We start from the raw sequence: 144,179 nt of genomic DNA, 5'->3' as shown, positions 1-144,179 counted from the left end.
GATTTACGTCTATTCAACGTCTAATAGACGACTTTTTACTAGCTGGGTTTCTTTCTTTTTTGTACTTCTGAGTGACAGACGTAAAGGGGTGATCACAAAGAATGTGGGTTTGCTCTTAAAAACACGAGACGCATAATAGTTACTATAGTACACAATAGTACATGCAGAGCCACAGCACTGATGAATGGAAAAGAGGGCATGGTCTCGAGCGCAAGACGCAGCGCAATGGTCAGATGTTCGTTTAGCGCATGTTTACGTAGAAAAACAAATAAAAGCAGCAGAACTTACCGTAAACAGAGCTTTACGATTGGCCCAAAGCAAACTTCTTACGTCAGCGCGTGATCTCGTACGTGCTCATACCGGTAATATGAATATTCTGTCATCATTTACTCACCCTTATGTCTTTCCAAACCTGGATGACTTTCTTTCTTCTGCAGAACACAAAAGAAGACATTTGTAAAGTCACCATGAAATCAAAATTGACAATTGACACTTTTTTTTTTTCATTTGCCCTCATAATCTCTAATCAAAATAACCTCCTCTCACTCTGTCAGCGATATCTCTTCTCTCATGACGTTTACTGGCGCAAGGGCGGGGCAACCTGTCACTCACATGAGATCCACCAATAGCAAACCACAACCAACAATCAAATCCAATAGACAAAATCAAGGCATTTCTTCTTTTTCGAGAAGCCGTTTCACTCATAGATCACACTAGGGAAGAAAGAGTATCGCAAAAGACTCACAACTTCCCCACTTTTAGAATTTTGGGAACCAAATAACATTGGAGCTCACTGACTTACAGTGTATGGACGACAAAAACAAAAACAAAAAATCTTTCATGTTTCACAGAAGTCATCATGCAGGTTTGGAAAGGCATTACTTTAAGTCATTTTTCATTACTTTTTTATTTAGAAGTACCTTTGAGATTTATTGTGATGTTTGCATTTACAAGCAATCTTTATGTTCAATAAAACTGCTCAGTTTCCTGCTTGGAGAGGTTTTTGGATTAAAAAGTAGTACACCAAATGCTGTAATATTTGATTTCCTTGTACTAACAACACAAAACGAACTTAATTCCCTCCTGAGGTATACAACGTTATGCCGGAACAGAACAGGAATAAAGTTTGTGATGATCAAAGTTTTTGTATGTGAATAAAGCCTCATAATTGATCCAAACTGTTTTTATTTCAAACCCACAAATGTTGTCTACAAAATGTAGCCATGAATGCAAATGAGCATCTTTATTAATTTTAGCACTACAAGCCATTATTTAATGTATGTCATTGAGGTGGGAATGCTTAAAAACTACCTTCAGGGTGTAAGGAGTTCAGACGGGACAAAACTATACATCAATGTCATAAATGCACTAGTGCTCGTAATGCCCAACAATCAGCCATCAGGACAAACCTTGGAATCCATCACTGAGAGCAAAACACATTAGAAAAGATTACTGCCTAGTGAAAAAAAAAAACTATACCAAAATCTATTTAAAATGCATTTATCTCATAGGCCACTAAGAACTTCAAATCCATTAACATGTTTATTGACGTATCTCTTAAGACTTACTGATTTAAATTATAATTGGACTTTATTTGGAGTATTTCTTTATTGCACAATGGACATTTCTTAATATTAAGCCTAAAATGTGTTTTATTATCATAATTAATAAGGATTGTCTTTAAATGCAAGGTATTTAAAGTGTACCTTAACACAATCAAGTATACTTAAGCATATCTTTAGTTGGACTTCAGCAATACTTCTGCACAATTATAGACTAAGTATACCAGTTGAGTTTAGGACACCAAAAGTACAATTGCAGGGTATTTTTATTAAGTACATAAATACTGTATGTAAATATATTTGTAGTATACTTAGCACAAAATAAATGTATTTCAAATACATTTTAGTATTTATTTATTTTTCACTAGGGTGGTTCGAGTCCATTCACATACTTACATTCTATGTTTGGGAAGTTTTCCTACATACCTTTGCTTACCATTCCTTTTGTATTTAGAAGTACCTTTGAGATTTATTGTGATGTTTGCATTTACAAGCAATTTTTATGTTCAATAAAACTGCTCAGTTTCCTGCTTGGAGAGGTTTTTGGATTAAAAAGTAGTATGCTGTAATATTTGATTTCCTTGTACTAACAACACAAAACTTATTTCCCTCCTGAGGTATACAATGTTATGCCGGAACAGAACAGGAATAAAGTTTGCGATTATTGTGTGTATAAAGCCTCATAATTGATCCAAACAGTTTTTATTTCAAACCCACAAATGTTTTCTAAAAAAATTTTCTTTATGTCTTTTAGCTGTGATATCTTTATGATTTTTATAAAATAAACCGAAGAATACATTTTATACACAGGACTGAATCAACTAAGGTTTACTTGATTTATCTAAAAATGGTGTATAGATAATCATGTTAAAATTATCGTTTTTGCCTCCCACAATAAAAACTGCAGAGCTTTGCAAAACTAAGCTATATAAACTATTTAAATATCATATTACCAAGGAGATATAGAGTGACAATTGATATTTACATGCATTTTATGTAAGTAGTCTGCTATACTGTTTTAAATATCTCATTGATTTACATCACAAGCTATAAGAAAATCATCTTACTCTTTGTCCATGTAAAACAAATTGCATATTTCTGCTCAGTTTGGGCCTCTGAATGAAATTAAGGAGTTTTTGCTCCTCAAGGATGAGCTCCATAGTCCCATATACAGTATCATACTTTGTGAGCCATAAGATTCTGAAGTATCACATATAATATTCAACAAAAAACACATGTAAACTTTTTTATTTTCTTCTAAAGGTCAATAAATGTTTATGACTATTACTTCATATGTCAGGCTTTACAGGGTTAAAAAAATAAAACAAATATTTGAGTTTCTTGTCCGAGTCTAATTTGTCATCCCTTAGATATCTCCAGAACTGATCGAATCCAGTTCATCCCTGACTGTAGTTATTCAGCAGTGAGGGGTGTTTGAGGGGACACCATTGACTTCCATATTAGGAACAAAAATACTATGGAAGTCAATGGTGTCCATCACTACCAACATTCTTCAAAATATCCTCTTCTGTGTTCAACAGAAGAAAGAAATTCATACAGGTTTGAAACAGCTTGAGGGTGAGTTAATGATGACTCTGAGTGAACTATTCCTTTATGTCTTGTTTTCTGAAAAAGTGAATTTCTGCTTAAAACAAGAAAAATATCTGCCAATGGGATCTTGTTTTCCCATTGAATTAAGTTTATATTTCTTACCCTGCTGGCAGACATTTGTTCTTGTTTTAAGCATAAACTCACTTCAATTTAGTACATTTTTCAGACAATGAGAAATAATATCTTAACAAATTTTTCTTCAGTAAATGTATCTTGATTTAAGAATGTTTCGATATTTTTCAAAGAAGAATACTGCGTATGGAAGTGTTTTTTTTTAAATATATATCACTTCTCAAACTGTGCACTCAGATCTATTTTATTTTTGCATCAAGTAATGTTGCTTTAAAAGCTGCTTCTCGACAGAAAAGGTCAAATGGACTGTGAAGTCAATACAACAATGACAGTGAGGTTACAACTTAGGACAACTTACTCACAGACAATGAATCTGGAAAAATGAATGGCTTCATAATAAACTCCAGATATTGGATACCATATCAACAAATAACAGCTCCACCGTTTCCCGGTGAGCTTCAGACGGGATGGAGAGACAGAGGGAGAGAGAAAGAGAGATGTGCGGGGTGTGGATACGGTTATATGGAGATGTCAGAATCTGAGAAAAATGATTTTTTACTGGTTTTCGTGCATCAGGTGATCAGACGACTGCAGCAGAGAGAGAGGCGTGAACGTCAAATGAGCTTGAGAAATTGAGAAACGATAGTTCTGTTCTGAAACCTAATCTCTTCACAGGGAGAACAACAGAAAATGACAGCTATTTATAGATACTGGGTTTATTTAGCGCGTTTTGTGGCCACAACATCAATATACCTTCGGGGAATAAGTCGGCTCAGCAGAAAACGACTGGAGGATCACACATGGGGGTCATTATCTTCGGATTCTCGGTGCATTAAATAGTAACTGACTATAAAAGCTTTAGGGCCAGATTCTGTCTCCTGTTCCTGATCTGTGCTTGCGTTCCACCTATTGGGACATTTGACGGGACACAAATTAGAATCTGACTGCCGTTTCACGTTCTTTCCTTCTTTTTTTTTTATCAAAGCTTTAAGCTAAACAAACAGAACTAATCATAGGCTTGACTTCCAGCAGACCTCCATAAATGGGAAGCCGACGGCGATGCTGACAGAATGCTGAAAGGCCTCTTTCACGAGATTTATATGTGGCATCCACAGGTTAAACAGACCACCCGCTCGCAAATATCATCAGTGTAGAAAACTAAAGAGAGTACAAAGCTGTGGTTTATTGCTATAAGGGAAAAGGACTTCAGGAGCAAGAGAGAAACGCTCTTTAATAACAGCAGGACTTTATGAGATCTGCAAACATCAAGTGTGTGATTTAAAAGCACTAGAATGTGAGATATGCAAAAAGACAATCGTGCATTAGCACAGGGGTTTTAAAACTGGGGTCCGGGGAAATGCTTAGAGAAATTGTAAAAATGTATCAAAAATAAAAAAATAAATAAATAACGTAAGTTACAAATATTAGATTAAAATAACAAAAAATATGAATAAATGGATTAAATAAATAATACAAATTAGATTAAAACACACAAATGAATAATAGACAGTACAGTACTATAGTGAGTAGAAAAAAAAGTATACTAATAAACTTTTACTAAAACTGATAAATTAAATATTTTAGACATATTTCTAATATTTATTCATCACAATTTAAATTGGGTCTTTATACATAAAAATATATAGCTGAAATTTAAATTTTAGGATGGGGGTAGTGGTCCATGGCATCTGAAAGATTGTAAACCGCTGCTTTAGCACACAACAGAGTGGTCGAGGGATGAAGTTAAATAAGGTCCGTGGGAAACATAACTTGACGATACTTGAATGTTTTGCTCTACAACATCAGACACGAGCACAACGACTGATGTAGTCAGCCAGAGGAGAACTGCCCCTCCGACTGAGCCTGGTTTCTCCCAAGGTTTTTAAAAAAACAACAACAAACATGTTTCTAATATGTAACTAAGAATGTTTGGAGTGTGAGTGTGTGCAGTTTATGTTGTAGAGCAAAACGGTTATGTATATGTTTACCACCAGTGTTGAGTGTAATGCATTTCAAGTAATGCAATAACATATCTGAGTTACTTTTTCAAATAAGTAACATAAGTTACTTTGTTTTCCCCTTTATTGACTGACAGCTCTCCTGTCGCAGTGTTGAGAGAAATCGTCATGTGCGCTGTGTGAACATGATGGGGTTTGTAGTTCTAGACTAAAAGTGAGCATGCATTTACTCATCTCACTTGCGCACAAACAGTTTCAGTATTCCTCAAAATTAATAAAAACAGTGAAAAATTACACAAACCTGCAATAACTTTAAATATGTTCACACAAATGTACTTTATGTACTGTATATAATCTCACTTTATTAAACATTGAATTAGCGGCTGACCTTCGATGATCCAATTCAACTATATGAATAGACAAAAATGATTGAAATCATATTTGAATCTCATTTTTGTTGTTTTTATTGCTGAAGTAAAAGTGTTGAACTTTCTTCTTCTGCATGTTTCTGTAATCCAGAAAGGCAGCAAAGCTGAAAGGTTTGTCTGAGCTGTATCCTCTACTGTGCAGGCTTGAATTTGCATTTCCTTCAGACTGAGGTTTATTCATTTGGTTTACATTTGCCAAAAATAGAACTTTTGTTTGTTTGTTGATTTGTTTTTGTTACTAAAACAAACAAACAGACAAGCCCAGCCCAGGTGAGAAAAGGAAACACAAAAGTATCGTAACGCGTTAATTTCATAAAAAGTAACTAAGTAACGCAATTAATTACTTATTTAGGGATTAACAAAATATTGTAACTTTTAAAAGTAACATTACCCAACAGTGTTTACCACAGACCTTATTTTACTCATACATTGGGAGTGTTCCCGACACAAACAACACTGCAAAAGTTGCAAAAGCTCGATTCTAAGACAGCATCCCAAAATGCATTGCAATGGCTCAGTGAACAACAAAAAGTTGGTGGAGAAGGAGGGAAATATTGATAATAAAGAAACATTTTCATTCAGCAGTGAAAATACTTAGTTTAGTGCAATTAAAAATTATTATGATGATTATTTAAATCACTATGTGTGTGCATTTAGATGATCAACATCCTATATATTGAGATTTCTTTGGAATAACATGCACACATGAATCATTCACAGTAAGATCAGGAATATGTATTGAGTTGATTTAATTTTGACAATTTCCCAAAACTTAACAATGCCAGTCAAGCTGATAAGAACTCATACACTGCGGTTTCAGTTTAATAAATGAAATTGTATTCCTATTCCGTCATCAGACCACCATAACTCCATCCATCTGCAATATAAGAATGGACATAAATTTGATTAAATGAAAAAGTGTCCTTTTATTGAATATTTGGCCGGAGAAATGCTGAACTAAAGGAAGGAGTTTGAACCCTTAGAGAGAGACAAAAACCAATGCCATTTGTGAAAAGTCTATTTCTGAGAAACATAAATTGTTGATAAAAAAATAAAAAAATAAACATACACACATATATATATATATATATATATATATACACACACACACACACAACATGGTTTCACATTTAGTTACTATGAATACACTAAATACACACACTATGTACACACACACACACGCACACACACACACACGCACACACGCACACACACGCGCACACGCACACATATATACATACATACATACATACACTGTACACAAACACACACACATATATATATATATATACACACACACCATGGTTTCACATATAGTTACTATGAATAATGAACAGATGTGCTTAAACACTCACCCATCTGCCACTGGTCTCATCCTACCAGTACTTTACATATTGTCTACAGAAAACAATGTTCATGAATAATAAGACAGGCTTATCAATGAGTTTACAAACACATTGAAAATGACCACAGGTCCACAGCATATACAAAACTGCCTCTTGGCTTTTAGCATTACCTCATCAAGGATGTGTGATATTTTATGATGACTTATTAAAAGGAAAGGGCATAAAAATTGCAGGAGAATGGATTGAGAATTCGTGTTCCTCCTTCAGCCCCTGATAGTTGGTTGTTGACACCACCTGCCCTGTTAAAAACCCGTACAACCCGAGATCAGCTAGCTATGGCATCTGTATGTCCCATATGCTGCACTTGAATCTAATCGCAGTGCTTTAGTTTATGAGCCGACAGCGCGAACACGAGAACAGTATCCAAAGTTTCTGAAAGTCTGTTGCCAGATCTGACCATCTGGCATGTGAAGAGAAGGTCAAAAGAATCCTGTTTATGATTCAATTTATAAGACCTTAGTTAAGACAGAAGAGATGATGTGATTACAGAGTTTAAACTAATTATTATGGCAGAAATACAAATTTGAGAGTAGATGTCTTAAAATATGAATGAAAGTCATAAAAATGTATGTACAACAAAAGGCTACAATGACTTGTCCATGTTGTTCACAACAAAATGCTTGGTCCGCTCTCATTTATGGAAACTACGCTGAAAAAACTGTCACGAGCAAGAGCACATTCTGAGAGATATTCAGTATTCAGCAACTTGACCCTTAAACATCACATGCAAAACATTCAAAACAGAGTCATATACACATAGAAGTCTTAAAGGTACAGTAACACAGAAGACAAGCTTTTCATAGCACCTGTTTCACACTGCAGAGTGTGTGTGCAAAACAGCAGTGTAACTCACATTGTGTTTACCAGGGTTGAGCTAATTCAATAGAGTGCAAGAGTTCCAGAAGTAAAAACTCGTTCATTTTCTCTATAGGGAAACTGTTTTTTAATGATAACTAATAAACCTTTAAAGACAGACCTGTGAGCTAGGAGGTTGTTAATGGAATTGCATCTGTTGAAGCTGTCAAACTGCATTATTTCAACTTCTTGTTACGAGTTGCTGTGTTTAACAGCGGAATTTGTGGTGAAAAACTACATTACCCAAGATACTGTACAGAAATTTCCACCAATCAGAGTCACCGCAAGCAAAACGTGCCAAAAGAGTTCTTTAGCTCCGCCCACTCCCATGAAGCACTGCGAATGACGAAATCAAGTCAAACTCCTTGCGCTCTCAAAATATGCATATATAAGTATTTTGCAATAAACTTAAAATATATATATATATATATATATATATATATATAATCAACATTTTTAAATGAGTAGTTTAATATTTCTCCATCGCTTTTAATTCGATTATGCTGTTCGCAATGCTTCATGGGATATGCTTCAAATCTAAGCTTGTAATGTCATGATTCACCTCGTAGATGGTTGGCTTGGTTCATGGCATATACCACTTTAATTAAGATTTTTTTTAAATCACTATGGAAGAAATTAATGGAAAAAATACTTCTAGAAAAAAAACGCTGCTGATAGATTCCGACTCAAATTTAATTTAACTTCCCAACCCTGATGCCTAAAGGTCAGAGGCAGAAAATAAAAATCTATTGAAATCTTTACATTAAAGGGTGATTTAAAATGCTATAAAAATGTACAATATGGCTGTTTTAAGATTTAGGAAGCATATGTTTACCACCCACTGCAAACTAGGACCTAAATAAGGCTAAATGAATAAGGCTATTGTGTGCATGTAGCTGTCAGGTTTCTGCTCATATGTTGGGCATCAACGGTTTAATTTAAACCCGCGACGGCTGGCCAGGAACACAGGAACACAGTGCAAGTGCTCAAAATAAAAAAGTTTGCACGGCTTCCATTGGTCATGATTGCTGGCAGATAAAACTGGGGCTGTAAATGAAAGTCTTTTCCAATCCTGCAGAAAGGTGATAATGGTCTCTGGGATGAGGGGAAATGGCAGGGACTTAATTTGACTCCACATTCTAAGCTGTGGAAACGTCTAATTAAAGATCTGTGGACTGCACACATGCGACAAGAGCTCAGTGTGCATGTTAGATTCCATTCTGAAGCATCGTTAGCATGTTAGACCTCTGAAATTAACAGCTTGAACTCGGATAATCCATGTTCCTTTGCAAACTGGAAAAAATTCATGATGTCTGCTCTTTCTGGAACACAACGTGAGCTCATGGGAATTGATAAAGCGCACCCCATTTTATAAAGCTGATAAAGTGAACATGTAGAAGCACTTTGTCTCTTTTGTAATACTCTGTAGACCTAAATATACCAAATATATAAATGTCTCAAGGTATATTTAATTCATAACACATTGTTGCATAAACAGGTCAACACAAATAACTTTGTCCTCAAAATTGTGACTGTTGGTGTTATGATATAGAGGAGACCGGGTTTAGTTGTCACACTTTCTACTCTAGTGAATACTTCTCAGAGTGGGGTTATTTTTCAATGTCATTTTTTGAATACGCACATACCTGCACATGAGTTTTGTCTACAAAAAGTTCATTCAGTTCAATTTAGTCTATTTAATACACAATTTTTTTTCTTCACGCAATGGGCTAAGTTGTCACAACAGCAAAGTTTTCAGCAAAATTAAACATTAAAATGATAACTGTTTTGGTAAGCAGAAATTGTAATAAAAAATAAATATTATATATATAACCATAAAGTCAATGCCTCTTTTATAGGTGACACTGAGCTCTGAGTTTTCCCTCCAGAACGGGACATGTTTAGAGGGCTATAAATCAAAAGCACAATGAACAGTTCTCTAGATGATTAAAGTGATTAACTATCAGAGACAAAATGAATGACTGTGTATATAAATGCTAACTACTAAATAATGAGAAAGAAAGTAGAAACAGAAAGGGCAGAGGAACATTGGGCTTGCAAATAGAGTAGAGTAGAGTAGAGTAGAGCAGAGCAGAATAGAGTAGAGGAGAGTAGAGCAGAGTAGAGTAGAGCAGAGTAGAGTAGAGTAGAGCAGAGCAGAGTAGAGTAGAGCAGAGTAGAGTAGAGTAGAGTAGAGTAGAGTAGAGTAGAGCAGAGTAGAGTAGAGTAGAGTAGAGCAGAGTAGAGTAGAGTAGAGCACAGTAGAGCAGAGCAGAATACAGTAGAGGAGAGTAGAGCAGAATAGAGTAGAGTAGAGCAGAGCAGAGCAGAGCAGAGTAGAGCAGAGTAGAGTACAGTAGAGCAGAGCAGAATAGAGTAGAGGAGAGTAGAGCAGAGTAGAGTAGAGCAGAGCAGAGCAGAGCAGAGCAGAGTAGAGCAGAGTAGAGTACAGTAGAGCAGAGCAGAATAGAGTAGAGGAGAGTAGAGCAGAATAGAGTAGAGTAGAGTAGAGCAGAATAGAATAGAGTAAAGGAGAGTAGAGCAGAGTAGAGTAGAGTAGAGCAGAATAGAGTAGAGCAGAGTAGAGTAGAGCAGAGTAGAGTAGAGAAGAGCAGAGCAGAGTAGAATAGAGCAGAGCAGAGTAGAGTAGAGCAGAGCAGAATAGAATAGAGTAGAGCAGAGTAGAGTACAGTAGAGCAGAGCAGAATAGAGTAGAGGAGAGTAGAGCAGAATAGAGTAGAGTAGAGTAGAGTAGAGCAGAATAGAATAGAGTAAAGGAGAGTAGAGCAGAGTAGAGTAGAGTAGAGCAGAATAGAGTAGAGCAGAGTAGAGTAGAGAAGAGCAGAGCAGAGTAGAATAGAGCAGAGCAGAGCAGAGTAGAGTAGAGCAGAGCAGAATAGAATAGAGTAGAGCAGAGCAGAGTAGAGTAGAGCAGAGTAGAGCAGAGTAGAGTAGAGTAGAGTAGAGTAGAGTAGAGCAGAGCAGAGCAGAATAGAGTAGAGCAGAGAAGAATAGAGTAGAGCAGAGTAGAGTAGAGCAGAGAAGAGTAGAGCAGAGTAGAGTAGAGCAGAGCAGAGCAGAGTAGAATAGAGCAGAGTAGAGTAGAGCAGAGTAGAGCAGAATAGAGTAGAGCAGAGTAGAATAGAGTAGAGTAGAGCAGAGCAAAGTAGAATAGAGCAGAGTAGAGTAGAGTAGAGCAGAGTAGAGTAGAGTAGAGCAGAGCAGAGCAGAATAGAGTAGAGCAGAGTAGAGCAGAGTAGAGAAGAATAGAGTAGAGCAGAGCAGAGTAGAATAGAGCAGAGCAGAGTAGAGCAGAGAAGAGCAAAATAGAGCTGCTCTGCTCTGCTCTGCTCTGCTCTACAGTAGAGCAGAATAGAGCAGAGCAGAATAGAGTAGAGCAGAGCAGAGCAAAGTAGAGTAGAGTAGAGCAGAATAGAGTGGAGCAGAATAGAGTAGAGTAGAGCAAAATAGAGCAGAGTAGAGCAGAATACAGTAGAGCAGAATAGAGCAGAGTAGAGTAGAGCAGAATAGAGTAGAGTAGAGCAGAATAGAGCAGAGTAGAGCAGAGTAGAGCAGAGTAGAGCAGAGCAGAGCAGAGCAGAGTAGAGTAGAGTAGAGCAAAGTAGAGTAGAGCAGAGTATAGCAGAGCAGAGTAGAGTAGAATAGAGTAGAGCAAAGTAGAGTAGAGTAGAGCAGAATAGAGTAGAGCAGAATAGAGTAGAGCAGAGCAGAGCAAAGTAGAGTAGAGTAGAGCAGAATAGAGTAGAGCAGAATAGAGTAGAGCAGAGCAGAGCAAAGTAGAGTAGAGTAGAGCAGAATAGAGTAGAGCAGAATAGAGTAGAGCAGAATAGAGTAGAGTAGAGCAGAATAGAGCAGAGTAGAGCAGAGTAGAGCAGAATACAGTAGAGCAGAATAGAGCAGAGTAGAGCAGAGCAGAGCAGAGCAGAGTAGAGTAGAGTAGAGTAGAGCAGAGCAAAGTAGAGTAGAGCAGAGTATAGCAGAGCAGAGTAGAGTAGAATATAGTAGAGCAGAGCAGAATAGAGTAGAATAGAGTAGAGTAGAGTAGAGTAGAGTAGAGCAGAGCAGAGCAGAGCAGAGCAGAATAGAGCAGAGCAGAGTAGAGTAGAGCAGAGCAGAGTAGAGCAGAGCAGAGCAGAGCAGAGCAGAGCAGAGCAGAATAGAGTAGAGCAGAGCAGAGTAGAGCAGAGTAGAGCAGAGCAGAGTAGAGTAGAATAGAGCAGAGCAGAGCAGAGCAGAGCAGAATAGAGTAGAGCAGAGCAGAGCAGAGCAGAATAGAGCAGAGCAGAGTAGAGTAGAGTAGAGTAGAGCAGAGCAGAGCAGAGTAGAGCAGAGTAGAGCAGAGCAGAGCAGAGCAGAGCAGAGCAGAGTAGAGCAGAGCAGAATAGAGCAGAGTAGAGTAGAGTAGAGCAGAATAGAGTAGAGCAGAGCAGAATAGAGCAGAATAGAGCAGAGCAGAGCAGAGTAGAATAGAGCAGAGCAGAGCAGAGTAGAATAGAGCAGAGCAGAATAGAGCAGAGTAGAGTAGAGTAGAGCAGAATAGAGTAGAGCAGAGCAGAGCAGAATAGAGCAGAATAGAGCAGAGCAGAATAGAGTAGAGCAGAGTAGAGTAGAGCAGAGCAGAGCAGAGTAGAGCAGAGCAGAATAGAGTAGAGCAGAGCAGAGCAGAGCAGAGCAGAGCAGAATAGAGTAGAGCAGAGTAGAGTAGAGCAGAGCAGAATAGAGTAGAGCAGAGCAGAATAGAGTAGAGCAGAGCAGAATAGAGCAGAGCAGAGCAGAGTAGAGCAGAGCAGAGCAGAGTAGAGAAGAGCAGAGTGAAGCAGAGCATAATAGAGCAGAATAGAGTAGAGCAGAGCAGAGCAGAATAGAGCAGAGCAGAGCAGAATAGAGTAGAGAAGAGCAGAGTGAAGCAGAGCATAATAGAGCAGAATAGAGTAGAGCAGAGCAGAGCAGAGCAGAGCAGAGCAGAATAGAGCAGAGCAGAGCAGAGCAGAATAGAGCAGAGCAGAGCAGAGTAGAGTAGAGTAGAGTAGAGTAGAGTAGAGCAGAGCAGAGCAGAGCAGAGCAGAGCAGAATAGAGTAGAGCAGAGCAGAGCAGAGCAGAATAGAGTAGAGCAGAGCAGAGCAGAGCAGAATAGAGCAGAGCAGAGCAGAGTAGAGCAGAGCAGAGTAGAGCAGAGTAGAGCAGAGCAGAATAGAGCAGAATAGAGTAGAGCAGAGCAGAGCAGAGCAGAATAGAGCAGAGCAGAGTAGAGCAGAATAGAGTAGAGCAGAGCAGAGCAGAGTAGAGCAGAGCAGAGTAGAGCAGAGCAGAATAGAGTAGAGCAGAATAGAGCAGAGCAGAGCAGAATAGAGCAGAGCAGCGCAGAGTAGAGCAGAGTAGAGCAGAGCAGAGTAGAGCAGAGTAGAGCAGAATAGAGCAGAGTAGAGTAGAGCAGAGCAGAGTAGAGCAGAGCAGAGTAGAGCAGAGCAGAATAGAGTAGAGCAGAATAGAGCAGAGCAGAGCAGAGCAGAGCAGAATAGAGCAGAGCAGCGCAGAGTAGAGCAGAGTAGAGCAGAGTAGAGTAGAGCAGAGCAGAGTAGAGCAGAGCAGAGCAGAGCAGAATAGAGCAGAGCAGCGCAGAGTAGAGCAGAGCAGAGTAGAGCAGAGCAGAATAGAGCAGAGCAGAGCAGAGCAGAGCAGAATAGAGCAGAGCAGAGTAGAGTAGAGCAGAGCAGAATAGAGCAGATCAGAGCACAGTAGAGTAGAGCAGAGTAGAGCAGAGTAGAGCAGAGCAGAGCAGAGCAGAGCAGAGCAGAATAGAGCAGAGTAGAGTAGAGCAGAGCAGAGCAGAGTAGAGCAGAGCAGAGCAGAGTAGAGCAGAGCAGAGCAGAATAGAGTAGAGCAGAACAGAGCAGATCAGAGCACAGTAGAGTAAAGCATAGTAGAGTAGAGTAGTGCAGAATAGAGTAGAGCAGAGTAGAGCAGAATAGAGCAGAATAGAGCAGAGTAGAGCAGAATAAAGTAGAGTATAGCAGAGCAGAATAGAGCAGAATAAAGTAGAGCAGAGCAGAGTAGAGTAGAGCAGAGCAGAGCAGAATAGAGCAGAGTAGAGTAGAATAGAGCAGATCAGAGCACAGTAGAGTAGAGCATTGTAGAGTAGAGTAGTGCAGAATAGAGTAGAGCAGAGTAGAGCAGAATAGAGCAGAATAGAGCAGAGTAGAGCAGAATAAAGTAGAGTATAGCAGAGCAGAATAGAGCAGAATAAAGTAGAGCAGAGCAGAGTAGAGTATAATAGAATAGATTAGAGCAGAGCACACTGTAAAAAAAAAATTGAGAAAACTTAAAAGTTTAAGGCAACCAGCTGCAGGACATTTTTGAGTTTTCTCAACTGACGTGTTTGAGTTATCTCAACTTTTCTCAACTTTTTTTCATGTTAAATAGTTTAATAAACTTTAAAAACTGAATTTGTCATACAAAACGTAAGTTGGATTTTTTACAGTGCAGAATAGAGCAGAGCAGAATAGAATAGAATAGAGTAGAGCAGAGTAGAGCAGAGCAGAATAGAGCAGAGTAGAGCAGAGCAGAAAAGAGCAGATCAGAGCACAGTAGAGTAGAGCAGAGAAGAGTAGAGTAGAGCAGAATAGAGTAGAGCAGAGTAGAGCAGAATAGAGTAGAGCAGAGAAGAGTAGAGCAGAATAAAGTAGAGTATAGCAGAGCAGAATAGAGCAGAATAAAGTAGAGTAGAGTAGAGTAGAGTAGAATAGAATAGAATAGAATAGAATAGAATAGAATAGAATAGAATAGAATAGAATAGAATAGAATAGAATAGAATATACTGTATTTGTTGCCACACAAGCAGGGTCGGTGTAATATCTTCCAAGCTGTAATTCTTTTTAGTCTTAAAAATTGGCCCACATAAAGTGATATTTTTTTTCCCAATCCAGCCCTTGACCTAAAATGAATTTGGCATGCCCATATAAAAAGGACAATCCCCCTGGAGTAACCTGGGGTTAAGTGTCTTCCTCAAGGGCACAATGGTGATAATTCATGGGCTGCTTCTTGCTCTCAGGAATTGAACATGAAACGTATAGCATTTTCAGAAAAGAGTAGAATATGGGACGGATCACCCAGAAATGAAATTACTGTCATCATTTACTAACCCTCATGTCATTCCAAACCTGTATAAATTACTTTCTTCTGTGGAACACAAAAGGAAAATAATAAATTTTTGGGTGAACTAATCATAAAAAATTTTTTTTTAGATCTTTAGGTTGCATTACATTCTGTTTGTGAGTCTCATTTAGAATTGAGTGATTCACTCATGTCGCGAAAACAATTTTTTACAGGAAAACATGGAAGTCTACAGGAAGCAATCTGCATCTCAGAGTGAGTCAAGTATCCCTCATATATTCCGTCAAATGCTCTCATTAGAGCCTCATGGCTGGGAAACTGTCACACCACACTTTCAAACCTGAGCTCACAGAGCCGAAGCGATCACACAATCTTCAATCATCACACAATGCGGCACGTAATGGATTTGTACTTTCAGGGTCCCACAGGTTTGAGTGCAGCACGGGGCAGGGGCGAATGGCTCCCTTCTAGCACATTTAAGCGCAAGAGCTTTCCTTCATGCAAATATGCTCACGCTCCAAAGGTCTACAAAATTGAATTAGTCTCTCATATATATGACCTACATGGTTAAAGGGGTAATTTCATACCCTTTTTTATGTATTTTATATAATAATAATATAATAATAATAATAATAATAATAAACAACAACAAAAAAATTAATTATTTTATAATAAATAAAAATATGAACAGTGTATTAAATAAACTAAATAAAAAGAAACTAAATATAATAATAATAAATTACAAAATGTATGTTATTAAATTACAATTTAATCACATTTAAATAAAAATGAATGATTTTTGAGTTTCAATATTTGGACTGGAGAGAAAGTTGTGATTTCTGAAAGCTATTTCTGTAGTCAAGCAATGCTGATATTGTTAACATTAACAATTTGAGAACAAAGTATAATTTGCACGGTTTGACGCGATATAAGTGATCATTAGATTTAATCAGCACGATTTACTGCAATGCTTTTTTTTCCCCTACAAAATTCTTATGTTGGTCATACTTCCACAAAGTAGAATCTGTAATTCTGAATGACATTATCCACACCAGTGACTGACAGCCACACATTCTCCTCAAAACATTGGATTCATCCGTGCTGTCCCGTGCCGAGGCAAAACCCACGTAAAGTTGATAATTCCGCAAATAACTGCAATGGCAGATTTCTAACAGAGATGGCGACAAAGAGGAAAAACTACAGACTGCAGCTTTAATTAAACCTAAATTAAAACGAGTGTGGCTTTGTTTCAATAAATGCCCTTTTACAAAGCTGTAATTACTAAAAGCTACTGTACCATATTTCATAGTACATCAAACTCTTATCTTAAATGATAATGTTAAATTTGATTCTTTATGACCTCATTAAGTGAAAGTTATTCATTATTTAATACACACCTTCCTAGCATGTCTTTATATGTCATGGTGATGAGAGATAAGTATGTTAAAAGCCAAACTTGACAACAGACACTATGAACATGCAAACTGCAATCAAAACAGCAGCATTCTGCTTTCACAGTGCCTGCACTTCAGTCTAGTAGTGCCGCAGTCTTCCCTTTCCCTCAAGCTCCTGTGGGAAAGGTGCGGACCTCGACGAGAGGCATGAGCAAGAGAGGAAATGATGTCAGCTTTGTCATTTTTCTCCACAAAGGCGGTAAATGGGTCATTCACACAGAAGGACCACAGCCAGGGGCCACCTGACTGAGCAGCTACGATTATTTTTGGATAGGAGGGAGGTGTAAGTTGGCCAAATCATGTCAGGAGAGCTGGATAATGGAAGGGAACGTTTTTGCAATGACACTACGGAGATGAATTGTGCACTATTGCTATTGTTACTTTTGAACAATATGATTGAGCAATGCCTCTCAGTATGAGAGTTTGAATGGTTTATATACTCGTGATGATTAATCTGGGTCACTGTAACCATAACCAACCTCCAGATTTATATATGTGCCTGATGAGAATTACATGCATGAGAAAAAAGATAATCGTCTTGCACCTTCAAAAACCTGGATTTCCCGGCCCGCAGTTGACCTTCTGAATGAAAGATCTCCATCATCCTTTGTCTTTCATAAAACATGTGAACAGCAAAGGGAACCTCCCTTTGAACTTTCACTCAATCACAGTATTGACACAAAGCTACTGTAGTTCTGATGGGAGTGCCTCATGGTTCTGTCCTGGGCCCGCTATTATGATGACTGACTGTAAAAGATCTCCCTCTTCCTGACCATTGACCCTTGTTCTTTGATTTACGAAAGAAAGTTAATACATGCTCAGCACCTTACCACCAAGTATATTTACATTCGTGTCATCACATCTGCTGTCTCCGCACAATAAATGTGATATTTACACGTGACCTTTTGACATTTAATTTTCTGTACTCATGCATGCGATAAATCTGACCCATGACATTTCATTTCATCATCATCTCTTATGCTATACAGTTGTTTAATATTTAAAAAATCTCAATGAAAATTGAAAGATCATCATGGGACACAGCTGAGAGACATTTTCACTCTAATCCTTCATTCAGCACCATATGACTCTTTAGACCTCAACAAATCCCTTTATCTGCAGCCAATCCAGGTGAGATCTCTTTTCCCTGTAAGATTATGAATTGCCTGTTATTGTCTGGACCCTGAGAGCTGTCAGGAAGCCAGTGTGAGTGTGAACTACAGCTATCATCACAAGTCCTTTAAGCTTTGTTCAGAATCTGAAGGGCAAAAAAAGAAAGAAAAAAAGATTATGAAAAATATAAATGCAAATAATACTACAATTTAATAAAATAACTCTGAAGAGCAAAAAAATAAATAAATGAATATCAATGCAAAACATAAATAATAACACAATTTAATTATCAAAAACTAGTCTTTTGAGAAAGATAAAATAAAAATATAAATATAAAAAAGCTCCACTACATTTATTTTTATGATAGTCAGTGTGGTCCTAAAAAAATTTATTTGAAAACTAAATTTGATTTGCTGCATGAAAAAAAAAGCACACATATACATACATACACGCATACACACACACACACACACACACACACACACACACACACACACACACACACACACACACACACACACACACACACACACTTTCAAGAACTGCAGCATATCCCTTTAATGAGCCATTATCACAGTATATAACCTCGATCTCTTCTTTAACAGTACCTGGAAGTGTGTTGGAACTGGCAGAACGTTTGAGACACTGCTTGTGCTTTTAAGAGCGGTCTCTCAGAGTCAGACAGCTCGAGACACCTGACAGGCACACCGTAATTACAGACGGGAAGATCATAGACTGCTGATGATATTGGTTTGAGTTCAAATTCACTTGCAGGGAGGAAGTTGGTTTGGTTTGATAAAGTGGCAGATTAAATGTACTTAAACATCCATCAATAAGTGACATCGCACTAAATTATAAAACACAATGTGCCAGTTGTCAAAGAAAAGGTCAACAGACTTATCTCTGGGGGAATTAAGTTTAAATTAGGCCTATAGTTCGGACAAAAATGAAAATTCTGTCATCATCTACTCATCCTCACGTCATTCCAAACCTGTATGAACTTCTTTCTTCTGCAAAACACAAAAGGAAATGTTAAACAGAATATTGAGGCTGCCATTTTACATAAAAATGAAAGCGGAAAAACACTGTCATGCTCCAAAATGGCCACATAAAATCACTTTAAAAAATGTCCATACAAGTCTTGCGTTACATTCCAAGTCTTCTGAAGTCATATTTGTGTGAGGAAAAGACCCAAATGTCACTCTTTGCTTAAAATGTTCCATTCCGCTGTAGCTCTCAAATCTTATTTGCATTTCCGCATATACAAACTTGGATATTTTTGAAGACACATGAAGACATGTTAGCCACAAAACATCTGAAATCCAATGCAGTTTGGCATCACTGACATCAAATGACACAGAACAGCATGAGAGTGAAAACTACTGAAAATGAATGCAGGTGAAAACTAATAAGGACTTTTTGTTGTTTTTGTTTTCTGGATGGTGTGGGTGGTTGCCAGGGTGTTGCTTTGCAGTTGCTAAGGTGTTCTGAATGTTTTAGTGTGTTGTTGTGTGATTGCTAAGGTGTTCTGAATGGTTGCTAGGGTATGATGTGTTGGAAGACTATAACTGTGTCTAAAATCGAATACTTCCCTACTATATACCATGCAAAAAACAGTATGCCAAAAGAGTAGTATGTATGAATACATAGTATTTGAAAAACAGTAGGTGAAAAGTCCCTGGATGACCTTCTACTTCGCAGAGATTCTGAAGTGCACGTTCGCTGGACACTACTTTACTATCTCATGATGCCACGGGAGAGGATTTATGAATGGAAGTGAAGCGATGCAGCTGACATTGGTAGGTCACGTGACAGTAACATGGCGGATGTAGTACGATCTGAATTTCATTCATACTACCAATTTTCATACTATACAGAGTCATATACTACTGTATACATACTATACATATTTAACGGTCAAAAAGTACATTCAAACGTAGTACCTACTCATACCGTATGTGATTTCACCTGACACCTGACCCCGTGTGAGAACGAGTAGAAATCATAAATCCGTCCCTTGAACTGCACCATGTCCACACCTGAATTAAATCTCTATTCTCAGGCAGCATTATCTCTTACGCCACAGTCAAATCTCCCAGCCAATCACAGCAGACCTTTACACGCCCCAAAATAAATAAATAAAAGCATGTGGTGCCTGCTGCCTCTAGCACGAGATGAATTATGTGAACTGAACCAAGACCAGAACCATATTACATCACTAATACATAATTCTGACAGGTCATCAGTCTGAGGAGAAAAAAAATAAAGAATAAAATAAGAGCCACAATCCCATCACACACCCTGACAGCTTCAATGAAGTGATAAGTTGAGTGGTTTCTGTCACAGACGTTAGCGCTTAACGCGGCCGCTGTGAGGTCCTTTGGGTATTGCATTGTTCAAGGACGACCATTTCCCACAAGACACTTATATAAGCTAACAGCAGATGGTGAAAGTGGACTCTAGAGAGGGACGGTGACGCTTTGGGACAACAAGTTTTGTCCTCTTGTAAAGGGAGAGATTAACGTTACTCCCCAACTGGAAAGATTTTGAACAGTCCATCACATCTCTTTTTGATAAATGACAAAATATTTTTTTTTTATTGAAAAACCATGCAATTCAATATCTTGCCCATTGTGCACTTTGAAAGCTGAAAACAAATGTAAATGTTTGAATGTACACTATTTATTCTGTTAAAAAAATTTTTTTTTATTTTTTTATTACTGTCAGAGCTGCATTTTAGGACTTGTAAGAGCAGTTTACTCAAGGGAACCCAAGTTTAAGTTTGACCTGGGTCATGTCCCAATCCCATTCCCCTTCACTCACCCTAATTTCCTATTTTGACTACATTCCACTTTCCTTAAAAGAATAGGCACAAAATGAATGAATGAATGAATGAATGAATGAATGAATGAATGAATGAATGACAAGAGGAGGAATTGGGTCTTTCCATGTCAAATCAATCAAATTTCAGAAACTTCCCAGTCTCAACTTTTTTATTTAAGTATTTCTTTTCTGAAGAAAGACGAACATGAACAGTGATGAAAGCCAAAATATCAAATGTCATGGATGTATATGTACCGAGTAATTCACCCATTTTCAAGATGGCAACATCCTTATTTTATTTTTACACAGAGATTGGTAAGTCTTTTAGTAAAATCTGTTGACTTTTGCAATGTTTGTTGCATTATATGCCAATGCCAACTTCTTGTGTTTTTTGCCTGAAGTTTGCATGCCTGTAACTTCTTTTTCTTTTAAAGAAGGATGTCTGAAGAACAAATAGTATTGAGACTAGAAATGCATCTTGTTATATCCCCATCAACACAATTGCATAGAACATACCTGTCTTTGTGCAATAATTTTCACAATGCAAACAATGTTCTTTCCAAAGTTTGCATGACTGTATCTTTAACAGTGTTAAAGATCCTTCTAGATTCTCATTCTTAAACTTTTCTTTTGTAATCTCACTTTTAAAGCCCTATCAATCCATCCATCAACCCCCCCCATCATCATTCCATCCTTCCATCCATCCATTCATTCATCCATCCTTTATTTAGATCCCATATTTTACGAGCGGCTTCAGATTTCTTACATGCAAGGGTATTGTATCCTGCTTTCACCCAGGTTGTATTTAATAATAACTTAGAGGGTGCATTAAACATTTAACACAGTATCCAAATGGAATGAAGCAGACATCTTAATTCAGCAGCTTCTGCTCCAAATGCTGCCCTGTCAAGGTCAAAGGAGAGGAAGCGTAAAGTTGGATATAAAGCCCTGGTAATGTGCATTCCACTCATCTGCCGCCACGGACCGACCAATCGAATCTTGCACTCACTGAGAGTCTCTAAAGAGTCTTTGCTCGTTCCTTTGATCTGAGCACATGCATTTCTTTCTGCACAGTAAGGCTAAAGCAGAGCATTTATCTGGCTATCACCAGAGGGAACACGGCCAATCAACCCAACCCGAGAAAAAACATTAATGCATCAGGTGATCTCTCTACTGTAAATTCAGGAACACCCACAAATATATTCATTTATTCAACTCAGACATTCATTAACATGCACGCTGAAGCATGCAACCTGATGGAGTTATTTGCTTTTTCATTGCCCGGGATTTCCAAACCACAGAAGTGCATAATTATATTTGGAAAATATGATTATAGGGTTAAAATGCCATACTTCTTGTGGCTCTGTTTTTCATGAATATTAACATAGTAAATGCAAACAGAAAGCACTGAATTTGAAAACTGAACATTACTGCTTCCAGATTTGATTTTCTTTTGAGACTATACATTGGTCACATAGCCAAGTCTATGTAAAAGTAATTAGTTTGAGGGTAAAATGTCACTGATTAGGTTTTAAATTTGCTGGATGGCATCACAAATAGTCCTGTGCTTTGCTTTACATCGCAACTTTTTGTTTTTACCCACATAAAATCAATATCAATGTCACCAACCAGTTTAAATGCATCAATGATCATGACTGTAGATCTAAACTATGTACATTTTTAGAGACAAAGCGAGTGGCACTTGCCCACTCAAAGCTACTACACGGTATTATATTATCATCCAATATGAGAAAAATCGTAAAATTGAATCATTTATAAACAAAATACCACACCATTCCTCAACCAAACAATTTAAACCATCACAGATGAAAAACATGTGGCAAAAAGTTTAATACTTTGTTCAAATCAGCCTTAACTATGAGCAATAGTAACAGTGACTACTATAAACACACATATGGTTTGCAGTATTGTACATACAGATAGATATATTTGAAATCATAAAACTGTTAGATCAAACATCTGAACATCTGACATTGTTTGAGAACCATAATTATGTTTCTGAATTGCTCTTCATGAGGTAGGCAAATCTAATAATATAATTCAGATTATATATTTGGCTTTCTAGGTGGAAGAGATCATGTCACACACATTTTTACAAAAAATACATGACTTCTAGATAGTAATAACTCTACTCAGAAACGGTTATTGTCCTCTTACAATGATCAAAATCCCTGCAGAAACCACTGGAGATTAATGTTAAAAGTCTACATGATATGTTATGAAAAAACGCTAAAAACCAGATGGCAGGTAATATGTGTGTGCAAGGATAATGTATAATAACTGGATGATGTATTGCTTCAAAGTGTTAATACACAGCTCCTGACATTTGCACGATTAGCTCAAATATTAAGAGTAATATGGTGTTATTTCCTACATTTACATAATGCAGAGGAAGACCCAAGATTTAGGTTCATTATTCGCTCCCACTGTCCAAGAGCAACATAAATGCGGTTGCACCAAATTCAAATGCCACAGTTTTGTGTACCAACTTTTCCAATGTAAACAGCCTGCAACTACAAATAGTATGTGAAACAGTATGAAGTATATGCAACAATAAACAATGACAAATATGAATTTGGGGCGTAAGTCACTATGATACAGAGTGCAATGACCATCAACTTGCAGCCTTGGTTTCCAGTAGGAATTTTACCATCCACTTTCATTATATAGGGATTTCAAATAAATATTTAATAAAGAATAGAAATTCATGAGCCAAACCTAATATACCTAATATTACAAATATTACAAAGGTTGATTTGAAGTCAAAAAATATTTGAATTTTTTTTAAAATTTAAATCACACTGACTGATGGGATACGATAGAATCATATTTCATCAATTTATAACTTCAGAACTCATGCTAGGTTTGTCTTGAAAGGTATATAGTTACTATATATAATCATCAAAATCAATTTCTATATGGTGAAAAAGAATGGGAATATCACTTCCATAACCTGGAAGACTGTACTCTATCCTAGTACCTCAGTGGCTCAACCAGTGGCATTAGTCTTCAGGTAAACCGGTTTGAAAACCAATAAATAATTTTGCTACCAGTTCATTTGTAACACTGGAAATGGAAGGTCATGAAATGCACATTCCAATGTGGGATTCGGTATCTCAGAAAGTGTGTTATTACGGTGTTTATACTGTGTTTGCCAAATGCAGCAGCTCATTCAGTTGTACCAAGCAGAGAACTTGCTTAAAACTAGCATACTTTGGGCAGTATACTTAGTACATACTGGAAAAAATAGTAGTATGTTATGATATTATGGTATTCCAAACACAGCCTACATGTGCTATAGTGCTGAATGATACTCATTGCATCTGTGTGGGTGTTTTCTACCCAACAACAACATGGAAAAAAGAAACCATATTGAGACATTTTGCACACAAAATGAAAACGCTTCATCTATCCTCCTCATCCTCTCCTCTCAAATGCAGTGACACAGCATTTCACTCTTCATCTATCACTCTTCAAGATTGATCTGTATCAATGAACAAGAGAAAACTGGACTCTGTCATCTCTGCTTCCCTAAAGACTGACAGCAAACCAATGGACAGAGACGTGGCTGAAGAGTTTAGTGCAGAAACAGTACATAACTCATTCATGGCTCAGTTTATGAGTAAATGACTCACTACGGAGAAGGTTTCAGGGCATAACTGAGGAATTCAAAGGTACATATTTAGTTTTTTGTTGCAAGGATGATTCACTAACCTTAAAAATGTGCTTTTTTTCTTTTCTTTTAAATATAGGCAGGTTTCTTACCTAAAAACCTGCTGCAATACCAAACCTGTATGCTGGTGAAATGAAAATCAGTCTTTCACTTAAACTTAGGGTGTCCCAATATGTTAACACCAAAACAATGATATATTTTCAACTTGAATGCAAATTCAAAAGAACTCTTTACACAATAGCTATAATATATATATATATATATATTTTTAATCCATATTCAAACTCATTCTTCACCGCAAAAGTTTTGGTGGAACTTCTATACTAGAACACTGTCAGCATCATAAATGAGCAATGAAGCAGTAAGTGGTTTGTATCACACGGGAATTTTCCAGTAAGTTCTTAATGGATCTCATCTACTCCTTCCTTAGCTTTTTAAATACTACCATGGAACCCGGTTCACTGCAGTCCAAACAAACACTCGACAGCTGCGAAATTGTCTTTCTGTGCGTATAGAAGATCAATCTATCGCATATTCAAAACAATTGCAGGTAAAAATGGAATGAACTTACCCAAGAGTTGTCATGGTGACTATGGTGTACCAGAAGGAGGCTGGGATGCTGGTGAAGTTGGTTCCCTTGGTGCCTTTCTCTGCGTAGAACATGACGGTGGCAAATATGATGATGGCCATAGTAAGGGAAAACAGGAGGAAGCCCAGCTCAGAGGCACAGCTCTTCAGAGTATAACCCAGGATCCGCAGGCCCTGAGAGTGACGTGAGAACTTGAAGATCCGGAAGACGCGGAACACCCTCAATGTGACAAACGCGCCACTCACATCCTCGTTCTCAGGCATGACCAGGCCGATGTAGTAGGGCATGATGGCGACGACGTCGATTACGCTCATGACCGAGCGCATGAACTTGCAGCGGCTGGGCGCGGCGAAAAGCCTCATGAGGTACTCGAACGTGAAGATGAGCACGCAGGCCGTGTCCATGCAGAAAAACGCCAGCGTGTACTTCTCACCACAAGGCAAGTCTTTCTTGCTGCCTTTGGGGGGTCGGCAGGGGACAGTTTCCACTACGTTCGCTATGACCGAGACGGCGATGAAGAAACCTGTGACATAGTAGAAAACGAGCGCCATGGTGCTTGTGTGGGGGTTCTCGAAGGCGCGCCACAAGCGCTCCCGAGATGTGCTTTCCGGCGGCAGTGGGGTGTCCGTCGCCATCTCGGCCTCTGTGTCCTCAGCCAGACGTTCCTGGTTCTCCTTCTTGCGGTCCCTGTACTCTTCCATGCAGCAGTCTCCGATAATGTCCGGCACGATGCCGTAAAATGCCAGCTCCTCATCGAAGGCCTGAATGCACTCCTGCCGGGGGTAGTGAAGCTTACCCGTACGGTAGAAGTTCAAAATGTGGCGAAACATCTCTGGGTCCCTGTCGAAGAAATACTCCTGAGTGTCCTCGTTGTAGAAAAACTCCTTTTCCGAGCTGCCCAGCAGAGTGTCGGGATAGCGATCCAGCGTGTTTTTCCATGTCTGGAAACGGAGCCCGCTCACGTTTACGAAGAGGATCTCGTCGTTGCGGCTCTTTTTGTCCACTGGCGGTTTGGGCATGTTTTTCTTGGCTAGAGGAAGCCAGCCAACAGCCGCTGCCCTGGCAAAAGGTAGCCATGTTGCCACTCCGGCAGCCATCTTTAATTTGGTGGCTAAACGTTGTTACTGAAACAAATACACCAAAGAGGAGAATGCCAGTCAGCCCTGAGAAGATTTTCTGAACCTTTCTGGACCAGAAAAGGTCTTTCCAAACTAATCATCCGAGCTGAGGATCTCAGACTAGTCAGTTATACGTCTCTCGGTTTGTCTGTACATCTAATAGACTAGGAAGGAATCCTCTGAGAATGTTTTCATTATCAGCTACAAAAATTTGGGGCTGTCAAAGTGTCAAAGCCATTTGAATCTCAGGATCTCCATTTGTCAAAAACGATCCTGAAATGACCCATTAAAATTCATCATTCACAAGTCAGTGTGTTTGCAGATTGTGGCTGTTCAAAGAATCAGTTCAGCCATCTAAAGGGTTAACTCTCTCGGCCATATCTTGCAGGCTCTGCCGGAGAATACTGATTTGTTGCTGCGCTGTGCCGTTTCAAATCTTTATTAGTCTGTGATGAGGCTTTCTGAAGTTAGCAAGAGACTATTTCTACTCTGCTACATCCATTCTTTCAGTTGTAGGCGTTCCCCCTCCTTTTTATGCAGTTTCAATACTCTTGTCTTTATTTTTCTTTCCTCTCTTCAAGCTTCAAGTGGCTACTCAATCTTACAAGGGGCTGTGAAGGTTTTCAGTGGGAGATCTCAGAACTACAGACACCTGGACTCCAAGTATGGCCTTTCCTTCACGCACCTGTCATGAAACAACATAACAAAACATTAGGTGACGCCTGAAAGCAGCATGGAACACAGTAGCTACTTTCATGAGCTTGTTTTACGTCAGAGACTGTTTAAATAAACAAGCTTCACAGTCTGTTTATGAGATCTCTCTCACGCTACATTCATTGATACTTTAAACGGAAAAAGGTGTGGCATTACAGCTACATAGCTATATGTAACTATAAAAACATACATTTGATTTATATATGCAGTAGACACACACACACATTTAAACTCTTATATAAATGGTCCATAAAAACTATTTATGCTACCCTACAATAAAAAAATAAAAAAAGTAAATTTTTTGCATTCAGGTTCACAACAATCAATAAGTAATCAATAATGTGTTTCCCCACTTCTAAGCTAATGCAACTTCCTGTTGCATCTAAATGTCTCTGTATGAATGAATAATCTCCCTAAAGCAGAATCAGGTGTAAAACAATACACAAACTTTTTAGGGTAGCATCACATAAGCACACGCCTGCCCTTATGGGTCCTGGCGGAGGACAGGTGACCCAGCCCAGTCCCAACATAATGCATACAACATGCTCCCACAATCAAAAATCAATAACGCATTACTCTACACCTCCTGCACCATAGACAAGAACATGAACGTAGGAGATGAACAGTAAATTCAGGGTTTACTTTAGCACTAATGCAGCTCTAAAGCAAAACGCATTATTCAACTTATTCTATTTTTTTTTTTACGCGAATGAAGGTGCTCCTAAATTTCCTACAATATAAACGCTAAAGTGACTCCAAAAATCAATGAGTGCTGTAAATAACATGACACAAAAAAGTCGAGCAAGTTGCCAGCAGTAACGATAAGTAATGATCTATCTTTATAGACTTGTTACCTCTGAGATAGACGAGAAGATAGCGTTCAATGTGACAGAAAGCTGATGAAAGAAAGAAAGAAAAAAGGAAAGAAACGGCAATCTCTCTGCAGCAGTCCTAGCATCTCGCATGCAGCTTGTGAAGGAGCGACCGTAACGCCTAGTCCTCCTTGCCTCTCTCTCCTCTCCTCCGCTGCTCTGTTGCATTCGTGCGCTGCCTCTCTCTCTCCTTCACTCTCTCTCTCTCATTTGCTTGCTCAACCTCCCCACCCTCTTTCTCTCTCTCTCTCTCTCTTTCTCTCTACACTTATACACATCCATTTAAAGCTTAATATCTCTTGCAAATGCATACTGCCCTACAATGGGTCATAGAGAATGAGGCAAAAGCTCAGGTTTCACACAACCTGACAATACTAGATCATCACACAGTCTACTTGTGCCTTTTGTTGCAGCTTACTGCATTCAGACACATTGCATCCTCTCCTCTTTCAACAGATAGTTTCGTGTTGCTCCACCTCTCTCGGCAGTGGGAGAAGCATGAGAATTTCATTCTTATTTCAATTTCCTCAAATGTGTCCGGGCACAATGTGGTGCCATCACACTTCTGAAAGGAGTCTGAAAGGAAAATTGCTGGAAAAAGATGAGAAAGCTTTGGGAGATGCTATGTGAGGTTTACATTACTGATATATACTGTACCACGATATTGTCCAATTTAATTTCAGCAATGTTGTGTATGTCTCGTTTGCCATTATAAAATTGCGGTATATACATTATCAGTTAAACGTTTGGACACACTTGACTGAAAATGTGTTTCTCATGATCTTAAATATTTTTATTTAAAACATGGGTTTTCAACCAGGGGGCCGGGGTTCACTAGGAAGCCTCAGCAAACACCCAAGGGGATACAATTATGAAATATAAGACAAAACACGTATTAAACGTAGGGTAGGCAATTGTTTTTATAACTTTTTGTTATATTGTTTGAAACACTCTTCACATCCTGATAGCAATCAATAATACAAGTGGTCTAAATTTTAAAACATGTACGTACATAGTATATCTTCTGTGGAAGTCTCAGGACCAAAACAAATGCAAATGGTCAGAATGCAATGATACGATGTCCCACTTGCCTGTCAACATAAGTATCTCCATACCTCCATGGACCCTGCTCGCGTAGACATCACACGTCCTCAGCGCAGTAAGTAAGGTAAAGCTGTGCAGAGTTGTGAAGCGCCACAAACAAACAGCAGCCGCCTTTTACAGTTCCTCCTGAAACAAAACAAAGAGCTTATGCTGCGTTCACGCCATGTCATAACCGCAATTACAAGATGGAAACCCTTGACGTTCTACCCGGAGCTGTTCACGTCTTCAGACTCGATGCGTTTCAATGGCAACGCTATCAATGCCGAAATGAATCTGCAGCAGTGAGGTGGTACAAGTAAGGACTTTTAAGTTGTTTACGTTTATTATTGCTCTTTAAGACATGAGGTAGTTTAACGCCGTCTCTCGTGACGCTTTGCAGACTCTGCTCTGGCTGTACGTGTTCATGTGTTATGAAGGAGGCGTGGCTTTGGAGACGCTCTGAAGGGAGGGTGGGATCACATGTTTTCAAAGTTAGCTTGCTATTGCTAGCTCCTCCGAAATTGCCTACCCTGCCTTTAAAATAAGCTAAAACAACTCAAACAAAATCAAGATTTATATCACCCCTCAACAAAGATTTTCCCCCCACAGTCTTGGAAAACCTGCATATATGAGGTAGCATAATTTTAAAAGTGTTATTTCTAGAACTGGAAAAGTAATGTAAATTAAAACAATCTTAAAAATCTAAGGGGAATTTTTATGAATATGAATATGCATTTTTGTATATTATTTTTGTATATTATATTATTCTTTTTTATTATTTTGGCCAAGACATAAATTGTGAATACAAATATTTTGATAAAGATGTCTTATAAAAAAATATTGTTGACAATGTGAGGGTCTTGTCAAAAGTCCAAAAAGTTGAGAACCATTCATCTAAATACTTCTTAAAAGCTGTCTGAAAAATGTGTTTCTGTTGACATTAATCGTTCCTACGCATACATTTCTTTGCAAAACTAATATTCTAATTGGCTTTATGTCAAATGTCACATGAAGAAACAGAAAAACAGGTCTCATTGCATCTGCTTGTCGGAGAAAGTTTTAATGACAGTATGTGCTGGTGATATCTATGGACTTAAGATAATCAGGTAACCTAGTTAGTTCTTTTTATTGTTGTCATTTTATTCGATTTAAATATCTAAATGTTAGTGAGAAAAAAAATAAAAAAAATAATTGGATATCAATTTGCATATGCGATGGACATCGTTTTGGTCATCTTTGCAGGTATCTTGAGTAAAACGGCTCTATATTTAATGAAGCACATACAAAAGAACTGAACTGGAGGAGATGCAACCTGTTTTACAGAAAACAGATATTTGTTGAACATAACCCCATTGTTTAGGATAACACAGGAAAAGCAGTCAACAAGTGTGCAGCATACATACCATTCAAAAAGCATCCCAGCATGCACTACATGAAGCTGGTTGATGGATGTCCAGTCTGTGTAGAGCTGGAATCTAGACAAAAATAACTCATTTTTATTGGTTTGGTCAATTCTCAAACTTCCATTTGTGTAATTTCATAGTTGTAATGACTTATTATTATTATAAATGTGGAAATATTAATAATAAAGAATGAGTAGGTGTGTCTAAACCTTTCATTGGTCTATACAGTAATCAGCCATCTTGATCTCTAGATATCAGTAATGGCATAATCCATTGAAAACCCATATCAGTCAAACACTAATTTACATTCGCAAACTGTTCTTTAGTCAACATACTGTATTATTCATGAGGACAAAGGTTGAATTCAGCAGACTGACACTCATCCATTTAGCATTTATAATGACTCCGCTTTCCACTGCTGTCTTGCGGATGCAACACACATGCATGTGACTGGGGTCCTGAATGGCTTGTTGTGCTCCACCTAAAATAGAGAGATTTGATTGCATTGGTATTTCTGTCTTGTTTACCCTGTGGAATTAACCATTTAATGTAATGGCATACTGTACACAGTACACACATGCATGTAAACATTGTCTGGTTTCAATTATAGAGCAGGTGTTAAATTTCTCACAGAAGTGTCACGTTAGGGACAGATTGACGGGGTGTGCAATTCCATTTGGAGCCACTTGTGGCACAAACATTACACATTTCAACTCCATAGCAAATTTATAGTCTCTTTTGGTACGTCAATCCTTTTGATCAAGTCTCACTTTAAAATGAAACACTCTCTTGGCCACCTCCAAAGACTACGTGAAATAAGAAATAGTTATTGATAGCTAGTGTAATTCCCAGTGATGGCATCTGTTATGAGGATTGAACTAAAGGGGTTTTCAGGGCGTAACGATTGATTCTGTGGAAGTATTACAGTTTCAATATAGCGAATAGAAAAAACAGGTACTCTCATATAAGGGGAACTCACTGGGATTGAGTGAAATAAGCCAAAATTATGGCAGAATTGATTCCTGGATCCTCACATCAGTGGATGTGTTACAGCTGGAGTCTTCAAAGGTGTTCTGGGAACAAAACAGGTCAACAATGACAGGTCAACAATAAAAATAAAGAGAACAAATCTATGTAAGTGTTATCGTGCATGCAGTTTCATGCCATCTTAGAGTAGCAAATAAGGCCAAATTTTTTATTGGATATTTTCAAATCAGAATGATTCTCAACAGAATGAGATTAAAACAGATTAAATTGTGAAATTTTGCTTCATGTAGGGACACATGGAGAACAGAAGAGTGGAAGTTCATGGAGTACAAGAGCAGATCCGTACGAAAACATCAATAATTCACTGATTTCACAAAATTCTCTGGGTGATAAAAGCAATGAGGTGGAAATCCAGAAGAAAGATGAAGGGAAAGGAAAGGAAGGAAATAAAAAAGAAAAATATTAAAATAAAATTCAGCTACATAAACAGGACCTCAGGATTGTTTCTATCTGTGCATTTTCTATGTGGATATCAGTTTCCACTTCCTCAATTTCCACTTCCTGTGACTCCCATGGGACATCTCAGAAATGGTCAAAAGCTCCTTAACTAAAAGGAAATGAATTGATCATCCATTTACAGCACTGTATTCCTGCATTCAACACACTGTCTAAATGACATATTGTTATAATAATTGGACATGTTTTTTTTTTCTCTAACTCTAATTAACCAATTCTTCTGCTTTCTGCAGTGACAGCATGAAAGATTCTCAAAGTTTGTTAGACGAAATAGTTCACCCAAAAATGAAATTCTGTCACGCACACACACACACTCACCATCATGCCGTCCCAAACCTGTATGTCTTACATGAAACACAGTATAGAAATGGTTATCCCAGGTCCCGGGATGTTAAGCTCGAAAAAAGGACACAATAAAACACACCAAAAACTGGTTCAAATTACTTGCGCTAAGTCTTCAAAACTTTTGAAGATTGCTCTGTGGGAAGTAAAGAACAAAATGTAGGTCTTTATTGGCTGAACACGAGACCTTTATGCAAAAAGGTTTTTCCTTCATAACAGAAAAAACAAAAAACAGCAAGACTGAGTTAGTAACTTCACATATGGAGAAATGAATTATTGTTGGAGAGGCTGGAATTACATTGAGAGCTGTTGCGTCATACTTCTGGAGTCTTTCTATGAATGATTGAAGAAGACGGGGGAAAAGCTTTCCTGCAGGCCTCTGTTTTGGAGTGATGTATTGCAGTAAAGCGCAGAGGCCAAAACACTGTAACATGCTAAAAATGTACACTAAATGTACCTAAATGCAACTGAAATCAAACTTATCAATATATACCTCTGATACCCACTAGCAGAACACTTATTTAAAGTATAACAGCAGCTCACACTCTGAAATGTATCATTGCGAAGCGATAAGAGCACATAAGGGCTGCACAGTGATGAACAAACTGGGAAAGCTTTTACTGTAAAAGCTACTGTGTTGTAAACATCCATTTACATACCTTACAGTGAGGTCAGTGAGGTGTGGGAATAGTCCAGGACCATCAACATTTGGAGAGAAGTTGAACACACTGAATACATCCATATCAGCCTCCTACTGCAGCATACTGGGAAAGATCCTCGGGAAAGTCCAAAACCTAGAAAGTCAAAGCATATGTAATTTTATATCGAATTATAACAGTGATGACATTTTGCAACCTTTTACAATTCACCCTCCAATTATAAATTAGCCATGTAAATAATATATATATATATATATATATATATATATATATATATATATATATATATATATATATATATATATATATATATATATATATATATATATATATATATATATATATATATATATATAGCACAACACACTGGATCCATTTATGCGACAACTGCAGAACTCTACCACTAAAACACATTCAACCCTCACCCTATAAAAGTCAGACAGTCTTCACTGTTGCCAAGATAAAGAGAAGGGAAGAGGCATCAGTACAAAACACAGCTTAAATAAAATAAATGCCAGTGAAGTGTGTTGGTCTGTAGTGAAGCATCTTTAAAAACAAGGTACAGATGTATTTGACTATGGAGTTTGGGTTCTCTGCCTTGCTTAGTTGGGGACTTAATATTCAATCAACAATATTATTGATCTGACTGTACTGACGCTGTTGTATGAGAACTGAACTGAGCTGGACGATGACATCATTTTTTTTGCAGAACTGCTTTATAGAAGAAATAAACTAATTTAATAATTGATGATCTTTACAACAGAACTGAATCAACACAGCTGAACAACAGCCGAAATGCATCATTTTCCTGTTTATCGCTGTTAAGCTTCTCTGAAACATTTATATATATATATGCATATATATAAATATTATATATTATAAATAATAATACAAATATTATATTATAAAATTAGCTATGTAAATAATATATAAATATTTAACAATATACTGTACTTTGTATTATAGTACCTTTGCATGAAATTATCAATCTCTCTATATTTTCCCATCTTTTTGAAAGTCGTGAAACACTATTGTTGAGAATTTCTTTTGCTATATACCGTGCGTACCGACGTGATGACTCCGAACTTCAACCAGATGGAACTGGATATTATTCTGATTGTTCCAATCCAATTGGCTCCATTCTGTCACCTGAGTGAGTTTTGGCTCATTGCCACGGTCACCTTTTTCTTTGTCACCATTGGCTTTTGGCTTGCTTAGTTGGGGACATTAAATTTAACATTTAATTTAATATTCAACAATAATATTGATCTGCCTGCATTGACACCATTATATGAGAACTGAACTGAGCTGGACGATGATGACGACATCGCGGTTTACTCCAGAGTGGCTATATATATATATATATATATATATATATATATATATATATATAAATTAACTAAATTAATAACTTTTTACAGCAAAAATGAAACATCACTGAACTTACTTAAGCTGGATTGTGACGGTATTTTTTTCTGGAAACAAAATTTGTTGCATTATTTTCCTGTTATCTCTGTAAAGCTGCTTGGAAACAATCTGGATTGTAAAAAGCGCTATATAAATAAATGTGACTTGTGTGACTTATATATATATATTTAATGTAGTCTCTCATTCACCTATTGAAGTTTACCGAACTACGACGATTTCCGCTTCTGAGAAACACTGACATGAAAAGGGTCAATTAGTGATACAGTATCTACTACTGTACACCATCATCCATATCACTAATGGACGTGCACCAGTACGACATATTAGACGGGTAAGGTTATAAGGTTGAGCAAATTTGCTCTTTAGGAAGCAAGTACTCATTCTCAAATCCAGTTTACTGTCCATAATATATCTGTGTGGCAGTCAGAGCATCTGTGCAGACACTACTGAGAAATTAAATGTGAAAGCTCGCAACTCAGAAAGGGGTAAAAATTCTGCCAAACTTCCCAGTTAAAAGCCTCGAATATGAGATCGGGAATGTAGTCGAGATAGCATTTGACAGCATGTTTAAAATTCAGAGCACAGCCTTCTAAAACTACTAGTCCTCTGGGAAGACAACCAGCACAACACACTGGATCCATTTATGCGACAACTGCAGAACTCTACCACTAAAATACATTCAACCCTCACCCTATAAAAATCAGACAGTCTTCACCGTCAAGAGACATCAGTACAAAACACAGCTTAAATAAAATAAATGCCAGTGAAGTGTGTTGGTCTGTAGTGAAGCATCTTTAAAAACAAGGTACAGATGTATTTGACTATATGTAGTTTGGGTTCTCTGCCTTGCTTAGTTGGGGACTTAATATTAAACAATATTATTGATCTGACTGTACTGACGCTGTTGTATGAGAACTGAACTGAGCTGGACGATGACATCATTTTTTTTTTTTTTTTTTTAGAACTGCTTTATAGAAGAAATAAACTAATTTAATAATTGATGATCTTTACAACAGAACTGAATCAACACAGCTGAACAACAGCCGAAATGCATAATTTTCCCGTTTATCGCTGTTAAGCTTCTTTGAAACAATCTGCATTGAATAGGTGACTATATATATATATATATATATATATATATATATATATATATATATATATATATATGTCATTCTGAGCAGGTGGTGCATAGCAAGTAGATTACCCAGAAGCTCAAAGCAAAAACCATGCAATCTGCATAGAAAATGTATAAAAGTGTGACAGAAAGAGTAGCTAAAAACAATAAACATACACACATATATTATGAAGCGCTTGCATTATACAGTAAATCACAGGTAGTATTATACTATTTACAATATTATGTATATAGAATTAGTAATGATGGTCCGTGCACTAAAACTGAGATACAAGTCTGAGTTTGACCGGCAGGATAAATTTAGGCACAAAAACATTGAATGTGCATCTTTAATAAAAGTTTAATCTCCGCTGCAATGCCGCTGGAGTTTCTCTCTGCCCTCCAAAACAATCTAATTGATGGATGTGAGTAGTCCACACTTTTATGCAGATAAAACGCGGCAGGCCTGCTGCTGATGTTATTACAGGGACTGTTATCATGTGCTGTGAATGAGCGATGGGCGGCACTGAGGACTCTGGGAGCAGGGGAACACATAAACTTTCGCTTGCATGTCATTTTTTACCTCCCTGGAGGGACTCTTCGTTTGAGGGTCAGCTCTCTACAGAAGCAGCGTTTGCTTGTCACAGGGAGCTTTGGTAAACACACATACCATCATGATGTATTAACCCCTACAATATTTACCATAGTAACCACAGTTTCCAGTATACATTTGTATGTATATGTATTTGTATCTATTTTAGAATTATATTATAATTATGTTTACATTTTATTTTTAAAGTATATTTTGTATGAATATATTATACACTACCGTTCAAAGGTTTAGTAGTTTTTTTGTTGTTTTTTTAGAAAGAAGTCTCTTCTGCTCACCAAGGCTTCATTTATTTGATCAAAAATACAGCAAAAAGAGAAATATTGTGAAATATTATTACAATATAAAATAACTACTTTTTATTTGAATGCATTTAAAAATGTAATTTATTCCTGTGATGCAATCTGATATTTTTTTTAGCATCATTACTTGAGTCTTCAGTGTCACATGATCGTTCAGAAATTGTTCTAATATGCTGATTTATTATGACCGCCGCTAGCGTAGCTAGCGAAAGCGGTCATATAGGGATTGTCAAAGTTTTTTTTCTTTTTTTTTTTCGTCACCTTACTGAATTTTTCGTCAACGATACCAGGGACACAGAAGCACCGGGGAACATGAAATTTGGTGGGCATGTAGCCCCACTAGACTTCTAAGGAAAAATTTCGTTTGGTCCCCGGGGGCCACTTCCCCCCCCCGCGCTGGGGCCCCCGTACATTTTTCGTCAACCATACCAGGGACACCGAAACACCGGGGAACATGAAATTTGGTGGGCATGTAGCCCCACTAGACTTCTAAGGAAAAATTTCGTTTGGTCCCCGGGGGCCACTCCCCCCCCGCGCTGGGCCCCCCCAAACCCCAAAAAATGCAGTTTTTCCTAAATAACTACCTGAACCGTGGCACCGAGGATGAAGAAATTTTTATGGTATGTTGGTCTACTAGACTTTTACGGAAAAATTTCGTTTGGTCCCCGGGGGCCACTTCCCCCCCCGCGCTGGGGCCCCCTTAAATATTTCGTCAACGATACCAGGGACACCGAAGCACCGGGGAACATGAAATTTGGTGGGCATGTAGCCCCACTAGACTTCTACGGAAAAATTTCGTTTGGTCCCCGGGGGTCATATTTTGTACCGCGATGCGGTACATCTAGTTCAAGAAACATTTATTATTGTTATCCACGTTGAAAACGGTTTTATTGTCTAATATTTGTGGAAATACTTTTTTGCGGATCCTTTTTCTTTCAGGATTTATTTGCATTAATTAAATGTATTTATTAAACTTATTAAAGCATTTATTAAATAGAAATCTTTTGTAACATTAAAAATGTCTTCACTTTCAATCAATTTAATGCATCCTTGATAAATAAAAGTATTCATTTATCTCTTTTTTAAATCTTACCACAATTGTTCGCAAGGTTTCATCGTTTCCAAAAAAATGTTCAGCAGCAAAAACTGTTTTCAACATTGATAATGAGAAATGTTTCTTGAGCAGCAAATCAGCATATCAGAATGATTTCTGAAGGATCATGTGACACTGAAGATGCTGAAAATTCAGCTTTCATCACAGGAATAAATTATACTTTTAAATGTATTAAAATACTTCATAATATTACTGTATTTTTATCACATGCAGCCTTGTTGAGACTTCTTTCAAAAACATTTTATTTTATTTTATTTTTTTAAACTTTTGACAGGTACTGTACATAAATAAATATATCTAAAAATGATTGTTACTTCTTGACAGCAAAATTATTAACATGGATGCTAAAAAGTGCAAAATGCTTTCACAATCTTTTGGTCATTTTAATTTCTTATTTTGGTGACATTAGCGGCAAATACCCAGTGCTTCTGAACAAACTTTAACAAAACAAGTATCAACTTGTATGTTGGCAAAAATACTACTAATAATAATTTGTGTAAGCTACCTTGTTATACAAACAAAGCATATAAGCTAGCATGAGATATGATGTTCATTCTGGGATGTCGGGATATTTTACGGAATGTTGTGCAGAAAAGCCTCCTGCCTAATAACATTTGACAGCATGTTTCCGTTGTTAATGGCAAAGCAATGGAAAGTGCTTTGAGTGCAACTCAACGAGATCATTTAGAAGAAAAGAAAAAAACAACAAATGGGGAGAATTAAAACAAAACTTAGGAAAGTAAACCTCCTTGAACTTGAGCTCTATTTGCACTTAATGTGCACATTCTCTTCAGAGATAATGTAGAAAAACAAGACATTATTGTCCTTCACGTTTTTTACAAAGCTGCTAAAGATGTCAGTTGCCATGGTTCAGATCTTTCGAAAAGAACAAGGATTATTTCTTCTCCAGTGATTTAGATGTTTCTGTAATGACGTACATTAGCAGGTTAAAAAAAAACCACACAGACACTTCTCCATACTGACTCCAGTAAAAAAAAAATAACTCCATTTTCCCATCAGCCCTTATCTCTTTCTAATTCAAAGGAGTGTTTCCTTCATGCAAGTTCTCCTCTCTTGACTCATCAACTTGATTAGATTTCAATTACGCCACCCTCACTCCCTTTCCAGGACAGACCAAAAGCTAGCATGAGGAAACCCTGCTGAGTCCAGTATTGACAGAGATAGAGAGAGAGAGCTGAATGTAAAGGAAAGAAACATTATTTATTCATGATGACTCTATAATGATTCCTATTACCCAATAGATTGCCTGCTTTTAATGCTTTTAATGGCCACTCTCGTTTGCCCCATCTATATTTCTCCTCCATCATTTTTATTCACTACAGCAAAACGTCAATGCGGAAATAGCGGACACTATATAGTTTGAGAGTGAAGTCATATCAGCATGAGATCCTGGCTATAAACAGCCACTACAACAGAAAGTGAGATGTACAGTTCGCTTATTGTTTCATAATATTTAGGGTCGGGTAAATCTGACGTTGGATGTGGCCCTGATAGCAAAACAGAACATATAGAAGATGATTAAACATATCCTACCTCGTCCCAAACGCCACCCTAAGCCCTCCTCCTCCTCCTCAAAGTCTACGCATGGACTGCTGGGTAATAATCCAATGTTAAGTCCTTCTATTTTACATGTTCCTTCTTTTTTTCCGGTTTGGTGAGGAATATTCTACATCTGTGAGTTATAGAGGGGGAAAACAATTTAGACATTCTGAAGGCCTACTACAGTAAGGTCAATGTACTAAGACTCTTACAAATGTTGACAGATGTATTCTTTACATTAACTTTATGTATTTGATTTTACATGGGTATTGCTCAGCAAGGTAGGAAAATTGTACTGGCCAATCAGAGGCCAGGACTGAAATTATCCATTTTATAAACATTTATTTTAAAGCTGCATTCGTAGTAAAACACCATAAAACCCAATTAATCAATCAGTCAATCAATCCATCAATTCATCTATCAATCCATGCATCTATTCGTCCACCCATCTTTCCATCCATCCATCAATTCACCCATCCATCTATTCATCCACCCATCCATCAATTCACCCATCCATCCATCCATCCATCCATCCATCCATCCATCCATCCATCCATCCATCCATCCATCAATTCACCATCCATCAATTCATCATCCATCCATCCATCCATCCATCCATCAATTCACCATCCATCAATTCATCATCCATCAATTCATCATCCATCCATCCATCCATCCATCCATCCATCCATCAATTCACCATCCATCAATTCATCATCCATCCATCCATCAATTCACCCATCCATCCATCCATCAATTCATCCATCCATCCATCAATTCACCCATCCATCCATCAATTCACCCATCCATCCATCCATCATCCATCCATCCATCCATCCATCAATTCACCCATCCATCCATCCATCAATTCACCATCCATCCATCCATCAATTCACCCATCCATCATCCATCCATCCATCCATCAATTCACCCATCCATCAATTCATCATCCATCCATCCATCCATCCATCAATTCACCATCCATCAATTCATCATCCATCCATCCATCCATCCATCCATCAATTCACCCATCCATCCATCAATTCATCCATCCATCCATCAATTCACCCATCCATCCATCAATTCACCCATCCATCCATCAATTCATCCATCCATCCATCATCCATCCATCCATCCATCAATTCACCCATCCATCCATCCATCCATCCATCCATCAATTCACCCACCCACCCACCCACCCATCCATCCATCCATCCATCCATCCATCCAATTGTTTTATCAACTGATATTTAAAACTCCTTTGGAACTTGGAACTCCTTCAAACTCAGATTGAGTGAATCATTATCAGTTACCTTTAATTAATGTTTTTAAAAGTCTGACTCATCCACATTGTTCAAATCAGTTGTGCACTCTTCTTCTGGCCTTTTCTGAAGACATGAAACATAAATCAGAATTGTGACATTTATGCCCAAATACAATTATATTACTATAAACACTTCCAAATAAATAAATAACTGCAGTAATATAATCAATGCCGCTCTCTATTAAAATGACAAAGAAGAAATGCATCACAGCAGTTTCAAAACATTGATATTTTTCATCATTATTTATAACTTTAAACTGTTGCTCTGTGAACAACTTTAATCCATCATGCAGAAAGAACTACAATGTGAGGCTTTAAAAAGTGAGAAAAACAAACAAACACACATATGGGAACATCAAACCATAAAGAGTTAAACAAGGCCTTGCCAATCCAAGAAAGTATTTCCTTTCATTACGAAGTCAATACTTAAAAAATAATCATTTTGAAATCTACAGAAAAACTTTTTGTTTGAGAAAGCCAGCACTTCCGGCTGTTAGTGGACAATAGATAAAAACATCCACTTTTATCTGTGATATGAACCCTTCTAAGGGCCCTGCATATGCTAATTTACCTCCATGACATCAGCCAGTAAAGACATTTCAGGGCCAATTACTTGATTGTTTCTGACAACTGTTTACCAATATGCTCTGGTTATTTATGGAGTGCTCTTCTTTAAAAACACCAAAAAAAATGGCTTAAACAGATCACAGACCTTTTGGATCATCCACAACCTTCAATTGACGCAATTAGACACAACAATGCAGGAAGGAAAACCTGTGCACATTCTCATATCGCCATTGGAAACTGGGTCAAGTATTGTAGTGGCTCACATATCAGCTACTTTGATTGTATAAATGGCTTAGTAATCTGAGAGCGGTTTCTGGTCAAGCCATGATTTGTTTTGGAATAATGTCTTGGACGTGCCTATTATATGAATGTCAGTGGGGTTGAAGCATCCAATTGCGCATCAGTAGCATGACCTAAACCATCCATCTTACCTTCTGCCTGAAATAGGAATCATGAGCTTTATTTTTTTTGCAGTGGACATTTTGTCTAAGTGCAACATCAACTTTTTCAGGACAGCACGATGTAGCATGAAAAGGCGGATCTGGTCATGAAATCAATATGAACCCATTCAGATCCATTCACTGACCCCTCGTCAGCACCGATCCCGTATCTCTTTCATTATCATGTCTGGCTGTGGCATGTCAACCTTTCTTAAGCCTCCAGTAGACGATTGATAATGGATGAAGCCACGGACTGACTGTGCCGCCACTACCACAACGCAATTTAATCTTCCACTGCTGCCTGACGCAAAAAGGGTTTAGTGTTTGTCGAATCTGGTCGCAGAAATCTTCACTGTACAATTGCAATGGAGCAAAAAAAAAAAAACTGAAGAAAAGGCAGTAAAAGTATATTAATGTGCATATCTTCTTAGCATCACTAAATTGTATGGCAAAAATTAATGACGGTTTTTAAAAGATCAACACTCTCCTCTGCTATTAGTTGCATTAAGAGATTCATTTCCCAAACTCATCACTTAAAAAAAACAACAACAAAAAACCACCATGTTATATAAGTGCATTACTCTTAATAAAAGCCACTGTATGACTATAGAAGATTTGGAACATCATATTGTCCATATTGTCATAAAGTCACATTGACCACTTGTATGGTGCATTTAGTCACAACAATCTCTGACTGCATGGCAAGAGCAACGTGTACATATACGACACAAATTTAGAACACAAGGTAAATAACAACAGAATTTGCATTTTGGCATGAACTATCTCTTCAAATAAAGTAAATAGAAAACTTATTTCAAAATGTAAACTCAAGTATGGCTGAAACTAATAAACTGGAACACTGGAAAAATCTCTTCTTAATGAGAATGTTTGTCTTGTTTTCCATTAAAAAATATCTAAATATTCTTCAAATGAATTCATTCATTGAGAAATAGTGTTGTTATTGTTCACTTAAACTGCAACTTAAACTATAAAAAAAATAAAAAAAAGTGTGTATTAAAGCTGAAATAAACAAATATTAGATGAAAACTTAAGCTCAAAGAAAATTTGAAATAAGTAAGTTGAAGTGCTAAAACGACAACTGAAATTAATTCAAACTAAATATAAACAATTGTTTTTTTACAATATTACAAAAAAAAAACTAAAACTCTAAATGTTAACAAATGCTATATAAATAATACTAAAATATCATTGTTGAGAAGCAACTTTGCTTGAGACATTAAGCGTTTCATAGACTGCATCTTGAATATAACAGTATTGTCTTGTTGCCCTGGCAAGTTTTTCCACTTGTTTTTAACTTGTTTATATGCAAAACAAGTGAAAATATCTGCAAGTGCATTATTAAAGATACATTCTCTGAAAACAAGTCTTGACACCTTATGCATCTCGTTACACTATTCTTTTTTAAACTTCGTTCCCAGTTTGAAAAAAAACTATCAAAAACTTATTAAAAAGCTATTTTTGCAATGCAAGTGATATTTGTTAAATATAGTCAGCCACCACACAGTATTGCTCTGCACCCTGAACAATAATAAAAATAAATAAAAAACAGTTTGGTTTAGAGGTAAACAGAGGCTGGTTGCTCTGGCCAGGCAGTACTACATTTAAACGAGGAGTTCTGGGCATCGAACCGACTCTTAATGGAGAATTTAATGGACTGTCACCATCAATAGAAGCTCTGCTCCAGTGCATCACGGGACACGGTTTTACAAGAGCCCAGAGTGGCTAATGAATTGGACAGGGTGAACGGCCCATATGGAGAGGAGAATTGAAGAGGGCACTTCTGTGAGGTAAAATTGACCATCGAGTTGAATTAGTCATTCCGTGCGGACTCCAAAACAGTTGTCATTACGTTATAAATGTTGTCGTTCACGGTTAAGCCGCGGGGCCTCTGAGGTCCGAATTTAACCCGGGTGAAAGTCCCATCTGAACGTGTATACGGTTCCAACGAGCAGGCTCAAGTGACGGATCAATACCCCAAACAAACAGATAATCTCTGGCCACTTCAGAGATGACGAGCCAAGAGCTGAAATTCCATCCAGCGATGAGGCCCTCCTTCCTTCAGAGAGGACTGTCAAGACTTACAGTCAACAGTCACAAAACAGAGGATTAGGAGATGCTGCAAAGACTGACACCTCCAGAGCTGCTGATGGAGCGTGTGGGTTTGGGCCTCGGAGATTAAGCTGAATCACATTGTCGGTATGTGCCCATTGCCTTTTGTTTCAGCAGCCCGTTTCAAACCGACAAGCAATCCACACACAAAACGCCATCTGGATCATGGAGGAATCAGAAAAACTTTTGGTTTTTCCAACAAACATTTTCGCAAATGTGGTCTGTTGTATTTTAACTGATGCTGTGCGAGACATATTTTATTAGGTTTTATAAAAAAAAATTTTCAAGCTGTATTCAAAGCAGGGTTTTAAAACAGTTCCTACCACTTTGATCTTTCCAAATATTTATTTATATATATTGAGAGTAATTGGTAATACTAATAAGGTCCCATTAGTTAACGCAAGTTATAACATGCTACTAACGCAACTCAACTAGGCCTCGTTCCTTTTTTTGCATATGTCTTGGGTGTTCGTTACCTGGAAAAAAAACCCTCAAGACTACAATGGAGATGTTTCAGGGAGTTCAGAAACAGTGCTATATACAATAAAATCTGACATTTTGAAACAATTTGTTTGGCGCAGTAATGCTGAAAGAGTCATTTACAATGCTAGAATGCGGCTCAACCAATCAGAATCAAGGACCGGAACAAACCGTTTTATAAATGAAATTTAGAGCAGCACAATCATGATGTCATGAACAATTCAGCCTGCCTAAAAGCGATTCCATTTCCTGACGTTGAAAATAGTTGTTCCCTGGGGTCCTAGAAGGACTCAACGGGCAGACAAATTGTTTATGTCAATTAATACCAAAATGGACAATGACTGGGATGAGAAGAGCGACTGCGAAGATCTGGGATACAGGAGACTCATTATTAAACAAAATAATAATAATTTCATGCATCCACCGAATTAAGATTTTATGAATCAATATCAATCTATCTTCTCAATTAATATTTACATAATGGGAGGGAGGATAAATTGTCATGAAAAGAAAAAAATGTGAAAAAGAAAAGAAAAAAAAATTATGACCCAGACAGTTTGAGATTTACCCTTATGGTTGAAAGTCAAGTAAAAAACTTTGAATGAAAAGTAGCATAAGATAAGAAGCTTTATTGGTTTTTATGCACAATAAAGGGTTTCAGTCATTATCACTATCTGTGACTATAGAGAGTGTCTTCATATCAAAACTCGAGGAAGAAAAAGAAAAAGCTCCCCGCTATCTCTTCTGGACTGACGTATAGGATCAGTTGGCACAAAAATGGAGCCATTTCAAGACCGATTTCTCGTCCTTTCTCGATTTAGACTCAGATGAACGGTTCTTAGGAACAGATTTCGACCTACAGTACCTTGATTCATCCGGCCTCAATTAAGAGGATTTTCCTTTTCCTGTGTCCTATCACTCTGCTGCAATGACACGGTATGAGTCCCATCCAGCAGACATTCTTACACACTGATGTTCAGATGAGAAGTTTTAATGCATCCTTTTCCAGTGTTTTACACCACACCTGCTAGGGCACAAAGACAAAGAGGGAGACCACAACCAACAAAATCACTTGGTATGGCAATACCTTAAATTTGCACTGTGGTATGGCAATACCTGCATATTTTGGTATTGTGACAAACTTAAAGGTGCAGTAAGCAATTTCTGAGAAACACTAATGATTTTCAATCCTCTGGATGTCATGGGTGGGGTTTGACCTAATTGGGATTAGGGATAGGGTTAGGGTATGGCTGGACCTTCAAGCCCCACCCATTACGTCCACAGAGTCCACATGAGTTGGATGTCAAGCTCCACCCATTGGCTCTGCAGTGAGCAGTCTCTTGATTTTTTAAATCAATCCAAACAAACACACCCCTCCCTTTATTGCTCCGCCCCCAAAATGCACGAACAGTGCAATGCAAGAGCGGATGTCTCTTTATCCTTGCTGAAGCAAAGCAAAATAATGCTTTACGAAAAAATAAAGCGAAGATGACCAAAAAAGGTCAAGGAAGAACAAAAAATGAACATACAGTACACAAGAGTATTTACAAGCAAGAGTTGGTTGTTAGTCATCAGCAGAACACCAGCTCCAGACAAACAACGGCAGTCTTAACCTGTCCCGTTACTATAGCTAACTTAACAGCATATCTTGGTTCTGTGAAACAAAGCAAAACCAATGTTACTGACGTATGGAGCAGAAACAAAGCAACCTCTGTGTCCCCTTTTAGGCCTTCTCTTTTGTAATGTCTCTTAACCATCTCTCTTTCTAGTCTTTCTTAAAATCTCCCTCTTGCTCCTCCCCCATCACGAGTGGACACAGATTGGGGCTACTTCTGATTGGCTACAAGTGTGTTATGATGACGCTCGGCCCGATCCACTTTCAGCAGCATTTCTCAGAAATCGCTTACTGCACCTTTCTCAATCTCAAAACATGTGAGAACCAATGGGCTAATGCATGGCTTCAGAAGACTTGAAATACAGTGCACAACTCTTTGGACTCCTTTTGCTATTCTTCGAGGGTGCCTTTTGTCATTTTGGGAGCTTGACAGAGACTGCCCTCCTCATTCACTTTCATTATATGGAAAAGAGTATCATAACATCCTCTCTAACATCTCCTTTTGTGTTACACGGGGAAAAAAAGTAGGATTTAAAAAGCAGATTTATAACAACATGAGGGTGAGTAAATCTTTTTTTTTTTTACGAACTATTCCTTCAACTTCCTGTTCTCCAAGACATCACAAGAGGATTTTTTCAGTCCTCACTGTCTCATTAAAAAATGATGCTGGCGTAATTATGAACCTCAGGCAAACATGTTTAGAACGACCCAGAGAGGGAAATGAACTACAGTAGATAATGAACGTCTGGATGGGAGCTGATCTCAGATCATCCGGGAAAAGAGTAACATGCGTTGTGCCGTTTAATACTTTAATGGGAGCGCAGAGATGAGATGCAGACATGGTCCTCCCATACAGATGTCCCATGTTTCTTTGTAAAGCTGAGAGAAGGAGCTATTTATAGACAGCAGCAAAAAGAAATCAAGAAACTTGTAAATTTTTAACTAGTGACTCAAGACTCCAATCTCTCAGGCCTCTCTCACCTTTCCTTCCCTCTGCTCTTCCTCTCTCATCTCTGTTATGTCTGTCCAAAGGAAGCTGGAGACACTTTGAATCAGACATGTTTTAAAATAGCATCAAGGTTACATCACATCCACAATGGTGACATCACTTCCTGAAGTTCAGGGAAGTGTACGAAACATGTAAACAAGTTTAAATGATTTGCTCACAGTTCAGAGATCCGCCATTATTCACTCACCTTCATATCATGTATGCTGTTCCTTTTTCACTCGAACACAAAAGATTTGGGCTACTGTATAGAAAAGATAATTGTTATATAACATTTTACATACAATATAAAAAAAATATAAAAAAACTCACCGACCCCAAACTTTTAAACCGTAGTGTATAAAGATATTTGCACAGAAAACTAACATGCCTGAGTGACATGAATTTTAAATTAGGCTGATCTGTGGCTTTAAGGAAATCAAGCCCTGTACATGACCAGTATTAGGTGAAGGATATTAAGTCACAACTTACATTACAGTCTTCATGTTACAGTGTTTTTACATAAGCAGTTACTCAATAATTCTAATTAACTAGAAGTGCTTACTTAATGTGTAAGGAAGACCGAGGCTAGTCACACTTCCAGTGAATATACCAGTTAGTTTCTATACCTTAAAGTCACAAGAGCTAATTAACACTTCCACTGTCATTATCCTGGAAAAAAGGATACAGTTCATTAAACACACATTGACATCTGTGTGCCCCTATGGCATGAATAAATTGATTCATAATATATTGATTTATCCACATAAATGAAATGGCAAACCAGAAATTAAAATACCAAAAAGTATAACATTATATAATGCACAATGAATGATGACCATCATGAGGAAGAGGTCATAAACACGTACAAATGTTCAATCAAGTGACATTTTCTCACATACGGATGTCCCGGTGTGACACGTTCTCCACCAACAGCTTGTGACAGATCTGTCCACACATTTCAGCATAACGCACGCACCAGCACATCTCAGCTGGCACAACACGGATTCTTAGATTTTGCGCATTCAGTGTGAAAGTCGCTCAACTCTGATGTCACGTTTAACATTTCTCATCCGTTGACAAGAAATAATTGAGTTATATTTCGTTGTGACAAGCGAATGATTGCCTCCATTTTTCTTTATCAGTCCATTGTCTGTTTGGGTTGTATAACACATCTGCTCATGGCCAACAAGTGCTGAAGCCATCAGACAAGACCTTTGATCAGTGCCTTACAGGGATAGTTCACCCAAAAATGAAAATTCTGTCATCATTTACTCACCCTCAAATTATTTTAAACCTGTATTCATTTCTTTCATATGTTGAACAAAAAAAGAAGATATTTTATAAGGATGTGGGTAACCAAACAGTTGCTGTTCCCCATTGACTCCCAAAGTCTTTTATTTTTATTTTTTTATATATACTGTGGAAGTCAATGGGGACCATCAACTACTACTACTACGTTTGAATAGATTTTCAATTTAGTCATTTAACATTTTGGGCCCTATCATACACCCGGTGCAATGCAGCGTGATGCAAGTCTTTTTTTGCTAGTTTCAGCCCGAGGCAGTTATCATTTTCACGTCCTGCGCCACGTTGTTTAAATAGCAAATGCATTAGCGTCCATCTGTGTGCCCATGGGCGTGCTGGTCTGAAAACGAAGTGTGTTCTGGCGCATTGTTGCCGCATTTTGTAATTTAAAGGGCGCATTAGTAAAATGCACCTATAGGCGGGTACACACCAGCCGCGGCGCTACCATTGGGCCCGGGTGGGCCTGGGCCCACCCATTTTAGGTCTGGGCCCACCCATTTTCTACTATGGTTTGTACGTTTCTTCGTTCGGATCTACAGTATTTGCGATCCATTCCATTCTAAACAAACAACGCAGTTTACATGCTTCGTCCTTGTTTCATTATTCATTAAGATAATAATTAATAAATGCACGCATAATTATCAGTGAACTTGATAAATGTTGCAGATATGTTTTGCTATGCACAAACAAATGACTTTCAACTTATGTGTGCAAAATTCAGAATAAAATGAATGCAGCAATTTGTACAAATAGAGAGTCTGTAGGTCTACTATACGTGTTGTAGCCATTAAATAAGCTCATTTAGTTTCATATTTGTTAAAATATTATAATGTTATTTTTTCATCTATGTTGATTATGAAAAGTGAACCGCACGAGTAAGATAGGATGCGCAATATATCGAGAGACATGGCGTGGGTCAGACATGATTTTGACCACTTAATTAAGTTTTGTTTTGTAGAAAGACTTTTTTTAAGTGAATTTCGTTTTGTATAAATTGTATCTTAATTTTAATTAAAAAAATTATCAACCAATTTCCTGGAACCAAGAAGCAAATATAGTAGACGATATAGGCCTAATCATGGATGCGTCCGCTTGTGAACTGGAGCGCATCTCATTCTCATCCTAACTTAACGAAACTCAGCGTAGGCCTCACAGACATGAAATATATCTTAAGAAAGCTTGAAATGTCTTTTTAACAATTTAAAACGAAAAGAAATGCTACATAATCAGAGATGTAATCCATGATGTGCATTTCTCTCTATAGGCGCGTTCACTACGGAGATATGGCGATCGTCAACTTCATCTTTACAGCTGTTGTTGCTGTTAATAAACTAAAAATAATAGGCCTATAATTTTACTAAACAATGAATTAAATGAAATTGTAATTGTATTAAAAAAGCAACAAAAAATTCCTGTTTAAGTTTTCTTTTCTTTTTTTTACCTATGATAATTACGCATTAAATTCAGGTAACTGTTAGGCTACTGAGTCACTGTCCTCAGTGCCCAGAAAAGCGCTGAAACGGAGATGAAGGGGAACCCGTTTTTTTTTTTTTTTGGCCTTATTTTAACTGGCCCATCCAGTTTTCTGGAGGCCCACCTACAATCAAAATCCTGGCGCCGCTAGTGGTACACACACGCAGACACTCTGCTTATTACACACACACGCGCAGCAGCAAACAAACATGCCAAATATTAAAAATAAAAGGATTACAATGCAAAAGATTATTATTGTGTATAAAGATACGGTGTAATCTGGCTCGTCCCGTAGATGGTCTGCTCGCGCGCTTTCCTCACGCACGAGCAGATCCATTTCCTGAAACCACATTTCCTCCATTTCCTTCCGCCAAGTAAATAGTGAATCCGCCATGGCGCGAGTGCGACTGACTTTAAACAGGAATGAGAAAATGACACTCTGATTGGTTTATTGCACATTATGCCCAAAACACACCCATTACTCATTAAGAGAATAGGGACAACCCTTTTAGTCCATGCGCGCCAACCATTTTTCCCGTCGGTTGCATTCATTTTCAGTGTGGCTGTGTCAGCCTGGATCTTTTAGTTAATCCCATGACAATTGTTAATGTAGTCCTAATGAAAATGGATTAAGCCAACTTTTTAACAAGTCTAAATTTAATGCACACATAGGCAGTCAAAATTGTGTTGGACTGACCCATTGTAAAAATGCATTTTCTGTGAGACAAAACATGTTTTTTGACCAATCAGCATTTCAGTTTTATTTTTACATAATGTGTACTCTGTCAAAGCGGTAATCAATGTAGCTAATATGCTGAAATTTACTTCTGACCGCAGAAATCTAAAAATAATCTCTCGGCCATAAAATATTAACCCTCGAGTGGCCACATGGGCAGTGGAAAAGCACAGCATGTGTGAGGACGAGACAGTCGGGGACATTTGAGCTTATGCAGCACAATCCATCCCCTCATGAAAGAAGCACATCACTCCTGCACGACACGAGGGGAATCGCATACGCTGCAGGCCATTTTATTCATTCTCTGAGTTTCCTTTATGGAAACTGTCTCCAATTGCCCAGAACTACAGTACAGTTCTCTGATGCTGTTTATCATCAAATATGGATGAAAAGACTTTTGTGAAGCTCATGTTGGCCAGACAGTCGTTCCATATGTCAGTCTGCTCTTTTTAAGACAGGTACAGTACACGGCCACAGGTTATTTTAAAGGGTTATATCATGTATATCAACATTTACAAAACAGAGTCCATGCATTCACAAGATATAAAAACTACCCAGGAAAACGAGAGTGTGAACTTAAAGTTCATTTATCAACATAAGCCGTAAATAGAGTAGCAAAAACAGCCAGATTAATATGAAATCAAAATTGACCAGATTTCTTTTTTTTTTATATTCTTGTTCACATCGTTCCTAATAAAAAAAAAATACAATATATATAATGTATATAAATAATGCATATATATACACCACAGTATAGTCTTTTCATCTATCTATCTATCTATCTATCCATCCATCCATCCATCCATCCAAATATATAATTTGGTGCAAAACCTGAGTGACATTATAAGTGGCCATCAGGGAAAAAAATTAAAATGCTACAAATGTGTAAACATTCTTGGCAAGAGAATAAAGAGCATATCATAAAAAAATATCAAGAATTACTCACAAGCTTTCAATAACTGAAGCAGCAGAGAAGGACTGGGCTGAAATGAGAAATGAGATGTATAGTTGATCGTACACTGAAGGCCGCTATCTAAATCTTACACAGAGACTGTGTCTGCAGCAATGTAATTATGAAAGTTTAACACCGGGCACCTCTTCATGCCGCCTTTAATTAAAAACAGATTTCAAAGGTTGTTGGAGTGTCAGTTCAATTAGCCTTAACATCTGAATTTGTCGATATCTTTCACCAGCTGAACTGAAACTTGAGTTCACCTTAAGACACTTTCATTCCCAGTGGTGAAAAAAAGGAAAGAAAAAAAAAACATACAAAAAAAATTGTGAGAGCTTATCTTTATAAAAGTCCATTTTTCATTAACAGAACACACTCATTACGCTTACTTCATATTCACAACTATGTCTTTTAGGAAAAGTAATTTAATGAGTCCACAAAGTGTCTTTTGAACATTGGGAAAAACAGATGCGTCCTATAACAGCGTGAAAAAACCAGCAAACACAATGATCATGTGCTGGACGGATACTCTAATAAAGGATGTTGTGTTTTATTTAAGAAACAAAATGGACCACGGCACTTTCCACAAAAAGGGCACAAAATAGTGCCTGAAACTCTTAAAAATATATATGGTTAATGAAAGGAGGTGCTTAATCTGAGCAAATCATCAGAACACCGGCATAACAGGTCCACAGCGTTTCACAATATTTACGCAACTCGTTTAACTAGCCCCTTTGTGGTGCTCATATTCAATATTTCATACACCTCACCTTTGTGTTAATCTTTAATGGTCTGTCCTACTTCAGTCAGAGCACATTATTTCTTTGTGTATCTGTCAAGGATATCAAAACGTCCCAGAGCAGGGTCACAATCCAGGGTCATATCATAAGGGTTTTAAATACATCAGAGCAATTCAACACCTAGAACCTTTCCAGAGGACGGAGGCAATGAGATCTGTTTGCTTTCTAACTATGGAAATGTGCTGGCAAAATATTTTGGGAACACTGAAGAACAGTACAAGTCTTTCTGGACCTATTGAATGCTCTGATCAATATCCCCAAACGCAAAAATAGAAATAAAAACTTGAGAGTGAAGCAAAAAGATTTCTGACAGCTTCATTTCAAATTTGTCCTTTTCAATTCGAAAGCTTGAAACAGCTTAACTCTGGGTTTACAACTTTATTAACTATTAACCCAGGCTTAAAAACATAATTTTTTTAAGCCAGGGTTAAGCAATGCTTTACACTTTTGAAAGGCCGCTAGCATGGCATACCCAGGGTAATGAAGCTTGCTAAATGTATAACATGTGTATAACTAATGTATACAACAGCGTGAAATAGAACAAGTTGCTAACCTAATTATGTAAACATTTCAAACTTAAGTGCTTTTTAAAATAAAATATTTAAATGATTCTTAATTATAACAGTGGCCTAGAAAACGCAACATATTTATGCATATGGTGATATGTTGAAATTACATGACCAACGGTCTTTTTATCGAAATCGTACCTCAAACCAACATTTTCCAAAGAACATCAACTCAAGTCAGCATGCAGTGACGTCTCCTGACCACATGAGTGCTCCAGAGCTGATGGGGGCAGCAGAGTGGCTCATGCATCGTTTCTTTTAGGAAGACATAAGAACTGAGTAAACAAAACATGTAGGAGTGAACAGACCTGTCATAATACCCACATTTGCAGTCTTTGATCTCGAAACACTTGTCTACTTAGATGATGTATTTCCGGTATTTGGCCAAAGCATTCAAGTACACGAGTTTGTAAACATGATGAATGATGGGATATGCTTAGTGTCAAATACCACTCTGAAACCACATTAGAGATTTTAGTGGATTTAGTGTGCGTTAAGGTTGCTAAGCTTTGGCATTTTTCTTGTGAAGTCTTGAGAACTTACTTCCTGTCACATGCACATGATCTAAACAGGCCAAGACTGCAAATGTTGGGACAGACCCAATCTTTAAAAGATCATGTCAGTTACCCAAATCAACCCATGACACTCAAACTGAAAACATGAAATGGCATTCGCAAATCATTTTAGTTCCATAACTAAACAGGTGCCTCAGGGCTCAGTGCTTGGACCACTTCCCTTCTCCATCTACATGTCATCACTAGGATCTGCCATTCAGAAACATGGGCTGTTTCTCAATATGCGTTCTTCAGTGATCTTGTGTCCTTGTGTTCTCGTACTACGTCATCATCAACCGTCGAAGTTCAATTCCAATACTCAAGAACGCAAGTACAGATGACGCATGAAGTGCCCGGATGTGTCCTTGATATCGAGGATGCATCAAATGCAGACTTGAGATAATCGAACCGTTAAAAATCCCAGAAGACGCTGCGGGCAGTCGACGTACGGAAGGCTGTAAGCTTTAAACTTCTCGTTCTTCTAAGATTCCCGCTGCAAGCTCGAAATACGTGACAGCTCGTGAAAGTTTACATTTGGCGGTCTCTTTTGCTTCATTTTAATAAAGTGATAAAGACCTTAAGAAAGCGGCAGTATTTTTATTGGCATATTAAAAAGAATCTTAACATTGACAAAACATAGGTAACACATAGGCTAGGCTACTCATAAATACACATGGTAAAATAAAAAACATATAAACTATGAAAACAATGTCTATAATAATATGAAAGAAATGTTTAAAAGGTTGTGACATTTGTTTGTGATGTTGTGTTGTATTTATTGCGCTTGGGTCGTGAATCACTTTTTGCCGAGATGGTCTGTTAAGCAGCAAGATCGCAGCTCATCTCAGTTCTCATAAAGATGCGTTCTGTGTTCTCGCGTCCTTCCAAATTCGTTCTTTCAAGGTCGCCTGGCAAGACCAGTCTCAAAGAGAACGCAAGTCTGTTCTTTGCGTTCTTGGAATTGAGAAACAGCTATGGTTTGTCCCATCACTGCTATGCTGATGACACACAACTCTACCTCTCACTCTGCTCACATCTCGGCTTGCCTGACAGACATTTCTTGCTGGATGAAGGACCATCACCTTCAACTCAACCTTGCGAAGACAGAACCGCTTGTGGTCTCAAACAACCCAACACTTCATCACAACTCCATTCAGCTAGGTTTGTTAACCATAACTCCATCCAGGATAGCCAGGAACCTTGGAGTATTGATTGATGATCAGTTGAACTTCACAGACCACATTGCAAGAACTGCCCAGTCCTGCAGACATGCCTTATACAACTATCGGAGCATGCTAAACAACTCCTTATCCAAGCTCTTGTTCTATCCAGACTGGACTATTGTAAAGCTCTCTTGGTAAAGCCTTCCAGCATGCACTGTCAAACCTTTTCAACAAATCCAGAAGGCAGCAGCAAGAGTGGTCTTTAACGAAGAGCACATTTCACACCTCTCCTCAAATTGCACTGGTTGCCAATTGCATCAAATTCAAAGTTCATCAAAGTTGCATCAAAGTTTGCCTACAGAACAACCACTGGCTCTGCACCCCTATACCTAAACTCATTACTTCAGACCTATGTGCCCTCCGGAAGCTTGCGTTCTGCAAGTGAATGGTGCCTTGTAGTGCCATCTCAAAGAGGTACAAAAACTGCTGAATCTTTAGCCATTTTCAAGAAACTGCTGATAACGCATCTTTTCCCGTCAACACCTGACCCATTTACACTAAGACTTACTATTCTACATCTATTTATAACAAAAATAAAACCTTGCTACATGTACTGTGCTAGACTAACTGGGATTAGTCACAGCACTTGCATATTGTTGCCCTGAAATCCTTTTGAATATTATCTTGTAAAATCAGGAACACTTTTTAGGAAAGTTAACAGAGGCAATTGTGAATCAAAGCACATGTTGACTTAAAGTAGTGAGTAATCAGTGTTTTGGTGACTGTTGGAAAACCACTTACCAAAGGCATCGAGGGAGCATCACACATTTCAGAATGGATGTTTTCTCCAACACCCTTAGGAGTAATTATCCTACCCTTTCCATCAACTGCGTTCAATTTCTACAACTCCGACGTCAATACAAGGGTTCATGGCTAAATTACTGCAGCAAAAGACACAAAGGCAGACAGCAGAGTTACAACAGTGATTTCGATATTTCTAAGGCTTTGAAATTAGGGCCAGAAGACCCAACATGCTCACAAACAATAACCAGAGGCAAAGACAATTATGTGAAAGGAGTGCCAGTCACCTGTAGTGATAAACCAGTCAAAATGTTGAAATACAAGAAGTTGGACCTCACAGGAGAGCTTTAACCATGATTTAGTGTAGTGTCCTGAGATGTAGCGTAGGTATGTTGACTACGAATCGATGCTTTAATCATTTCACTTAAGATGCTGAAGAGCCCCTTGGCTACATTAAATCAGCAACTTGTAAAATTAATTAGTGACCACAAAGCGCATTATTCTACTATTTTTCTGTCCTGAAAAATGCCCTTCTTTATTAGGTATTGATTGGATATCAGTCAGCCCACTAATGCTCAGTTTAGCACCTGTGATTGTCAAACATAAGTGTGAGTTTCAGTGACCTGGAAGACTTCCATCGCTTTTTGTGCCATTAAATTAAAAAAAGCACTTCATAATTGAGTTCATGATTACTGTTTTTGGCAGAGGGAGCGGTATACCATATTTATATTGATTTCATAAGGGATAATCCAAGGCTAGATGTGCATTAATTGACTTTAATGCACAACATGGTAGCTAAAGAACTTCCTAATGTGAAGCAGTTTATTCAAAATGAACCAGTTTCACAACAGATTCACTGAAGCTCCTGCGCAAATGACGGTATAGCATCTTTTGTTTTGTAGTCACATACAAAATTATATATTAATATGATTTAGGCCAGTTATTAACATGGTATCTTTAATTGGTGGTCATTAGTCTGAATTGATCTGTTCAAATGTAGTTTATTGCTGTCATTGAGATTCTCATTGTTTTTTGCACCAGAAAAATGCTGGTCTGACTGAAATTAAAATATTTTTTTCCCAAAAAAAAAAAATATATATATTTTAAAATACATATTATAAATACACATGAAAAAATTCAGATTTTTTTCTGTATTTTAATAAGGAATATGTTTTATAAGAAATAATGCAAAATGCAAATGAAGACTGATTACAAAGGTTATGAGATTAAAGTCACATTTTGTGAGATACAGTAAAGCCACTATTATGAGAACAAAATCGTAATTAAATGTAAAACATTTTTTTACTCTGATGCAGAAACAAGCTTCATAAAATAGAGTTTCATGACCGGTAATAAATATTTATGACCAGTAAATTCTCAATTCACTCACCATTGGCAGGTATGGCAATGGTGTGACCCCCACCTCCATAAATGTGAGAATATCATAAACTGAAATCAAATTTTAAAACCTTTCAAGTCTTCTCAAAAAGATCAAAATGGTCTATTTAATGGGGGACTTTTTTCATTATAAGGATGAAACCCAATGCAGAGCAGTGGAGCCCTTCAGCATATAGTGTTGTTTAGAGACCACACTCACCGAACAGTAACAAAGACGAAGATGACTGAAGTATTTGAACGGCTCCAATTAAATGCTGCTCAATGATTCATGTCATTTGTTTGCACAGTTCTTACAGGCATCATCGATAGTGCGGTAAACACTGGTTGTGCTCACAGGAGAGATTAACGAGTGTATTAGACAAACACTGCTTGTGTGTTTAGTCCACTGACCTGGGGAAGAACCAGCCTTTATTATTCCAAACTTGCATGACTTTCTTTTTTCTTATTTTCATTATCCATTCAAGGAGCCAATGGGGTCCAATGTTGTTTTGGACCCTGATGATGGTTAATGCATGAATTCTTTAATATATTTTCTTTTGTGCTCCACAGAAGAAAGAAAGTCATACAGGTTTGGAACAACATGACAGTGAGTAAATGAGGACAGAATTTTAAACCATTAACTAAATGTAATGCACTTTTTTCATAAGTTAAACATCAAGAAAGAAAAAAACCTTTGTGATGTACTTTAAACCATTAACTAAATGTAATGCACTTTTTTCATAAGTTAAACATCAAGAAAGAAAAAAACCTTTGTGATGTACTTTAAACTATTAACTAAATGTAATGCACTTTTTTCATAAGTTAAACATCAAGAAAGAAAAAAACCTTTGTGATGTACGATTTGTGGTTCCTCTAGCTCAACTGGTACAGCATGACACTAACAACGCCAAGGTCATTGGTTTGATTCCCAGGAAACACCTGTGCTGATAAAAAAAAAAAAAAAAAAAAAAAAAAAAATTAAATCATCTGTCAAATGAATCAAATGTACATTTTGAACCAACCATATGAAGTTTGACACTCAGACATTGTTTTTTTTCCCCAGCCATTCTTTATTATCACTGCAAGTTATGGAAGTCTGAACATGACAATGCAATGCATATAAATAAATATTAGCCATAGAGACGTAGTGGGAGAATGGACATCAATAATAGAATCTGCTTGCATGTAATTAGTGATGATTAACTGATGATCTTAATTAAAGAAGAGCATGTTTGGCAGATATTAGATTATAAGTTTAAAAAGGCAAAAACTGAAACAACTCTGAGCTTTAAAGGCAAACATCCTTCATTCTTTTGAGCACAATGGTCCAAGTGAAGTTTGGTATGTCAGTTTCCTCAATGGCAGAAATGAAGAATATCGTTCTTCTACTTCTGCATGGTAAGATGGATGCAATATGGAAAATCATTCCGTCAGGATTACCTTTAGAAGTCAGAGAGAGGGATTTAACAGGCATTTAACGCACCATGCACAAACGTCACTCATGTGCCAAGAACCGTTGTCGCGATAAAGCTTAAAGCAATGCAAAGGCTTGAAATAGAATGGTAATCCTTCATATCTCACAAACCATAAAACATAATTTTACCAGGTAAATACATACGTATATCTCTAAATTAATACAGAACCGTTGATGAATAAGGTAGACGCAGAATCCATAATCTCATGTGACTAAAACGTTCAATCTACTATGTGCTGTTGTGCGATCAGAACAAACTAAAATAATAATCTCATGGTTGTTTGGTCAATATTCATTCTATCTAAAATGATGCATGGACCTTAGGTGGGGTAGATGCCATATTTAATTTGACATGAATGAAAATCAGGCTGATATTTGATCAACTCAATAATGAATTTTCATTTTTTTTTGTTACATTAATTATGGCATATCCTTATAAGAGCTGTAGTAAGCTGGTTATGTTTGGAAAAATCAGTGCAAGCAGTCACACAGTAAAAATATTAAGTGAGCCTGAAGACTGACAGCAAAATATTAAATTAGCTTGACGCTCTCCAAATAAAACACTTCCGTGTGTGTCAGAATTTAAAATGTTCACGAAAAGTGGAATGCATAAAAGCGAAATCATGTCGCAACAGGGGCAGAGACACACACGGGTGAAACTGTTGTTACACTAAAACAGGCGGCTAGCGTCTCACGGGAGTCGAGCAGGAGTCAAGTGCGCACTATGAGAAATTGGTCCGTTCCCCAACAGCACCGTCAGTTCTGAGACAGACAGAGAGGTGTCAAATTGAGTCGTTAAGCTGCGGAGAGATTGCTGCTTAACGAGAGTCGTCCAGGGAGCCGCTTTCCTTCACGGGAACGTTTCGAGAGCCCCACAAAAAAAAATGCTCAGATAATTATCGCAGCAATTAAGCGCACGCTCTCCATCTCATTCTCGCCGGAAAACTTTCTGGATTTTTTGATATAGTGAACCTTTCACACAGGAGCAGCATACCATAAGATGTAGACATGATGATATTTGGATTTTCTGGCACAAATAAATACAATTTAGATGAAAAGATCCGTTCTACGCCCCATATACACACATTCACGCACAAAATAAGTGTCTTTAGAGAAATCAAATATACAAAACAGGCAATACAACAGTGATAACAGTTTGAGGACGCCAACATCGGACACACGCTTTCCTGAACGGGGGAATTAGTGGTAGGTAGAGCGGTCCTGCTTGGACCACCGAGGCCATGCCACTGTCCCGAGCACACAGTTCACGGATATCAAGCAGCCAGGGTTTGCTTGCCGGCCACTTGTCCACCAGTTCTTTTCCGTCACAGAGAAACAACATATAAAGTGTTACGTTACATTCAGTAGTATGTAAATCACAGATAGACTTGATCTGTTTCAACCCTCTGTGCTCCTAGTACATCTGAGGAGATTGTTGGAGGACTTTGTAAGAGATAGATGTAGTTTCCTCCTGGTAGCCGTGAAGAGATGAGAGAAGGAGAAAGAGGAGAATCATCGGATGGATAACGTCCAGTTTTAGCCCGTGGCTTTGGAGTTTTCCGCAGGGGTGGCGTCTTTACTCAAACGCACAATCTCCTGAGACAAAACTTCCAGATCCTGCAAAACAAACGTGATTCTGATAAAGATCACAGTTATAGTATTAAAAATGTGCGGTAGTTGCATACTGTTAATGTTTATTTGTGGTGGCGCCCTCCTGCTAAGCTTTACACATTAGCTTGCACCCAACCCATAATATCCCTCTGAAAATGTGGATTTTAAAAAGAAAAAAAACCATGAAGGACCCATTAGGCAGTCAGGCCTGAGTTCAGCTGCAATCTCACATGGTATTACACTATGATTCTCTCACACACACACACACACTCACGCAACAGCAGAGGCAGCGTTGCATGCACCTTGTGCTCACTCTAAAGCAAAAAAGCCATCAAATATTAAGTGGGCTGTTTGTTTCTGGCATGACGGCCCCAACTGCCAGTAAATATGCATGAGGTAGTTGCTCGCCGGATTAGAGAGAGATGTCGGAAGTCCACAACCGTAGACAGCGGACATTTTGGTCTGTAGTTATGGCTTCTCCATTGATGGCATATTATATATAAAGTATATATGGAAAAAAAGTCCAAATGCAATAAAAAAATGACCAGGTGGATTTTGGTAAATAGTTGTGGTGAGAATGTAATATTAAAATAAACTGAATGTTTAAAAAAATATATATTTTGTACTTTTTATTTTGGGGTGAAATGTGACAGACATCATGTGATTCAGCCTTTTATAACTATGAGGGGACATATATTCAAGCTGTTTGTCTTTGAGTTTTAAAGTGGCATCAGTGTCATATAAACTGAAAATACACTTTACAAGGGTTTTGATGGAGTGATGAGCACCATCAGAGACAGAGAGAAAAACAGGAAGTTTGTGGCCATGTCTTGAACGGCTGTAGATTGAGCTCATCAGCTCTTAAGCAGCTCCAGATTTCTCTCATCTCGTCTGCAGGAAAACCGAACGCTTAATCGGCTGTTAACGAGCTCGACGCATCATCGGCGTTCACTATGGCGGCAGCCAGCAAGATCGTTTTCCAGCGTTGCAGTTTTGAACACCATTCTAGAACAACAAAACCTGCAAATACACATCTTACACACATAAGTGCATGTAATCCAAAGGATGAAGATGACTAAGAAAATAATGAATGATATATAATGAAGTTAAGGCTTTTATCCATGAAGTAGCATACCATTACATTTAGTAATGATAATAATCAAATAAAACAATAACTCTACCTCAGCTTCAAAAGTGGCTTCCCCATTTTAGAGTTGGAACTATAAACTTGACCAGACTTGACCCTTCAAATGCTTCTCAAGATGTTTGCAAATCTATTTAGAAAGTTTCCTGCAAAGCAAACCTTCCTGTTTTAGTTATGAACAAGCTTTGCAGAGGGATCATCACTCCATCTTGGTCTTAGTTTGCATCGTTTGTCTCTGCCAAGGTTAAGGCAGGGTGTTTTTGTAACCTACAACTCCCCCTGGGCACCAACACACACACACACACACACACACACACACAAGATGTACTCCGCCAAGATCCAGACTGTCTCCAGGTCTCACATCGGCTCAAACGCCCCCTCAGTAAGGATTTTATTCACATTCACAAAACAGAGTACCAAGCATCACACATTGGTGCATTCATAAAGAATGTAACAGATGTGAAGTTGCAGGTATGCATATGAGGTCTCTGAAAGCGGCTCATCCAATCAAATTTATAATGCATTACTGTTGAGAGTCTTTTGTTTTTAACTCAAGACTTATATAACATGAAGCCACTGTTTTTACACTCATGCCAGAATTATTTATTTTACATGAATATTCTTCTGGTTTGCATCCATCCAGTTCAATATAAACAGAGAAGATAATCAAATCAAATAAAGTATTCAAATCACTGGATTATACAAAAAATTGGCATTACCAAATGGTTATGTAATCTAGACATTTTTGGGTTGAATTTACAGCTAAAATAAGCATATTGTTATATATACCACACAGATTCTTTTATCCAAAGCCATGCTGCATTAATGCATTAAAGCTACAGACACATTTTAATGCATGCAAGGTACAGATATATTTTAATTGCTTTTTATTTAAATAATCTATTCCTTTGATTGCAAAGCTGAATTTACAGCAGCTTCAATACTCCAGCCTTCAGTCACATCATCCCTCAAAATCATTCTAATATGCTTGAAAACAGTTGTTCTGCTTAATTTTTTGTGTGTGATGCCTTGCCACTGTTGCCTTTGGCTTGCTCAGTTGGGGATATTTTGGGGATATTTAATTTAATTTTATCAATCAATAAATTCCTCTTGAAACAAACTTTGTTGTATTATTTAAATGTAATACTGTGAAGCTGCTTTGATACAATCTGTATTGTGAAAAGCGCTATACAAATAAACTTGACTTGACTTGACTTGATGCGGTACAGTGAGGACATTTATAATGTTACAAAAGATTTCGATTTCCAATAAATTATGTTCTTTTGAACGTTTTATTAATCAAAGAATCCTGAAAAAAAAATCTATCATGGTTTCCACAAAAATATTAAGCAGCACAACAGTTTTAAACTTTCTTGAGCAGCAAATCAGCTGAAAGATCATGTGACACTGAAGACTGGAGTAATAATGCTGAACATTCAGCTTTGCATCATTGGTATAAATTATAAGCTATAATATTATAGCTAATTTTTATTCTATCCAATTAAAACAACAACAACACATGGCTTCACTACAGGAACAAACCTCCCATTAACGATGTGCGACTCTGGAAATATCAAGAGGGGTGTGAGAGGTTAATTGTCATTAGTCAATCTGTGTGATGGTGTAATCCCATCAAACGCATCACCCTGCAGGCTGCCCGACATGCACTTTCTATTCCTGCTCCTAGAAACATTTTAGCATTAACAACACGCCCACCCTCTGGTTCCTGATGAATAAGACCTCTCAGTGGAGTCTCAAGACCGCATGAGAGGAAGCCACTTACACACACACACACTGATCACACACACTGCCGATCACACTGTCAGAGGGACTGCAGCCACCTTCTTCTCTAGCAAGTGGAAAACTCATGGTGTTCACCTCAATTCAACACGGATCAGCTCTTTACACCCAACTCTTTACACCCAATGAAGCATCAAATGCATGTTTCACTTTTTTAATCAATGCTATGCTAAGAAACTTGACTATTCCTAATAAGAACCACTTGAAATCTGCTAATTTTTTTTGCAGTTCCCACAGTGATTTGTAGAATTAGTAGAATTCTGCAGAATTCATTTAAACGAGATGAAATGTGCACATGGTTCTGTGTTAGAGCCAAATATTCAAATTTGCATTTGCTTTTTATAATAGTGGATTACCTTCTGTAGGTGCATGTTCTTTGTCAGTTGCTCTTCCAGCATGTTCTGCAGCTTTTTGTTCATCTCACGCAGATTCTCATCTCCAGGTTTTACCAAGTCCCTCAGCACAGAACTCAAACCTCCACGTTCACCCTGAGCAGCATGGGCCAGTCCATGGAGTCCTGATACATCTGAGAGAAAGAGAGAGGGAAAAAGGGAGCATTTTTAAAGATGACAAACACTCTATCACCCCAGCTTGTGCTTTTTAACCATGTTTCCACCAGTAATGCCTCAAAATCCATGACTAAAGATGATCTCTATCAGAGGGCCATTAGTGTCTGCTGAGTGAATACAGAGTGCTTGCGTTTGGAGGAAAGCATTTATAACGGCTCTCGCTCAAACGCCACAACATTTACGAGCACCTCGAGTACAATCATCCGCAGGTTTGACGAAAAGCCACGCACGTCTTAAAGTTGGCAAATAAACACCGTTGCACAGTCATGAGAGCCGCCGAGAACGAATTCTAGCGTTTAAGAAATTCAAACCCCAGTTAAGGTAGAGAGACTGACAGTAAGGATGGAGTCAAATTAAAGGCAGCCTGACCTGGTCTGTCAACAGGGTTCATGACAGTAATACACAACCACGGAAATGACCGTAAGCAGGGGACATCGGTGTGGGGTTGTAACTGGACAAGGTGGTGTGTTAAAAAATGAAAGGTGTTGCTTAATTGATGATTAATGGAGGTGAGTGTGCGGAAAGGCTGAGATACCACAGGCCTCTTATCTGCACGTTGGAAAGCCTCCTTAAAGGCTGGCTACTAAGATGTTGTCAGGTTCCTAGTGAAGTGTCAGATAGTTTAGTGGAGTTTTTCCTCTGAGGGAGGACAGGGAATCGAGCTGGCCAGCCTCTGCGTGTCAAGGGCAAAAGCAATAAGTTCGATCGAGCAGCTTCTTTCTCGGTTTTCACTTCATCTGGGTGAGTGGAGACATTCAAGGTCAGCTCAGCAGTGTGTCCCTAAACGGTGCTGTCAAATAACCTCTTACACCTGTGGTCTGATGATGGAGCACATGGGAAATGTGTCACTTCCTGTGGGTGTTCAAATGCAGTTTCCAATATAATCTCTGAAAAGGCAAATACCCAAGTGAAAACCTTTGTTAACTGAAATAAAATAAAAATGAATATCATTTTCATGACTCCAACTAACATAGAATAATTTTTTTTTAAATATATTTAAGAAACTTAATGAAGCTATTTAAATAATATCAGTTAACACACTTACTAAAATTAAAACATCCTAAAACTAAAAAACACTGCAAAAACAAATAAACTAAAATTCAAAATGATAATTTCCCTGGCTATAGCAGCCACTTAAGCTATATAAAGAACAGATTACATATGTTTCAATAACAATATTACGCATATCTAGTGATGTACATGCATGTACAGAAAGCCCACAGATTATGGGTTTGGATTGACATGAAGGTGAGTAATTAATGACAGAATTTTCATTTTTGGGTGAACTATCCCTTTAACCTGGGTTTTTAAAACATTACGTTGCTCAAGCGACCGTGACCTGTTCTCATGATAGGCCATGACACAGTTAGTTGAGGAGCTTAACGCATTGTTACATCACAGTATATCAAGCTAAGCACTAGCAATCTCACACCTCTTTAACCTTATTAGATTGGCGCAAGAGAAGCATATATGTGTGGCTAACAGGAGAGCCTCGCTCGTGTTCAACATTAGTGCAGCACAAGCATTCCCGGTCACACTGAGCTAATGCTATAGCCTGGAACCACGAAAATGAAGCAGAACGTTATGCATTCTTGCTAATTGAGATGTTAACTTCAGCCCCCAGAGGCCACTTCAACCTTTGAATGCATGGCTTTAAGCGTTGAAGGCCATGAATGAAGCGCACTCTTGGCTCTTTATCTGGACTATGAGATAATTAACCTTGTCAGCTCACAACAGAAGCATAAAATGAATACTATACCTGGTGAAGATTAGCAGCTTTGACACTTCAAATGGATACAGTATTGCTTATAGTCCAGTGTTACGGTTAATGAAAACATATAATTTATAAACTAATTGAAAACATCTTTGAATAAAATAAAAATAAAATAAAAAAGTGGGAAAAAAACTTGCATCCCTACTCCAAAACTAACTGAAATAAAACAAAAATGGCCACAAATTAATTTTAGGCCTTTATACATGGTACCTTAAAAAACTAGAGAGTGTTAAAAACCGCCTCCATAATGGAAAGGAAAGTGCATTAAGTTTGCAATTCCATGTTGCAGTACTGAACCTTTTCTTTCCAAACTTGTCTTTTTACAATAACCACTGCCTGCTTAAGATGGCAGCCAAATAGCCCATTACAACCAATGCATTGCTTCATTAGAATTCTATTAACATCTACAGTAGGGAAAAACACATCTTGTGATGTTGCAAAGTCTTCTTTCACCACAGCGTAACTCCCTCCCAGTATGAACAACACACACCAAAGTTAATGCAAGTCTTTGGGGAACAAGACGAGTGAATCCTTCGCCGGCAACATCAATGTTTGTGCTAATGACATTGCAAATAGAATTGCACAACTGTCTGTAACCCATATTTCTGCCATATTGATTAGTGGCATTCATTTTAATTTGCTGGGGCGTAAGGGCGAGCACTCTATGAAGACACTTTGATAAATCCACAAAGGATTTACAGAGATGACTTCCTGTTCTAATGGCTGGAAAATATTGGGCCAATGGCTTTCAAAGGTGTGGAATGGCGCCAGCATAGGCGTAATTTGCGGGTGGGACGGGTGGGACATGTCCCCACCACTTTGTGCCAGGGTCGATATTGTCCCCACCACTTTTTAAAACATCTTGCATGTACCAATTCTACAAATAAATAAAACATAACTCCAGTTAACTGGCAGAGCATTCATTTCATTCGTTTTTTAAATAAGAGGCGATCTAGCGCTGAAATGTGTTTTTTTAAATCAAGTGATCAAAGTGCTCGTTACCGCTGTGATCAGTGGCGCGGATACAGTGTTTTCTCGTGTGGCTCGTCTTCACTCGGATGCGCGCTTCAATCCGTTGCGGATTCTCTCTATTCGTTCATGTGAAATCACAAAACAATGCACACAAACGTGTCCCTGCTTGATATACGAACACTGAAACATAATTGATTTGATGAGAAAAAATTAAAAACGATACGAGAAAAAATAAAACTATACGAGTGCGGATTAGAACCCAGAACCTCTGACGCACTTGGCGAAAGTTCTACCACTGGACCATTATATATTATTATAAATTATATTAGGCTACATCCCATTAAACGACAAATTAAACCCCATGTAGCCTACTATTTAAATCGATTGCTGGACATAGTAATGTTATTGTACATATATCTGATTTAGCATTGTATTAGCAACCCCCACCCCACCTGTCCCACCCACTTTTTAAAACGAAGTTACGCCACTGGGCACCAGGTGCTCTCACAGACTACTGTAGGACCAGCAGAGAATGTAAACCTAAGAAGCCAAGTCACGAAAGCAAATGACGATGCGGGATGGAAGGTACACTAAAGGCACACAGATGTTCCTGACTCACGACTCGGGGATCCCTGATCACACGCTCGGCTGGACTGCGTCAGAACAGTGCTAAGGTCACTACTTGCAGAAAATGAAGTGGGACCATAGACTGTAAAAAATATGGACAAAGCGTCTGTGACGTCACCCATAGACTTCTGAAGAACGGTTTTGAGGCCGTTTATGGGGGGTATGGGTGGCGCCATATTTCAATACAAATGTTCAGAAAGGATAACTTACAGGTATGATGTGTTGTGTCAGATCATGGCCGAGACGTCAAATTTCAGGAATTCCACTCGGCGCAGCCTATGCTCGTTGTCAGCTGTCAATCAAGCTGTCAATCGCGCCCTTATTTGTCATACATTTTATATCTAAATACGATCTAAACTAACGAGTTAGAAAAAAATTCACCCCCCTCACAGTTGTCAGGCACTCGGAACCTATCGAAAAATACAATAAAAGTCCATGGGACCAACCTGTAAAAACATGAATTTATGCTGTGAAAACGGACATTTTAACATGGGGGTGTATGGACATTTGCTCCCTTTTGGGACCTGCCCCTATTGGATTTTCGATGTATTGCAGTTTTTCGCACTTCCGGGTAGGCTTCATTTTTCAGATTAGAATGTTGCCGCTTGAGTGGGACTTGACAGGGTTGTGCACCATTATGAATGTCTTTTGAATTCCAATTCACTACCTGTGAATTGAATTTTTTATTTAGGTAACAATCAGGATGCAGAATTGCAATTTTAAATGTATGGAAGTAGTATTAAAATCAACTGAACTTCTAAATTATTTAACCTGTTATTTTAAATACTGTTATTTCTATTGTGATCAATTTAATTCTAATACAAACTTGTGAATTGAAGGGAGCCAATTCTTCAACTCTGAATTTTGGTGAATTTAGAGTGAAAATGCCCTTACTGCATGTAAGAGGAAAAATATAAGTGAAGTAGAGATGCACCGATTGATCGGCTGGTGACCGGAATTGGCCGATTTTCACGTGATCGGCCGTGACCGGCGACCGGCCGGTCAGTCTGACAAATACCGATTTTATGCCGGTCAAATGCACTCGGGCGCCGCATGATTAACATCGCGCAACATCAGCATCACACGTGCACGCGGAACACACATGTAGGAAACCTCGTGAATTACGTCCGTTCAGACCGCAAGCGCGTATTTTTTTTCCGGCGTGCATGTTAATCACAACGGGAGCAGGAGCAGTGCTTGAGCGTCAAGCAGGAGCGTCGCGAGCAGTGAAGCGCGTGTTTCGGCGCCGAGTCTATTTGCTGCACTGCTCACGCTCAATTAAAGGGAAAGCACACTTTTGATGGACAAAATAGCCTAAATAGGGTTTCACAAAAAAGTGCCCAAAATGCACAGAATGTGCGTGTTTTAACAAGAACTGGAGTAGGCTATGTCAGAAAAGAAAACGAAGAACAATATTTATAGAAAATGTACCCATTTAAACTTGTTTTATTATTCAGTTTGTACAAGTGATTGCAATAGGCCTGTGTGTGTGTGTGCTTTGAGAAATATCTTTATACTGCAAGGCTATATTTATTTAATTTTTTATTTATATATTATTTTATCGCCATTCCCTGTTTTCATACAGACGTTTAGTTTGCTAAATACATGTATAAAAAAAATATTGGATATTGAATGTGAAAAGGAAATGGTTCTTCCATAACACTGCACTTTAGATGTGTGTGAAAAGATATAAAATAAATATTTGTGTGTGCTGTAAAGTGGTCAGAAAAAATGAAATCGGAATCGGCTAAAATTGGTATCGGCAGGTCAAACTTAATGAAAAATCGGAATCGGACCAGAAAATTGTAATCGGTGCATCTCTAAAGTGAAGATAGTGATGATACAGAGGAGAGTCATGAAGAATGTACTCTTTAAGCCTCAAAGCACCAACGCTAGCTTCAAGATAACAGCAAACATATACAATTACCATCCAATTGAACCTCACTGAAACGGTTGCCACTTCTTTGCAAGCCTTATTGGGAATCTCCTCAGGCCAGTGCAGGAGTCAGCAGTCCTGAATCAGTCAAACTGGCAGATCCTGCAAGGCGGCTGCAACCTCTCAGCCATCTCTCACTGGAGACACAGCACTTAACTGAAACCTCTGCCAGGGGGCGAACAGGCTATTTCATCTCAACAACAAGGTTCCTTCCTATTTGCAGCCATATGTTATTGCCAGTTACAGATGTGATACCTTCTTTCGAAGGAATCTGTGTGGATATCAATGATGTTTTTCATATATTTGTTCTCGCAACCTTTGTAAGCAGAGTGTCCATTAGCACCTGCTCCCAGTGGTGTAATTCGCTCTAAAGTGGACCAAATTTGCTTGTAGAGGGAAGAAAAATAATTCTGCTGTGACTCACATTTACTCCCATTATCATGGTGGGTTCTGGAGCTACAGGGCACATGATAAGGATAGTTTCTCCCTTAAATGATGCAGCAGTAAGAGGCCAGAGTACACTGAAAGGTTAGCTTACTTCACGCTTCAGTAGAGGCCTAAAACAAGGTACAAGTAGGCAGGCAGAGGGTTTCCAGACTGCAGCAGCACCTCACCCCAGCTGACTTCTTCCAGCAGCACTTAGGCGGAGCGAGGGGTGTGCACACATGACTGCGGCATGTTGCTGAATGGCTGATTACTGGAGGCTGTGCATATAAACCATCCTACATCTGTCTTATATTACACACATGCAGAGTTCTACCTACAAACATTCATATATTATTGCCTACCGCTACATAACAGTTGACATTTTTAGCATTTGTCTTAACGAATAAGGAATGATTTTGGGATTATATTACTGGGAGCATGTCCCCTGAAACACCGCAGAGGCGGATCCATGATTGTGCGACTGATTTGCGCAATGTCTCAGGCCAAACGCTCGGGAAAACTGTTGTGCCTTTTACTATCTGCAGAATCTTCTATGCAATCCCTCTCTTGAAGGGGAGAATATTTCAGAAAGTTCTGGCAAGAGAAGGAGTCAACAATACCCCCAAAGTGGCATACGTCTGGCTTATCTGAAGCACTTCCTGACTTGCCATTTCCTCAACATATTAGTAACAACGGAAAACGCTACTGATTCAGAAAGCTACTTATGAGATAAAATGTCGCACTGTTTCATTTGTTATATCACTGGCATGAATTTATGGGGAGCCGCACTGGTGTAAGGATAAAGTAAAAGGGAGGGGAGAGAGGACGGAGGAGAGGAGACAAGAGGGGTGCTTAGTCTTTCTGCTGCATTATTGAGGATGAGTGTTGGGCTCACTGAGGCATGTCGGCATTCTGAATCATTTACATCCTGCTAATGTCAGCTCTCATCTAGCACTGCTAACTTTTGCATCCTTTCTTCATTTTTCGATGAAGTCTCCACCTACCCATTTTTACATCTCCCCTTGTCTAGCCTCAATTATTGTAAGAGATAAAGGATCGTTTCCAATGCTATTCATAAAGACTATCCTGGCCTGAACCAGATGGATATAGTTAAACACAAGACTTACTGCCACAGATAACATTGGACCTCATATGAATAGTATAACTGGGATATGGCCACATACATCATTTTATTTCTCAGTTTGGATTGATTTTGATACTAAAAACATTGTTACCACATGTTCTTGTCAAACCTCACCACTATATGGGTCTCTGCAATGGGCAAAAAAGCCTTTACATGAAGCAGCCTTTTTTTTTTTTTTTACTCTCCTGACACCCAGAGATCTTAAACTTTTATAGCACAGTATTTACAATTAGACAACACCAGCCTAAATGGGATCTGGTCTGCCATTAAATGTTAAATCAGTCAGTCATGAAATTAAAACAGGAGAACACATGGGGGTAAAGACAGGAAGATGCAACATTACCACCTCCGCTATGTCCTCAGGGAAACACAAGAGAAACCTTGCTTAAAAAGAAGCAAAAAAAAAGTTTGAAATTATAAAATCACAGTCTCTACAATTAAATGCTGCAAATGTAGCCTTTCTGTATACACATTTTATGTATATTTACAATCAGAAACAGAGATGGACAAGTAGCTCAATTAAGATTCTGCCTGTCTAGTTCAGAAGTCTTAACGGGTATAATGTCACAATCTTAGGCTCATTAACATACAGCCCACCCATTTTCACTCCAATTCAGTATTCAGCTACGTTGCTCGTCCTGCTGAAAGACAGTATAAACTACACAGGTTATTCAATAAGATGTCATTGCAACAATCCATTTTAATCAAAGGGGTCATAAAGAAGGTGGAAATCGGTCATGTGACACTACAAAACACCTTGACAAACAAGTAGAGTGCAGAAGGGGGATGGTGACACTAAAATCAGTTTTTTTTATTGCTAATTCATGTTTGCTCATAACAGATTGGCCAATGTTAATTTATATATATATATATATATATATATATATATATAGAAAAAAATTAAGATTAATAAATACTGTAAGTATTGTTCATTGTTATATACCTTATGCAATGTTAAATAATTTAACTTTATTGTTAAGTTAAAAAAAATTTTTTTAAAAAGGTGAAACAACTATAACTTTACACAAGTCTAACTTTTATATAAATCTAAAGTTTCTGTGTGCGAACTAAGGCTGGGCTATGGCAGTTTGAAAAGTACCAGTGCTATTTTCACAGGAGACTGAAATGTTTTTTTTACAAGACTAGTTTGAGGGCTAAAATCCAGAACTTTAGACCAAACTTCTATGAGACAAGACCTGCCGATATTATTGAATTTGACTGCTTTCCAGCACACAAGCAAACCAAGCTGTCAAAAGCTATTTGAATGGTTCCAAATTCTAAAAACGGGTCATTATGTGTCAGGAACGTGTTCAGTCCACTGGAAAAGTGACTGTTACTTGAATTTCACCAAGAAAGAGTGCTAGAGAGTTCATAGAATAGAGTAAGAGTTTATAGACAACTTTCTAAGCAATATATCCACTATATAATGACAAATTTAATGGAAAATTCAGGGTTCAATACAAGTTCAAAGTTAAGCTACTGACAGCATTTGTAGCATAATAATGATTACCACAGAAAATCCCCTGTGGCAGATAACACACATCAACACACTAGCCAATTTGGCGGGTTATGATTCATAAATTAAGTTCTAACTTTGCTATGGCATCGCTGTCAGAGCCCTTCCCCTAAAAAAAGCATCAAACATTAGAAAAACAATGCATAAAGTCGCATACTGAGAGAAGCGCTGTGCAGCGCGGCGCCATATCTTTAAAATTCAAAAACATTGTTTTCTATGACCGTACGCACACTGGCAGTGCCCAACTACGACTCCAGCTGTTCAAAATCATGCCAAACCAGAGTGTCACTCATAGTTTTCCATTAAACTACAACGATTTAGGACAAATATATGTCAGTATGGACTTCACCAAAGGAGATTTGTGTATTGTGCATTTTTCACTAACTGGTTTGTTTTTGTGGTGGCTTAAATAAATATACTTGGACTGCCGCCTTGAACTTGAGAACGCGAGTACAGAATGATGTGACCGGTGTGTGATAAGCCTGCCCATACTCATAAATGCAGCATTTCCATGACTTTTGGACAAAAAGCACCCTATGTTCAGGTAAACTCATGGCAATTATAAGAGAAGTCACAGAGAATTTAGTTTTTTCACCCCATTTTATTTTATTTGAAATGTTTCTGCAAACAGTGATTGACTGTTGTAAAGCTGAAAGCAATACAATAATTCAGAATCAGATTTAATAATAAATATATTTAAAACTAGCCTGTGACTTTGATAATCTTGTTAATTTTTTTTTCGGATAGAAGAAGTTCTAACTGGCTACTGGTAACTTAATTAGTGACAACTTAATTAGTGACAACTTAATTGGTACCCAAATTGGCTGGTTAAAAGGTTCACTTCAAACCCTGTATATAAATAATACTAAACAACATTGGTGGCATTAACTCTCATAAAACAATGTTAAAATCAAGCAAACTTAACAGGAAGTTACGGTCTGTGGTGACTTGTGCAATAAATGTTGTCGATAGATCTTGTACTGAATCCAGGTACTTTTGAGGTGAACTATACTCCAGTACAGATTCATTTTGCTATTACATTTAGCACTGTCACATTCAATTGCCAGAATACAATTAGCTATTGATTAATCATGAATACAAATGAACCCCAGCAATATTCTCACCAAATGATTTTATAAATCAGCAAAGCAAAAACTACTGCAACTAGACAGAAAGGGACTCGGATTTGTTCTGAGTCGATGTTTGTTAATTTAACAAAGTAAAGACAGAAAGATAACAAAAAGGGATTGTTTAATTCCAATCCATCAAAAGAGTCATTGGAATAAAACATGTCTGCATTCATACATCCCCTACAAGAAGACATTTATTGGCTGTGACTATTTTCAGCTGCAAAGTGCTTTTTCAAGAATACTGAGAAGTGTACAGTGGAACCAAAATAGTAGCGTTACAAAGAGAACCATTAAAACATTTAGCAGGAGATTATGCAAGTAGGAGTGCAGAGATAAAAATAGAACAAAAACATACAAAAAAGAAAATTATGCAATTTCTCTGTATCAGTCTAAATCATTGCCTTTTATTTTTAATAGACCCGTCCTGTTGAGTTAATAGCACAAGGTCTTTATCCGCGCAGACACGACAAAGTGACAGCCAAATGTTTGATACTCTTCAGCTGTCAGTTTTCCTTGGAATAAAAGCATTATCGACATCAGCTATCACCTGACCTCATCTGTAAACCTTCACATCATGTGCTTTCAGAAAACAAACACGTCTGAGGCTGTGAACAATGACAAAGAGAGACAGAGAGACGCTTACCTCTTCGGCTGTCCATGACGTACATCTCAATAATGGCACTCTTTTTACAGATGTCATCGGCCATTGAGGCACAGCTGACCTCCAAGTGTTTAACCTGAACCGAGAGAACAAAGATAAGATCTGCAATAAACTGCCAGACACCACAACCACACAAAGGTGTGATAAACCTGATACGAAAGTAGACAGTTCTGGACACTGTGATCACTGCCAGCTAGGGTTCATTTTCATACAGTATTTGGTTTTAGATTAAGAAAATGCTCTTTAAATTTAGTCAGTATCATGTGAAATTTGATCACTTTATTCAATATAAGTATCAATTAATTTTACAATCGAAAAAGCATATTATTTCAACAATATAGCAGTTTACAATAATTAAATTAAGATTATGTGTCCCAAATTCAAACCAAACATTAAACACTATGGTTGAAAAGTCTCTTATGCTCACAAAGACTGCATTTATTTGAATAGAAATTAAGCAAAACCAGTAAAATTGAGAAATATTATCACAATTGAATCGTTTTGATAAATAGAAAGTATATTTAAAATACATTTTTCTGTAACAATGTAAAAGCATTTACTGTCACTTTTGATCAATTTAATGCATCGTTGCAGAATAAAAGAATTACTTTTTAAAAAAAAATCAAACTTTTGAAAGGTAGTGCAATTTTTGTTGTTTGTTTGATGTCAATGTTTGAAAAACGAATTAATTATTAATTACATGAATACATTTATAATTATTTTAAATTAATTTAATATTAATCTAAACTTATCAAACATACATTTAAGCATGTATCAAACAGATTTATCAATATAAAATACAACATGTACTTAAACCATCCATGTGTTAGCATAATTTTAATAGACAGAAATAATGATAAAACTCCAGTTCTGCAAAAAATGTACACAAGTAAAAAAAAAAAAAAAGTGAAATCCAAATGATTTATGAAATAACATGTTCAATATGACTGGCACTGACATGTTTGAGCTTACAGTGTCTTTTTGTAGAAAGGGTGATGTAACTTGTCAAAGCCCTAACTACATATTTCCATTCCAACAGTTGCTAACCAAGACCGATCGATTCAAATGTGAAAACATCAATACCTGCATGCATATTTCATGATCCAAAGACACAATTCAGCACTTAAATGCCCCCGTGGAGCACACAGCAGAACTGTCTGAGTGAAGGCTAGGTGCAGGACTGCAAACCTGTCCTGTGCCACGCGAGTTAAACCTTTCCTAGTAACATGAGACTGTTTAAAACGTCATACCTTCTCCTCCAGCATCCACTTCTCCTGCTGGACCTCAGCGAGTCTCTGGAAGAGCTCACTGACCTCGTCGTCTGAAAGGTCAGCAGGTCGCTGGGACTGAGGGCTGCTGGTGTTGGACTGTGGAAAGAGAAACAAAACTTTACCAAAACATCTCCAGAACTTACAGACAGGGCTCAGACAGTTATGAGGATTTTCACCAGAGAATGACATAGATTTGTCTTTTGTCAGTCATTAAAACGGTCACATCCGAGACAGTAAGTGCGTCGCATTACATTTTCATCAACTTACAGGTTACAAAGTTTATCGTAGCTATGCGGGCACTCGGTTTTTCCTGTCGTTTAAAACATTTGGCAAAAAGACAGCAAATACTAGACTAAGACACTCTTCTCTGCTCCTCAAATACATAAAACATTAGCCATTACAAACATTGTGTTCAAGTAAAGGAAACACAATACTTATTCAAAGAACCAGTTCTTTATTTACCCTGGCACTACAAACAAGCAGAGACAGTCTCCAAAATGTGTGTAGCGCTTCACTCACAATTGAGGAGGGTGTAGCTGAGTTTTTGCCGACAGTTTGAGGATCCACTGGAGTTACGAGGTATAGTCACAAGCTCTTTGCATAAATTTCTATTCAAGCTCTTGTACAACGTATCGGCAAAAGTTATTAACCAGTATCTTTTTTTCCTAATCAAACTATTTTCAGAACGGTAATGTTACAGAAGGAATGAATTAGCAGAAACGTGAAAATACTGATACTGCTCAGAATATTTTTTGTTTTGTTTTTAGCTGCTGAAAAGACAATGTTTCAACTGTTGTTGTCCATACAATCAAAGTCCAAAACAATGTTTATTGTATTGACAAAAACACTGGAACATATAACAGGACATTTTGGAAATACAAAGAAGATATGGAAAGTCACCAGGGTTGTTACTGTTAATTAAAACTAAAACTTTATTTTATTATATTTTTTTAATGGTGCAACGGCTCAGTAAACTCACGGATCGGATCATTTTTCGGATCAGCAAAAAGAAAAAGGGGGTGACTTTGCTTTTCAATTATAACTTAAAGCCTACTTTAAGTACTTCAATACCACAGCAAAAATCTAGCTTTTAATAATTAAACATTATTAAAGACAAGTGAACAGTCATTAATAAAATAAGAACAAATACACAAATTACAGGCATAGATAAATACAATATAACAAAGTAAGGTCTAACAGTAGTATTTAGTGACAAATGTAATCACGTGTAAAATAACATTAGTGTTCACTGTATAAATTAAATATAGATGAATCTTTGTTAAAGCTGTGTTTTGTTGTTTGATTAACAATGACATACATTGCTGTCACTTCATGACCGAATGCACGGATCCAATATAATGATACACATCCGATTTCTCAACTGTTTACATTCACTTAAGACACAAGACGCAAGTGTTTACGAGAATACCGTTCAAGTAAAAGGAGACGCGGACGAGTTCTCTCTTCAACTTCAGGTTATTTTTTTAGAGAAAGACTGTCTGTAATTTAACACAGTGCCATTCAATGTCACATGAAAGTCACTGGAAGGAATTCCACCAGCCTCGATCGTGTGGCAGTTTTATTCTGTCCCTCAGTTTGTTTCAGGGCATTTCAAGGAGCTGGAAATTATCCAAACAAATGAAGGTCGGCTCGTCCCGGAGACTCTCGCCGTCCCCTGTGTATACTATTTTCATCCCATGAGTCTTATTTTCCCTCTGGCTTAAAAAAAGGATGGTCTCTTACTAAAGAAAGATGACAATTCTCCTTAAACACATTTCAGACATGACTGATATGCATTATGTTTCAAATTGATGACACAAAATAGGAGTCTTGACATGTTGTTCTTTGATAAATTCATTTGAAAGTCAATTAGATGACATAAGAATAAGGCATCATTCATGTCTGTATAGCACAAATGGTGAGGGATGAGTTGCATGCTGCAAGTTTAAAACTTAATTTTAGGGGTTTGTTCAAATTCCTAACCTTAGCAAGCAGAAATTATTAGTCAAATGTACCTCAAAGTTTCTGTTTTTCTACACTAAACCACACTCACATCCCTCAAGATAGTCCAGCATGTCACGACAACCATTCTTTTCTCCCGCTTATTCACAGGCACGGTATATTTATGGAATTTACACTGTTCGGGTGTTTATTAATAGCTTTGGGAGGAAAGAAATGCTATGAACAGAAAAGCTCCTGGGAGCTGGAGAAAAGGAAGCATCAACTGTGGCGACCGTATTAGCAAGGGTCGTTGGCCCCCAGTGGGCGGCTCTACCTTATTGGTGCTGGGAGCTGATGCGCCGTCTTTCATGATCTCTCTGTAGCTGAAGGAGGAAATGCTACTGCTGTCACCTGTCTGCTGCGTACGGCTCGGGGAACTGATCTCAGACAACACCAGCTCCTCCAAACCTGCAAATACATACATGATGCAAAAAGAGGAATATTTTAAGAGCATAAATCACTAAGCGCTGCAGGTTAGCTAGATAATGGCAAACTTAATTCTGTATTTTTAAGCATACTCGCTCACTATCAGGATGAGACGAGATGCAAAATGAAAAACTCGAATGCATTTTGTACATGTACAGATAATGATATAACCGTAAAACACAAATTATGAACAGCACACGCATCTGATAGGTGGGCAAGCCACTTTAATCTATATGTTAATACGTTTTTTTTTTCAGAAGCGTTCACATCAAAGTATATCGATGGTATTGTCTCCTCCTATATCGTTTAAAAATGTATCGATATACCACCCAGTCATAGTTACTACTAAATAGCAGATTCCAGATAAGGTGACTGCTATTATGATCAACAACTAGCTATTGCAAGGCAATTATTAGTTAGCAGCAATATCAGCACACATGACATTCACAATCTATAGAGAGTAAGTGAACAACTAGTCTACACTAGAGATAAGCATGCTAACATACAGGCTATTTAGCAGAATGTCATCCATTAATACCTGCATTCACGGACAGAGAATCTACAAGGTAAACAATTCACAAAAGTTAGACATCCGTTTTATGTAACATTTAATTACAGAATGTATGGAAGTACATTCAAGTATCGTTCAAAAGTTTGGGGGTCAGCAATTAATAGAACTTAATACTTTTCAAAAGTGACAGTAAAGACATTTATAATGTTACAAAAGATTTCTACTTATATTAAATGCCATACTTTTGAACTTCTAACTCATAGAATACTGAAAAAAGTAGTTTCCATAGAAATATTATGCAGCATTTAACTGTTTTCAACATTGATAAAAATAAATGTTTGAGCAGCAAATCAGCATATTAGTCAAGAAAATATTAATAAATCTACTTTTATAACATTAAATACCAAAAATACAAAATTTCAACTGATTATATTCCCCATTGTTTGTGTGCTATATGTTTTCAGAGTATGACATTGTTAACAAAATGCTAAGTCAGCCAACACTGGAATCAATTGTGAGTTGAATCTCTTTTGAGTTTACATTTTAGTTAGGACGATGCCTTATAAGATAGTCTATCTAGGTAGTAGACAGCAAGCTCACTAGGTATTAGACAGAGCTATAAATACAGCTTTTAAAGAAAGAAAATTATAAATAGAAGACAACAATGAAATCTATATGTATAGTGCCAAGTTGTTACCTTTTGTCATATTTTTTTTTTAAATGATGCGTTTATACTTTCAGACCATCTTGGACATTTGACAAAGATAAAGCTCCCTACTTTAAAATGTCTGATTCTAAACTTTCTGTACTGCAAACATTAAACATTTAGTTTACTTTAAATTATAAATGGCTCAAAAGAGGAGTGCCCTGGCACTGCCAACAATCTACAGAGAGCAAATGCACATATGCATGGATCTGTAGCACATTTTTAAAGGGGCTCCATCAAATATTTACAGCACTCGCCTCTTCCCCTCCTTGTTGTGTGTGGGGTCTGTCCCCACAGGAGTTAAAAGTTTTTAAGGAGCAAACGAACGAATGTACCCTGAAAAGTTGGGATACTGTATTGATTTTGATTCAGCGTTTGACCATTGGACTATTGAGTCGCTCATTATGTGGTCCAAATGTTAAAATTTAATTATAAACACCACGGGGCTAAGGTATTATACCCTGTGCTCAAGTCCTGTTAAAATCACCATAATTACCAGTTTCCAAGTATTCTATTAACTATTCTATTCCACTCACGTGCTTGTGACGTACAAGCAGGGCCTAAAATTCAGTCTTGGCGAGTATATGAAAACGTCAATCGGAAGTTGGCCGGTAACATTTTTATGAATTCTTACAATGCATTGTTGTGAAAACATGAACATGAACAAACGTAAACAACGCCGCATCGTCACAAAAGTTTAAGCCTTGCCAATTTAAATATTCAAGCGCAAGAAGACGCAAAAGGGAACTGACTGAATAACTTTTGTAACTTTGATAAGGATATAAGTTTCATTTGTACAAGACTATGCAAGTTATTTTATATTTAATACATTTCTGCACCTGAAAACTACTGTTAGACCTACCTAAAAAAACCCACTAATTATTTAATTTGTTTTATTGTATTTGCTATTGCATGTAATTTGATTATTTGTTCTTATTTTATTACAGACTGTTTGTCTTTAATATTTTTAGTTTCAGCTGTGGTATCGAAATTGGAAAAGAGAATTGTGAAAAGAAATTTTAGGAGCGCCACCGAAAAAAAATCCAATACATCCATAGAAGTGCATTTTGCATTTGACGCAAGTGGCCAGTGGCCATTAACACACCTACTGTATGCGAGTTCATCATTTGTACTGTGCATTAGGGTATGTGAATAATGGGGTGTGGCAATAATCAGAATAATGAAGCAAATAATGTGAGTGTGTCATTCCAGAAAAGAGCCAAAAATCTCCATGATATGCAATAACACCACTGTAATGTGAAGAAAAACTACATTAATGTAATTTGCCTTCTTGGAAAAAACTATTTATAGCCAATGAGCCGATGCAGGAAAGTGAACTGCTCAACATCCCACAGGAACCTGATGCAAGAACAAAGCGGACAGGCTCTTTATAATTCACCTCAGGTGGTAAGAACATGCTTTGGGTTTGTCTCATTTATAGCGAGTTACTGTAGGGGTGGAGCCATCTTCATCTGCTGCCTTATTTATGTACAGCGCCGCATTTTTCCTTTTACCTGCTTTAATTCATGCCAGACATGCGTGATGAAACAGCGACTGCAGAGCCCATTGCAGTTTAAATCACCGGAGAGGGTTGTCAACCACTCTAAAAAGCCTTAGTCCCTGCATTTACAACTGCTTTATATGGTGATGAAGGAGATACGTCTCAAAATCTTAAGTGTATCACATAGGGACAAAAAGTGTTCACCTGTTCGGGTCTTAGTGTTGGTTAAGATCTCCTGTAGCCGCTCCTGGAGCTTATCAGCTCTCTTTCTTTCCAGATGGAGCTGCCTCTTCAAGTCTTTCAGCTGCAGACATAACATGACAGGAATTATTTTGACAGCAGATGGACATTTAGCTTGATAAGCATTTAAGAATCCAGTTTATACATTGGCCCCAAAAGTATTTGGACATTTAAGCCACACTGAAAAATGTCTGAATATCACTGCATTACATAATAAAATAGCAAACCAAAATATATATACTGTATTGTTCCAAATATAAGACAGTGTTTTTTTCTTAAAAAAAGTCTAGACTTTTACATGACAATAATACACCCACAACAATAGGGAGCGTCAAATACCTGCAAAACGAGTGTGACCCCCCAGGACTGATAAACGCAGCAGTCAAACAACTCTCATTAAAGGTATAGCGGAGAATGTTTTACTTCCTGGTGGGTAACCTATACTATTGGTCCTCCTAATTGTCAATCATTCTGGTGAATCAATCAAACTTTTCAAAAAGTGGAGAGGGCGGGTCTTATCTAAAATTTGGAAAGATCCTCCGCTATACCTTTAAGGAGCCCAAAAAATACGGTGTGACAGAGTGTAACGTTAGATGATGGCGAGCCCAAAAAGGCCGTCTTAAAAAATGCTGAGAGTCAAATAAAAGCTTATCGCGGTCCTATAAGTGGCCGATTCGAAGAAATTGACAGGCGAGTTTGTCAGTTTGTAGAAAAAAAGAAAAAAATTAAAGAAAAGGCTGCCCATAACCAGAGCCGTCATCCAGCTGAAGGCACTGGAGATCACCAAAGAGCTGAACATACCCACAAGCGAGGCCCCTCATTTTTTATTTCAGCTACGCACTGACACACTTGCCTGTCAATTTCTTCTAAGCGGCCGCTTTGATGCGGTGTAAAAATTATGCGGCGTAATGGATTATTATTACGTCGCAGAACAAGTCTTGCCTAGAGCTTGCCCTCCGACTTCAGGGAGAAACTGCTGTCTTTTCAGTGCTATGTGATTGGCCTAAGGAAAAAATTATAATAATAATCAGGTAGGTAATGCAGATCAAACACCTGTGTTTTTTGACATGCCAACATCTGTCACTGTACCTAAAAAGGTGAGAAATCAGTCATTGTGAAACCTACTGGAAATGAGAACTACAGGTTATTTTTACGGTATGCCATAAAGTGTTTATTTTTCAATATTTATTTATTTTTCAATATAAAAAATATTTTCAAATAAAATCATTTTCTTTAAAAAAGACAAGATTTGGTCCTCAAAAAGACTTTTTCCAAAAGGGATATATCTTGAAAAAAAGGGAGGGTCGTCTCATATTCGGAACAATACGATATATTTCACATTAAGTAAACATCCTGTCCATCCATTTTGCCACAGTAGCACTACATAAGCTTTTTTGTTTTTGTCGAAAGGTAAAAAGATAGGAGAAGATATATGAAATTTCATCCATTTTGTGGCCAAAATCACTTCAAGCAGGAAGGAACTTTCCAGAGGGACAGCATTTGTAACTTAATAAACAGTGTGACTATATAAATAATAAACAATGCCATAGAAAAATTATAACCAAAACTTTGAGCTAAAGGCATGGATAGCTTTTGGAAATGTCAAACGAGATTCTATTGATGAAACGGCTAAAACGTTAATGAAAGCTGATCGACCCTCATCAATGGGAGGTCTGGTTTCAGGTCTGTAGGGCAGAGAGGTGTCCTGCCCATCGCCTGGGACTATTTTAATTCACTTTCTGGGAAATGGAGAGAGGGAAAGCCCTGACTCATCTCTTTTTTTTCTGGCTGGATTGCCTACTTACCGCTGAACTACCTTTTTTCTCCAGGATTCTCTGTCCATCCACCGTGTCTTTAATCTCCTGAAATACACACAAAAAAAGGTTATTATAGTTCAGCAAATAAGTCTTTATTTTAAAATCAGTTTCAAATAACTTTTCAGTTTAGTTTGAAATAGTTAATTAAGTTATTTTAGTCTCTTTAATTTTTCTATATTTTAGGTTTAGACAATAAAAGAGCATATCTGAAGCACTATTCATTTAAAAAGGAACTTCATTTACAGAAATTCTGAAATTCATTTACAGACGAACTTCAGAAATAATGGTATGATATTAATGTTTTTGAAAAAAAAAGTCTCTTATGCTCACCAAGTCTGCATTTATTTGATCAAAAATACAGTAAAACAGTAATATTGTGGAATATTATCACAATTTAAAGTAACAGTTTTCTATTTTAATATATTTTTAATATATATAGCTTCATTTTCAGCATCATTACTCCAGTCTTTAGTGTCACATGATCCTTCAGAAATCATTTTAATATGATGATCTGGTGCTCAAATGTTTCTTCTTATTATTTTAATATTTCTGTGAAATTGTGAAACAGTTTTTGTCAAAATTATTTGATGAATAGAAAACTCAAAAGAACGGCATTTATTTGAAATGGAAATCTTTTGCAACATCATAAATGTCTTTACTGTCACTTTTGATAAATTTTATGGATCCTTGCTGAGTATTAATTAATTAAAAAAAAATATATAATAATAATAATAATAATAGTAATAAAAACTTACTGACCCCAAACTTTTGATCAGTAGTGTATGATGCTTTAAATATTAGTTTTAGTAAACCAGTCTTAGTTATATAATAACAATGACAAAAAGGAAAGTCCTAATAAATCATCCTAAAAATATTCAGATGAGACAAGGAAACACCAATTTTGCAGCTCTGAAAACCAAACATCCCAGAGGAGCTGCAAGCACCAGATGCTCATGCAAAGAACAATCTCATCCTACTGATGAGTCACGAATCGTTCTTGAGTCACATTAAAAATAACTGCTGAGCTCCAGCAATCACACCCCCATAATATCCTCCATATCTGAGTCATGCCTTATTTAGCATCTTAAAAACACATGGTTCTCATCATGTTGAAGAGCTAAAGCTCCAGCAGAGCCACTAGGAGACCGCCTGAAAAAAGAATGCATTCTGTTCCCACACCTGTTTGAGTTTGCCGATTGTATTGTTGAGATCTTCTCTCTCTTTCTCCATCTCCGCCACTTGCTGTTTGACTGCCTCCACCTCTGCAGCTTTAGCCTGAGAAAGGGCGGAAATATGTTCATTCATTTAAAATGCACAATGGAAAAAATTTCAGAACAGAATAAACCTTATTTATTTGTTTAATACATATTCTGGTCTTATTGTGTGTGATTTGTCAGACTTAAAAATGGAATATGATTTTATTGGTTAATACAATTTTCCATGACCACATGTCTTTGGTTATGCTTATTTGTTTTCCATGCCAGCTTAAATGCAAGCTAAACTTTTACGGCAAAAATGTGCTTAAAAGGAGTGTGTGTGTGTGTGTGTGTGTGTGTGTGTGTGTGTGTGTGTGTGTGTGTGTGTGTGTGTGTGTGTGTGTGTGTGTGTGTGTGCTTTCTAACTACATTTTTATTTTTCGCAAAAACAATATAGAACAATTATTATTGTTATTTTTTCAAACTGATTCAACAACCGACTCTTTTTAAAGTCAGATGAACATTGGCTGAGGAAGTAGGGGTGTTGTTTCATGATCCATGTACTTTGTTTCATTATCATTAGTAATTTTCAGATGTTCTTTTAAAAATTGCAAAGTGGACCCCTTTATGTTGTTGTAAAACTACTGACTAAAATACCGTATTTTCCGCACTATAAGGCGCACCGGATTATAAGGCGCACCTTCAATGAATGGCCTATTTTAGAACTGTTTTTATATATAGGGCGCACCGGATTATAAGGCGCATAGAATAGAAGATACTGCAGTCAAACGTTTGACTGGGTTTGCGTTATGCAGTGGTCACCAACCTTTTCAAGCCTAAGATCACATCCAAAGTCCAAATGTAAACCAAGATCTACCACTTGCAAAAAAATATGAAAAAACAAGTGGCTGAGCTGTAAAACCTTGTTTATACTCGACGCGTCCGCATGAGCGCGAAGGTAATAAAAAAACTAATATCCGTCTGCTCGGGCAGATTCGGCTCAAAGTCGTGCATCTTCGGATGCGGAGGCGCGCGCGCGGCAAAATGACGTCATTGTGACAGCGCGCGCGCCTCCGCATCCGAAGATGCACGACTTTGAGCCGAATCTGCCCGAGCAGACGGATATTAGTACATCTCATCACACCGGCACCCAGTTTGCGCGTCTAAATCAGTTGTATGGTCTGGTGTTCAGTCTAAAACAAAACAGTTGCGTCAAGTATAAATGCCTCGTCTGTTTGGGGAGGTGCGCGCGCAGTCAGCGGAGGCTCGCGCTCCGGTGCCAGGCGAAAGTATAAACAAAAGGTTTAAGTCAGCGGTTGTTTTACAGACATTAATATAAGGCGCCAGATCCATATATAAGGCGCTCCGGATTATAAGGCGCACTGTCGTTTTTTGAAAAAATTAAAGGCTTTTAAGTGCGCCTTATAGTGCGGAAAATACGGTACATATTTCTTTAAAAATATATTTTCAAAAAAAAAGAAAAGTTCAACTTGAACAAAATGATTTGCAGCCTTGGTTATGTCAGCAGAAAAGAAAAGTTCTAAAGAATATAAAATTAGTTCTCAAAATCTTTCATCAAAACAACTTACTCTGCTTCTGAAATAACTTTCCTTTTATGCTGACATAACCAAGGAAGTGCAGGCACGGTAAAAATGATGATATTAAATGGTAAGATCATATCCAACTTTATATGATCCAATCATATCAAGGTGGATAAAATCAAGTCACACCAGAGATGGACTGGCCATAGAGACCACCAGGACTTTTATTGGTTCAGGCAAGTAGAATCATAAATTAAATGCCATTAAATGTACTCCAGCTACTTTAATGAAAACAAAAGTAATTATATGAGATTTGAACTTGGGTTTTCATGACCTCATTCTGAAATGCTTAACTTTTGAGCACCAATGGATGATATACGCATTTCATGCATTTGATAGTTTTTTAAGCTCATTTAGTAAAATTCTATGTACAGCAAGCATCCATCGACTCAATGAGACATGACAGAATAAAGCCTTCTGATGTGAGGGTTTCTGAGACTTGAATATGTTTGAAGACAACAAATGTGGCATAAAGACAAGATCTGCTATATATAGCTTTACCGCTTATTACTTCATCTGCTTTAGCCTACTGTATTCCATTAAGAGTTGTTAAACACACAAATTTGTTTTTATCATCACATAGTTTACCTGCAGCTGGCCTGTGTGATCTTTCTGTACCCGCTGGATCTCTTCTGCATGGTCCAGTTTGTTCTTTTCCATGGTCTCCTGCTCACAACATAGAAAATATAAATCAACTACACATCAAAGAGTGACCGTTTTAAGATTAATGCAACATTTTGCTTTTTTTATATAAAGATAAATCCATCAAAAATGCTCTTCTTTTCACCTTTTTTGCATTTTAAAGTCTGTAACATGGTAACGACAAAAACAACACTGACATCATGTGGTCAGAATGATACTGATGTACCCAGACGTAAACAACAAAAGACATTTGTTTCCATCTCTGGCATTGCTCTGCAGTGAGAGATGGCTGTAAACACACAGCACCTCGGCTTCCTTGAGTCTGCGTTCAAACCAGCCCTTCGTCCCCTCCATAGACTGAACCTGAGCTTTCAGCTCCTCTACATACGGCTGAAGACCCTCCAGCTCTTTGGTACGAGCCTAAAAAAAAAAAAAAAATACAATTGTGAATGGAAATTTAGCAGATCCTTTTTGTCCAAAGTACACTTTGTACAGAGACAATCCACCTGGAGCAACCTGAGTTTAAGTGCTTTATTGAAAGTTCATGTCTCGACCTACAAACTTTCAGTTACGGGCCCAGAAAGGTTCCTTACTTTCTCATCTCGTAGCTGTGAGCGGATCTCCTCTTCCATGCGGTTCTTGTCCTCGTGGAGGCCGCGGAGCTCCTTCTCGTAGCGTCCCCTGATGCTCAGCACATCCTTCTCATGCTGCAAGCGCACGTTCCCGAGTTCCTCTTTTTGCCGAGATTTCTCCTGCGCAATCTCAATGGCCAGTTCATCCAGCATGACCTTACGCTTATCTGCAGTCTGACAGGACAGTGTGGCGGTTTCAAAGGTCTAGTCATTATCAAGATGCAATCATATATTTTTCTTAAAGCTTTAGACTTTTCATAAAACATAAGGCACTATCAACTGTCATTTAGATAATGGGTATTTAGACAGATATAAATCTTAATTTATTCCTTAATATAAAGAATGCTATAGACAAGCTTGACTTAAGAGGTAATTTTTTTACATTTTCACCTTTCTTTTGTGTGTAACGTTGCCGTTTCAACATGAAAAAGGTCTGCAAATTTTCAAAGTCACTCCAAAGGCATTTATTCTCGAACTGCCCCTCCAAAATCATTTTTCATCCTCATTTAACATTATACATTAATTTTGACTAAATTTTTTATAGTGATATTGTTTTCATGATTATTAATGAAAAAAAATCCAAAATGACATTACTGTAATGCAAAATATATATATATATTTTTTTTTAAGTATTTATACATCATGATAGTATTTTTGTACTGAATTTAAGTGATGATGATTTTAAATGAAAAAGGTGTGTTCATTCAGGATGATTTACATTAATGTAGCAAAATAAGCCTGATTAAATCAAATGGTCGGAAAGACAGAGATAAATGATCATGAAAAAGTGTAAAAACTGGTTAGGAGCAAGAAACATTGACTAAAATTACAGATTTTAGAGGGAAGAAGAAGGAAAAAGTGCACAAAAAGAGGTGAATCTTCCAGAGCCCATTTGTGTCTAAATCCGATTTGACATTAATAAAGTCATTATGATGGTCAAAAGATCAGAGTATTAACTGATGGAAGAACGAGCAGAGTGTACTGACTCACTAAAGAAGCTTAAATGAAGTGAGAGATGGTGAGTGCACCAAACGTTTAACTACTTTCACCTGCTGCAGTGGGAATTTTCTGAATTGTGAAAGGATCAGAAGCTAAAAAAAGGGGGTTTGTGTGTATCACCTTTCTGGCCTCCTCTAACTCCTGCTGTAGCTTGTCCTTCTCCAGACCAAGTTCAGTGAGCTGCTCCAGAAGTCGACTATTCGCTCGGTTTGACTCCTGATCACCAAGAAATAGTTAAATAATTTTTATGTATAATCTGAATGCAAATGCAACATTTCTCACTATGTTTAACTACATTAAAACGTAATTGCTGAAGTAATGAAAGTACTTTTAGCATTTAAAGAAAAGAAAAAAAAGGACTTTCTCAATCTCCAAAACGATTGGACTTTTCTGCAGTGGGCAGGGAAAAATAATATTAACTAATAATTATAGCCTAATATGCTTCCAGTCCAATCCAATAGCATTTTACACAGAAATACAAGGTTTAATTGTTGCAAATGCCTTTCTATGTTGTTAAAATATTGAACAGGTACTAAAATACCTGTAGCTGTGAGTTAAGATCATCTCTCTGCGCCAGGAAGCTCTCCTGTTCTGTACGTCTCTGCTGAAGCTCTGCGTTGAGAGCCAGACTTTGCTCTCTCAACAAATTCAGTTCCTGAGTCTTCACTGTTTGGATCTGTAAAAAACACACACTGAGTTTCAGATATTTAAAGAACCGAGGACAACTGAATGAAGTCTTCCTCAGTCTATCAGCGAGAAAATGCCAACAGAAGAGAAAAGAAGGGTTGTGAAGGAGCGGAAAGAGCTTAACACCAGAGAACTGCTGAAAAATGCAATTCAGCACAATGCAGAATCCAATATCAATATGAATGTATCCATGAGCGCTTTAAAGCTAAATATAAACCTTCATGCATGATGCAATATACATACATGTACGGATGCATGTATGTGTGAACATATATAAACAAAATATCTAGGCTAGCACAAGTACTACATGCATATTATTAGACATGGAAAAGTTTTCAAAACCTCAATCAGGGTTAAAGTGAAGTGGAAGTCCTGCCAAATAAACCTTATGCTTCCTTGGAGTACAAATTAAATTATTCATATTTATTTAAATATTAATATTTAGCCATTGCAATGGGTAATGGGTTTTATTCCCAGGAAGTGCACATAGAAATGCTATTATACCTTAAATACATTGTAAGTTACTTTGGATAAAATAAATAAGCATAATGAGTTTGGCTGGTGACCAATCAGCTAAAACTGCTAAAGCTAAATCAGATTATAACTGATTATATCTGATTATATGTAATCTGGAAAACGCAAACAGATTCCAAAATGTATATACTTGTAATTATATTACGTTTTAAAATACTCATAATCAGACTACAGACACATTTTTATTGGTTAAATTAAAACAATAATACTAAATGATAAATAATAGTCTGCCGATAGTCTTGAAGCCACTATATCCATGCCTTTCCCAATAAGGTATTCAGCTTTGAGCACTTCCAAATTACTAACAGTTGTGTAATTTGTATTCAGTAATGGACTATACTTTGTAAGTAATCTAATCAGCAATTGGTAAGCACAGTATTTAAATATGACTGTTAACTTATAACTTCTGTTTTAAGTTTTCACACCGCCATATTTCCATAAGACACTAGGTCACACGGTCTGAATATGTGACAAGAAATTACAACAACAGAAAAACAAGATCTTAAAGCAAAACAATGTATCTATATGAACCACCATGAAATGTCATTTAAATATTGACACCTTTTTTTAAGAGAAGAAATTATAAGAAAGTATGGCATCAAACAAATTGGAGTAAACTGAAAGTGATTTGTACATAGGCAATAGCATTAAAGCTGGTGAAAGTGGCATTAGTACGTGTATTTTAACAGTAAATGGTACAAAGAGCATGTGTGTTAGACCAGACATGGTCACTGAGTTAAGAGGATGCAGGAACTGGGGTTGATGAAGGTCGTGATGCTGTATATCATGGTCAGGTACCTGTTCTAGGGCCGCTAGATTTGTCCTGAGAGCATCGTTCTCACTCAGCATGCCCTCCACCTGCTCCTGACTGACCGCGCTCTGACACGCTACCTGTAGCTCCGCCCAAACATAAAACCACCCCACGAGAGAGAGAGAGAAAAGAATAAAGCAGAACATAAAGATGAAAGAACGAAAGAATAAACAAATGAAACATTGAATGAAAGAACAAGAGTACAAAGAAAGAATGAAAACATAAAATAAATAAACCGAAAAAATTAAGAAAATTAGAATGAATTAAATAAATAAATAAAATATTTAAAAAATATATATTTTAAAAATACAAAATATGAATGTAATAAATATAATAAATGAACAATTAAACAAATAAGAGAATGAACAATTTTTTTTTTTAAACGTTAAAAAGAATGAAATAATGAACAAAATAAAAATAAAAAGAATAAGAATAAGAATATTTTATACAAAAAAAAATACAGAATAACAAATAAAAAGAAAAAGCATGAAAGAAATAAAAAAAATAAAAAAATAAAATGAACAATGAACAAGAAAGATTGAATTTTATGAAAAAAAGGGAAAAAAAATCATGAACAAGAAACAACAGCACGGGATTGTAGGGTGAGTGTTGAAGATGAATTCAGAAAGAATAAAGCCCAAGGGCAAGAGATAGAGAAAGTAGAACGCCCAAAACAAGTGAAAAGAAGAGAGAAGAAAACAGGCCAAGTTAGAAACTCCACATCAAACAGAAGAGACCCAGTCAAGCAGTTCTGAATGGAAAAACAGAATAGGGAGGTTCTTCATCCTTATCTGCTTGTTGCACATTAGAGGTAGCTGTTTAATTAAGATTTGTGACCTCATGGAGGAATCGAAAGACATGTGTGGTGGCGGGAGCTGCAGTCGGGCCGACAGCGTTATAAGAGGGGCCCTTCCCTCAGGGGCCCCTGCAGAGCGTGTGTGCCCCTCAGCCACCGGCACGGAGCCCCACTAATCCTTAATTACTCCGCTGATCCTAGCACCATCGTCCATAAATGCTCAATTAAACAGACTGCTCTCTGGGTAATTATAAACTTCACCAACTTCTCCTTAAGCACAAAGAGTTTGCTATCAGCAGAAAGACCGGTGGGTCACAGTAAAGATGTCTTCCAGTTCAGGGATAGTTTACTAAAAAATTTACTCTAATTAATTAATTAAGCCCCAAAATTTTTTTAACTATATTTCAAGTCTCTTGAATTCATATTTAATTACTTTGAGACATATTAGTTGAAATTTGTACCCTCCAAGAGTTGCAAAAAACAATCATGAATATTTAAATATACTGTACTCCAGGTTCAAAGTCAATAAAAAAAAAGCTATGAGTGAATATGAAGAAGTGTGAATGGCATTCAAAAGCTGCACCTGAGGGGAAGATTATTAATGAATGACCAATTGACCACTTTTTGAACTTCAGTCTGTTCCTCTCACAGAATTATCATGTGACTCTAGAAATCTCTGAATATAGAGCAAAAGTCCTAAGTCCTATTTTTATGATGATGTTTTGTCATTTTTGGAGCTCAATAATGATCAGTCTTTCTTCGCTTTCACTGGATTGAGAAAAAGCACCCAGGACATTCTGCTAAACTTCTCCTGTCGAGTTCCACAGAAGAACGAACGTCATACAGGTCTGGAATGAAATGAATTTTTCTTTCTGGTTGAACTAACTGGATAACTAATTTTAAGACTGAAAAGCGAAGCTAAACTGCATTTTGAAACAGCTGAGAATGAAAACAGCTAAATAATCATAAAACTGCCTCCTGCCATTTAAAAAAAACAAAGTCCAATTTTCATTATCTGATTTTTTTAAGCTGAACAATAAAAAGTGTGTTCCACGCCGATAACAACACCCACATGAGCCTTTTACGGTTTATTTAATTGAATCTGTAGGACCCATTATCATTAAAATCACACTCAATTTATGCAGATTAATTGTCTGCTTTCTCTCTTTTATAAACCTGTTAGTAAACAGCCAACCAGCAGAAGGGGAAAATTGCAGATTAGTTCTCTGGAGATGCAATAACGACCATCTGTGATGGAATAAACTTTAAAAGAAATGCTAAATGAACATTTTAAACAACTATTAATCTTCTGTATTCTTCCTTTTAGCGCCTTTGGCGATGTTTGGAATTAAATACAAGCACAATCTGCAGTGTGAACTGTATACTACACTACAGTACGCTATGCTGAACATTTCAAACAGTGACGTGCAACATCGTTGTCACATGACCATCTCAGAAATGAATGTTTATTTCACATTTCTAACCAATCTCGTGCAAAAATTAACCTTCTGATTCATTCATCATACTGTAAAAACTAAGTCAAGTAAAAAACAGAACATACCACCAACCCAAACATATCTAAAACTAAACAGGTTTTGCTTATGTTTGGGTAAAAGGAGGACACAGCTACCTGATCTTTGAGCGCATGGATGGCCATCTCATGCTCTTTCTGTTTGCTCTGCAACTGCTCCTTCAGTTCAGTGACGTTCTGAAATCACACACACAATCCGTCAGGCAGGACGATTCGATGCATTTTTAGTATGACAGTGATGGATGCAGCTGTGTGTCTACAGTCCATTATTTCTTGCAGATGTGCCTCAGTGCCAGAGTCTAATGCTGAAGCACTGACTACAGTCTTCAGCCCACTCCCAAGGGTTTGCAAATGTTTATCTTCATACTCCCTTAGTGGCCATTTATCGATTGCCCTCTGCGATGTGCAACAAATGGCCTTTAATATTGAAGAATTTGGCAGGGCGGGCCTGAGCGGATCTCACCTGGTTGGCGGACGTTAAATCTGCTTGCAATTTCTGCACACGAAGGTTTATGGATTTGAGCTCCTCCTCTTTCCTCTGTTGGATCTCATCGATTTTAGTCCTGTAGAAACAAACACATATGCTATCAGGGGTTTGATGTGAATAATGTGTGGTGGTGTCTATTTTCAGGTATTGTGAAATGAATACCAAAATAAAACAGCAAATTCCATAGAATTTTTTTTTTTTTTTAAACTTACAGGAGAAAATAAATGACATCATGGGAACAGATGTAATATAGAATTGGGTTCCAGGAGTAAAAATGGCATTCAAAATCCTTACAGTGAAATACATGTTTAGCATTTAAAAAATAAATTAATAGTGAACTGTAAAGGCTTCTAATTTTGTTTTGTAGAGCCGCGTTTCCACCGCAGGAACTTTCCCCAGGAACTAGGGACTTTGGGCTGGTACTCGATGCGTTTACACCGCAGGAACCAGGGTCTAAATGAAGTTCCGGGTAAATATTTCCCCCTCTGATAGTCCCTGCTCATGAGGTAGTACTTTTTCAAAGTTCAGGAACTTTCAGGGGTGGGACTTGTGCGCTGCACAAGCTGATTGGTTGTGTTCACGCCGCATTTTGGTTGGATGATTCCACGCAGCATTTTATTTATTTTTAACCTCCCTTTTAAAAAAATCTATTGCGGTTCGTGTCGTGGCTTCATGCAGTAAGAGTTGTCTGGCTGCAAATATGGAATTTAATAAAAAAAAACTGGTGGACTGGCGACGATTTTCAGGCTTTATTAAGGGTATTTGTGGAAGAGGAAACTTTCTGCGAGTTCGTCCCAGCCATCTCACGGTCAATGTCCGCAATAGCTGATAACATACAAATTTTATATCTAACGTTAGCATTACGAGCTTACTGAACACGCTTTATCAGTGCTCGTCTCTTTTCTGCCACAGCTTTTATTATTAAGTCATTATGTTTACACATTGTCATCTATTGCAAGGCACTCCAAACCATGTTACAAATTTACTATAACAGGATTGAAATAGCGCTTTGAGGTTAGTAACAAAACTATTTACAAGACTATTCACTATTTATGATTGATAGACGGGGTTAAGGCTTTTTTTAAGCGTATTTGCGAAAGAGGACATTTTTGCGCATTCGTCCCAGGCATCTCACAATAACTGATAACATACGTTGTCTAATTTTATACGCATACGAGCTTTCTGAACACGCTTTAGTATCAGTGCTCGTCTATTTTGTTTTGTTAATTACCTCGTTAGTAAACCAATACATAACTGCAGCACAGTTTGAATCTCCTCCATACTTATTATAAATGTGGCGCTCAAAACTGATTACTGTCCGTCGCAGACTGGGAGGAGCAGTTGCGCGCAGTTTACCTTCCCGGTACTTTAGACCGTGGTGTAAACGCAGAAAGCAACCGGTCTGGGGCAAAAAAAAGTTCCTGGGACAAATTGTTCCGGGTAATTTCGGTGGAAACGCGGCTTTGGTCTCCAACAAAAGGTCTATATTAGGACTGCCCAATCCTGTTCCTGTAGTTCTACAGTATCTTCCTGCAAAGTTCATCTCCAACCCTGATCAAACACAAATTAACCAGATAGATAAGATCTTCAGGAGCACTTGACAATTACAGACAGGTGTGTTGGATTAGGGTAGGATCTGAACTCTGCAGATAAGCATATCTCTAGGAAGAGGATTAGGCACCCCTGGTCTACATGCATCCAAGGTCAAAAAAACACTTCTCATAATACACTGCAGCATCACCTCTTTTCTCACAATGTCTGAAACAGTTTGATAAAGGATTCGGTCTCTATAAGCCCCTCCTTTACAAGAGCCTACTCTGCTCTGATTGGTCAGATTGCTCAGTCTGTTGAGATTGGTCTACCGCTTACAGCGCATGTCGAAAACGAAACACCCAATTTCAGCTCAGGAGGCTTCCTCAGATACACAGTTACATGAACGGTAATGATGGTGTCAGTTTTACCGTATAAATTAAATCCCAAGTCCTCGTCATTTTGCATCACTGAAAACAGCGTCTTGTTGACATGTCGACAACACGAACCAAACTCTCCCAGCCCTCAGTTACAACTACAGTGTTCGGGGGCAGGTCAAAGTAACCGTTGTTCGCGGGCAGCCAATGAAGATCATAGGCTGGCATTATGCAAATTTGTTACATACATAGGTTCATACAGGAACTAAGACTAGAATTATTGATGAGTCGTTTCAAGCAGTTCAGAATAGTTTCTTTCATTTGGGAGACAATAACTTCATTTATTGTGCACTTTGATCTTTGAAACTTTGCAGACCTTTTACATTCACAGCTATATTACACACTACAGGAAAGGTATTGTCCAAAAAAAACCCACAAAAAAACATAAATGGGAAATACATTTCCAGAGGTCAAGATGCTAAAAAGCAGGCCGTCCCTGTCACAAAATAACTGCTCTGCTGGGTTTGTCTTTCTCACCTGCTGTCATTGTAAAGTGCTTCCTTCTCAACTTGTAGCCGCTGGAAGCTGTAAGAGAAGCATAAAGAGAGTTGAATCCTTATTGGCCCTAAAAAAACCCACACAGCAGTGATAAATAACAGGCAGCATCTCCTGTGTTGACCAGAGGGATGCAGAGAGGAGGCAGTCTGTGCTGATACAGCAGTCTACAGCGAGTGCCAGCACAAGTTCACGTTCAGACTCATTACACTGACACAGTGACTGTCGCTAGGCCACAGCTGAGTTACCACAGCACCTGGGATGGAACGCTAAGGTATGATGTCATCATCATTACTGCACAGAGGAAGAGTGTATCGTGGACTTGAGTTAAATGGAGGATTGAAAGTCATTTATCTTGAGCTTCAGAAGATAAGGTGTTCAAATGGAACATTGTCCGTTTAAACTGTCTTTAACTTTCATTCTTCCATATTTCAGCAGGTTTGACATGAAATCAATCTATCACTGCCTTCAATTAATCATCGCTAGTTGCAGTCTTACACCGCTTCAAAGGTGCACTCACTCAGATCACGTTTCATTTTTGGATGAACTTTAATATGAAAGCGCTGAACACATAATATAAAAAAATAAATCATAAAAGTAACTAGCACTTACCTCTCTTGTTTTTTCTTCAACTTATCAGACAACTAAAAAATAAATAAAAAAAACACAATACATTATCACTTGTAATTTTTACCATCGAGCACACATGCTATCTGAAACAGACTTGTAACACTAACTTTAGCATTTTCTTCTTGTAGTTTTGTGATGCCTGTATGTTTGGACATCTGAAAAATGAAAAGAAATACATTAAAACAAGAAAAGTCTCTTGTGTGAGGGATAAAATATGGATAAACATAAAAATAGAAAAAGAATCAGTTTGATCTATGAAAAAGTGAATAATCAAAGTCAGATAAATTAGCTGAAAATACAATATTTAATGCATGACAAATGTAATTTATTATTTTATTTTATTTTTTTACATCCAACCTTCCAAAACATTCTATTATCTGCCTCTGGGAAAACATTTTAAACATTTAAACCTCCAAAAAGGACGTTTCATCATAGATGTGGAAGTATTTTCTGGTGCAAGGTGAGAATAAATGTCTCCAAAATTAGCACCCATGGTGAGGGTAAAAATATACACTCATCAGCAAAATGAATCGTAGCATTCAGTCTGTTTTCTGCTGTCCTGGGTATTTAGAGGGTAAAACTGATGTTTTTTTACCTCTAGTGTCTGGAGTTGTTCCCTCAGTAAGCATTTCTCCTCCATTTCCGTTTGAAGCTTTAATGCCACCTCTGAAACCCAGCGTTAAAATATCTTGAGTTGGAGAAGTGTTCAACTGATGCTCAATCAAAGTCATACCATTGTGCTGCTATTTGAAGATCCATAACACAACCTTTCTTGGTTCTACTCCGTTAACTCTTAAGTGAGTTTGAGAAGGTCACAACTTTAAAAGGAAGTTGTCAGAAAGATGTACTCACCGCTCAGTTCATTATCTCGCAGTTCCGGTTTGACGCGTTGCACTTCAGCCTACAGAACAGAAGGAGACAAAAAAAAAATACACTGTGAAATTGAACTTGTTCACAAAGGATTTTAACAGCAGGTTCTGCAAAGTGGCAAGATATATAAAACCCCAGTAAATGAAAGGAAAGCACTTTATGAAAGCTGATTTTCTATGCCAAACCAAACCAAACCAAACCTAAAACACAATATAAATTAAAATAAACCCAATTACTTATTTAATAAATGTTTCCAGACTTATTGTAAATGATGCAAGTTATTCTTCACTGCCCTGCTCTCTCACTTTTTTAATGCAAAAATGAGTTTTGTGTGAACGGACCCTTATACAACTTTTCTGCTGATTTAAATCAAGGACATGCAGGCTGGGAAAAAACATTAACCAAAAACATCATAACCTAATTTTCGTAATTCAATCAAATCATGAAGGATAAAATAAAGTCCCATTCTACATTATCTCCTGCTGGATATTCTGTTTCACTTTGAAATTGCACCACATTGAGTTAAAATCAGTTGGGAATGTTTAAAAAAAGTTACAAAACTATTTAAAGAATAACCGTTGGCAACAGCCCTCATTTTATCAAATTTGGTAATGCTAATGAATGGGGTGTGGTTGTCAAACACTAGACTCCAGTTCACTGTCCTTCCATTCCCTTTATCTTTACAGGGCTGATCTCACAGGAAAAAGCTGATGGTGGTGTCTCTGCTGTGTCTGGCCACAGTTCACCCAGCATCTGTAGCCCCTGCATTAAACATGCCCTCAGTGAACTCCAACACACTCCTCCAGACGAAAAGTGCAGCACTGCGTAGCTGAATAATTGATTCGCTCTGAAACTGTTAGGATACCCTGACTGCAACTTGTTTACCTAAACTCAAACTTGAATTTTAGAAAGTTGCTTAAGTATATCCAACAGTTCAAACCTTGAAAACTGTCACAAACACAACGAGACACATGACAATCACACTCGCTTGCAAAGTAGTGGGCTTCATTGATAGTCATCTGAGAGTTCTGGTTTTGCTGCACTGTGACAGCGGCATTATTATCCCATCAGAAGCTGTGGACATTTCTTTCTTTTTTTTGGTTCTCTCATTCAAAACCTCCATTGTATGGAACAGCATCCCAACCCTGATGAGACTGAAACCTATTATCTGTTACCTGATCAATCTGATCATTTCGCGAAACAGAAGGTTCATCACTGTGACCGCTGGCATCTGACTGGACACCATTAGTGCCGGCCGTTCCATCGACGAGCGCTGCTTTTCCATCAGTAACATCTGCACGCTCTAGAAGAGCTGCACAGACACACACAGAATACTATAATTAACCCTGATTCATAATTCTTATCCTAAAGTGTTTGTGAGGAAATATTGATAAGGACTGTATGCATGAGCTCCTCTCACCTGTCAATTTCTTCTGCAGGGCAGAGTTTTCAGCCTGAAGGCGCAGGAGCTCAGCATCCACTGGAACAGAGGCGGGGCTGGAGACGGGTCTTTCCAACCCTTGACCCTCCCTTAATCCTCGATTCTCCAACTCTAACTGCTCAATCTGGGAACATAACTACAACACACAGCAAGTGATTAGAAAACAGAAAAATAAAAACTCAACTGATTCTGGTGTGACATCACATAATGGGCACAAAGGTAGAGACACTGTTTGTGCTGTGTTCAGCACAACAGTGCTGAACACAGACCAACAGTGCTGAAACAGACCTTAGTTTCAGTAGTCATGTCAAAGCAATAACTAAATCAGCATACTATCATCTAAAAAATATTGCAAGAATTAGATGCTTTGTTTCCAGACAAGACTTAGAGAAACTTGTGCATGCTTTCATCACCAGCAGGGTGGATTATTGTAATGGACTCCTCACTGGCCTTCCCAAAAAGACCATAAGACAGTTGCAGCTCATACAGAACGCTGCCGCCAGGATTCTGAGCAGAACCAGAAAATATGAACATATCACACCAGTCCTCAGGTCTTTACACTGGCTCCCAGTTAGATTTAGGATTGATTTCAAAGTATTATTACTGGTATATAAATCATTCAATGTCCTAGGACCTCAATACATTGCAGATATGCTCACTGAATATAAACCCAACAGATCACTCAGATCATTAGGATCATATCAGCTAGAAATACCAAGGGTTCACTCTAAGCATGGCGAGTCCGCTTTTAGCTATTATGCTGGAACCAGCTTCCAGAAGAGATCAGATGTGCTCCTACAGTGGTCACATTCAAATCCAGACTCAAAACACTTCTGTTTAGCTATGCATTTACTGAATGAGCACTGTGCCGCTGTTCGTCCGACTGTACTGTACTGTATTTCATTTTATTTTTCTAAACTGTTTTAATTATTCTTATTTCTTTTTATTATTTTAATTTCTTCTATGTAAAGCACTTTGAATTGCCATTGTGTATGAAATGTGCTATATAAATAAACTTGCCTTGCCTTGCCTTGCCTTCAATGCAAGTAACATCATATGACATGCAACTTTTGTTAAAGCACTTACATTACTATTTAAAAGTTTAGGACCAGTAAGTTAAAAAAATTACATTGAACTGACAGTAAAATTACATTTAAGTGAGAGTAAAGACATTTACAATGTTACTATACTATTACAATATTCATTTTTTTTAAATGCTTTTCTTTTTAACTTTCTATACATCGAAGAATCATGAAAAAAAATGTAGCACGGTTTTCACAAAAATATTTAACTGTTTTCAAAATTAATAATAAAAAGAAATAATACTTCAGCAACAAATTAGCATATTGGAATGATTTCTGAAGGATCAAGTGACACTGAAAATTCTGCTTTGATCACAGGAATAAATTATATTTTTAAATATATGAAAATAGAAAACATAATATTAATCAATAATAATATTTCACAATATTACAATTTTCTTATTATTAAATAAATGCAGTCTTGGTGAGCATAAGAAACTTATTTGACCCTAAACAGTCTTTCATGAAAAAAAGGGAGCCAGTTGAGCTGTAAAGTTGTCTAAATTGTCCAATTAGCCATGTGACTACTGTGTGAGGCGAATTAAGTTCTGGTCATCCACCTTATTTTCAATGTAAGATTGGGAGCTGGCATTTGTAAATTGAATGTGCAAGGTTTCAAGATCCCCTTCCAGTTATTTTGAGCTGTACAAAACAGCTTGTTATGCTGCTTGATATTGCAAACAGGTATTTGTTACCACATTATTTTAATACACACTGGTTTGTAGCGTAAATAGTTATACCGTTTACTGCACTTTGTCATTATTCTAGTTATTTACCTATAGCGGCTAATGAATCAGAAATCACACACATTCACAGAAAATCGCTTACTTCATTGTTGCAAAATAAGGTGATAGATTACTGTATTCCATTACTAGTTGCTATGAGTGTGAGCAATACGTTTCTGGTATACTTGTACATAAGTTGTCTGGGTTCACATGCTCATGTTCATGACAGGGGTTCAATAAAGTGTGTGTGCTCAGCACCTTGGACAGCTCTTGCATGAGAGTGCTGTTCTGCAGCCTGAAGTCATCTTCCTGACTGTGTAACTTGCCCTGAAGCATTTCATTCTCACTGAGTAAGGCATCTACCTCCTGAAAAAGAGAGAATAAGACAGCACGGTTACCAGACAGGGATCTTTCACATACTACTCTCTCTGGATATCATATCATTGCATTTGTATTCACAGCATTTATTGTCAAAAATCAGAAGCTGATTTTCAGAAGAAATCTCACCTGTGCTTTCTTGCTCTTGTTCAAAGCCTAAGGGTGAAAATGAAGAAGAAAACATTATCTAAACTAAACTGTTAGCTAAAACAAGACTTCATTAGCGAATAGACAACTACTTTCAATATGACAACATACACAAGATGAAGAAACAATGACTGCACTTTGAATATTTTTCAAATTGACCTTTATCACATGGCAATGACCTGCCGAAAAATCAAGGTAAACACTACCTTCTGTGCTTTGATATAGTCTTTCTCTAAGTTCGAGGTCTTCTGACGGACACTGTTGAGCTCTGTAATACAGAATATGAAGTTAACATACAAAATGATACACATATACTTGCATTTATCACTTTTGACAGACAGCTGCACAAGCATAAACTGCTAAGGCATTTTGTTAATAGTAATTAACAGGACTATATAATATTTAGTCAACATATTGCCCTGCATATTTGAGATTCATGTTTTCTTAGAGAACACTGATAAGTGTTCACTGATGACCAGGTGAGGATAAGTCATTCATAAGATCTTACAAATGAAGTCTCAGCTTGTAGGTCATACGATCTCTAAACTAATATGAGTTGATATAACATTTACTGATCCAATAAGTAGTGATGGCAGTTTCAAAGGAGTTGAATTTTCAAACTTCATGAGGAGTCACTGAGAACCAATGAACAAGTGTCTGTGAGTTTTACCAGATCTCTGATCAGTTTTATACCTTTGTAGACGTTTAAATTAGACATTAGTATAATTAAAATGAATAATAGTTAATAGTCTCTTATTGACCTGTTAGCTGAGCCATTCATAGAACAAACCCTGACAATTGATAATATAACATACACACTTGATAATCTTATTAGATGATTAGATAATTGCATTTGAAAGATATTACTTTCAAAAAAGAATTTGCAATAGATTTGTAAAAGGTGTTTTTATACATGTTTGGCCCGGGTTTTTGTTGTATTTACACTGTTCTGACCACTAAGGGTCCCTGTGGAGACGGGTGTCGGATTGTTTCGGAGCCTCGACACAATATGGCACATTTGCTTCAACTGTTTCAGTGTTCAACAAAGCCTTGATCTGCCCACCACTACCAATAAGCAGTTTTCAAAACAGTAAATAAGAAGTAGTGCTGAAAAGCCATGTATTTTAGTTTCCATACATTATGCAGTTGTTGTTTTCAAATGTTCTTGCATTTCATAACTTTCAAAAGTTTATTTCATAATTTTAATTGAGTATATGTATCCTGGAACTGCACATAAAATAAATCAGGGAAAATGTATAAATACCAATAGTGGAACATTTCAATTATCATTTCTTAAAATGTAGCATCGTTTTAAAATGTCTACAGCATCGTTTAAGTCTAAAGGGATTCCCAAACGCTTTTGCCTGTAAAAACCCTTTGACCTTAAATTATTTATATATAAGCTTATATATCAATAATTTAACGACACATTTCCATTTCATGATTCTCTATTCTAATCACATGGTCACATAACTTACATATTTCAATTTTTAATATTATATTTCAAATATATATTTTTTTGTAAGTGTTTTATTTGTGTTTTTATTTTTAATTATTTATTGATTTTAATTTGACCTTTTTATTATTTAACTAATTACTAGCTTTTTTCCCAACTCAAGAAACCTGCGCATTTTGGGAAATCCTGGTCTAAAGGATTGAGATATTCTCTAAATATTTAGTTCATATATTAGTTCACATTTTCACACCAAGTTTAATAATTAGCCTAGTAGTTCATTCATATATTGTAACTTACTGCCATCTATGCTTAAACCGGACTTACAACTGGTGCAACCGGCCTCAGACTACTCAGAATTGGTTAACAGAATTAGAATGCCAATCTTTATATATTTCTACCTCCTTCACATGTTCAATTATTAAATAATTTTGTACATCTGATTGTGCTTCCAGCTGTCAAAAAGAGTTTCATTCTCAGACATTTTCTGACATTTAAATTGGCAAAATACAGGCACTACAAATAACCACAGAAAATGTTAAAAGGTTCAGTGGAATAGGTGCAATACTACACCTGATTTTAATAACAAATTGCAATGTGCCATGTTAATGACGCAAACAGGTCAGCTGGTCTGTCTTGAATAAGTAAAGGTGTAAGTTTACATTCTCTACTCACCAGCTGTATTTTTTCGCAGCTCATCAGATAGTTGGTAGTTCTGTGTTCTCAGCTCCAAGAGCTGAGCCTGACCAAACAATCATTAAAAGAGTTTAACAGAGCAAAAGATTGTTTACTGAGGTTAACAGGGCATTTAATTAATGTAACGTTACATATTATTGATTATTGTAAAACAGAAATTATGACAACACATCATCATAAAAGCATAATTCAAATCTCAGCGTCTTTTTAAGTAATGAATCATGTTAATGCAGTTCTTTACATAATGGAAACATTTAATCAAAGAGTCTGGTTGTTATAAAACTGAATATTAAATGCTTCTGGAATTGTAAACAAAAGAATGTTAGCGCAAAACAACAGGGATATGATATTTAGCAACTTAACATTCACTCGAAACACGTCTCCGAAACTAAATATATAATTTTCAAACCCGTTAGTTGTGTAGAAAAGCAATATTAACTGCAGTTTGACGTGCTAACGGTCATTAATTACAGGTTAGCATGCTAACAAGCTAAACACATTTGTGTTGTGTGTCACAAACTCGTCATATATATATACTTCATTCCATGTCATTTCAACAAACATCCGTTTCATTGGGCAAGCTATTACATGCATTAATGAAAAATATCGTAATTGTCAATTCAAACTATTTTCGGCCTCATAACAGTTAGCTTGGCAGGTTAACGGCTACAGCTAACAGAGTCCCAATCCGCTCAGATGAATGTCAACTTCAGCCTTAAAATATACCCGTTTAGACATATTACCACCGAAAATCAATTTTGAACACATTAAAGATCTCGTATGTGGATTAAAGATTGTGGTAGATGTCAAATCCAAGCGCAAATAAAGAGATTTGTACCTGCATACGGTGGAACTCCTCCTCTGACAGTGCTTGCGCCATCTTCACTACAGCAAAACACTGCTGGGCAGAATAAAACTCTCTCTATCTGCTATTACGTTGTTTTCTGACAGCTTTGTATAACCGAAATAATTGTCATTCTGTTCAGTTGAAGGTTAAGCTGCAGCTTTCTGATGTCGCCCATTTAAACGCATTGACTTGCTAAGAGAAAAACGCCACCATGAGTAATGACTGCGCCTGTCCTGAAGATGGCGCACTCAGACAATGTATTCACTACTGGGGATGAGTGTCAAACACATACATAGTGAGCGGACTACCTCGACGGCACCCTATTGTGCTCATTTGTCACAAATTATTTATAGATATTGACAGATCAAGCACTCACATAGATTAATAAATTGAGACTGCAGGAATGATTTTATGCTCTTTTTGTCACCACAGTCAAATAGACAATCAACGGTTTTGACAAAATAACCAGGTTAACATCTCTTGCTTGTGACAGAGAATGAAGAAGAAAAGCATGTTTCTGTCAAATGACTGCTGTTGCAGAACACATAACAGAAACCCGATACTCTGATAAGGTTTGTAAGTCAATGAACTTTACTAGAAAAAGCATGAGCAACATCTGAGTGTCACATGTGCAGTTAACAACTTTTACAAGCAGTTACCAGCAAATTATTCTTCAATATGATTTAAAAGTGGCACGGATAAAAATTCATCCTGCTTTTGAATATAATTAAACATTTTTATTTGCACAGCTGCTTTCTTAGCAAAACAATGTAATACAGTATATAGTAAAATATTGAAATATTTAAGAATTTTTATTTTTCTATTTCAGTTAATTTTAAAATGTAATTTAGTCCTGTGATGGCAAAGCTGAATTTTCAGCTTCATTACTCCAGTCTTCAGTGTCAAAGGATCAAGAAACATTTCTTATTATTGCATAAAGTACATTCAGGAGGATCTAGACATGCCACATATAGCATAAAAGTCACGATTAAACTCATGATTCAACAGAGGCGCATATATATGTGTATATACTTTATTAGTACAACAGTCTGTCATTACAAAACTATGTTACCAGGAGAACAATGACTCAAAAGTTGAACTGAAAAATTTACATGAATTTCAGAACTTCATTAAGGAAACAAGCCTACGAACCCACAAACAAGGAAGACGTGTATTCAATGTAGCCACTTCTCCCATTCGAACAAACACACTGAATTTACCATGAAACATAGAAGTAAAACAGCAACTAGTGTGGTGGCCAGTAGGTTACACAAGGCTAGCAAGGCCGTCCCTCAGTCCGATAGCGTTTGGTTTGGGGTCCCCCTCCTCTGTCCTTTTGAGATCTGGTTCCGGGGTCGGGTGGGGGTGCACTGCCCTAAGGACGGCCCTGGCTACAAGAGAGACAGAATGCCAGTGTCTGATGCATTCTGTCTATCTGATCTCCCCCTGTCTGTAGAACTCCTGCCTGGCTGCGGGGTAGTGGAGTATTTTGGGAGATTACAGATAAAGAGACGGTCATCTTCCTTTTTGATCCATCGCAGCAGTTTAGTGAGTTCACTGATAGCTGATTTCTTAGTGATAAGAGGAGTAAAGCAGGCGTACATCTCAAACTTGCCAGTGACCTATAGAACAAGAGGGTGAGTTTAAGAAATACATACTGTGTAAATATACCATTCAAAAGGTTGGGGTTGGATTTATTAATGTTTTTGAAATAAGTCACTTAGGCTCACCTGGGCTGCATTTATTCGATCAAAAATACAGTAAACAAATTAATATTGTGAAATATTGTTACAATTTAAAATAATTGATTTCTATTTGAATATATTTTAAAATGTAATTTATTCCTGGGATCAAAGCTGAATTTTCAGCATCATTACTCCAGTCTTCATTGTCACATGATCCTTGTGACATTGTCAGTATAATATACTGATTTACTGCTCAAAAAAAAAAAAAAAAAATATATATATATATAGATACACACACACACACACTAAGAAAACCTAAATAGGTCAGTTTTGTTTTCTTGTTGAATGTATCCTGAACTAAAGTTATCTTGATTCTTCTAAAAACAGATTGTCACATACCCACGCAAGCAGAGTTTCTCTTTCTGCAGAATGGTAGATGAGTTTAAGTGGCCGTGACATACTGTGGATACGATTGTGCATGTTGCGATACAGATCCAGCAAACGTATCTTCTCATCCTGGGTTCTGTATGCCACATCCATCTCTGGGCTGAGTGAAGCGATATAAGAAAAAAAAGAGGCATCATTTAGCATGATAAAAGTGTGCATCATCGATTACAACAGACATTATTCACTAAGACATGTGACCTGATCACACCACCTACATTATTACAGTGGCAGAGATGTGTCATATGAAAACATAGACTGTCAATGCAAACCAGATGATGTAAACAGAACTCAGTCAATTCGAGATAGACACGGTTTAAACAGACACAGACTGTTTCCACACATCATGTGATCTTTGATGCTTCAGTCTAATCATTCAGTTGACCATATTTGCTTGCATTTTTGCATAAAAGGCACCTCTCAACTGTGTCCGCGCAGGGTCTGAAACATTTCAGCCATGTGATTAGCCGAATAAAGTGATTACTGTTGTAGAATTCATGGCAAAGTGGTCTAATCTTTAGCAGAATGTGGAAATCCTGGATTATAGGCCATCGTTTATCAGGATATGAGACCCATCTGTTGTTTCTGCTGGCAAAAGAACCACTGATTGTGGTAAATGAGTCAAACCACTAATGATTTGTTCGTTTACTTGTGGTTAACGCTTTTTAGTGACTGCTTTAAGTGAAAACTGCATTCATAACCCATATTACTTCTGTAATAAACAAGCCATGAGTCGCGCAACTTGATTGGATGATGAAAAGTGGGTGTTTTCAGATCTTAATACTCCCTGCTTTTGAAAAGACTTTTTGCCCAAGAATCTACTCTTATTTGTCATTATTGTCGTAGCATTTAATTAATTAATTGTTAACTATTAAAGTACTTAAGAATTACTTAGGAATACTGAGAATAAATTATAATTCAATTACTTTTACAATGCCTGAATAGCTATTTCGCTGTTGGTTAATATTATTTTTCCTGTCCATGCGGCGCATGTCATCCGAAAATAAATTTCAGAGGAAGATCAAGTTGTTACATTTTCGTGAAAGTAAATGAAGGCAAATTTATTTATTTTTTTTGAATAAAATGCACTGGTGAAGTGCACATAAGACCAGGAACATGTGTTAAAGAAGACCTATTATGCTTTTTTATATTTTCAACTTTCCTAAGTGTGTAATGTTGCTGTTTCAGCATGAAAAAGGTCTGCAAAGATCTTACAAAGTCACTCTAAAGGAAGTTATTCTCTATATCACTATAGCACTGTTTCTAAATTCCCTAAAATGCCACCATTGTAGTCTTGAGTTTTTTTTCCAGGAACAAACACATCACAATATTCCTCATTTAAATAATTCCCACACAAGGCATAAGTAAAATGAAGGGGGCGAGGCCTGATGAGTTGCGGTAGTGTAGTTGCGGTAGAGACGCTGTTTTTACACCCTGAATCTAGCACAATTATGGTAAGGGGGCATGACATTTCTGAAACACGCTTGAAACAAGTATTTGACCAATCACAGAGCGTTACTGACGGACTGGGAATAGAGGTGCTGCAACAATATAAGATATGTGAAAAACAATGAGATTTTTTTGTTTTTGCTTAGATTTAAGCATGAAAACCTGTTTAGTAGACCCCAAAAACAAAATCTAGACTTTATAAAAGGCATAACAGGCAATCTATTTTAATTTCATCGGTACATTAAATGAAGCACTACAAGCTACTCACCATGTGAACTGTGGGAGCTGGCGATGGTGGTCTTGCACATTTGAGGGCTTGTACAGGAAGTGCCTGAGATTAGCTACACCAATATTATCGAAACAGCTCATCTGAGTGTTTGCTACACACTGCAAGGCATTCTGGGATGCGAAAGCATCTTCAATTTTCCTTTTGCATTCTGCCATGGCATAAAAAGCATCTTTATCTGTAGACAGAAGAACAAGACATACAGTACATTCGGGGGGGTCTAGATATGCCACATAAGCATAAAAGTAGCAGTCATGATTGAACAGAGGCAGGCAGATGGGCGTCCATATCTCTCCAGCCTGAAAAGCAGAGGCTCTGATGAGGTTGAAGAGGAGATGAAGGTCACTGGGTTTTAGCCTGGCATCCTCCAGGACCATCTTTTCCTGAGCGATGGAGACAAGTCGGTTATTGGCAATGAGAAAGGAAAAGACCAGATTCGGGGTGACGGCTTTCTGTAGGATTTGACTGAGAACGTCTCTGGAAGAGGATGGCAGAGGCAGGCACTGGACCGCAGAGAGCATGAAGCCGGGATCAGAATCCATGACATCGAGGAGGCTGTCCAGAATCTTCTCTGAGCCAAACAGCAGACGCCGTAGGTCATAGTTCTTCCGGCGCTCAAAGATACGATTTATGCTGGCCTGCGTGAGCAGGCTGACTATCTGATGATAAACATGGAGGAGCTCACTGCGAAGCTGCTGCTCAGACTGGCGAGTGGCAGATACGGATACAAACACCAGCGGCCCCTTCTGCAAAAATACCACCGTGCGATTATCTGAGAGTAACAGAGGGAAATAACATAGTAATATTAGCTGTTGATTTTGTCTCTTCTGTGGTAGTTCTGTTTCTAGATTTCCTGAGGAAGTGTAATTTTGAGTTTATTCTGATTAAAGTTACTTGCAAATTGACCCAGCTCTTTTATTTCTTTGTTTGCAACCAAATGCGGAGAATAAGAATAAATCTTGGGTTGATATCTTATGTTGACAATGGCTGCAATATTTTGATCAAAAAATCAGTAATATTGTGAAATATTATTTCAATTTAGAATAACTACTTTCTATTATATTGAAAAATGTAATTTATTCCTGTGATAAAAAGCTGAATTTCCGGCATCATTCCTCCAGTCTTCAGTGTCACATGATCCTTCAGAAATCATTCTAATAGGCTGATTTGGTGCATTTATTTGAAACACAAATCTTTTGTAACAATGTAAAGGTCTTTACTGTAATTTTTGATTAATTTATTGCTGAACAAAAATATTAATTTTTTTAAAAACACACTTTTACTAACTAAAAACTTTTGAAATGTAGTGTTTACAGTATATTTACAAAAATTTTTTTTTATATAATTTATATAATATTAAATAATTACAAATATTTTTATGTTGTCCCAGAAAAAAATTACTCGAAATATTAAATGTAAATGTGATAACAGTTCTTTGTGTCAACTTGTTTATACACTAACATATTGACGATGACCTCTAAACTTTGATTTAAGGGGGCTTTAATTCACATTTAAATATATATATATAAACGTTAACATTCAACATATATTCAAACAATCAGACGCCATTCTTTTTTACTTTACTACACCGTTCCAAAGAAATCTACAACCTGAACCTGAAGTCTTTTGATTTGTTGCTAAACTTAAGGTGCTGCAAAGAACCACTGTATTTTTCAAAGACAACTATCAGACTTAAAACCTAGATGAAGATGGTGAATCTCACCTGAAAAAATAGATTGAATTGTGTTGCCTCCAGCCTGGACGAAGGAGACCAGCGCCATCATAACGCCCATGGTGGAGGACAGGGCCTCCTCGTTGCCATAGCGCGAGTAGATAGGTTTACCTGCCTCGCTCAGCACAAACACATGCTTCCTGTGTTGCTTCCAACTCTCTGACATTATATCTTCATTCTGATAAGATGGACCTGGGACATCCACAGCACAACCTGCAGAGGGGTCATTTTTCTGCCCGTTGAGGTTCGCCTGGGCCAAGCAAGATGGAAACTCACCAGAATCCTCTATTAGGGTCTCCTCAGGTTGAAACTCCCAGCTTCCTCTATTCTCGCTCCTGTGCATGTCGTCTCTTTCTCATTTCCCTCAAAGTGAAAATCTTCAGTGTCTGGACTTGGTGTTCTTTTAAGGGTGTAAACACTTGTTCTATTGATGTCACACAATGGATCTCTGTGGCTCTCCATTACTCACTCTGGAATCCCAGAGGTATCACATGATGCCTGGGGATCAGAGAACGGTTAAAACTGTGTAATAGGATGAACATGATGCTTCGTTTCTTGCTGAAAGAACTTGTCTGAGGCATTGCTGACTTAGATTATATTAAAGTGGGACACAAAACTGATTGAATGCTAAAGCACTGTCAAAATGCAGTGGAAATGTTGCATCCAGGTATACAGTTAGGAGTATTTTGACAATGTTTTGGACGAGTTGATGAAACCATCACACCTAGGCTTCCTATTGATTTAGGTCTTAGATTTAGACATCGAAAACAAGTAAGAAAAGGGAAATTGATATGATATATAAATGTAAAATATGATAAACATTTATATAAATAATTTAAAAAATACAGTCCATTCAAATTATTAAAAGTTGAATGCTATCACATAGCATCACAATTAACATCAAAACCATAATAACCAATGTTTATGACAAAGGCCTAAGTATGAAATAACATTAGCCTTCTGCCACTATGACTGATTATTTTGTAATACATTCAAACAGTAAAAATCGTTTAATTAATTTCATCTAGACTGACAATGGTGACTGATTCCCTAACCCTAACCCTAACCCTAACCCATTATAACACAATAAGCATTTTTTGTGTGTGTGTGTAGCCTATTATTTTGGCGAAAACTGTTCTATATAAACTGGTTTGGTGTCCCAAAATGACTATCGGGCAGATCAGTTCAGCATGTGGAAGTTCCTACTTACAAGTTTAGAAATAGCAATTGTGACATTAACTGATCGTGGTCGCTGGACATGTAATCTTTCTTTTTCACTTTCAAAATAGAAGGCAAGGATTTTAGCACTACTGTAACATAGGCTAGTGAAGAGCAAAGGTGTCTGTACTCTGTAATCGACGATCTCTCTGTTTTATTATTAGTAGTGTTATTTTTGCGTTCTCGTGCTGCCACAAAGGATGATGGAAATGTAGGCTAGTTTATTTTCACAAGTTAAATGAGGAAGTTGTAGTGGTTTGGTTTCTCCCTTTACCGCTTCAGGTGAGGTTCTGACCGCGGATTGGCTGGAATGATAAAGTGGGTGTGGCGACGGCTGATGATTGACAACGCCGAACATGAAGGTGACCATTGACCAACAACAATCAGTGGGAGAAACTTCCCTGTGTCAGTTTTGCTGCCTGGATAACTTTACCAAGCCGGAAACAGGGCATATTAGCTGCTAAATGATCATATATTTGCGGTGAAGAAAGTTAGGAGAGTCCAGTATGACACAGTAAGATGCTGATGAGAGTGATTATATGGTGATGGAAGCGCACCTGTTGAGGTTCGTGGAGCGGGTCCGTTTGTCCGACCATGACAGCGGTGTAGACCAACTCATCTCCACCGAGTTCAGCGTAAGTCCTAAACTTTTATACCTCCTTTTTAGTTGAATATATTATTGGCAATGTTTCATATTACTTACCAGATCATATCAGTATAAGTAAGTTGACACACGATGCTGTAACTATGTTTTTGGATATTGTCATGATACCTATGTAGGCTACAATAGTCAAAATGTCATTACAACAAACTTCTCTTTGTGTAACGTTTTGCTTGAAAAGTGTTATTGTGTTATTTTTATTGGTATGTTTGTGAACCCTTACGGAAATACTGTAGTGATATCATGGTACAGTGATGGTAATACCATACTTTGGGAAATACACATAACTTACAAGGCACTCTCAGACAGGCTACTTCTTAGAATACTGTACTGTACTTCTAAGTAGCCTACTATGGTACCATTCTTTTTAAATGTACCATGGTAAAACCATGGTACATTTAAAAAGAATGGTACCATAGTACTTTTGAGTATACTTCTTTGTAAGTGAAGTGCCTTGGAGTAGTGTAGAGAGACCATGGTAAATGGATTTGGAAATCATTCAGTTCCATTGTATATATCAAAGGACCACCACTGTATTATTGCATTACCATGTTTTTTTTAGGCATGATACCATGGTAATGATAGCAGTATTTGAAGTACTTTGTGTAAATACCATGGTATTTGATTAGGGTAATGAAAGTTCCATGGAATTTCCATCATATACTGATTCATCACTATACCGTGGTGCCATTAGACTATGTTTTTGTGTAAATATATGATACATTTATGGACATTTCTAACTACATGAACGTGCTTTAATTTTTAGTTTTGATTTTCGTAGCTAATTTTATGAGTGAGAGTTAGTTTTAACTTAGTGTTAAATATATTTTAGATAGCCGTTTATTTACATGTTTCTTTGCAAATGAGTTGACTACTGCATGCTAGATAAAAAACTATTCACACAACATTTGCATGAGCAACAGTAAACAGAGCTGAGAGATCTTTCTGTTCATTCCTCAAGCTTTTTTCATTTCAGAATCTTAAACCCAGCTGACAAGGAACCTTCTGGAAAGATTCTCTCAAAGTTATGAACAAACGTTCTTCCAGTAATGTTAATAGAATGTTCATTCAAAGATATGTGGTCTTTAATAACATTCTCAAAACATTGGCACACACACAAAAAAAACTTCATTTATACATCGTTCATGGAACATTTTTCTAACATTTTTAAACAGTGCTACTTTCAGAAGTTTAGAGTACATTCAAAAGCAACGTTCCCATTATGTTTGCAAAATTATCAAATGTAATTTTCCCTTAATATGTACTGTAACGTTCTTATAACCAAGAAAAAAAGTTTTCAAAACGTCATTTAAAAAAATTTTTTTTTAACTTTCAGAGGACATTCAGAAATAATGTTTTCATAACTTAATAGGAATATTAGCAAAACGTTCTTGAGTATATTTCTGTTAGCTGGGAAGAGGATTGTGGTTGTATTGAGTGCACTTTACATACACTACTGGACAATTAACTGTCCTGTTTAGATGTGAGAGCCAGGACACATTATACCATAGCCTACTTCATATATATATATATATATATATATATATATATATATATATATATATATATATATATATATATATATATATATATATATATATATATATAATATGTATGTATGTATGTGTGTTTGTGTGTGTGTGTGTGTATGTGTATATATATATATATATATATATATGCACGCACGCACGCATTCATTCATACATACATATACATACACATATATATATATATATATATATAGAGAGAGAGAGAGAGAGAGAGAGAGAGAGAGCGCAAGAGCTCCATATTTAATATTTAACCCTTGTATGGTGTTCGGGTCTGTTGGACCCGGTTTCATTTTTTAGCAAAAGAAAAATGATACAATTAATAATTTTTTCAAACTGAGACTCATTGGCCTTGGCTCATTTTCTGTGAGGAATATCAGAACACATTTTTAATGAAAACACACTGTACACCCCCCCTACACATTTACATTACACACAGGATGTTTGGGGTCCACTGGACCCGGGGCTAATAAAAGTGTGGAAATTGTAGGTCCTGTGTACCTTTACTCTGTCCTCCTCCTGTCAGGGCCTGCTGTTAGTGTGTGTATGTTCTTGTATATGGTTTATGAGGACACAAATGTGTATAATGACATGGGTATTACAACGTAAACATGGTTTATGACGACATCTGTGTCCTCATACTAAAACATACTAAATGGTGTTTTTTGAAATTCAAAAAATGCCAAAAGTTTTCTGTGATTGGTAGGTTTAGTGGTAGGGTTAGTGTAGGGGGATATATTATACAGTTTGTACATTAGAAAAACCATTATGCCTATGGAGAGTGACCATACACCACATATCCAAGTGAGTGTGTGTGTGTGTGTGCATGTGTGTGTGTGGGTGTGGGTGTGGGTGTGGGTGTGTGTTTTGTGTGTGTCTGTGTGTGTGTTGTGGGTGTGTGTGTTGTGGGTGTGTGCATGTGTCTGCATGAGTGTGTGTGTGTGCGTGCATGTGAGAGAGAGATTGTGTGTAAGTGTGAAAGAGTGCAAGAGTGAGTTTTGTGCTTCTACTCCTGCCATTTCCACACGAGGTTGCAATTCTTAAATGTAATCTAACAAAGGTAAAGAGAAAATATTGACCATATATGCTGTTTATATTGCTTGTAATTGGGATGAAGTAAACATCTGTTGAGTATTTTAACATAACATTTTTGATTGTGTTGAATTAAAAACCCCAAAATGCAGCGGGTCCACCAGACCCAGGAACACTGGCTGAGTAACAAAAATATGAACACCACACAAGGGTTAAGACATTTATGTTCCCTGCCAGTGAACTTTAATAATCTAAAATCATAATTATCTTAGACTTAAAGGGATAGTTCACCCAAAAAATGAAAACTCTGTCAACATTTACTCACCCAAGTTGTTCCAAACCTGTACGAGTTTCTTTCTTCTGTTGAACATAAAAGAAGATCATTTTGAAGAATAAGGGTAACCAAACAGTTGACAGGCACCAATGACTTTCTTCCATAGTATGGACTAAAATACTATGGAAATCAACTGTCTGGTTACCGACATTCTTCAAAATTATCTTCTTTTATGTTCAACAGAAGAAAGAAAATCATACAGGTTTGGAACAAATTGGGTGAGTACATGTTGATTTTTGGAAGAACTATCTGTTTCACTGTTCGTTATTACATTCTACTGTGGTTACAATGAGATCAACGTTTTACAGAAGTATCTGTTGCTTTTTGACTCGTTTGGCTGCATTAGTGAAAGTAAGAGGGCATTTATAAGAAGCACAATCTACAGTTCCTCATTGAGTTTCTCGGTTTGTAACTACTGGCAGCATTCAGAAGATGAAGCGTCTGTGGAAAAAAAAACACTTGACACTCTTAGTGCTTGTGGTAAAGGGGACAGAAATTGTTTGTGATGCTCTGTGGCTTCTTTTACAGAGACCAAGAGCATCGTATTGAAAATAACGCATGTGAGATGATCTCTTCTGTTTTTAAGAAGTGGAAGTACCACAGAGAGCAGGTTTAGTCTGTGACTGCCTCTATTTAAAGGGATAGTTCACTTTGAAATAAAATTTTGGTATGTTTTAGCTTACCTCAAGGGCATCCAAGATGTAGGTGTCTTTTTTTCCGCAGTAGTTTCAATTTTGATATTTTTAGGTCAAACCGTTCTTGTCTGTCAGTCAAATAATGCAGGTCGATGGTCACTGTCTCAAAGAGCATGCACAGAGTCCAAATTAAACAATTCCCCATCGTCCAAATTAAACAATTCCCCATCGTAAGTACACATTGATGGCCTAAGACACGAAACGAGCGGTTTGTGTGAGAAAACGAACAGTATTTATATCATTGTTACCTCTTGAACACAGCCACGTCCAAGTGATCTGAGGGCGCGGGCGGGTATAGATATATACACTAGATGTTGCCTTGGCTACTGCAGTTCATTGGAACGAAACCGTAGCCAAGGCGATATCTAGTGTATATAGTCTATACCCGCCCGCGCCCTCAGATCACTTGGACGTGGCTGTGTTCAAGAGGTAACAATGATATAAATACTGTTCGTTTTCTCACACAAACCGCTCGTTTCGTGTCTTAGGCCATCAATGTGTACTTACGATGGGGAATTGTTTAATTTGGACGATGTGGAATTGTTTTAATTTGGACTCTGTGCATGCTCTTTGAGGTGGTGACCACAGACCTGCATTATATGACTGACAGACAAGAACGGTTTGACCTAAAAAATATCAAAATTGAAACTACTGCGGAAAAAAAGACACCTACATCTTGGATGCCCTTGAGGTAAGCTAAAACATACCAACATTTTATTTCAAAGTGAACTATCCCTTTAAAGACATTCATTACTTGTTTGTTTGTTTGAGATGAGTTGACGGCTTTTCGCTAGCAACTCCTAGGTCCGTTTCACACATACTCCAGTTCATATATGGATTCCAGCATTTATTAGAGCATTCACACTGCACATGCTGGGTGACAAGCGAGTTGCAGGATCGGTGCGGTGAAGCAGTGCACAATGGCCACTTGCTGCTTCCACATCGCATACAAACTGGATATGTGCTGCAAAGGATCATGTGTGAAACAGGAATGCATTAATGGATCAAAAGTATACCTTGAATGCAATGCAAATCCCTTTGCATCTGCCAAATGCATTAATGTACTGTTAATGTTTAAGTTAATTAATGTTATACTTTCTGTATGTTTGGTCATAGTAGCATAATAGCATTAATTTGGGTTTGATCTGTAATGTTTTAAAACCACATCCACCCTCAAAAAAGACCCTTTCATGGCTTTTATGAGCTATTAAAAAGGAATTCACCATAGCATAACAAGGTACAGGATGCCACCTTGTGGTCAGATGTTGCAACCGTGATGTATTTAAAAAAACAAGTAAAAAATATATTTTTGATCTCATACCTGTATGTTTTCTCTTTCCTTTTTCAGTTGATACGACAGAAAAGTGCATCATTGAAAGAGGAATGTGGCCTGACCACTGCGGCAGGAGAAATCAAAGAAAATGTGAAGAAAAACCGCTATAGGGATATTCTACCCTGTACGTAGTCTTATCAGAGAAGGTTTATTTTAATTCTATTAAAGGTTATTAAGGCTTTTTCTAGGTGAAACAGTTTCTGTAATTATATTCAGTGCATTCACACCATGCAGTTGTTATAAAGTGTTAGTTGATAACATGAACATGACCATTATTGTTTTTCCAACATCAACGTTTTAGGTTAAAAGTTCAGTTAAATTCAATGCAATTCAATTAGCCCTGCAGTGAGACTTATTAACTTTATTAAATATATATTTTTAATGTTAATATGCAGTCAAAAAATCTTCTTGCATAATTCTACAAAAAAATGTTGTCAGTGCTTAACAATAAGGCTTTTTGTGCTGGCCCAGTCAGACTAATATTTTCACTGGTCCCTCCACAAACTATATTACATTTATTTTAAGTAGCTTTACTTTTTTTTCGTGTCAAAAAAAAAAAAAAAAAAAAAAAAAATTTTCATTAAACATGACTTTTTAAACAGTTTGCAATAGTGTATTGTTTATATAATAACTTATAATACATTTTACAGGTACAATATAACTCATGACGCATAAATGAAGTGTTTTTTATTATTTACAACCCATTTAACTGAGGCTAAGACTAACACTTTTTGTGTGTTTGTATATTACATATTTTAATATCCTTTCAGGATTTTCACATCTGACAGTGAGCTCAGATCTCATCAGCTCTGAAATATATGTGACTCACAGTTCCTCTCAGTGTGACACAGAATAATGCACCGAAGTTATTTTACATGATTATCTGTCACATCTGTCAAAACATGCCTCCTATAGTTAACTTACAGTACTGTTTTTTTGTTTTTGTTTTTTCATTACAATGCCAAAAGCATGTCATAATATTTCATAACTGAGTCTCCACAGTGTGTTTCCTGATAAATTATTATGAGTTACTCACACTGATGAGAGGAAAAATATGCAAATCCTCATTATTATTTTGTATTTTTTTGTATTCCAGATGATCAGACCAGAGTCTGTCTAACTCCAACCACATCTGAATATGAGTCTGATTATATTAATGCCAGCTTCATCAAGGTACTGCAGTGTTTGAACTTCAACACTTCTTATTTGGAGCATTATGTACTATTTTTGTGATTAGAAAAAAAGCTTTTTAGTAGTTAATTTTGTACAGAATGTGTAAGACACATTGGTGTAGAGGTAGTTTTGTCCAGATAGTTTTTGAAGCATTGATAGATATAAATTATTTTTCTTGTATTATTATCATTTTCTATATTGTTCGCCACTAGGGAGCTGTTAAGAACAAGCTGTATATTGCCACCCAAGGCCCTGTGAGCAGCACTGTGGTTGATTTCTGGCGTATGATTTGGCAACACAATGTAAAGGTAACTTTTTCCCCCCTATAATTATGCATTATAGCTTCAATGCATAATTTTATTGCTTTTGAACTATTTCCACTTTTTAAAGTCTGGTCTGTTCTTTTTTTTGTTAGGTCATAATCATGGCTTGTCGTGAGATTGAGATGGGAAAGGTACTCTTAATATTTCCTTTGTTGTTCTGTGTCATACGCCTGTCATTTTCTTGCCATTTACTGTTTTAACAACCTCTGTTGTTTAGAAAAAATGTGAAGTCTACTGGGCATCAACCACAGACACATCCACTTTTGGTCCCTTTACTGTCTCGACTGTAAGTGTTTTCTGTGCTTCTCAACAATGAACAATGTGTGTAATTCAGCTGTTAGGTCTAAGAGACAGGATACTGATCTTTCACAACAGTTCCTTTTGATGTTATCTCCACGCTTCATGAAATTTTTGTCAGTTTTTTGTTTGCAGTTTGATGCAAAGTGCAGTTGCTTGGCCCCACTAGATGAAGTTCTCCTGATTACTTTCATTTTTATTTCTTTAGTTTGATGAGTTGCGACCAAATGAGGAAGTCGTTGTTCGGACGTTGGTGGTAAAATACTGTGATGTAAGTCTCCAGTGTGTCATTAGTAGATGTGATATAGACCTGACGTAATGGAATTGTTATATATATATATATATATATATATATATATATATATATATATATATATATATGAGATGTTATGGTTTCTATTTAAAGAAAATCTGTCAAACCACAAAATTGCTGTGTACTTCATTTTGAGTGTCTTGTAAAACACTGTTTACTCTGAAACGGTTCCAAACAAGGAACCGCTCTAACCATCTCAGTGTGTGATGTTTCACATTTTAGCTCATTTCAAACATTGTAATTTGGTGTAGAAACCATATTCCATTCGTAGGTCAAAACTCGGCATCTTTTCCACACAGGAAGCTCGTAAAGTGTTTCATTTCCAGTATACTGCCTGGCCGGACCATGGAATTCCAGACATGCCGGATGGCATTCTGGGTATGATGGAGTTGGCTCGCCAAAAACAGAGCAACCAGACGGACCCTGTAGTGATCCACTGCAGGTCTGTATCACACACACAGCCGTCTCTGTGTTTTTTTTCTGTGCCTCTGACAAATGACCCATCTGCCCATGAAAATTCATCAGGTCGTGTCCGTCCGTGTTGTTAGGGTGCAGCAGGGGCCGGCCTGTGTTCCTCTGGTTCCATGCATTTTAATGGCACCATTTAAATGAAGTGAGACATGTTAAATATTCAGCACCTGATGTGGCGCTGGAAAAGCCTGTTAACTTCCAGACTTCAGCACAGATTCACTCATTACCCTCTCTCTATATACATGAGAGAGGCTCTGTCCAACAATATGGCCCATAATTCCCCCCGTGACCCTCTGAACCGAGACTCTGGGGAGAATGGATCATATCATATGGTATGGAAATGTGACAGCTTCTCTTGCTTTACAGTGCCGGCTGTGGTAGAACCGGGGTCATTTGTGCAATTGACTATGTCAATGATCTACTACTGACAGAGGTATTAACATCATAACCAATACAAAATGTATATACAGTGCTTGAAGGTAAAACATACAGTGTAAATATATATGTGTATATATATATATATATATATATATATATATATATGATGTATGTAGCAACATAAAAAATACAAGAGGGATAGATAGATAGATAGATAGATAGATAGATAGATAGATAGATAGATAGATAGATAGATAGATAGATAGATAGATAGATAGAAATACCATTGAAAGAACACATGCTAGAAATCAGTACTATTAATATGATTTGATCTGACTTAAAAAAAACATTACATGCATTATTTTATTTTCAGAAAATACAAGAGGATTTTAATATATTTGACCTGGTATTAGAGCTCAGAAGACAGAGACCTTCAGCTGTGCAGACCAAGGTGACATTACACATTTTTTTAATTTGTATTTTTTTTTGCATGGCACAGATAATAGAAAGCATCTACAACTTAAGTTCTTCAACTGTAATTGAACCTTCTTCCCATTAAAGTAAAATATCAAAGCCTTGATGCTTAAGCTATGTATTTATCTAATCCGAGCACATGGATAGGCCCATTCAGCCCTGTCTGTCATATTCCACAACACCATGTGAATTCCTGATGTCATTTTGTCATGTTTATGTGAATCTCCTCAGGAGCAGTATGGATTTGTCTTTCATACGGTTGCTCAGATGTTTCAGAAGGTCTTGCAGGAGAAAAACAAGAATACAGAGGTAAGACGCACACTGCTGCTCAAAATATGTTTTTAATTGAAAACGATTAATATTTCTATTTTGGCAAGGATGCATTAAATTGATTAAAAGTGACAGCAAAGACATTTATAATGTAATAAACGATTTATATTTCAATTAAATGCTGTACTTTTGAACTTTCTATTTATCAAAGATTCCTAAAAAAAATATCAAGATACAAAAATATTGTCATTATCAACATTTATAATAAAAAAAAAATGCTTCTTGAGCAGCAAATCAGCATATTAGAATGATTTCTGAAGGATCATGTGACACTGAAGACTGGTGTAATAATGTTGAAAATTCAGCTTTGTCATCACAGGAATAAATTACATTTTAAAATATATTCAAATATAAAACACATTTTAAGTTGTAATTATATTTCAAAATATGACTTTATTGTCAGTCAATAAAGTTTTTATTGTATGTTTGATAAAATAAATGCCGCTGTGGTGAGCAGAAGAGACGTTTGAACGGTAGTGTAACTAAATCCAATTCAATAGTTCACACCCCCCCCCCCCCCCCCCCCCCAAAAAAAAACATTTCTATCATCATTTACTCACTCACATGTCGTTCCAAACCTGCATGATTTTCATACAATAAAAGTAGTCCATATGACTTGTGCACTATATTCAAAGCCATCTAAATTCATATGACAGCTTTTAGTGAAGAACACACTGAAATTTAAGTTGCTATTCATTGATAATCGTCCCCTCTGCCATAGCGCTGAAATTCACCTTTAAATACATTCAAATATGGATTAGTTTTATGATCTCTTTATGAACTTTTTGAAGCGTCAAAGTGTCAGTTTCGTAGCTGTCAATGGAGAGACAGAAAGCTCTCAGATTTCATCAAAAAGATTTTTGTGACACATTTGTGTTCCGAAGTTGAACGAAAGTCTTACGGGTTTGGAGTGACAGAATTTCATTTTTGGGTGAACTAACGCTTTAATCAAACAACAAAACACAGTTTTAACAAAGATTAATATATATTTAATTTATACAATGTGTATTATACCATAGTGTTAATTAACATTTAGGCCTAATTATTACATGTCTGTACTACAGTTAGACCTTACTTTATTTGTAACTTTGTTATATTGTATTTATCTATGCTTGTAATTAGTGTATTTGATCTTATTTTTGACTGATTGTTCACTTGCCTCCAATCATGTTTGAACTGTATTGGTTAGGCTAGTAGTTTTTGCTGTGGTATCGAAGTACTTAAAGTGTGCTTTAAGTAATAAATTAAAAGTCACATTTACAACCATGTTGTTTAAAATAAAATCTCTCTGCCATTGCATTTGGCATGTTTACATCACATCTTGTTTTACTTCCTCAAGACCTTGAGCTCTGAGCTTTAAAAAGGCAGTTTAGCAGGAAACACGTTTGCCGTGTGCTTCCTCTATGCAAATGCTCAGGCATCCTTCAACAGTTGAACACAGACGCTCTGTGTAGCTGCTCTCCCACACTGAGTACGTATTTCACTATTTATTTTTCTTTTTTCTTTTTTTTTTATATTGGAAACACAAGACTTCGACCTCTCTGTACATCAATGCGGTTTCACCGAAGGCTTCATTGAAATTAGGCAGCTTAAACGTACCTTCTAAAACACGGTAAGACCACAAATGACCCTCCTTTCCAAATTTCTAACCTCGTTTGACTGTTTGCGGATGTCTGTGATTAAAATCAGTGGTGGCCAGAGGCCAATTTGAGATTGACAACAGCGCAGTTCTGCTAACTACGGCGCCGTGCGTCACACAGGTGGACTCAGCCAAGATGCAAGCTGTTATTGTCGGTTTTGTCTCTCACACCACACTTTTCTTGTCAAACACTTAACTTCATCAGAGTTAATGTGAGTTAATCTCCTGAGTCATCGCTGGATATATTTCTTCGCACAGTGGGATTCATGGTGGCGTTTCTGCTTTGCATACAGATGAATATGACTTTTGTAATGAATATTGTGAAAATGTGAATATTTTGCATGACTGCAGGCTTAGATCATACGGAGCATTTATTCATTTTTAAGTCGATGTGTTCTGTTATTGCAGTTCCCCTTGTGTCAATAACATATTTCTTAAGATATATTGAAAGCTAATGTGACAATTGGTCATTTATACGTTGCTGTATATGGGGTCCCACAATGCACCAATGTATTCGAGACACCCAGAGTAAATTGTTAGTGAGGTACAAGTCTTACGTCACTGTATAATCTAATGCAATCTACGTTGTCACAAATACCCATTGACTTATAAACTATAAATGTAATTGACATGCTAGTGACCTCATCTCTTCACCATAGTGAGGCTTATATTATGACTAGATTCTTGCTTTTTTTGCGAATGCTTGTCTGCGCAAAACTGTCCGCTGTGTTGCTAGCTAGTTGCTAGCAATGGTTGTTACTCGGGTCAAAAAAATTCAACTGCAAGTCTCTAATATTCTGTCTGTAGATATGTCAATTTTTTTTCTTGCCTATTTTATCGTCCAACAAGTCAGATCACAGAATGCCCCTAATTGTACTTTATGGGATGGGAGGCGGGCACGCTAGCAAAGATTCTAGAGACCGCAGCCTTTAGCATCAGTTGCTAGTGCGCCTCTTGAGTGCAGCTCTAACTACCTGGCCTCCATTACACTCAATCCCCCTAATCCTCACTCCCATCCGGGTCACGGCACCAGCGTAACCCCTTTGGTTCTACTCGCATCGCTCGTGCGGGATTTGAACCGGCGTTTCTGGTATGGGAGGTGGACACGCTAACAAGTACGCTGAAGATTGCATCCTCTAGCATCAGTCGCTAGTGCGCCTCTTGAGGCCAGGGGAGTGAGGTTTACTCGCACAGCTCTTACTAGCTGGCCTCTCTTACTTTTCATTTCATGCTGATTTTAATGTGTACTTGTCTGTCTATGGTTTCAGAAATCCTCCTCTCAAGCCCAGGCTTTCTCATCCTCTTCCTCAGACCAGGATGAACGACACTTATGCGGTCGTCAACAAGCCAAAACTGCAGCCCCCCAGCTCTGCCCCCCATTCGAACTCTGTCCATTACTATGACAATGCTAATTCAGAGAAAAGCAATAAGAACGCTGTCTACAGTGCAGTTAAACCTAAAAACAGACCTGGATCACTCCTGCCTTCTCCCACCTCACCGGGTTATGACAGATCAATGTCAGCCAATCAGAGAGGAGGACTGTCACCTAAAGTAGTGGACCATGAGGGTTATGAGCTATTGCCAGGTAAGGGACTATTTGAATGGCTTGTATTTTTATTAAATTCATCTTTTATTCCATAATTAGTGGTGGCTTTTTTCAATTTTCATCTGACGAATGAAACAAATAAAAATGTCAGTAGCCGTTAAGTAACCACGAAGCAACAACCCTGAACCAGTATTATTTTAGTATTATTTGTATGCTGTTAAAACTTTTGTAGTTTTATAGTTTTTAAAAATATAGTTTTTAGCTTTAATTTATTTTTGATTTCTGTTTAATTTTAGTAATTTAGTCATCTGCAAATTAAACTTATTTTTTTCAGTTAGTTGCCAGTGCAACATTTCTCAATTTGTTTAGGTTTTTAATCTAATCTAATCTATTTTTATTTCACCTTTATTTCAATTAATTAAACAAAAAGATTTATTATAATTGTTAACTAGACCAACAACCCAGACATTGGTCAGTGCAAAACTTGAGTGTTGTGGATAGTTGCCAGGGCGTTGCTGCTGTTGCTACAGTGCTGTGGGTGCTTTCCAGGGTGTTGATGTGCATTTTTTGTTTTCAGGGTGTTGCTATGCACACTTGCTAGGGTGTTCAGGGAAAACCACACAAGACACCCTAGAAACCGCAAAGCAACGCCCTGGCAACTATCCACAACACTCAAGTTTTGCATGGACCAAACACATTTTCTTATATACTGAGAATCTCGCTGAATTGAATATGAATTCAACTAGACAAAAAAACTGCAAACTCAGCTGAACACTAAAAGGAAGATCATTTCAGAGTCAGACAGAGGGAACATGTTTGTTTTAGGAGAGTTAAGTTTGGAAACTTCTGCTTGCAGCTTTCACTGTCCTCTCATGACTGTTCTATTTGAGTTCTTCTCTTTCATGTGATCACCAGGGTATTCAGAGCCCTCTCATTTGGTGTTTATCTGTTAAAAGTTCCGTTTTTTGAAGCTCATATTTCCATATCTCTCAGGGAATTAAAATGCCTTTTTGTTTAATCTATTATTGAACTTTTAAAGTATCGGCAGAGTCCTAACAGGTGAAGTGTGTAATTTCTGTGCCACAAAACAGAAATAGTCCGTTTTTTTTCTTTCTTCATTTGCTGGGCCAAAGGGTAATACGTCAGATGTTTGTACAGCACCAGTGTTTACATACCAGTTACATATCATATTGTTTTTGTAGTAGTAATAGTGGTGGTGGTCTGGTTATATACTTTTTATCAAGATAAAAAAAAAAATTTTTTTTACAATTCTTTTATTCATGATTTCTGAATAAACCTTTTGTTTTTTTTCTCAGGGGAGTTGAGGTCCATGAATAGAGATGCACAGGTAAATTATCTGATTAAGATTCTGCAGTCATGTATGCTTGGCAGATGGGTTCGTTCGGTTTTCATGTTAGCATATTAGATGTCAAATGAAAGTGCTAAGTACATATTCATCTTATATGACTCATTTATATGCAGCTATTGGCCCGTATTTCCTCTCTGCACACTTGTGATTTTCTTCAGATTCTTCAGATTTTTACTTTGTTTGTGTTTCACGTTAGATACACATTCAGCCTCTTCCTGTGATATGAGGCTTCTAGCTGAGATCACACTCACAAGTTAACAAGCTTTAGCAGACACTTACAGGCAGTACATTTAGTAAAAATAACCTGACAGATTGAATATTTCCACTGAATATGATTCTAATGTGTATTTGATTGATGATCACAGTCTTTGTAACCGTGATAATCACAGATGAAATCTGTAATCAATATTATTAAATCTAATTAAATAAAATTTGTGTTCCTCAGCCACAAGTTCCTCTTTCACGATCTACAAGTGCAAGTAAGTACGTTGTTACATGTTTAATATGCAAGTTGCAAGTTGCAACAATGTTGCAAGTTGCAAGTTGGTCTGGAAAACAATGAGGTGACATTTACACATTATTTATCAGTATTGTTTATTATTTATACAATTAAAGGGGACATATCATGCTAAATCCAATTTTTTTAGCCCTTAAATGCATTTTGTTGTATATTTGGAGTGTTTAGAAGTACAGAAAAGTTTAAATTAGTCTCTTCAGGTGCTTCGTTGATATCTTTATATTCTGTTTTGGTCATATTTTTCAACCTGTTCCGATTTTTCTATTCTCTATTAGTTTTTTTTAACTATTACATCACAGTATTTGCAGCGGAACTGCCAAATAAGGACACCTACTCCCGGCCCAACACTTCGAGCAATCCGCCATTTTAATTTTTCGCTGTGATTTTGTAGTCTAAGCTCAAGGATGCAGAAGTTACGAGAGAGTAAGTCAAAATGTTCGGTTGTTGGATGTAGTAACCCACACGCTTCATACACCGTCTCCCAGCATCAGAACCTCTTCGAAGTGCCTGGTTAAGTTTTATTTTTAACGGAAATGTACCCATAAAGTCATTTTTGTGTGCGCGAACTCGAAGCACTTCAAGGATAACTACTTCAGCAACAACAGGGTTTTTCCTGCATTGAACTTGTTTTAGCGCCCGCCAAAGCGATTTTTTTGTCCCGCCAAAGTCTTATTTGATCGGTGAGTAATGTAGATGAACTGCCGCGCTTGTTTAACTGAAAGAACGAGCAGAGAAAGACCCAGTCACGCGCGCGCGCTTTCTCTCTCTTTCTCTTCCGAGCCAGGCGAAAGTGTAAACAAGACTTCGCCGTCTCCAAACTAGGCGCTGTCTTACTCTCTCTCCCTCGCACATATTAATCAAAATAAATCGACACGGTGGTAAAAGGTCGGAAGACCAAACTTTCATGTGGAGCATTCGGAGATATTTTCTTCCTGAATTACTGTGTGAATTGTGCTAAATAAGTTGCTTTATCTTTTCTGAAAAGCGTTCCCGGCATTAAGCTGGCATAAAACAACACTTTAATAAAACGAAAAAACTATCCAATGATGAAATGTTTTCTGTGTTGACACAAATCTTGGATGTCCAAAAGTTTCTGTGCCGCTAGATACAAAAATGGCCGAAAGGGGTGGAGTTGAACCGAGTGTCACCTCTGCAACCTGGAGAGGGGGCGGGGTAGGAAGTGTCTCATTTGCATTGAAAAAGACTGCACCAAAACGACATCAGAAAAGGGGCCTGTGGAGCTATAATAATGAGGAATTCAGACCCAAGCATTGCAGTTCCGCTTTATATAGACCACAAATGTATGATTTATATGTAAAAAGGAACGATTTAAAAGCATGATATGTCTCCTTTTAAAATATTTTCAAGTAATTTATTCAACAACAAAAAAAATGCTTATGCTAAATGGGGTGTTGATTAATTTTATCCCTTTTTTTTATAATTATGATACGTGATTTATGGTCTATTAACTGAGTCTACAAGGACTTTTTGTACTTTTAAAAAAAGTATTGTCCCAATTCACACACTATCTGTCCTAAATAGTATTCGAAATTAGAATTAGTGTATCCCAAATCATAGTACTGTATGTTGAAATGAGAAATTAGTTAGAATGATTATATAATAATTAGAACTACAAACACGAATAAAAAGTGTAAAAAAAAAAATGTTTTACGTATGTGCGAGTCCGACGGTAGTAGGGAAAGTAGAGAGATTAAAGATAAAGGGGTTTGAGTGATGAGTAATCAGTATCTAACCTGACAAAAAGATATTTATTCAATGTTATCCACATTATATTTCATCTGCAACAGCATTGTGAACTTTTGTACAGATATGTTTGGTCATTATCTTTTAAATGCATCATTATGCAAATTGCAAATAGATGAGTCTCCGCATGAAAGACCCACGACTGGCAGATCAACGTGCTAGTTACTATATTTCTCTCTTAAAAAAAGTAGGACATTAAATTAAATTGAATGTGGAGGATTTGAACTGTGACAAGATGATTGACAGGGCAGTTTAAACGGTGACAGGATGGATGTAACTAAGCGACAGCTGTCCTTTAAAGTAGTATTATGTCTCAAAACTTGTCTAATCTTCTGATACACACAAACACGCATAAAAGTATGTACTTTTTCTTCACAAAAACAGTAGGCGAATTGGTCACACCGCCGGGCCATTTTAAGATGTGCAATTTTGATGTTGAATGACCTCGTGTTATTTGTCAATCTACTTTTGAATGCTTTCAAATACAGACTATAAAGAGTAAGGTGTGTTGTTAGTGATGTAAAAGTCATTTCAGTTCCCCTGAGACTCCTTATCGACTGAATGAGTTTGAAACGCTATCTTGCAGTAAACAGGAAGTGTTAGCTCAGTCTTGGTTTCAATCTGATGCTCTGAGGTTTGTTTTTAAGTTATTAAACATTGTTAAACATGTTTTTCTCAGCTGAGAGCCAATCTTCTACAGATGATGATTATGAATATGTGTCTAGCGTTGTCAAGGACACCAACAGCCCATTTGCTCCTGGCGGCCTTGGTGAGTTGCACCATATGCACACTAAATCCTCATTCTGAACATAAGAAGATAAATATTTAGGCTTGGATGGGTTTTTGGACAAATCTGCTAGTTTCTAGTTTCTCAATCTTCAAAAACAATCTTATTGTACTCATGTGAATTGCTAACTTATCGTTTAGTAAATAAAAATAAATAAATTGCTGACAATAGGTTATCTGATAGATTGTGGGCAATGCTCAACTTTTCAGACCACACGCACACTTACAACCACAAAGAAGTGACATCACGGGGTGGTTTCCTGGCCTTAAGCAACCTTGTTCATATCTGGGAAATGCCAACATTACTTTTGCATTTTCGAATTTAGGGTTAGATGTTTAAACAAACCCCTATCTTTGTTATTAAAAGCAATTGTTCACTCAACAATATGTTTCCATCCAAAGGTGCAAATGTAACTTGTGTGCAAAATTGGAATATCGCATTAAAACATTTGCGAATAAAGCACCGATTCTATCCCATGTGGTCAATAGAACAAACTTGTTCACACTAGCATGTGCTGAATGGAATTACCCAGTCAGAGGAGCTCAGAAGAAACCAAGACCAACCAACCAAAACACACACACACACACACACACACACACAAAAGTGGCAAAATATCTGTAATAAAAATAGAAGTTTGCAATCAGGGAGGGACTTTTGTGCTACATCATAAATGACTTGCATTTGAGATGCTGTGCAGGCAAAGTCATGCAAGTTTTTTGTTGCGCATTGAGGGATTCCTTCAGTAAATGAGTTTCCATCTTAGTTTTATGCGCATGTCTTCTTGTCGGACAAAAAAAAAAATTGACTCAATTGAGCACATATGTTTCCATCCAGCATTTTTGTATCCCAAAATCTTAATAAAAATAGGTAGATGGAAACTTGAAGATTCTTCAAAAATCTTTGTTCCGTTGTCGCATTTCAAATTGCAGACGAATGGAGCTTTCACACTGAATGCGAAACGATTGAATGCCATTAGCTGATTCACGGCTGCACGATAGGTGGCGCTAACCTAGAATAAATTTTTCCTCATGTATGTATCTAGTAGGTTTTCCCATTCGGCTAATCTTCAAGATTGGCTGAAGGCTCAGCAAGCCCTTTCGATGATGTTGTGTTCTTCAGAACATGTAAAAATCTACCTAGAAGACCTTGATTTGATCCTGAACCTAGATCCATTTAAAACATCACTTCATATTGACCTGTGCTCTGTTATCTTGTGTTTCTCAGGGCACATGGTGATTTTAAACTTTGTCTTTGTTTGTCTTGCGCTCCAGGTTTCAACTCTCGCATAAAGAAACCCAAAGGCCCACGAGATCCACCGGCCGAATGGAGTCGTGCAGAAAGATGAAACAGGTTTTAGGTTTTAAAAAAGTTAACCTGATGCACAGCTGTTTTTACACTGGGTAGTAGAGCAATTATTTATTTCCTTCAGACGTTTCACTTCTAGTTTTGTTTGTTTTATGGTTTTCATTATTGTAGCAATTTATGATTATGTAGTTTAGTTTATTCATGTATTTGTGTGGCAAATTTAAGAAATTGAAAATTTGAGTTCTGATTTTAGAAAAATTGTTTTAAATTTTTTTAGTTTTTTTTAGTCTACTTACGTTATTCACATTTGTATGTGCCATAATGGTAAATATTGGTGGTAATCTGTATGTGGTATGGTAATATATTCTGACATCTGTAAGTTGATAGGATGCTGTTTAGTTTCAGTAAATGTTCTTATTGGATGGTTTTCGATATGTTTTCATAGTACATCAAACCTTTTTATCTCAAGAAATCAAGGAAAATTTGATATGACCTTTAGCAGGGGTGTCAAACCACAGTCCTACAGAGTTTAGTTCCAGTTCCAAACTGCGTTTTTGCACCCTTGAAGGGCACTTCGGTAACGGGACACCAATTGTAGGGGTGTTCCAAACAAATCAATCCCTTCCACAAGTCCGTTAGCGAAGGGAACATGCGATGGTCACTTCAAGGAAGTAATTCAATTGTTTATGGTCATGTGACCCAGGGTGGCAAGTCCTCACCCTTGATTTTAAATCTAGAAATGGCGGGAGAGTTGGAGTTAATGTATAAACAGAATAATTCAAGTCGTTTTGTTTTGTGATATTTTACACACATTTTCGTCATGCATTTCATATTAAGTTTTAAAAGGTTTCATAGGTAAGAAATGTGTTTAATGCTTTGTGTGTTTAATGCTTAACTTATAAATATAAGAGCAGATTGGGAACACACACACACACATATAAAGCATATTTATATAAATACTCTAATTTAATAAGTTTGTATCATATTAACAGCAATAATAAGATATTCCTTTGTTGTGGTAACATTCCATGTGAAGCTAATGAGGAAATTACATTGCTCCCTTTTTCCAAGTGCGTTCTGGATGGTTTCATTATGACACACAAGCACCCCGCTCCCTCCATAGCCCCCACTTCAAGGGATCTACAGTACCCTTCAAAGTGAGTAGGGCATAGGGATGCTCACTTCCGATTGGAATTTGCTCATACCTGTGGTTTTCAAATAAGCCTGAAGGACTTGACTAGCTGGATCAGGTGTGTTTAATTAATGTTGACGCTAAACTCTACAGGGCTGTGGCCCTCCAGGAACTGAGTTTGACATCCCTGACAAGTCAACAGCTTGTTTGTCATTGTTGCGATATGATGCGTTTGTCAGTAGAGGGCAGCGTTGAGGTGTAGTTTCTCTTCATGGCCCTCCCCAGAAAGACAGATCTCTCGGGTCATAAAAATAAAGTCATTTACATACAATATAACAAGTGCATAATTATTGATGCCACATCTTATCTATGAATCTACCCTTTTGATAGTTTACCATAAGAACATCTTAATGCATGACGTTGTGTGCTGTGTTTTTAGAGATACGTACATTTTTAAGCTTTGACAATTTCAAACGTTTCAAGTATGCTTGTTTAGTATATAAAGTGTTTCATAATCCTGCCCCCCCCCCCCCCCCCATTTAGACGCACCACTTTTGGACAAAACGTAATGTCAATAATAAGCGGTATACTCTGGAATAGCTTGCCCCTCCCGATAAGAGTGTGTCCTACATTCAATACCTTCAAAACTCACTTAAAACAGTGGCTCCTGGAAAACCAGACATGTACAACCTTTTAATTGTCACATATTTATTACCCATACACTTTCACTGTTATAAATGCAGTATAGAGGTGGATGAACAATGTCTTTGTTATCATGTATTTTTATTTTGTTTGTTTGTTTTGTCTATGTATATTGTTTTACTATAGTGAATGAATGCTGTATGATTGTTGGCTGTCTTTATGTTAGTTTTATGTTACCGGCCTAGGGACTGCAGATGAAAAGTAGTTATTTTGACTAATTCTGGCATATTTGCATGGTGTATTTTTATACAACAATGTTCATGAATATGCATGGTCCCTATCAAATAAACCAATAAATAAATAAATAAATGTATAAGAGTTTTAAATTCAGTTCTAAATCCTATGCGGACTATCTGTCCAATCTTAGCACTCATTCCGGAGATAGAACCATAAAACTTGCCCTCTAAACTCCAGTGCGATTTTATTTCCGTCATGAAAATCAATGGAATCTTAAGTTGTGCTTAAAGCAGAGAGCACGTTTTCCCAGATGCTCGGCCTATTGGCAGCGTTCCTGGATGCGTGTTTTTGATGATGAATCATTCTTGCAGTATGGTAACAGCAATATCATGCAGAAATGCTGTGAGATGCTCTTTACACCGTATCAAACATGCATCGTCTGGTTAAGACGGACGGCTTTAATGTGGCCGCAGCGTAAAGACTCGAAATCATATCCTGTCTGATGACTGAAGTGTCTGAAGACTTCTTATAAAACAGATAGATCTGGTCCTGGATGCTGATTGGTCAATATACCGTTCGTGAAATGTATAGGTTGACTTTGTATGGCATTTTTGCAACTGTGAAGGAAGATGCTACTTTTCAAGAATATAATAAATGAATATGAGCATGAATTGTGCTGACATTGTGAAAATAACATTCTGATTTTTCCAAATAAAGTTTCAGTGGCATATTTTTTCCATGTAGAACATGTAGAAAATCATTGTCATCAGGTGTTATTTTTAGACTAACATGATTTACATGTATGTACTGTTAGTATGATGTTGTTATTTTCTTTGATATATTAATGTAATTATGTTTATTTTATTTATTTTTTATATAAAAGGAACTGGCTTTTTGTTATGCTTTTTGTTTAGTGTATTATATTATGTATATTTTACACACACACACATCAAAAGTGTATTAAGTAGTACACATTTTAACAGTAAAAAAATATAAATATATGGGGAAATTAATTTTCTATTTTTATTTTGACTAATAAATGGTGTACTGCTTACTGTAATACACCTTTGATCATTCGTGTTGCTGTACAAGAGCTGTCCAAAACAAAAACAATGATTATTATATCAAAATGTCCCTGAAGATGTGTTTTAGCCTGAGGGAGATTTTCTCTGAAGGTGTTGCAGTCGACGGAGACTCATTTTTAGTCATGCAGTGAATATTTTGACTCCAGCCATGCTCCAACTAACTCTCTGTGTGTGTGCGTGTGTGTGTTTATGAGTGTGATGAGACCGAAAGAGCTCAATAGAGGAGTCTGAGGACACACTGACGGATGGTAACTCCTAGGAAAAAAATAACAATGAAACATCTACAGACAGACAAATAAGAGAGGCTGTTTGCTAGTGTTCTGCTAATGGCTGCTCTGTTAGCAGTAAAGCCTGTAGGGTGTGTGTGTGTGTGTGTGTTTGTGTGTGTGTTGGTCTCCTATGAGCTCCTCTGGCTGGGTAATCCCATTCAGCACATGCTAATGTGAAACCAGAATCTAATGACCTTCTGCCATGGCTTTTCAACCCAGGCCTGGAGCAATCTCACAGCAACATCTCATAGATGCTCTCTCCAAGAACGCCCCCACACACAAGCATCCCAGTGAACAAACCATCTTACCATAAAATCTCTCTTATCCACAACATCGCTGCAGAGCGGGTCAGGCGTTATGGTTTGAGTGAATTATTATTGTAATTTTACAGTACAGTCACAGTTACTGGCAATATCCCAATTTGCATGGTATCAGTTCTATATTGTGTACCACAGTCATGCCTATAAAGTTAGTTTGAACTTGAATCTAGTGTGGAAGATTACTACTTTTAGTCCCAACTTTTTTAAAAGTTAACTTTTTGTCAAGTCATAATGTATATACTGTACACTAGCGTTCACAAGTTTGAGGTCGGTAAAACGTTTAAAATATTTTTTTAAAGAAGTCTCTTGCTCAGCAAGACTGCATTTATTTGATCAAAAATAAAGTAAAAACAGTAATATTGTGAAATATTACAATTTAAAATAACTGATGACTAAAATAATGGCCAGTTTATTAGGTACACCTTGCGGGTTTGGACCCCCTTTTTGCCTTCAGAACTGCCTTAATTCTTCATGGCATAGATTCAACAAGATGCTGGAAACATTCTTCTGAGCTTTTGGTCCATATTGTCATGATAGCATCACACAGTTGCTGCAGATTTGTCGGTTGCACATTCATGATGCGAATCTCCTGTTCCACCACATCCCAAAGGTGCCCTATTGGATTGAGATCTGGTGACTGTGGAGGCCATATGAGTATTTGAACTCACTGTCATGCTAAAAAAAAAACAAGTTTGAGATGTGCTTTGTGAGATGGTGTGTTATCCTGCTGGAGGTAGCCATCCGAAGATGGGTACTTGTGGTCATAAAGGGATGGACATGGGCAGCAACAATACTCAGGTCGGCCGTGGCGTTTAGACGATGCTCAATTGAGGAGTCCAAAAAGTGCTAAGTAAATGTCCCCCCACCATTTCACCACCAGCAGCCTGAACTGTTGATAAAAGGCAGGATGAATCCATGCTTTCCATGTAGTTTAGTTCAAATTCTGACCCAACCATCTGAATGTCGCAGCAGAAATCGAGACTCATTAGACCTCAACACTCTTCTATTGTCTAATGTTGGTGAGCCCGTGTGAATTGTAGCCTCAGTTTCTGTTCTTGTCTGACAGGAGTGTCCCCGGTGTGTCTTCTGCTGCTGTAGCTCTTCTGCTTCAAGGTTTGATGTGTTGTGCGTTCAGAGATGCTCTTCTGCAGACCTCGGTTGTAACAAGTGTGATGTGAGCTACTGTTGCCTTTCTATCAGCTCAAACCAGTCTGGCCATTCTCCTCTGACCTCTGGCATCAAGACATTTTTGTCCACAGAACTGCCACTCACTGGATATTTTCTCTGTAAACCCTAGAGATGGTTGTGCATGAAAATCCCAGATCAGCAGTTTCTGAAATACTCAGACCAGCCCGTCTGGCACCAACCATGCCCTTTTCAAAGTCACTTAAATCACCCTTCTTCTCCATTTTGATGCTCAGTTTGAACTTCCGATCATCATTACAGACCACAGACCAGATTGTTAAGTTAAAAACCAAATAAAGTATATCAACTTAGGGAAACATCGTGTGTAGATTGTTGCCCATTAACCCCTGTTTACTGTGCATGTAAACACCTTTATTGGCATTCTGGCAGCTTATGCTGTGTGTATTGTGTGCGTGTCCATTTACAGTTTGATTTATATAATGAGCTATTTGATAGTTTCCATTGTTTTGTTCTACATTAAAATGCACTCATTAAGCACTTAACCCCAGTTTATTCCTGTTTATTATTGAAGTTTTACTCATACGGCTATAAAGAACAGGACGCTTGGCGCATCCAGAACAGTTGGTACATTTACCAGCTCCCATGAAGGCAAGTCAGTTAACACTCTGTGAGGTTCTTTCGTTGTTGTTTCAAGATGGATTCACAGTCATCTGTTAGGTTATTAATCAGAGTGTGACTTTAAAAAGCGTTCAGTGTCCTCCAAAGACCGCCGCAAGTCTCTTTATGACCCTGGGATCAGAAGCATCCCTTTCAGTCAGTGTGAAAACAGTCAATTCTGAAGGAAGACAAAGACAGTGAGTGAGCGAGAGAGAAGAGAGGCCGTGGCGGCCCTCAGGCTGGTTTGGATCCAGCAGACAAGGGAGGCCTGTGTTCACTAGAGCACATGGATATTGATCTGCTCCCTGCCGTCTCACTGCCCATCTGTTTGGGTGAAGACTGCAATACCTCCATACTACATCTCCCGCCTGCCGTCTCCATGGAGACTAATCCATTTATCCCACTGAATTACAGTATCGGACAACTATTTTTTTTCTACTTGGTGGCCATTTTGTGATTGTCAATCTGGTTTTTAACTTTGACTTTTATTGATTAGTCCATGGTCACATACATTTACAAATGCTTTTATCAAAAGTGACTTCAGTAGTACACCAACAATATACATGTGCATTTACAATAAACACAATCAGCTCTTTATAAAAAACCTAGACTGCAAGAAAAAAACATATTGTGCATATTTAATATATGTTCATGCTAAATGTCCTTGGTTGCTTGTAAAACCTTTGATTGGGCAGTGAATAGGCATCGTCCCAAATGGTACACTACTGATATATGTAAAGAATAATTGATGACGGGTCGTTGAATTATTTGATAAATAATGCACACACGAGGTTGTAATGCCACGAGGTGAAGCGGAGTTATACCTCAAGTTTGCATTATTTTTCAATAATTCAACCAGCCCGGAGTCAATTATTCCGCTTATAATACGGTTACCACACCTCAAGACATTGTTCAGATGATGTGTCTCAAGGCGTTTGTCAGGTTTTTGCCATTAAAACGCATTTGTGTGTAAGACTAATTTCTTACACATCTCATCCCAAGCCTACGTTGCTAATTCCAAAACGTAATTTTAATGGTGGCTTGAGCCATTGATGGCAGAGTAACAGTGCAGTTATTAGAGAGAGAGAGAGAGAGATTAAGCATGTATGAATTATCTGAGTCTGTGCGTCTCTCAACAGTGTTCGGCAGAAGCGTCTCTACTCTCTATTAATAGTGAAACTGTAGGTTTATCTGCTTCAAGAACAGAGCTAGTGGGAAATGTCATGTAGCTTTTAAGTTGCTAAACCATTTTCCCGCTAAAATCGTCAGAGCAGTGCTGACAACACGTACATTTGTGGCAAAAACATGGAAATAATTTGTCATTTTTATCCTATTGTTTACTATTTACTTGCTTAGTCAGTGTCGTTGTGGTTCTTTTGTGTTGTTGGCTCTAAGGACCTTTGAAGTAAGCGAAATCATTTGGTGAAGTGATATGGACATGTAATGTGGTCAAGATCTGCCTGGAAATAATTGCACACCTTAGAACGCTCGTCAACCAATCAGATTCAAGCATTCAACAACCCCATAGAGTATATATATATATATATATATATACACACACACACACACACACACACACAGTGACCGTGATTCTGTCAAGTAAGACATGTTCCTGGATGACCATGTTTTTTTTACCCTGGAACTACATTCTTATCCAAAAATGTAGACCTAACCTTGTCCCTACCCCTAAACCTGACACTACCCATAACTTATCCCTATAAAATCAGAGGGAAATGATAGGTGAATAACACTGATGTAGAAGCACCTAACCCTGGTTGAGAACCTAAACTTGACATAAACTGTAAACTTGTCCTTCAAATCTGGTTGATTGGTATGTTGACCCAGGAAAATGTTGCACTTGGTGAAATCACATTCACATTCGATTTTTTTAAACATTTTTGAAAGAGGTATGCTCACTAAGACTGCAGTTATTTGATCAATATTCAAGAAAATGTTTTCTATTTGAATATAATTTAAAATGTCATTTATTCCTGCGATGGCAAAGCTGAATCCTCCATTTTATTCAGTTCATTTCATTAGCTAGTGCACTTGGCAAAGCAATCATGCACTGTGTAAAATAGCCTTTATTTCACCACAGCAAGAGAAATCATGTTTTCTATTATATGTCCCCTTCAATAAATATTGATAAACGGAGTTGAGCATTAACTTTATAAGCCGAATTTGGCTCTATATTTTGTGCACATATGTGTCTATTTGCTTCATTCCTAGCGAATGTGCTCGCTGAGGTAGCGGAGAGTTTTGTGAGGGAGGGAAACGGGTCGACCACGGGCTTTTTGATGACTTCTTCTGGACTCGGATAAGAGAGCGCCGCTTCAGGGGGGTGCATTTTTCCAGAAGTTCGAGGGCCAAGACTGAAAGAGAGAGAAAGGAGCAGAACCCAAGCGAGGGAGAGAGAGAGAGAGAGAGAGAGAGAGTTGAAGGGTGCACGTTTGGAGAAGAGATGACATTTTTGCTGTAAGACAGGCAGAGAGGAGGTTCGGCCTGCTTTTGATTAAGAACCTCGCAGGATTTAAGGCCCAGTAGTTTGGCTCTGAAGCATGGAAGCGAAAGTTCAATAACTGTAATGAAACCCAGATAATGAATGGACTCGCAGGCATCTGTCATAAAGCTCCAGCGCTGCAAAGCTAGTACACATGACAATCTCATCGCTCAACACACTTTTTTAAGATTCCTGATGTATTCCAGGACTAAAAATAAGCCTTTACGGCAGCGCAGGAGAATCCCGTGCAAGCCCCTCCTGTTTAATTATGGTTGCCTTTGTCTTAATTGCCTTGTCAGATTTCTCTGACATCATTTGCTTTTGTGTCTGACTCACTCAAATTTCCGCTCACTCGGGCCAGAATATTGCTTCATTTACCACAGGTCGGGATGTGTTTTACTGTCTACATATTCATTAGTGTTCATATCCTTTTGTAGCGTTCGGAGCATGAAAACTGTTCTAGAATGAATCAAATCTAATTTGATGCTATATGGACTGCATCATATCATTCATGAATGCTTATAGTGCATAAAGAAACTGGAACGGAAGAAAGATAAATTACAACTGAGATCTCTTTATCATCCTTGTAGATCTTTGTAGACTAAGGCTGCATCCGAAATTGCCTACTTCCTTACTATATAGTAGGTAAAAAACCAACGCTAAAGAAGTATGTCTGAATTTACAGTACTCATAAAAGTGTAGGCAAAAAGTATCTGGATAACCTATTTCTTCCGGTGAGATTCTGAAGTGTGCATGCGATGGACACTTTACTATCCCATGAGGCCACAGGAGAAGATTTGTGAATGACAGTGAAGCGATGTAACTGACACTGGTAGGTCACATGATAAAATACGTCCAGATTATATTCATGCTACACGCATTCATACTATATAGAACATACTTTTTTAGCGGTCGCAAATTAGGCTAATTATTCAAAACAAGTACCTACTCAGGAGATTTCTGACGCAGCCTAAGTACATTTATGACTTCTAAAGTAGATTAAATAAACTCTTTATGATTGGCTAACTTACACTTCCCTTCATCAGGGCGGGCCAAGTTGCTGAACACATCTCTTTAATATCTGAACTGTTTCTTCTAGTAGGCAATGAGATAAATTGAGAAAATTGCTGTCATGATTTTTCTCCGGCAAAAGACACCAGTAATCTCCTCGTTTCTTTTGATTCCATTCATTTATTTGCAGCGTTTTCACAATACATTTCGAAAGCAGCAGCTTAAGAGTAATTTGTTGTCAGAGGTGACTATGTCAAAGTAATGTTCATAAAGCAGAAATGTACAATTCTAAGATAAATCATGCAGTTAGCTAAAATCCTGTATTCATTTAAGCAGGGATACTGAGTATGTTAAAGCTGTGATCATAATGATACATTAAAAAAAATAATTAACCATTAGTTCCTGTCCATGTGATATTACCTTAAAGGAACTTTTTGGGGACTTTAGCTTATTCACCGTATCCCCCAGAGTTAGATAAGTCCATATATACCATTTTCATCTCTGTGCGTACCATAACTCTGTCTGACGCACCCACCGCTAGCCTAGCTTAGCACAAAGACGGGAAGTAAACGGCTCTAGCTAGCATACTGCTCCCAATAAGTGACAAAATAACGCTAACATTTTCCTATGTTGTGATTTGTATAGTCACAGCGTGTACAAATAACAAGGTCACATGAGACACAGCCATCTTCTAACCGTACATAGATAACTATAACTATATTCTCATATAATAATAATAATAAAACGCCTGCTGGACTCATGGTAGATGGTACGGCAGCAAAGTTTCTTGATTACGCAGGAATGAGAGTATAGTTCCTAGCCATATCAGCCTAGAAAATCGCAACTTTACATTTTCCGTCGGTCTTAGTACACGATGTAACTACAGAAGAGTGAAGTTTTAAATAGGAAAAATATCGAAACTCTTTGGTCATTTTTTTGAGAGAGATGCTAATGGTCCTGTCCGATTCAATGATCTATGCTAAGCTATGCTAAAAGTGGTACCGCCAGACCCGGAGTTCGGCTAAATGGATTCGAAAACGGTAAAACTCAACTCTGTAACTCTGGGGGAGTTGTAAAATAAGCCTATTTCCAAAAAAAGTGGAGTATCCCTTTAACATTTAGTTCCTGTCCATGTAATATTGCTTAAATAGTTGTATCGATATTCATCTTAATCATCCTGTCTATTTTTATTTCTCCCAATGAATTTTAGGATAACCATCTAATACAAATTACTTTAAAAAGATACATAGTTGAGAACTCCCTTAAGTCTCCTCAGGTAAGAAAGCTCAACCTCTGAGCAGAATCATTTTCCTCTGAGAGGCATTCTGCATGTTCAGTTTGTTTTTCTAAGGCTCGTTAATGGAAATCTGTGCTAATAATTATTAAAATGTCATATTTTCAACATCTCAAAATAAAATGCATGTCTAATGCTGTTTCCTCATGCTGAGCTGAAGTGTGTCTGCTCCGAGCAAGAGTTGCGTTTCTATGAGGGGATGCAGGGAGAGTATTTAGACCTGTGGTTAACTACAGATTATACTCCCCCAGGGACAGTGAGCTGCACACTGTGTAACCAACCTACCCGTCTGTCTCTCGCTGGCTCAGAGGGAGGGCGCTCGCTGGTGAGTGTGAGCGCTGCTCGGCGTGGGCTGAGCTCTGGGTGTTGGCTGAATGGGTGGAAGAGAGACCACAGGCATGAGAGAGAGAGTGTGTGTGTGTGTGTGTGTGTGTGTGTGTGTGTGTGTGTGTGTGTGTGTGTGTGTGTGTGTTTCTGGGAACAGCAGCTGGTGTTGATGCTGAGATCTCTAAACTCGTTCAGTTCAAATATCTGCTATCTGGTCTGATCAATAACTATTGGAAGAATTGTTTTTTGCAATTCCTAGTGCAACACTTCACCTTTAAGTTTGGAACACACTGAAAATGTAACAGGCATTTAAAGGTAGGGTACAGGCGATGTGTTCCAGAAGCATTTTTGTTATGCTGGTTGAAAGTCTCTTCACATCCTGATAGTTAAGTGATGTGTATATATATATCGGTCTGAAAGCAATATACAATGTCCTACCTGCCTGTCAATATGTATTTCCACCTCCGCACACCTGCTCACGCAGACATCACACATCATCAGCGCGTTTCATACTATGCAGAGTTAGACTGGCGTCAGTCACCGAGTGCCGCAGCCGAAACAGTTTCAATGGCAACACTATCAACGCCGAAATGAACCTGCAGCAGTCAGGTGGTACAAGTAAGAATTCTGTAAGTTGTTTACGTTCATTATTATTGGAATGTTATGTGCTTTGAAACATGAGGTAGTTTAACTAAATGAGGTTTTATTTGCTCCCTGCTGTACTGCTGAGAGCACTTTCGTTCTGAAGGAGGCGTGGCTTTGGAGATGCTCTGAAGGGAGGGTGGGATCTCATGCTTTCAAAGCCAACTCGCTATAGAGCTGGTAAGTCCCTCCCCTTCCGCTAACCCCACTGGACCTCTAGGTTGAAAAATCGTCAATGCAAGTGAATGTGAGAAAATTATTATTTTCTGGTCCCGTTTGAATTTTGCCATGAATGTGAACATATGTTGTCTGTGAATTTTTAATATAATTTTTCGTGTGAAGAATGCTACAATTTAGCGGGTAGAAGTTTGATACGGTTAGACTTTGTGTGAGAGCACTTTGTGGACTACAACCTAGTTTTTACATCAGACGGGAATCTGAAGAAAGAACAGCCCATTTGGTTTGAATGGTGACATTTGGGTACAAAACACACAGGCATCTCGATCTGTCTCCATAGATTATGGCAGCATTAGCACCGTGATTTGACAAGTGCAGGGAAAATGTGTTATGGGGTGACATCACATAGGCGACATGTAGTCTTTCTCATTATGTCTTTTCCACAACTGCTAGCCAAAGAATCATACAATATACTGTCAAACTCGTAACATGAAAAAATATATAAAAAATTCACGGACAACATATGTTCACATTCATGGCACAGTTCAAACAGGACCAGAAAATTATTATTTTCTCACATTCACTTGCATTGACGATTTTTCAACCTAGAGGTCCACTTGGGGTTTTACGGATGGGCGGGACTTACCAGCTCTATTGCTAGCCTCTCTGAAAATTCCCCAAAGGAAAAGAAAAGTCACTGCCAGAATGCTAAGGTGTTGTGAGGGGTTGCCAGGGTGTTGCTATGCTGTTCTAAGTGGTTGCCAGGGTGTATTTTTAAGGTGATTGTTGAGATATTCTTGGTGGTTTCTCTGGTCTTTCTAGGTAGTTGCTAAGATATTCTAGGTTGTTGCTTGGGCATTGCTATGTGGTTTGTTAAGTGTTCTGGGTGATTGCTTGGGTTTTTCTGTATAGGCGTCGCTATTTTGTTTCTAGGGTTTTTATGGTTTCAAGGCATTGGTAGGCGATTGCTAGGGTGTTGTAGGTGGTTAGGACATTCTTTGTGGTTTGTAATGCATCCTGGGTAGTTCCTATGGTGGTCAGGGGGACCAGGGCATTAGTTGTTGAGGTGTTAAGGGTTTCTGGGGTTTTCTGGATAGTTGCTAGTGACTTGCTAAGTGATTGCTAAGGTGTTCAGATGATTGCTAGGGCATTGCTAGGTAGTTGCTAAGGTGTTCTGGGTGGTTTCAGGGTTTTTATGGGTAGTTGCTAGGGCATTGCTAGGTGACTGCAAAGGTGGTTGATAGGGCTTTACTATGTGTTCTGGGTGATTGGATTTTTCTGGATATTTGCTAGAGCAATGCTGTTATTGCTAGGTTGTTTCTGGGTAGTTGCTAGGGAATTGCTACGTGATCACTAAGGCAGGGTTTTTCAAACTCGGTCCTGGAGGGTCACTGTCCTGCACAGTTTAGCTCCAACCCTGATCAAACACAACTACTGTAGCTGTGAGTTTCTAGTGATCCTGAAGACATTGATTAGCTTGCTCAGGTGTGTTTGATCAGGGTTGGAGCTAAACTGTGCAGGACAGTGGCCCTCCAGGACCGAGTTTGAGAAACCCTGCACTAAGGTGTTTAGGTGGTTGATAGGGCATTGCTATATGGTTTGTACGGTGTTCTGGGTGGTTGCTATAGAGCATTTCTAGGTATTCGCTATGGTGTTCTGGGTGTTTGCTAGGGCATTGCTAGGTGGTTACTATGCTTTGGGTTGCGTATGCCCCAAGTCAAAATAGCAGACCCCTTTACTGCAAAAAAAAAAAAAAAAAATCTATATTCATCTTTTAAACAGTATAAATTCACCTGATAAGTAAAACTGTGTGACCTGATATGACTTCATATATCTTGAATTTACTACAGTGACATTGATTTTTACACTTTTATCATGATATCATGTATTATTTTCCTCCATGTAAGTCATCTCCTCTTATCTCCTCGATAAGCAGCATGATTTTAGGTTTCATTCATGTCTGTAGCACAAACAATGTTACACATGAAAGTTTAATAATTCGAGTTAGGGATTTGTTCATATCACTAACCCTAAATACGAGGACGGTAAAAAGAAAAATCCATTTCTTAGCCCTTTAGGCGATACTTCAGTCATCTCCATGCAGCAACAGCTTGTTCCTATTGAGACGTTCTCTGTAAAGCACCAGCACCAGTCCAGATTCAAGTGAACGGATGCCAGGACCTGGCACTGCCAACTCTCACTCTCTCTCCGTTACAGATGTCCACGTCTCCAGGAACAGACATCTGTACTCATCCACACTGACAAAAGTGTAAACGATTTGTGTATTCACTTTCACACTCGCACAGTCTCCTGGTTATGTGACAACATGTGACTGGAACAGGCTGCTTTGGAGGATAGAAATGTTGAGTTTAAAATAACAATAAGAACAAATGCATCCTCTTAGAGCCATGACCTTCTCTGATGCATTTTACACACACAAACACATGTAGTGTTTTCGTGTTTTATGGGGACATTCCAGAGACATAATGATGTTTATACTGTACAAACATTCTAAACATACTCATCACAGAAAACTTTCTGCATTTTTACATTTCCAAAAAATCATCACTTAGGGTCAGGGTTAGGGTTAGGGTGGGGGAAACCCTGGGAAACCCTAACCCTTTTCTCATGGGGACCAAAAAATGTTCCCACAAGGACAATAATTTTGGATCTTGCCATCTTTATGGACATTTTATCCCAATAGCATACCAGGACCACACACACACATATCTTTAAAGTAGTTAATATACATAATATATAAATGGACTGCATTTATATAGCGCTTTCACAGACCCAATGGCCACCAAAGCGCTTTACAATATTGCCTCACATTCACCCATTCACTCACTCATTCATACACCAACGGCGGTGTCAGCCATGCAAGGCGATCCAGCTCGTCGGGAGCAGCTGGGGTTAGGTGTCTTGCTCAAGGACACCTCGACACTTGGTCAGGTGGAACCGGGGATTGAACCACCAACCTTCCGGTTTGTAGACAATCTACATGAACCACTGAGCCACTGCCGCCCACATATAATGTGTATAATGCATATATTGGGCAGCAAGTGTATGTAGGCCTATTTTATTACGAAATGCAATATATATATATATATATATGTAATTTTATATATTACAATTATAACATATATATATATAATGTATAGTCATATATATAACTTATAACTTAACTAAATAACTTTTCTTTATTATTGAGAATAAGATAATTGAAGAAGATGTATTTATAAGACAGTAAGTTTGCGTCTGCTCTTTGTCATTCGTGTGTGTCTGTTCTTATTTAGCTGTAACTGCTGGAATCAATACCTGGAGTGCGTTCTGCTGACATTGTGTACACTGTGCGGCGTGTTCCACTGATTTTCGCTGTGCTGCATTTCCCAATATTTATTTGGGACTCTGGCTGTTGCACACACACCACCTGTGACATTTTGTTAGATTTAGTGATGGTGGCTGACGTATCATTTCTCTCCGTCACATGGGCTGATTTCCCATACTCCCCCACGACGGCCCTCTAACTGTGATTATTCATTTTCGCTCTGTTGAATATAGACTTCCATGTTGTTGCTAGGTGACAGGTAATTTCCAGCATGTGTTTTAATTAACAAGGGCACAGGAAAGCTACATAAAACAGTTGTTCCAAATTCAATTCTGTGACAAGAAGGATATTATGTCTCTGCTTTCAGCTAATATCTGGCTCGTAGCAGGTGGGCAAGTTATAGAAGAGCATACGTGTGACGTGAGCAGAATTCAAGGAGCGCGGTGTTCTAGTTTCCAGGGTGAAAATCACTCACAAATGCACTTTTTTGTGTCAAAATTTACTTGCCAACAAATACGTAAGCAGTTCTCTTTCAGGTTTTCCAAATTAAATGTTTCCTTCCTTTTCAAAACATGTTCTGTGATTTGTATAGATGGTCATATTATGATGCTTTTATACATGGGTATTATTTGTCATGACATTTCAAACTCTTTTCATATTTTGTCTACAGTTATGGCTGCAGGTTTTATGAGCTTATGTTAATTAATTAATTAATTAAGCAACCACATGGAATAATTGTTCTTTTTAAAAATTCATTTGTCACACCACAGGCTATTTGAGGGAACCACAAAAAAGCAAAAAGGTGATTAAAATGATAAAAATAACTATTATAGAATATGCACTAATGGCCTATGAATTGTAACCTAAAATCTTGATCATGAAAAACATGTCTAAAAACATGGAATGTATTTAATATAATTATTAAAAAATATGTATTATTATTAATATTAATAATTATTGCTTAATGATTTTTTATTTTTTATTATTAAAGTGCCCTATTATGCTTTTTTCGAATATTACCCTTCATGCAGTGTGAAATATAGCTGTTTGTGAATGTAAAAGGTCTGCAAAGTTTTAAAGATCAAAGTGCATGACAAATAAAGTTACTGTCTCCTAAAAGAAGGAATTGATTCTGAACTGCTGAAACGAGTCGTCAGCGATTCCAATCTCACTTCCTGTTACATGCCTACTTAAAGAAATAGTTCAACCAAAAATGAAAATTATCCCATGATTTACTCACCCTCAAGCCATCCTATGTAAATGACTTTTTTCTTTCAGCCGAACACAACCGTAGGTGTGTCCTACACTCTTGTGCCCTATATCCTGGCTCTTCCCAGCTTTGTAAAGACATTGAATAGTGCATTTTTGAAGCTCCAAAAAGAGCATCCATCCGTCATAAAAAGTAATCCATACAGCTCCAGTGGGTTAATAAATACCTTCTGAAGTGAAGCGAAAAATATCCATATTTAAACTTTATAAACTATAATCACTGGAAGAGTTTGGTGTCGTCGACATGTCGAGAAGACGCTTTTTTCTGAGTTGCAAATCCATTTTGCGTGCTCTACCAAATGATGAGTACTCGTGCTGGGATCGATTCAGAAAAGCTGAAGCCATCATTACTGTTCGCATCACTGTGTATCATGAGCTGAGGAAGATCCGGAGCTGATATTCAGATGGCCGTTCTGGTAGACCAATCACAACAGACTGGGCCATCTGACCAATCAGAGCAGAGTGGGCTCTCTAAAAGGAGGAGTTTAGAGAGACAAACCGAACAAACTTCGAACAAACCGTTTTTAGACTCTTTGAGGAAATTAAAGTGTTTTTTTGACCTTGGATGCATATAAACCTACTGTAGGAGACTTCCAAAAGAAAACAAGGATCATTTAAAATAGAATAGGGTCACTTTAAAATGTATTAATGAATTAAAGCTGCAGTCCGTAGTTTTTCCTCTTTGTCGCCATCTCTGTTCGAAATCTGCAATTGCAGTTATTTGCGGAATTATCAACTTTACGTGGGTTGTACATCGGCATGAAAAAAGCGCGGATGAATCCAATGTTTTGAGGTGAGTGTGCGCCGGTGTGGAGACGGGCATTCAGAATCACAGATTATACTTTTTGGAAGTATGACCAATATTAGAATTTTCAACGGAAAATGACATCTGAACAAGTAAGTAACATCCACTTTTGTTTTGATCATCTAAGGGGAAAAAGCATTGCAGTAAATCACGCTGATTAAATCTAACGATTGCTTCTCACATCATGTCAAACCGTGCAAATCATAGAAGAGCAGTTATTTTGTACAAACAAATAACTGACAGAGCCCGTCTACGGAGAGCCTTGGCACTTCCTATTAGCCCCATTGTATCGATCTTGGTTGCATTTCCATTAGAGTTCCACTGGAGGTGATCGCGGGCGAGTGCAGACTGAATGGGAGTCTATGGGGCTAGACGGCTAAATTGGTCTCTTTCACCCGATTGCCGTTGAGAAATCTTCAAGCAAGTTCAACATGGGTTATAGGTCGAAAATTGAATGAACGAGTACTCATGTCCTTTCGATTTCTTACAGGTTGAGTTGTTGTTGCCCATAACACGCTAGCATTCTGCTAATGAACGCTGAT

The 144,179-nt window shown here is 37.5% G+C and overlaps 4 protein-coding genes and 2 long non-coding RNA genes across 8 annotated transcripts in view; 1 reads left to right on the top strand and 5 right to left on the bottom strand.

Moving 5' to 3' along the window:
- kcnd1 (potassium voltage-gated channel, Shal-related subfamily, member 1) overlaps positions 1-27,747 on the bottom strand; it is a 57,069-nt gene extending 29,322 nt beyond the window's left edge. The window contains exons 1-2 of the mRNA XM_082189150.1: positions 27,384-27,747; positions 24,680-26,500 (exon numbers count right to left, since the gene is read on the bottom strand). Coding sequence (XP_082045276.1) covers positions 24,680-25,794 — 1,115 coding nt within the window. The 5' untranslated portion in view covers positions 25,795-26,500; positions 27,384-27,747. The remainder of the gene's footprint in view (positions 1-24,679; positions 26,501-27,383) is intronic.
- Positions 27,748-28,498: 751 nt separating this feature from the next.
- LOC309512074 lies at positions 28,499-30,902 on the bottom strand. The gene is made up of 4 exons (XR_014210882.1): positions 30,867-30,902; positions 30,223-30,368; positions 29,888-29,959; positions 28,499-28,631 (listed from the first exon to the last, which is right to left on the bottom strand). It is a non-coding gene; the product is annotated as an uncharacterized lncRNA (long non-coding RNA).
- A 19,499-nt stretch (positions 30,903-50,401) lies between these two features.
- Positions 50,402-55,448, bottom strand: LOC309513394. The gene is made up of 3 exons (XR_014211438.1): positions 54,414-55,448; positions 52,037-52,150; positions 50,402-50,560 (listed from the first exon to the last, which is right to left on the bottom strand). It is a non-coding gene; the product is annotated as an uncharacterized lncRNA (long non-coding RNA).
- A 1,535-nt stretch (positions 55,449-56,983) lies between these two features.
- On the bottom strand, positions 56,984-101,923 carry gripap1 (GRIP1 associated protein 1). Of its 2 annotated transcripts, XM_082189030.1 has the most exons (28): positions 101,686-101,923; positions 100,827-100,893; positions 98,905-98,966; positions 98,681-98,707; positions 98,432-98,539; positions 96,346-96,502; positions 96,101-96,237; positions 94,908-94,956; positions 94,651-94,721; positions 94,163-94,210; positions 94,038-94,069; positions 93,408-93,455; positions 90,940-91,039; positions 90,576-90,653; positions 88,137-88,229; positions 86,659-86,793; positions 86,238-86,333; positions 85,080-85,292; positions 84,793-84,906; positions 84,433-84,510; positions 82,227-82,322; positions 81,036-81,092; positions 79,195-79,294; positions 76,121-76,254; positions 73,825-73,941; positions 72,557-72,650; positions 62,176-62,345; positions 56,984-58,881 (listed from the first exon to the last, which is right to left on the bottom strand). In XM_082189030.1, the coding sequence occupies exons 1-28, from the start codon at positions 101,725-101,727 to the stop codon at positions 58,801-58,803; spliced, it is 2,604 nt and encodes an 867-aa protein (XP_082045156.1). In that variant the 5' UTR covers positions 101,728-101,923; the 3' UTR covers positions 56,984-58,800. The 2 variants fall into 2 exon arrangements, with proteins under 2 accessions (XP_082045156.1, XP_082045157.1); XM_082189031.1 differs by lacking the exon at positions 88,137-88,229 and having other exon boundaries at positions 101,686-101,922.
- A 788-nt stretch (positions 101,924-102,711) lies between these two features.
- On the bottom strand, positions 102,712-108,631 carry mon1ba (MON1 secretory trafficking family member Ba). 2 transcript variants are annotated; one of them, XM_082189171.1, is made up of 5 exons: positions 108,501-108,631; positions 107,282-107,788; positions 105,541-106,330; positions 103,779-103,926; positions 102,712-103,316 (listed from the first exon to the last, which is right to left on the bottom strand). In XM_082189171.1, the coding sequence occupies exons 2-5, from the start codon at positions 107,631-107,633 to the stop codon at positions 103,086-103,088; spliced, it is 1,521 nt and encodes a 506-aa protein (XP_082045297.1). In that variant the 5' UTR covers positions 107,634-107,788; positions 108,501-108,631; the 3' UTR covers positions 102,712-103,085. The 2 variants fall into 2 exon arrangements, with proteins under 2 accessions (XP_082045297.1, XP_082045298.1); XM_082189172.1 differs by having other exon boundaries at positions 103,159-103,316; positions 103,775-103,926.
- Positions 108,632-108,888: 257 nt separating this feature from the next.
- Positions 108,889-129,707, top strand: ptpn18 (protein tyrosine phosphatase non-receptor type 18). The gene is made up of 17 exons (XM_082189169.1): positions 108,889-109,143; positions 114,126-114,234; positions 115,207-115,283; positions 115,496-115,591; positions 115,699-115,737; positions 115,824-115,892; positions 116,112-116,174; positions 116,516-116,658; positions 117,054-117,120; positions 117,439-117,516; positions 117,771-117,848; positions 119,399-119,481; positions 120,777-121,093; positions 122,371-122,402; positions 122,869-122,902; positions 125,384-125,473; positions 126,763-129,707. The coding sequence occupies exons 1-17, from the start codon at positions 109,048-109,050 to the stop codon at positions 126,834-126,836; spliced, it is 1,545 nt and encodes a 514-aa protein (XP_082045295.1). The 5' UTR covers positions 108,889-109,047; the 3' UTR covers positions 126,837-129,707.
- Positions 129,708-144,179: the final 14,472 nt, after the last annotated feature.

The sequence above is a fragment of the Leuciscus leuciscus genome, assembly GCF_965113295.1.
Source record: "Leuciscus leuciscus genome assembly, chromosome: 13".
Lineage (NCBI taxonomy): Eukaryota > Metazoa > Chordata > Actinopteri > Cypriniformes > Leuciscidae > Leuciscus > Leuciscus leuciscus.
Note: the sequence above shows the minus strand (reverse complement) of the source record. Positions and strands in the feature narration are given on the sequence as shown.

Coding starts and splice junctions, on each gene's coding strand:
- gripap1 (XM_082189030.1), bottom strand. CDS start 101,727: ATGGCGCAAGCACTGTCAGAGGAGGAGTTCCACCGTATGCAG. Junction 84,511..84,792: donor GCAGACTCAAGGAAGCCGAG/GTGCTGTGTGTT, acceptor TGTTGTGAGCAG/GAGACCATGGAAAAGAACAA. Junction 76,255..79,194: donor CAACACTAAGACCCGAACAG/GTGAACACTTTT, acceptor ATGTATTTGCAG/GTTTGGAGGAGCTGGTGTTG.
- mon1ba (XM_082189171.1), bottom strand. CDS start 107,633: ATGCACAGGAGCGAGAATAGAGGAAGCTGGGAGTTTCAACCTGAGGAG. Junction 106,331..107,281: donor AATTCAATCTATTTTTTCAG/GTGAGATTCACC, acceptor TGTTACTCTCAG/ATAATCGCACGGTGGTATTT. Junction 103,317..103,778: donor GAGAAACTCTGCTTGCGTGG/GTATGTGACAAT, acceptor CTTGTTCTATAG/GTCACTGGCAAGTTTGAGAT.
- ptpn18 (XM_082189169.1), top strand. CDS start 109,048: ATGGTGATGGAAGCGCACCTGTTGAGGTTCGTGGAGCGGGTCCGTTTG. Junction 109,144..114,125: donor TCATCTCCACCGAGTTCAGC/GTAAGTCCTAAA, acceptor TTCCTTTTTCAG/TTGATACGACAGAAAAGTGC. Junction 122,403..122,868: donor CCATGAATAGAGATGCACAG/GTAAATTATCTG, acceptor TGTGTTCCTCAG/CCACAAGTTCCTCTTTCACG.